Source organism: Balaenoptera musculus, chromosome 2 (assembly GCF_009873245.2).
Source record: "Balaenoptera musculus isolate JJ_BM4_2016_0621 chromosome 2, mBalMus1.pri.v3, whole genome shotgun sequence".
Taxonomy (NCBI): domain Eukaryota; kingdom Metazoa; phylum Chordata; class Mammalia; order Artiodactyla; family Balaenopteridae; genus Balaenoptera; species Balaenoptera musculus.
In genome coordinates, this window is record NC_045786.1 from 37,097,662 (window position 1) to 37,219,557 (window position 121,896).

At 40.2% G+C, this 121,896-nt stretch overlaps 2 protein-coding genes across 6 annotated transcripts in view; both read left to right on the forward strand.

The window, feature by feature from the left end:
* The window catches only part of ZNF774 (zinc finger protein 774), a 13,800-nt gene extending 12,965 nt beyond the window's left edge, over nucleotides 1-835 (forward strand). For all 5 annotated transcript variants that reach the window (XM_036844953.1, XM_036844950.1, XM_036844949.1 and 2 more), the window contains exon 4: nucleotides 1-835. This exon is cut by the window's left edge and continues 2,330 nt beyond it. The gene's annotated coding sequence lies outside the window, so the exon portion shown is untranslated.
* An 18,057-nt stretch (nucleotides 836-18,892) lies between these two features.
* Nucleotides 18,893-119,572, forward strand: IQGAP1 (IQ motif containing GTPase activating protein 1). Its single transcript, XM_036841851.1, has 38 exons — nucleotides 18,893-19,051; nucleotides 20,855-20,954; nucleotides 54,573-54,729; nucleotides 56,195-56,272; nucleotides 60,914-60,990; nucleotides 67,200-67,267; nucleotides 68,451-68,564; nucleotides 69,132-69,310; nucleotides 70,029-70,113; nucleotides 74,646-74,809; nucleotides 75,620-75,704; nucleotides 76,522-76,685; nucleotides 76,904-77,064; nucleotides 78,644-78,768; nucleotides 81,090-81,253; nucleotides 88,052-88,142; nucleotides 88,314-88,481; nucleotides 89,191-89,333; nucleotides 92,507-92,677; nucleotides 93,372-93,455; nucleotides 93,559-93,630; nucleotides 93,730-93,799; nucleotides 94,200-94,408; nucleotides 95,119-95,274; nucleotides 95,512-95,675; nucleotides 96,327-96,551; nucleotides 100,212-100,352; nucleotides 100,445-100,529; nucleotides 101,636-101,868; nucleotides 102,467-102,599; nucleotides 103,592-103,694; nucleotides 104,412-104,547; nucleotides 104,944-105,031; nucleotides 107,752-107,964; nucleotides 109,068-109,234; nucleotides 111,156-111,278; nucleotides 114,956-115,064; nucleotides 117,241-119,572. The coding sequence occupies exons 1-38, from the start codon at nucleotides 18,997-18,999 to the stop codon at nucleotides 117,352-117,354; spliced, it is 4,974 nt and encodes a 1,657-aa protein (XP_036697746.1). The 5' UTR covers nucleotides 18,893-18,996; the 3' UTR covers nucleotides 117,355-119,572.
* The last annotated feature ends 2,324 nt before the right edge of the window (nucleotides 119,573-121,896 follow it).

The window sequence follows — 121,896 nt, forward strand, 5'->3', positions numbered from 1 at the left end:
CACGCACATGCACACACACACAAGCACTTTGTTGTTAAACTATAAAGTGTAATACCTGTAAAGTTTAATGTTACGGTATTGTTGCCAATGTCTTTTCTTCCAAGGAGCTGTGGCTAATTTTCCCCAGGTGTCCCACTTTCTCTCATATTGAGGGACTTCTTTTTTTACCTATTGAAAACCTAAGGCCTTCAAATGCTCAACTCATTATGTGACTCATTATGGGTCACATGATGAACTAACGGGAGAGCCAGGATCTCTCTGCATGTCTCCTCTTCAACAACATGGAACAGACCAGCTCTGGGATTTGTTGGAGTGCCTCTGAGACACCACAGGCCTGGAGGACCCATATTATATCCATCAAACCACTCTGAATTTGGAAATGATGGAGGGATGTAGCCTAAGTTCCCGAGAGCTTTACAGGGTCCTGTGTTGGGGTCCTCGATCCTCATGGCAGATGTAAGTGGTTAAGGAGGGAGTTGGGTGTTGAACCCTCTGGAGAGAAGAGTGGGGCACTGAAGGTGTTTTCTTTCAAGCTTTCCTGTGTCAATACAGACTAAATTAATACATCAGCCTTGGAACACTAGTTCTCTTCCATTATATGGAGTGCCACCTGAGTGCTGTAACTCATGGGGGCATAGAACTCAGCTGATAACCTAAACTCTTTCTTTAATAGATAATTGATCAGAAAAAAAAAAAAAATCTGGTTAATCCAGAGCTGTAAATTCTTAAAATGTGAGCCCAGACCAGTAGCATTATCATCACCTGGGAACTTGTTAGAAATGCAAATTCTAAGTCCCCGCCCCAGACCTACTGAATTGGAAACTCTAGGGGTGGGGCCCAGCAATACGTGTCTTAATAAGCCCTCCAGGTGATTATACTGCATACTCAGGGTTGGGAACCACTGCTTTAAAAGGTAGCTCTTCTACTAAATGTAGACACAGTACTATTATTGCTCCTACCAAAAATGAACAGTGATTTTGTAATCATCAAATACGCCAGTCAATGTTCACATTTCCCTAATTATCTTGTGGTTTTTGTTTTTATTTATTTATTTATTTTTGGCCTTGCCGCATGGCTTGCAGGATCTCAGTTCCCCGACCAGGAATTGAACCTGGGCCACTGCAATGAAAGTGCTGAGTCCTAACAACTGGACCGCTAGGGAATTCCCTGTTTTTATTTTTTAGAGACCAAATAAGGTCTCTACATTCAATTGGTTTATATATTCCTTACAAAATCCTCCCTCTTCTCTCTCTCTCTCTTTTTCTTGTATTTCATTTGTTGAAAAAAAACCTTGTCCTTTAACTGTCTCCCACAGGTCTGTATTTGGCTAATTCCATCCTTTGGGGGTCCTCTAACATGCTCCTCTATCCTCTGCTTTCCTAATATTGGTAGTTGGATCTGTAAACATGATCAGTTTCAGATTTGGGAGAGGGGGACAAGAATACTCCATAGTGATCTTATGTAACTTCTATCAAGAGGTACCTGGTGTTTTGTTTTTGTTTTCGTTTTTTTGTCTCTTTTCTTGTGATGTTTGCAACCATCGATAAGCCCTGATTTCACTTCGGTTTGCCAAATGATATTTTAAATCCGTCACTCCTTCTTCATTTATTAGCTGAAATACTTCTATAAAGAGAACTACCCCTAATCAACTATTCGGTTTCCCTGAGGTACAGTTTGTGTAGGAACAGCACAACAGCTGCTTGATTAGGACTCCTTTGAATTTTTTTTTTAATATCACTATGTAAATTTTGGCCTCCATGCCTTAGATTTCGAAGCCCCTTCCAGTGAGAGACTCTTCTCTGACAGGACATTTATACATGCATACAACTCAGAATAACTTTTCTCATGGCCTTTGATGTTTTTCTCCTGGCTACTCCTCTCCAGTTTGTCTAGGTTCACCAGAAAGTAGTGTGCTAAAGAGCTCGCTAAATACTTGAGTGATTCCTCAGGGATGGACTTGCTAAGTTTCCAATTAATATTTCCCGATACTATCCAGGCCTGAAAACAGGAGAGGAAATTACATTCCCATTAACTGGGAATGGTTTTACGTCCCTTTCATGGTAATATGAGAGTATATCATCTTCATTTATCTTATCTACCCAAGCATTGTTCTAAATCAAATATGATCCGTATGTTAAATAATAACAGCAATAATGTATAACAATCAGATCAGAAGGTAAGGAAAACAGCTGGCAGCAGAGGTACAGGGTAATTCACGTGAAATCCAGGGGTACCATCTCTCCAGGGGAGGAAGTGTTTCGGCCTGGGGCAGGGGTACAACGGGGAATGAGAAAGTTCGGACATTCTGAGAATCTGGCACTGGATTAATGTGAAATGTCCTAGAAGAGTGTCCCGCAATAAGGAGCCAGTTAGAGGACATGGAGGGACACAAAAGCTGCATTATTAGCACAAGCAGGCATAACCCTCACCCCAGCTAGGAATGTGATGTGTGCTCATGGTCTGTGAGCAACCCTAGATTTAGGAGGCAGGGTGTGGAAGCAGCACAGAACCAAGGGTCTGAAGAGCCAGCCTCTGGCTTTGGTGAGGTTATTTACTAGCCAACTGTTTTTGGACAGGTCAGTTGATCACTCTAGGCCTCAGTCTATCTGAGAAATCAGAAGAAACATCTTTGTCTCTAACACTTTACAAATTTGGGGCTCTCATAGACCCTAGGATCGTCCACATCGAGAGCAAGCGCATCCACATGGGCACCTTCAAGCTCTGAGGGGATAAAAGCAGGTCGTCGATAGCCTGGCTCCCTCCCTCCCACTCCTCAGCCCTCCCCAGGCTCCGGCCCCTCCTATGCCGACTTCCTAGTAGTATTTAACAGACAGCTCACTGGCTTATATAACATAAATGGTCTTTTTCTTTCACCCTGTTTCTCATATTGTACAGATGTGTCTACCTTATAAGATGTGAGCTCTTGAGGGGCGATGCGTGACTCGCTTTGCAGCTCTGCTACTTGCCCCCTACCCTGCGCCCCCCAGCCATGAGCAGGGAATACTTAAATGGTATTGGCGAGAGTCAAGATGACTGACTTTTCATAGTTCCCTTTGTTTCTACCCTGTGACTGGGCTTCTTGCACATTCTCTACACCTCCTCTCTCCTTCACTTCAGAATCCACATCATCACCAAGCCCTATCAGCTTTACCTCCCAGATTCCTCTCAACCCCATCTGTCAGCTGCCCCATCTCCACCACCAAGCTCTAGTCCCAGGGGACCACCATCTCTCGTCTGAATTCCTGCAGTGGCCTCCCAACTGACGTTGCAGATTTGATTTGATTTTATATTTTTATTTTTATGTATTTATTTTTGACTGCACCTGGCTGCATGCAGAACTTCCCTGACCAGGGATCGAACCCAGGTCCCCTGCAGTGGACACGTGGAATCTTAACCACTGGACCACTAGGGAAGCCCCTCCCAGATTTTTGCTCTGATTTCTTCTCACAGAAGCCAGAGTGATCTTTTAAAATCCTAAATCTAATCACATCACCCATATGCTTAAAACTGGCAGCTTCCCATTGCTTTTCGGATAAAGGCCTGAAACTTTATCCAGGCCTACAAGGCCCCCCCTCAGTTTGACACACCCTCCAGCCTCTTCTGATATCACCTTCCCTCTCACTCACTTGCGTTCTCTCTGTTCCTTGATCACAGCAAGGTCATGCACACCTCAGAGCCTTGGTATTAACTGTTGCCTCTGCCCAGAATGTTCCTCGTCCAGATCTTTGCTTAGGCTCCTATTTGTCAACCAGGTTTCAGCATAAAACTTACCTCCTAACAGAGGCTTTCCCTGACTATCCCATCTAAATTAGTCCTCTTCCCCAACAGCCACTCTCTATCACATTATCCTCTTTTATTTTCATCAAAGGCCTTACACCTTCCTGATCTTTTCTTGTTTACTTATTTGTTTTGGGAAACTTCCTGGGGGGGAGGGAGCCATTTCTCCTATTTGCCATTCTTTCCCTGGCACCTAAAACAGTGCCTGCTAGGTAGTAGGTGCTCAGTAAATGTTCATTGGATGAATTAATGAAGGCATGCTCACAGGCAAGGAACTCATGCTAGAAAAGCAGCAGTATGAGACAAAGCGGGACAGGTGAGTGAGGGTCACACCAAGAAGGCTCTTAGTTGCCAAACTGAGTTTGGATATTATTCTCTGGGGAATGGAGTGTCTGTCATTGATGGTTTTCCAATAGAGGAGAAGCATGGTCAGCATTTGAGGAAGTTTGATTTGGCAGCCATGTGTAAAAGTCATATTCAAGAGAGAAAAATTAAAGACATTGGTTCAATCCATGACATAAAGAGCTTAGTGTCTGGCCCAAAGTGAGTCTCCAGTAAATGAATGTTATCACCAAGCACTGTGGCAGGCACTGGGAGATACAGAACAAAATGGCAAGATCATTAAACCTTTCTACCTCAAAAGAATTCTTCCTAAACCCTAGGGTCACGTTCCTTCCCTCCCCTTTTTGTCAAACTTCCATTAATATTAATATATATTATATTCTCAGGGCTATCATGTCTAGGCTCTTTTAATCAGGCTTCCCACCTCCAACGTGCCTCTGGCTTAGATTTCCCTTTCCCCCTGTTTCCTGTATTTTGCTGGTGCCAAGTCACGTAGCTTCTGCCTCCACGCTGCCCCCACCCCCTTAATTGTAAAAGCACCACGTGCTTTCTGTAAAAATTTCCAAAAAATACAGAAGCACCCAAAGTAAAAAAATGGAAATGCTTTGTCTTTTCCTCATTTCTTCCCACAACCTCACTCCCCGGATTTCAACTCTGTAATAATCTGGCATCCCAAATCTCGTTCCTAGCTCCTCTTTTCCATCCGCACTCCAGTATCTGAACTAAAGGGATGGTTTTCCACCTGTTCTCTTTGATTTTTCCCTTCAGTTCAGCTCGAAAAACATTGAGTGCTATGTACCAAGTCCTACACCAGACACTGGAAGTACAAAGACAAAACAGTGAAAGAGGTCCACGTTTAAAAAGCTGTTGTACTTGGGCAAGTTACTTACTCTCTTTGACACTTACTTCCTTATCTGTAAAATGGGGATAAGCCCAGTACCTTCTTTACGGGGTTGGATGAGGATTAATGAGATGATACATAGAAAACTCTTTGCATAGTACCTGGTACATTGTATCTGCTCTATAAATGTCAATGACAACAATGATAATGATGATAATCTTTGCCTTGGAGGAGTTTATAGTTTAATGAGGAAACTTGGAGAATAAGAATTACCTAGGTGAAGAAAGATGGGAAAATATTTTTGGAAAAGCAGAGACAAGCAGTTTAAATGAAATTAAAAGGTAGAGGTAGAGAGCTTGGAGAATAAAAAGTAACAGCTTGGACTTATCCTCTAAGAATATTTCTCAAAACTACCTTCATTAGTCCTACTTGGGGGGTGCTTGTTTTAAATGCAGATTTAGTGGCCCCACCTCCAGCAAATTTGGTAAATTCACACAGTGGAAGTGTTGAATACATAAGGACAAATGAACAAGCTACAGTTATAAGCATTAACACAGATAAACCTCAATAACTCAATATTAAGCACAAAAAATAAGACACAGAAAATACATACAGTAAATGTCAAAATACAACAAAGACTAAAACAGGCAAAACCAAATACTATATTGCTTCAGTAATAAGGACACACAAACTGTAATGAAAAGAAAAGGATTTATTAATATAAAATTCAGGGTAGAGGTTAACTGGAATGGGGAAGAAGGATGCTAACTTTCTATTTCTTAAGCTGGGTGCTGAGCACACAGAGTTTCTTTTTATTATAATTCTTTAATATGCATTATTTATATACTTTTTATTTACAAGATATTTCACAAGAAAAAAAAAGCAAATAGGAAAACAGAATAATCTTCCAGAGACTGACCTTTCCCACTTTTTTTTTTTAAAAATATTTATTTATTTATTTGGCTGCGCCAGGTCTTAATTGCCACGTGCGGCCCTGCGGGATCTTTAATTGCGGCATGTGGGATCTAGTTCCCTGACCAGGGATTGAACCTGGACCCCCTGCATTGGGAGGGCAGAGTCTTAACCACTGGACCACCAGGGAAGTCCCTGACCTTTTCCACTTAAACCACATAGAGTTGAGTTACACTAAGAAAAAAGAGAGAGAAAAAAAAAGACCATCCAAAATGCCTGGGTCTGAACAGGCATCAGGCCAATCTCCTCCATTTCTTCTCAATCATGCACTCACGCTTTCTCACTTTTCCTTCAGCTAAAAAACAAACCCTCCCTTTATGTATATCAATTAGTGCAAATGACTGTTCAGAAGATTACAAGCCCACCCTCCTATAAACAGCCAAACTCGTACCGCCTGTCTGAATGGAGGATGCCCTGCTATATTAATAATGCTCTTGCAAACATCCTTTTTTTTTTCTCTCAGAAAAAAATGTTTCCACATTTTAGATTATTTCCACAGGGTGTGAACATTTTACAGCTCTCGTTGCTTGCTGCCAAATCGTCTTCTGAGTGAATTGTACCAATTTACAATGCTACCAGCAATAAATGACTACCAGTTTCACCACACCCTCATCCTCAAAAAACATTTTTGCTAATTTAATAGACAAGATTCTTACATCTTGTTTTAATGTACATTTCTTTATCAGTGAAGTTGAACATTTTTTCCCATGTTAGCTTCTTTATTTCTTCTGTTGTTTGTCATTCGTGTATTTAGGGTATAGGATCAGAATCAAAGAACTCCACTATTTGAGGAAGTTACTTTTTTCCTGCTCCCTTTCCTTCCCCTCCCTGCTTTATTACTTTTTTACTTCATAAGTTACACATGTTCATTTTAGAAATATCAGAAAATATAATTAAGCAAACAAGAAAGGTAAAATCACCTATTACCCCACCTTCCAGAGATAATCACTACTGTTTATTGTACATCCTTTTAAACTTTTTCTCTAACAAAGATATTCACAAACATATCACATAACCTTTCTGAGCCTGTTTCCCCATCTATAAAATGAGAATACTTTTCTTCAAGTTGATAATTAAATGAGCTGGTGTATGTGAAAATGATTTATATGCTGCAGGATGTTATATAAATATAAATGCAAGTTGCTGTGCTTATTCCATAAAATACCCTTTATTCTGCCAAACAGAACGGTGACACTTTGTTCCCTGAATTTAGCCTGCCCTCTCCAGAACATTCTTCTCTCTAGAATGACTTTCTGCCTCAATTCTTCAGACTAGACAAGTATTCACTTATTTTTTTTTTAATTCAATGTGTAAGATATACAAAAGGGGGAATTCCCTGGTGGTCCAGTGGTTAGGACTCAGCACTTTCACTGTCATGGGCCAGGGTTCAATCCCTGGTCGGGGAATTGGGTTCCCACATGCCATGTGGTGTGGCCAGAAAAAAAAAAATATACAAAAGTATAAAGAGTAGAGCAAGAGCAACCATGTACCTACCACGCAGCTTAAGAAATTTCAAAAAAGAAGGAAAGAAAGAAAGATGATTTTACACTTAAAGTTTACACCAATACACTAAAGTTTCCTGTGAAACCCCCCCCAAATATAGCCCTTCTCCAACCCATATTTCACTCTCCTGAATTTGGTATTTCTCACTTTTATGCCTTTATATTTATTTATGCTCTCTGTCTCTCTGTATATATTTGTAAGGAGATATTGATATAGATCCCTAAGCAATGTATAATATTGTTTTGCATAAACTTGTTTATATTGTATATGAATGAGTATCAAGTTAAGTATCCTGTACCACCCCAAATATTACGTTTGTGAGATTCATTCATGTTGGTACATATACTTAATTTCCTTGCTTTAATATTCAGTATATAATCACAGCACAATTCATCTGTTTTCCTGATGATAGCTATTAGGTCATTTCTGGTTTTTGCTGTCACAGGTATTTCTGTGTATTTTGGTACGTCTCCTTGTGTACATGCGTAAGAGTTTCTCTGGGTATAAATACTTAGAAGTGAAATTCTGAGGTCACAGGGTGAGTGCATCTTTAGCTAGATATTGCCAAATTATTCTCCAAAGTGGTCGTACTAATTTCCATTCTCACCAGAAGTGTATAAATATTTCCGTTACTATTCTTTCTTGTCAATCCTTAGTTGTGTCAGACTTTTGAATTTTTGCAATCTGATGGGTATGAAATAACATTTCATTGTGGTTTCAACATGCATTTCCCTGATTAGTAGGGAAGTTGAACAACTTTTACAGGTTTATTGGCTGTTGAGTGAATTCTATGTTCATAAAGTACCCATTCTTTAAATCCCCTTTAAAACATTCCCTCTCCAGGAAATATTTCCACATCTCCTCCATCAAGCGGATGGGATCTCCTTTGGATCTCTATAACCCTTTCCACGTCTTGGGTTTCACTCACTTTTTATTCCATCTTGTACTCTCATTTGTGTACTTGTCTAAAGGGCAGAGACTATGTTTAACTCAACTTTATGACCACGTTAGTACCTAAGTACAACATTTCATAAATCTTTGTTGAATCAAATCATACTCCTTCCCAGCTTATAAAATCTTAGTTTCCTGTTGTCTATAGGGGAGAGTTGAATCTCCTTAGTATAGAATTTAAGACCCTTACGTGGGCTCTGGCAACAGCTTTCCTTTCCTGACTCTTCTCCTGGTATGACCCTGCCTTCTGCCCCAGATACCAGATTCTTTGTCCACAATGAGGTCCCAGTACTCAAATGTTTGGCTTCTCTCCTTGCAGTCAGGATGGCAGGTTGATCCCACCTGTTTCAGCTGCCCATCAGATTATAAGAGAAAATCTAAGGATCCTGAAGTTAGAAGCTTGCTTTTATTAATGAGCAGGGATTTTGCCCTGAATCTGTCATTTGTGTACTAAGAGTACATACATTTCTTCATCTAGGTGGCTTGGGTTCAACTGAAGAAAACCCAAAGCACTTAACTTCAGCACCTTAGCCTAGAGTCTAGGCCTGGATGCAGCCTGTCCTACCTCTTCAGAGTCAGAGGCATATCACAAACAGAATATATGAATACATGCCCAACCCACATTGTATTTTCCCAACTGATTCATTTTAATTCAGTAAACACTTATTATTTACCTATTACATCCAGGCTCAGTCCAAGGTGCTAGGGATACAGATATAAATATGACAGTTCTCTCAAGGAGCACATAGAGTAGCTGAAGGAGACAGATATACAGACACATATTTTCAATACAAAGAAGAATATGGGGGCTTCCCTGGTGGCGCAGTGGTTGAGAATCTGCCTGCTAATGCAGGGAACACGGGTTCGAGCCCTAGTCTGGGAGGATCCCACATGCCGCGGAGCGGCTGGGCCCGTGAGCCACAATTACTGAGCCTGCGTGTCTGGAACCTGTGCTCCGCAACAAGAGAGGCCGCGATAGTGAGAGGCCCGCGCACAGCGATGAAGAGTGGCCCCCCCCTTGCCACAACTAGTGAAAGCCCTCGCACAGAAACGAAGACCCAACATAGCCATAAATTAAAAATAAATAAATAAATAAAAATTAAAAAAAAAAGAAGTTTTTAAAAAATAAAAAAAAATAAAAAAAAATAAAAAAAGAAGAATATGGGAGCCACAGAAGGGCTATCTTGAGAGTCAAGGAAGACTTCCAGGAGGAGATGTCACTTAGAGCAATTGGTATATGAATGAGTAGATGAATACAAGGCATGATCTTGAAATTAAACTTTCTTTAAGCTTCACGCATGAATTCTGCCACATAAGATACTCTGATTCATAGGATGTTGCCAGTGATTCCTGAACTGAACAATGTGATTGGTACTTATGATTTGGAAAGCCCATCTCTGTATTGTGAGGAGGCAGTTCCAACTTGGCCATTTTCCTACCAGACTGGACATGGGTCAGTTAACTGACTGTTGTCTTAGGGAGGAAGGAACATGGCTACATATGTGTGTGTCTCTCCCATTTTTTTCCTGTGATAGTTTACATATCTTTGGAGTCTCACAGTATTCTACATTGCCCTGTTCTGGAAATACAAATGGTAGTCCCCAGTTTGCCTGTAATCTCATGAGAGGCCCAGGAAGATTTTTCCATACTCCACTTCTGGAGGAACCCATAGGAAAGTGGCATTCCACAAAGGAGGTGAGCATTCTGCCATCTGAATACCGATCAAAGGGAATGAGGAGTGACAAAGGAAGAGGGTATTTATAATCCCTCTCACCAAAAGGGTCTACCCATTCCCCAACCAAAAATCAATGGTACCCAAGGAAAGAGAAGGCCATACCCTCTTTCCAAAGAGGTTCCACTTGGACATTTTTGTTTTTAAAGATTTTTTGATGTGGACCATTTTTAAAGTCTTTGTTGAATTTGTTACAATATTGCTTCTGTTTTATTTTTGGTTTTTTGGCCCCAAGGTATGTGGGATCTTAGCTCACTGACCAGGGATCGAACCCACACCCCCTGCATTGGAAGGCGAAGTCTTAACCACTGGACCGCCGGGGAAGTCCCCACTTGGACTTTTTGAAGCATCATGTGGCTTCTGCTCTTTGAGGAGGCTGCAGTGAAGTGAGTTAGGAAGTAAGCAGGGCACATACACACATGCACATGCCCCATACACCATACATTTTCACAATTTCCTGACTTTGTTTACATTGTTTCCCCAACTTGTGCTTTCTCATCCTTTCCACTGGCCTTCCCTGGAAGCCTTGCTTACATGACACCTCTTCTAGGAAATCTTCTTATATCACGTAGTAAAAATCAACTGTTCTCTGATCTGTGCTCCCTAATCTGTCTTGATGTCTAAAAGTTACTTGGGAGTGCTTTGCCATGTCTGGGCATCATGTTCTTGGCAAATGGGGCCTCACAAATCTTTCAACTCAGCTCACTAGGTAGCACCTACCATGGACAAGGATTGGCACATCAGCACACAATAGTGTTCGTATACATGGGTGTTTTTTTTAATTTTTATTGGAATATAGTTGATTTACAATGTTGTATTTGTTTCTGCTGTACAGCAAAGTGAATCAGTACACATATGCATATACCCACTCTTTTTTAGATTCTTTTCCCATATAGGTCATTACAGAGTATTGAGTAGAGTTACCTGTGCTGTACAGTAGGTTCTTATTAGTTGTCTATTTTATATATAGTATATATGGGTTTTGGGTCAAGTGCATTTCAAATCCTGCCTATGTCACTAATTAGGTGTGTAATCTTTGGAAAATTAGTTAACCTTTCTGAGTCTCAGTTTCCTCATCCTTAAATTGGAGAATTCTACTATAGTTGACCCTTGAACAACTCCTGGATTAATCTTCATGTAATATATAGTCAGCCCTCAGTCTCCGCGGTTCCTCGGCATCCGAGGATTCAACCAACCACCAACCATGTAGTTCTGTAGTATTTACTATTGAAAAATATCTGCATATAAGTGGACTTGTGCAGTTCAAACCCATGCTGTTCAAGGGTCAACTGTAGTTTCTGACTCATAGGCCTGTTGTGAAGATCAAAAAGGTAGTGCATATCAAACATTTAGAAGTGGACCTGGAGGGCACTCATTACAAGTTAGCTATTGTTACTAGTAACTCATGGTCATCCTTGTAGATGTGTAAGAGGCTTGCCATGAGGGAACCCTGCTCATGCAGGCTTGTCTCAGTATCCAGTCCCATGGAGGAGTCCCGTATTCTTTGCCCCATTTATCTCTCTTTTCTCCATACCTTGATCTGGCTCCCTCCTGAGCTCATGGATCCTAATATATCTCTTGATAGGTCCTTGTATTGTCCTTTGTCTATAGCCTTGAGACCGCAGTAATGCCTTGTGGCTTATTTTAACCCCAGCCCAGGAGCCAATGCCCCAACTCCATTCTGGGCTGACTTCCTGGCTTCCTCCTGCAACTTCTGAGCCTGTTGTTGTCAGCTGTCCCTAGACCAGGACCTGGGTGTTCAGAAATGTTTGTTGAAAGGTTTCCAGAGGCAATTAGGCATGTGCAAGAAGTGAATGAACACCTTCTCATTGATATGCTGTCTATAAACTGTGAGCTGGTGTTGAATGGTGATTCGCCAGAGATTTTAGAACCAGAAAGACCTAGGCTTGATTCCCAATTCTGAATCTTATGACCTTGAGCAAATAACCTTTTTGTGCCTGTTTCCTCATTTATAAAATGAGAGTAACTATATCTTTCTCATAGGATTATTGTGAAGATTAAATGAGACAATATAAAGCACCTAGCATGTTCTAGAACATGGTAAATAGTTGGTAAATGGCTGCAATTATAAACACATAGTTAAAAAATTTTGCTCCTTTCTGAAAAACTGTGAGGTTGAAGAAGTGTCAAAAGTCAAAATACCTGGCAGGAGGTAAGCTCAGACACAAGGTCCAGGATATCTAAATACCTGAAGTACAAGGCAAACTAGATTTTCTTCCAATGAAGAGACAAAGGAGAGTTAAACAGTGATAGATAACACAAGGTTTAATGAAGATGAAAACTGGCTTTCAATAGAGACCCACTTCATGGTACTCTATAACTTGCTATGTGTTATCCCCTTTGTTCTGGTGCTAGCCTTAGTTTACTTACCCAAGTTGTTCAGTCTATAGGAATACAGAGAAATGAGATCAGAGGTTGCATAGGTCAAGTGGAGTACTCGCTTTATTACTGGCTACTTCTGCCCAAAAGACTCATTGAATATATGGAGACAGACTTGTCAGAGAGGAGCAACGTGCACAGCTAGCTCATAGTTCTTTTAATGCAAAATTTTATCATCAGCATATTTGGCAATACTACCTTTGAACAACCTTATTCCCCTCTCCATACACCCAAATGTCCTAGGACATATGTATTAGTTTTCTGTTGCAGTCTGAGGAAGCTTGACTGGATTTTTTGCTCAAGTCTTATAAGACCAAAGTAAAAATGTTCTCTGAACTGGGCTGTTATCTTGAGGATCTGGGGAAGAATCTGCTCCCAAGCTCATTTAAATTGTTGACAGAATCAAACTTCCTTGAATTTGTAGATCTGGAGTTCTTGTTTCCTTGCTGGCTGTTGGTCAGGGGTCACTCTCAGCTCTTCAAGGCTGCTCTCAGGTCCTTTCCACGTGGCCCCCTCCATCTTTAAAACTGGCAATTGCCCATCAAATCCTTCTGTGCTTTGAGTCTCTTTGACTTCTTCTGCTACCACCTAAAGAAACTCTCTGCTTTTAAAGGGCTCATGTGATTACCTAGATAATCTCCCTACCTTAAGATCAGCTGATTAGTAACCTTAATTACATCAGCAAGAGCCCTTCAAAACAGTACCTAGATTAGTGTTTGAATGGATAACCAAGGATGGAATCTTGGGCATCATCTTAAAATTCTGCCTACCCCAGCATAGCTACAACCTCCTGAAAAGCTATCCCTCAAGTTAATTCCTTAACATTTGATCTTTAAGAGTGTTGAGAAGCTATAACCTCAGATTTTCCAGCCTCTTATAAAGGAGGCTATGTGTATCCAAAGCCCTATATGTATTCATACAAGACAAGGAACCAAAGCAGTCCAAAGTGTTGCCATCTGTCCTAAGGAATCCATCCTTCTGGAAATTTTCTATATGAACTATATAAAAAGCAAATCTTAAAACTCTAACAGTAAGGATGCTACATTTGTTAACTATTCACACGGGGTTTATTTACCCAAATTTCTGTCTTTGAGAAGTTAATGATCTCTCTGGGAAGATCGACAGGTAAATAACTAATTGTAATTCTATGAGTTAAGTGCTATAATAGAGCCATATAAAGGTACACACTTCCTGGAATTGAAGATACTTTTGATTGTGGGGTACACCATCAAATTCCAACAGCTTTTTGGGACATTGAGAACATCTTATCAAATGTATATGTTTTAAAAAACTTGATTGACAGTAGCATACATTTATCACTGGGATTACTTACTAGCCTCTTCTCTAAATCAAAGTTGGAGCCAAGCTTTTTGTGAAGAGTCTAACTCTATTTGGATCCACTTAGCCATTCCTAAAGCATGAATCTGTCATCGATTCCAGCTCTGAAAATTCTCTGATCTTTTCTGAGAAATTAGTTAAATTAACACATCTACGATGACAATTATGGTACTTTCCCATCTACTTCTCTACCTGGCAGCTGGCTAGTTTCTTTTAATACTGGTTGTAGGGCTTCCCTGGTGGTGCAGCGGTTGAGAATCTGCCTGCCAATGCAGGCGACACAGGTTCGAGCCCTGGTCTGGGAAGATCCCACATGCCGCCGAGCAACTGGGCCCATGAGCCACAACTACTGAGCCTGCGCGTCTGGAGCCTGTGCTCCGCAACAAGAGAGGCCGCGACAGTGAGAGGCCCGCGCACCGCGATGAAGAGTGGCCCCCGCTCGCCGCAACTAGAGAAGCCCCTTGCACAGAAACGAAGACCCAACACAGCCATAAATAAATTAATTAATTAAAAAAAAAAAAAGTCTGTTTAAAAAAAAAAAATACTGGTTGTAAGACTATCCTGATTTCAGAAGTATAAAAATGTGAAATGGGACATTTTTTTGGAAGACATATGCTTTCTAAGTGTTATGGGGAATAAATGAGGAAGTGGTTAATTTTGCTTGGGGAGGAGGTGACATTTGAGTTGAGTCTGGGAAGTTGAGTAGGAGTTTCCCAGGCAGATAAGAGGCTAAAAGGTATCCCAGCCCAAGAGAAATCTCTATTATGGTGCTTATCTGAAGCTATTCTGTTAATATTGCTCCACTCCCATGAATCTGTAAATTCCTTGAGGTCATGAACCAATTCTATCTCCAAAGCGACCCATTAGCTCATTATTTTGCCATTTAATTTTTGTTTATTTATTCATTTCATATTTACTAACTTTATTCATATATATACTTACTGACAAAATAATATTTTGAGTAGCTCATTGTAGAAAATTTGGTAAATATAAAGAGCAAATAAACAAATCTCACACACAAAGCCACAAATCCATTGTAATTCCCCATTTGGAGAAACCACTGTTTCTATACTGGTGTATGTGCTTCAAGCCTTTTTTCTATTTATATGTACATCTATATCTATCTACCTATATTTTTAAAGCAAAAGTGGTATCATAATATATTTATTAGTTCATAATTTTATTTTCACTTAACCATCATATTAAAAATACTGATCATTGTTTGCCTACCCAGTCTCCCATTGAAGAAAATAATGCCAGCTCACAGTTTTCTATTCTTAACTGGCTGATTTCCTGACCCCAGCTAACTGAACTAAAGGATTGGCATCTGATCCAAGGACAGCCCACCTGTAGGTGGTCAGAGACATACTCATGGGGTGAAAAGATGAGCTAATCCAATCAGATGCCACTGGATTATGAAATTGTGTAACTGATATCCTCAATGGAGCTGATGGTGTAAGGATGCCATGGCCTTCCATCAAATAGAAGCCAGAGTTGTGAGGGAGCACAAAATATTAGAATGGAGGAAGCTGGTTGTCAAAGAGAGGAGGGTAGAGTAGACCTGTGGAGAAGCCAAGATGCCCAGAGGGACAGAGCCATGCCTTCAAGCTTCCTGTTTTTAGTCCTGTTTTTTTAGTTAGTTAGTCCTGTTTTTTTCTTGCTCCTGTTCTAGTCCATATATAGCTTTATTATAAATACCTCCCTTCCAGCCTATTTTCCTCTACAGGTAAAAAAGTGGGTCTCTGGAACTCCCTGGCTATCCAGTGGTTAGGAGTCCACGCTTCCACTATAGGGGGCACAGGTTCGTTCCCTGGTGGGGGAACTAAGATCCCCCATGCCGTGTGGGACAGCAAAAAAAAAAAAAAAAAAGAAAAATGGGTTTCTATTCCTTGTAGCCATTCAAGCCTGACCAGAACCACAAATCATGACTTTTATGGCTGTATAGAATTCCACTGTGTGGAGTTGCCATCAGTGAGTAAAAAACAAACAAAGAAACAAACAAAGAAAAAAACCCAGTGACAGGCATTTAAGACATTTCCAAAGAGCATCTTCATCACTAATTTTTACACACTAAAAAATAACTTCTTTACGATATATTCCAAGAAGTAAAATTTGTTGTTTGAAGGATGGCTGCATGACGCAAGGTTGGACTTCAGAAAGGTTATATCAGTTTACAGCCAAACCAGCAGTGCATGAGAAAGGTTGCTTTTTCACCCCCTTGCCAATAGTATCAATTAAAAAAACAGAAGAACACATTGCTACTCTGATGTCGGTTATGACCTTAATGTGAATTTCTATGAAACTTGTATTTATTGACCAGGCATGTGGGTTTTGTCATTAGACAGACCTGGGTTTGAGTTCCAGCTCTGCCTCTTGCTGTGTGGCTTCAGTTGAATTATGTAGTTCTCCATTTTCTCGTCTGTAAATTGGAGATAATAATAGTTCTTTGTTGGATTATTATAAGGCTCAGATGAGAAAATAAATACAAAACACAGAGTCCAGTAAAGCCTCAGTACATTTCAGTTATTATAGTTATGAAGAATGACTTAACTTGTGACAATCAGATAAAGCTGTTTGAGATATCTGAAACTCAATGGGATATTAGTTTAAATACCTGTTAGAATTGTATGGTTCTAGGAATAAGAAAGAATGCAAGAGCCCATTAGTTTCATAACCTTTATGATTAGAGAGGAAATACATTTACACATTTGAATTTCATCCATTACAAAGGTCTTTAGAATTAAAATAAAAACATGTATATATCTTAAAAGCCAAGAAATATAAAATAAAATCAAAAGATAAACTGGGTAGGATTTGCAGATTTCTAAGAGTAGTCAGAGGATGAGGTAATGAGTTTTGAAGTCCATAACAGAATTTAAAAAGGGGCTCAGAATAACAGTTGGCATAGTGAGAAGAATGGCTCTGAAAGTCTGTAGCTCCAGAACTTATGTTTGGTAGAAAACCTCTGATCAGGGAATTCGCTGGTGGTCCAGTGGTTAGGACTCAGCGCTCTCACTGGTCAGGGAACTGAGATCCCACAAGCCCCTCGGTGTGGAGTGGTGGTGGTGGAATGACACAAAGAAGCAAAAAAAGTCTGATCAAAAGTAATCTTAATTAACTAGGCTGAAACTGTCTTTCTTAGCAGTTCTGTGTCTTTCAACTCAGAAGCTTTAGAATTAAGCACAAAAAGGCTTTAATGGGGGTAAAAACTATGTGATTAATATGTTGGGGTTTAGAAGAAATGTGTGCATATTTCACTTTTTAGGCACTTGCAATGTTTAAGAGAATTTGGCTTATTAGAGTGACGGTCTTATAACTCTTATTTTAAATGTATAATTGAGTTAGTTTTAGACTTAAAGTTTTGAGTTGAAATTTTACTGTTTACACATGGAACTGGGTCATCTAAGAAAACTTTAAATTCATTATATTTGTAAGTGTATTTGATTTATAAGGATTACTAAGCCTTGAGAAGATTCTAGGCTAAACAACTGAAGAAATTAAAAAGAAAATCTAATAGATTAAGTTTATAGACAATTTTAAATGTTGGAAGATGTTGAACTAAGTTTGTGAATGGGACCAAAAATTATTCTAAGTTTCTGCAAAGTGATTGGTAAAATATGCTAGACTTATAAATAGAATAATAACATTTGCAAGCTGAACTTAAAAGCTTAAGAAAGAACTAATTTCTGAATTTGTAACAAATTAAATCTTTGACCATTTTTTAATGGGGGTGTTTTGTTTTTACAGGTTTTCAAGTATTTCACTTTACTATTTTGAAGGAAGAATGGATAAACTGAAAATTGCTAGAGCAAACAGCCTGGAGTCAGGTTGTGAAGTGGCTTATTTGGCATGGTAAGGAATTTGGACCATATCCTGAAGGAAATATTAGGAAAAGACTATGAAAAGGAAGAACACGACCGTATTTGCACTTTAGAAAGAACACGCGGGTGACTGCGGGGAGTTGGTTGGCAGAAGGGAGAGCGGAGATGATGTAATCACAGTGGAGGTAGACACAAAAGCTAGACACTTCAGTAATAATACCGATTGCACGTTGGGCGTGAGACAAGGAGCCTGGTGTGTCCCGACTGCGAACTGAGCACTATTAATGGGATAATAACGGGAACAGGGTCAGTGTTCGACACGTTAACTTTAATGTGTCTGCGGGATTCACAGGTTTAAAATGTCCATTACACGGCTGAAAATAATGAGTTGAGGCTTCTAGAAAGTCTGGTCTGAGATATATTTTTAAGGCTCTTCAGCAGTTTAAGGTGAGCGTGGATAAAGATATTCAGAAAGAGTGGGCGAAGAAAAAACGGAAGACGGCTGAGGACAGAATTCCATTGAGTACCAATATTTTAAGGGCAGGCCACAAGTTGCAAGGGGAAGACGCATCCCTAAAAGGGGCAAAGAGTCCTCTAAAAAGAAGAACTTGCAAAGAATAGTGGCAAGGAATCTAAGGGAAGGAAGTTTGGATAAACACAATTCTCCTGCTTTAGCATATCCACTTCTCAAATGCTAGAGGGGTTAAGCAGTTCAACTCTGGCGACTGCTGGCGAATCTGGGAGAAGGCTGAGTCCAGACTGCCAGGCTGTGCGGCCCCTTACGGGAGTTTGGGTCCTGTATGTGTCCGCAAGAACACACTGGGCCACTTCAAAAGAGGCCTTCCTTGAGCCCTTTGGTGCAGAAGAGTTTGGCTAGGCAGGCAGGGTAAGTGAAAGTGCCCACGTTTTTTATTTCAAGCTACGGACACTGGCGGCCTTTGGGAAGAGGTGCAGATAGGACGGCGACCGGCGAGGGCAAGGATCCAGGGCCGGGGCGGGTCTTCTCCATCGGGCGGCGCTGACAGCGAGCACGACTGGCGGGCAGACTCCGCCTTCCTTCTTCCGCCTCCTGAGGGCGTTGCGGGAGCAGGGCGGGGCTAGGGGCGGGGTCGGGAGGCTCAGGCCCCGCCTCCTTCCTTCCGCTGCGGTCGGCGCGGCAGGGCGGGGCCGCTGGGGTGGGGTCTGCGGGTGGGGCCTGCGGCGCGGGGCGGGGCCACAGGGACCGGGGCAGCTCGCGCAGTCTGCAGGAGCTGCAGCCGCCGCCGCCCGCTCCTCCAAGGTTTTGCGGCTTCCTGAGCTGAGACCCGGGCTCGGCCGCCATGTCCGCAGCGGACGAGGTTGACGGACTGGGTGTGGCTCGGCCACACTATGGCTGTGAGTGTGGGCTCCGCGGCGCTGGGGTCTCGGGGCGGGCTCGCTGCCTCTGAGGCGCCGTTTTCCCGGGGGCTCGCTGGGCGGGTGGGGCAGGGCGGCTGTGGGCCGCGCGGACCCGGAAGAGCCGGTGCGGCGAGGTGGCGGGCGGCGAGGCCCGCAGCCCGCGCCCTCTTGGTCTCCGAGGCGGCGGGGAGGACCCAGGCGGCCTCCCCGCCTTGTCCCGGGAGCGGTGGCTGGAGGGCCCCACCCAGCGCCTCCCGACTCCCAGCTCGACCGAGATTGGGGAGATGGCCTAGGGTGAGGTGGCAGGAGGACGGTGCAGGGCGTGTCCCGGGGACCGGAGACCCGAGACGCGGGCTCTGCTCGGGCTTCCTGGGAAGGTGCTGCCCGAGTGCTGCCTGCGAGGTAGACCCAGGGTCCAGACCTCCCCGACCCCAGACTAGCTGAGAGGTGCGGCCCTGGACAAGTCACTTCAGCTTTCTCGGGCTTAGTTCCCTCGTCAGGATCTCAAAAGAGAGAAAAAAAAAAAAAAAAAAAAAAAACCCAAACCTCTGACTTCCTCATTTTCCGAACCTCATTTTCTGTCCCTGTCCTGGGACATCACTGAACTGCAGGCGGGATAGTTACCACTGGCCAAAGGAGAGTCCTTTAGAGTCTTGAGGTTTTCCATTTTATTTTATATTCTTGCGAATAATGTTATGTTTTAGGATAATTTCACTGAGCAGTTACATGGGAGGTATTGTGTCACGTTTGTGACATTAAAGATTAGTAAGAGCAGGTCCCGCTTTCAAAGAACGTTTTAATCAGAGAGGCGGGCAGGTGTATTATCTAATGATAATAAGGAGGGATAGAAATAAAGATGCCATGTGAAGTAACTAGGCTTAAACAGTAATGTGGGTGAGGAGGAGGGGCTTGGGGAAGGCAGTAGGAACACAGGACATTTGATCAGAGCCTTGCAGGATGCTGTGTAGTTTGACAGGGCAGGGTGGGGCAGGAGACAGGACGTGGAGAGGAAGAGCAGGAACTAAGGTATTGAAGAGTAGAAGAGCGCTGTGTGTGTTGGGAACTGAGTGGTGTGGAGTGCACAGTGGTGGGAGGGAGAGGAGGGAGAGGGAGAAGAGTTACCAAAAGTAGTTGGGGCTAAATTGGGAAAGGCATTGAATGCCAACCCCAGGAGTTAGGAATTTATTCCATATCCTGGGTGCCCATTAAAGGAAGCAGATTGCTTTGAAGTTAATCTTATAGGCTCTTGAGACAGACTGCCTGGGGTTGAATCCAGGCCCCACCATTTATTTATTAGCCGTGGGACAAAGGTCAACCAGCCTCAGTTTCTTCATTTGTAAAACGGGAGTGATAATCACAGGATTGTTGTGGGACTTCCATGAAAGAATGCATGTAAAATGCATAGTACAGTTGCTGCCACTTAGTTCTCAATGACTGCTGGCTTTAGTGATTCATAAAAGAGTGGGAAAAAAAAGACCATGAACAGCTCTGCATTTAGAGAGAGTCTGGCAGATAGACCAGCACAAATTTGGACCAGAATCTCAAGTCAGTATTTTTCAAGTCACACTGAAATTTAGTACATGTTCATAATATTGTACTTTTAAACAAAGATTAGGATAAATATAGTTGAAACCCCATGGTTCCTGTCTTAGGAAAGTAATTGTATTGATAGTACCTCCGGCTGTCCACACGTTACCCTGACTCTCTAGGTGACTAGCAGGAATTTGATGCTATGGCATTCTTTTATCGCTCAGGAAGGGTACAGATTCTTGCGCTTATATTCTTTCTTTCATGTTTTAGCGGTCCTGGATAATGAGAGACTTACTGCAGAGGAGATGGATGAAAGGAGACGTCAGAATGTGGCTTATGAGTACCTTTGTCATTTGGAAGAAGCAAAGAGGTAAAGGTTGGCTGGAGAGAAGATTGGGAGAAGGGAGCTGATCTGGTGTGAACAAAGATAAAGATCTCTGAGTGTGTTGTAGGTGTGACTGTGAGAGGCAGGTAGTTTGAAGGAATAAGTAAGTATAGGTAGGATATTTTTTTCATGGGAGCAAGTAGCCTTGATGGCAGTTTATCATGAAACAGTCTGATGGACACCTACGTATACTGAAAAATTTCCAGATTTGTGTTGTTCAGTTTTATGCTTATGGTGCATGTTTTGGGCACAGCCAGCTATAGGGAAGAAAAACAATTTTAAGGTTTGACGTTTTTGGCCTTAATGTTTCACCGGTTCTTCACTGGTTTTGATTTATATATGAATTGGGTCCATTCTCCTCTTGGTAGTACTCTGGGTATGGATCCATCCATTTGGCAATATTCAAAGTCTGTTTACCAAAGGCAGTGTCCTCTGCATTCTTTGTGAAGTGAATGTACAACTGCTGTTTTCTTTTTTCAGATGCTCTAAGACCTTGTGGTCTTAGAGTGTCGATTTGCTATCAGTAGTTCATTTCTTTTGTTCTGGTGCTTGTGTTTTTTTGCAAAGTCCCAGGGTAGATAGATGTAATTACAGATCATGTATCCTATAAGTGAGCTTTGGTGGAAAAGGCCAGCAAGGGATAATGAGAGGTTTTGTGGTTAAAGTCTAATGAAAATCAAGGATGTTTCAAATGGTGCTAATAAACAAGACTGTTTTTTGTCTTGTTTTGTCTTTTAAACGCTACAGGAAAGTCCAGAGAGCAATACAATAAACATCCATGTATTCCAAAACTAGCAAATGTTAGCCCTTCAGATTTTTTCCCTTTTCTCTCAAAAGACACAGTTGGAGTCCCCTTTGTGCACCTCCCTGGTCTCATTCTCCTTTCCATTCCTGGGGCTACCACTAACATGCATTTGGTGCATCTTCTTGAATCTGGGCTTCTTTTCTGAGCTAAAAGTCCTTCCATTAGATTGGGGGAGGGTTGTGAGGGGATTAGTGATGATTTAGGTGGAGAGAATGGTAATAACACTTGTTTTTCTAAATGGAAGGTTATACCGAAGGAGGTGAATGTGTTAGTAGAAAGGGGGATGTTTCTCATACAAAGTTTGTAAGGATCCTGTGAACAAAAATATTATGTCCTCTGCTACTTAAGTTATGGACTAGATCTAGTTTTGGAAGATAAACAATTTGAAAGCTGTAGCTGGTATGAGAGACCATCTTGGGCTCTGTGAAGTCTTGGTGTCTTTGTTGGGGTGACCTAGGGGTGAGAGAAAAGGGCTTCAACCTACCTTCCTCCCCCCGTCAAAAGCTTTTCTGCTTTTAATATTGGGTTTCCGCAGTAAAATTCCCTTTTTTAAAAAGGGTATCTTGGCTAACATCCCCTTGCTACCACTAATCCAGTTTCACTATTATTATTATTATTATGATTATTTTTAATTTGGCCACTCCACGCGGCTTGTGGGATCTTAGTTCCCTGACCAGAGATCAAGCCTATGCACTCGGTAGTGTGAAAGCACAGAGTCCTAACCATTGGACCACCAGGGAATTCCCCAGTTCCACTACTAATCTAGTTCAGCCATCTCATTTCAGCGACGAAACTGAGGCCTGAATGTCCACGGTCTACTTGTAGTTTTCTTGATTGAAGAATAGTTTTCATCATTTTATAGAATGATTTTTAACCAGGTGTGTACCTTAGAATCATCTGGGGAACTTTAAAAAAAAAAAAAGGCTACCTGGGCCTTACCACAGGGATTCTGGTTCAGTAGATCTAGGCTGGAAGGTCCAGATACCTGTATATTTTAAATGCTTCTAGTGGTTCTGATGGTCCCCCCGAGTAGAGAAACGAGACTGAAAACATTTTAGAACTCTACCTTATGCTAGGTTATGATAGCCTGGATAGGATGATGTCCTTTATCACATTTCCTTCTTCAAGCGCTGCACTACAAGGGCACTTCATTTCCGTCTACTCCAGAGCATATTCTTTTCTGTCAGGTGTTTTTTTCCCAGAATAGAAGAATGTCCCATTTCCATTAAAATCCTTCCAGTGACCATGATCCCCTGGGACGTTTTTTAGTTGGGTGCTTCTGCATACTTAGGAAGTAACTAAGGCAGTGAGACATTTGTGATAGTCTTTATTTTCCATGCTTTTGGTTATAAGGGTGAGCATAATAGCAGCATATTGTCCTTGTACACTCTGCACTTTGGCCTCGCATCGAGGAAATGTGCCTGGTTTATTTTATGGAGGCAATCATATAAAATCTGGGTGCAGTGATTTTTTTGTTTTTGTTTAAAGCTTTGATTAGAAAATCAACTTTGGAAGCACCTATTTAGACTTTACAACTAGACAGGGCTAGGAAAAGAAGCCCGGGAATGTCATACTGAAAAAAGAGGACTGGGGTCCCTCCTGGCCACCTGATGTGGCTGCTGCCACCCCTAAAAAGTGTTCAAGGTGCACCGCAGACAAATCACATGCTCTTCCTTATTAGCTGCGACTTCAGCTCCCAGTTGTGTCTTCTACCCTGGTGAGCTGGGTTGTACCTTGTGTGCTTCTGGGGCCCCTCTTTACCCTCTAGCACAAGTCCGTTTTGCCTTTTTGGATTGGCCCCATCCTGTTTCCTTCATAACCTCCACCCCTCCCAAGTTGGAGGAGTCCCAAGGTCTGGAATTTACACCCACTCCAAGGCCAGGAAGAAAGATCGCAGAGATCCAAGGGAGAAAAGGTTCCCCTCTTTAGTTCTATTTATAATACTGCTACTCCTCCCACTCAAAGCTCCACCTTATAGCACAGTGGCCCCATTGTGTATCCTAGGGCACTCCGTTTTCTTCTGTACCTGTTAACAGCTTTTTTGTGGGAAGAGAGGAGAGTGTGTAGAGAGGGAGAGCATATAAATGTGTGCAGACAGGGAGTATAAGTAAGAGTGTATGTAGAGAAATGAGAATGTGTTGTGAATTTGTGTTTCCCTAAGAGGTTAAGCGGGAAAATTTAGGAGTGATTCTATAAAAGTATGCACTTTGGGAATGCTTGCAAAATAGAAAATATAGAGATTCTGCTTTTCTTTATTGTTTGGAGAGTAGTTTAAATATGGAAATTAAGTTATTGGTCTAATGAAATATCATCTAAGGATTCAGGGTTTTATGCTAAGGGCTGCAGAGCAGACCAAGGACTTTATAAAGCAAGACATCTTAAATTATGTATTTATGCTTAAATGTGGGTTTAGTTTTATCCTTTTGCTTGTTCTGATTGGGCTTTACATTTGTTTTGGCTCAGGAGCAGTTGTATAGTAGAGGTAAATAGCATTTTCACTCAATTGAAAGAGGTGAGGTTTAAATATGTGAGATATGGTAGGTGCTCAGGTCTTGGACAGGAAGAAATAATAGAAAGATCAGGGACTTCCCTGGTGGCACAGTGGTTAAGAATCCTCCTGCCGGGCTTCCCTGGTGGCGCAGGGGTTGAGAATCTGCCTGCTAATGCAGGGGACACGGGTTCGAGCCCTGGTCTGGGAGGATCCCACATGCCGCGGAGGAGCTAGGCCCGTGAGCCACAACTACTGAGCCTGTGCGTCTGGAGCCTGTGCTCCGCAACAAGAGAGGCCGCGACAGTGAGAGGCCCGCGCACCGCGATGAAGAGTGGCCCCCGCTTGCCGCAACTAAAGAAAGCCCTAGCACAGAAACGAAGACCCAACATAGCAATCAATCAATCAATCAATCAATCTTTAAACAAACAAACAAACAAAGAAACAAAAAAAAGAATCCTCCTGCCAATGCAGGGGACACGGGTTCGAACCCTGGTCCGGGAAGATCCCACATGCCGTGGAGCAACTGAGCCCATGGGCCACAGCTACTGAGCCTGCGCTCTAGAGCCCGCGAGCCACCACTGCTGAAACCCATGCGCCTAGAGCCCATGCTCCCCAACAAGAGAAGCCACTGCAATGAGAAGCCCGCGCATCGCAACGAAGAGTAGCCCCCGCTTGCTGCAACTAGAGAAAGCCCGGAAACAGCAACAAAGAACCAACACAACCAAAAATAAATAAGTAAAGAAAGAAAGAAAAGAAAAAAAGAAAGAAGGTTCAGGTGAAAAGAACCAAGAAGAGAACATAACAGTCAGGGCAGAAGAGGGCAGTCTGCAGAGGAGGAGAATGTATGAGTAGTACTAGAAATGGGAGAAAATTGAGTTAGGTTAAAGGTCACAGGAGGAAGGTTAATTCCAGCACTCCCCGAGTTTAACAATTTAGGATTCCTTCTTTCAGAGGCTTGCTGGTATGCCCTTTTGAGCCTGTCATGGGCCACCTTCCTCCTGCTCAGTGTCCATACCCCAGCTCACGGGCAGGGCACACCCCTCCCCCCACAAGGGGTGGAAAGTGAAGGCTGTGGCTGGCTGGAGGCTGTCAAAAACCATGTGATGTTAAAAAGAGCTTAACACTAAGTAGAGGCACTTTACCTTCTGTAATTTAGGGGAATTGAAAAAGTATCTTGGAAAGAAATCAGCTCTTGAGAACAAATTCTCTTTTGTGCGTATGTCTTTGTTGTTGGCATCGAACATTTTCCAGGATGGGCTCATCAGATCTCCTCTCCTCTAAGTGAAATCAGAATTCCAGTAACATCTGGATATATCTAGGCTGGCACACTGTGATCATGAAAAGAGAAATTAAAGACGTTTAACTAGAAGCTTGCGCACCAGCTTCTAGAATTCTCAAATGAAGGAATATCACTAAGAGATTGAGGAGAATCATTTTTAGATTGACCCAAGCTTTCCTTTTGCAAATGAGAAAACTAATCGCTTCATGAGACCCAGTATGATTAAGGGGCCACAAAAAACGTAGCTTTTTAATGGTACTTTGGGACTACAAGCTGGATGCATTCATGTATTTATGATTATCAAGGAGAAGTATGGGATGGGATTTATTCTTAACTCTTAAAATGGTGACATAGATGAAAATCTTTTTTTTTTTTTGAATTTTTGAATTTTATTTAATTTATTTTTTTATACAGCAGGTTCTTATTAGTCATCCATCTTATACACATCAGTGTATACATGTCAATCCCAATCTCCCAATACATCACACCACCACCACCACCCCCTGCCGCTTTGCCCCCTTGGTGTCCATACGTTTGTTCTCTACATCTGTGTCTCAATTTCTGCCCTGCAAACCGGTTCATCTGTACCATTTTTCTAGGTTCCACATATATGCGTTAATATACGATATTTGTTTTTCTCTTTCTTACTTACTTGACTCTGTATGACAGTATCTAGATCCATCCACGTTTCTACAAATGACCCAATTTCGTTCCTTCTTATGGCTGAGTAATATTCCATTGTATATCTGTACCACATCTTCTTTATCCATTTATCTTTATCCATTCGTCTGTCGATGGGCATTTAGGTTGCTTCCTGGCTATTGTAAATAGTGCTGCAATGAACATTAGGGTGCATGTGTCTTTTTGAATTACAGTTTTCTCTGGGTATATGCCCAGTAGTGGGATTGCTGGGTCGTATGGTAGTTCTATTTTTAGTTTTTTCGGGAACCTCCATACTGTTCTCCATAGCGGCTGTATCAATTTACATTCCCACCAACAGTGCAAGAGGGTTCCCTTTTCTCCACACCCTCTCCAGCATTTGTTGTTTGTAGATTTTCTGATGATGCCCATTCTAACTGGTGTGAGGTGATACCTCATTGTAGTTTTGATTTGCATTTCTCTAATAATTAGTGATGTTGAGCAGCTTTTCATGTGCTTCTTGGCCATCTGTATGTCTTCTTTGGAGAAATGTCTATTTAGGTCTTCTGCCCATTTTTTGATTGGGTTGTTTGTTTTTTTAATATTGAGCTGAATGAGCTGTTTATATATTTTGGAGATTAATCCTTTGTCCATTGATTTGTTTGCAAATATTTTCTCCCATTCTGAGGGTTGTCTTTTCGTCTTGTTTATGGTTTCCTTTGCTGTGCAAAAGCTTTTAAGTTTCATTAGGTCCCATTTGTTTATTTTTGTTTTTATTTCCCTTACTCTAGGAGGTGGATCAAAAAAGATCTTACTGTGATTTATGTCAAAGACTGTTCTTCCTATGTTTTCCTCTAAGAGTTTTATAGTGTCTGGTCTTACATTTAGGTCTCTAATCCATTTTGAGTTTATTTTTGTGTATGGTGTTAGGGAGTGTTCTAATTTCATTCTTTTACATGTAGCTGTCCAGTTTTCCCAGCACCACTTATTGAAGATACTGTCTTCTCTCCATTGTATATCCTTGCCTCCTTTGTCATAGATTAGTTGACCATAGGTGCCTGGGTTTATCTCTGGGCTTTCTATCTTGTTCCATTGATCTATGTTTCTGTTTTTGTGCCAGTACCGTATTGTCTTGATTACTGTAGCTTTGTAGTATAGTCTGAAGTCAGGGAGTCTGATTCCTCCAGCTCCATTTTTTCCCTCAAGACTACTTTGGCTATTCGGGGTCTTTTGTGTCTCCATACAAATGTTAAGATTTTTTGTTCTAGTACTGTAAAAAATGCCATTGGTAATTTGATAGGGATTGCATTGAATCTGTAGATTGCTTTGGGTAATATAGTCATTTTTACAATATTGATTCTTCCAATCCAAGAACATGGCATATCTCTCCATCTGTTGGTATCATCTTTAATTTCTTTCATCAGTGTCTTATAGTTTTCTGCATACAGGTCTTTTGTCTCCCTAGGTAGGTTTCTTCCTAGGTATTTTATTCTTTTTGTTGCAATGGTAAATGGGAGTGTTTCCTTAATTTCTCATTCAGATTTTTCATCATTAGTGTATAGGAATGCAAGAGATTTCTGTGCATTAATTTTGTATCCTGCAACTTTACCAAATTCATTGATTAGCTCTAATAGTTTTCTGGTGGCATCTTTAAGATTCTCTATTATAGTATCATGTCGTCTGCAAACAGTGACAGTTTTACTTCTTCTTTTCCAATTTGTATTCCTTTTATTTCTTTTTCTTCTTTGATTGCCATGGCTAGGACTTCCAAAACTATGTTGAATAATAGAAAATCTCTTTTTTGTGAAACTTAGTGCAACTGCCTTGGACTGGGTCTATGGTAAGAAGTGGGTTGTCTTTAAAAGTGATAAAAGTGATTCAAACCAAGAGTGCTTTTTCATATTATTACAATGTTACAAATGGGAGGATATGTTCCTAGCAGCCAGGAAAAGTGACTCTACAGTGTAGCTGAGACACTTAGCAAAATTTACAGTTGAGAAATGTGGGCAGTTTCTGGTATATATTAGGCAGTCAACTAGTTAGTAGCTGCTGTGATAACTAAGAAAAGTCATATTACTGTAATCTCATAACACTTATAATGAAGTCAAACAAATTTTAAAAGCCTGAATAAAATGTCTTTGAAAGTCTTGACTTTTGAGATACACAAGGTGAAAAGAACGAGGACTTTCAGTTTTGGCAGGTGTAAGTTCTGATTCTGGTTTTGCAAGTTACTTAACCTAGGGAGTAGAGCCTAAGTTTGTACTTTGCAGAATGGAGATACTGTGCATCTTAGGGAGTTGCTGTGGGGATTAAGTGCCTGGCACAGTGTCTGAAATACAGTAGGCACTCGATAAATGTATTCTTTATCCTGGTCCTTGGGGCAAAAGCAGATTTAATATGAAGATGAAGAGGCATTCATAAACTTTTCTGGGGAATTTTCTGGGCACTTTCAAGGTTCTAAATGTTGGTAGCTCTTAGTTTTTTCACTTCATACTTAAGCTGTTGTCTGAAAGGAAACACCAGAAACAGAGGATACCTCTAGGGATTGGAGGGTATGAGAAGACTTTTCCTTTTTACTTAATGCTTTTCCATATATTTAAAATGCTTTTTACAATGATCATGAATTTTATAATAAAAAAGGAATGGAATAAGAAAAAGGAAAAACTGTCTGAGTATATAATTTTTAGTTAGTGATAATCATGAATTTAGATTTTTAAATTGCTGTATTGTCATCTTAATTACTATTTTCAATGGATACATAATGTCCATACTTTATTTAGGCTTATTCCAAAAGTTGTATTGCTTTGATTTCTGGAATGAGTAAACATTTCCCCATATATTTGTGTACCATCTTTATTTTATGCAAGTTGTTGATGACATTTGTCTGTCGTCTAGGGTCATGATGTTGACTTTCGCGAGCTCTCTTGTAATATGGGTGTCAACCTGTGGTATTGCTACAAACATTTTCTCTTGATTTTCCATTTTATTCTTTCACTGTATGGAAGTTTAAAATTTTATGCAGTTCAAGTGTTAATCTTTCTCTTTGTAATTTCTTCTATCTATCTAGATAGTTTAATTTATGTAAGGCCTTGCTAAAATTTGAAGTTTTATATTCTGTTAACTTTCCTATGATATAGTTATTTAATTTTTTAAGCATCTAAGTCTTTAAATTTCATGGTGTTTCTAAATTATTCTGATATTACTTAAAAATAATCTTTTACTACCTATTAGCAACTGACATCTAGTATGTCAAATATTAAATTACATAAAGTTCTGTTTCTAGACTTTTTATTCTTTTATGGTGAAATGTATGTCTTTATTTGGAGGGAGGTGGGGGGTAGGGAGTGCTGTACCACAAAGCCTGTGGGATCTTAGTTCCTGGACCAGGGATTGAACCTGGGCCCACGGCAATGAAAGCACTTAAAGCACTCTTAAAGCTTAGAGTCCCAAGCACTGGCCTACCGGGGAATTCCCTTCATTTTTCTTGAAGAAATGTGTGACTTCATTTTTTTGTACTTATTAATGAGAAACAACATCTGAAACTAGTTTGATTTTTAGCTCCATGAAAAGTAACATTTTTAAAATACTTTTTCACAATTTGAAACTTGTAAAAATTCTTATTTCTTAAAGTTTCCCCATGTTACATATTAGAGTTGATACCGGGTTAGTAATTTAGCCTGTACTGTGGAGACTCTTCTTGACTTATAACTTTTTTTTTTTAAGGGATTATTAATACTGCTTGACTTTTATTTACTTTTATTTTATTTTTTTGACATATCTTTTTTGTTTGTTTATTTTAGCTCTAGGAAATTGTTGTATCTTTAATAATTGGTTCTAATTCAGTAGTTCTGTCTTGGGGGTGCCTGTTGGTAGGTTAGATCTGCACAGTGTTTTATGACTGATCTTCATTTTGTTTAAGTCAGCTTTCTAGATATGTGTCCTACATATATATCTTCTGTTTGACTAACTTGATTTTCCTCTTTGGTTCTGTTAATGGTAGTTGCTTTGTCCTATTGCAGTTTTCATTTTGGACTATTAACTCCTTTTCCCTCTCTATTCTTGTTAATAGATCAAACGGCCTCTGATTAGCTCATGTAGAATAGTGTGACACATATAGTATCCTTTTCAGACGGAAAAAAGGAGCTTGTAGCCAAGAGAGTTGTTTACTTTACCAATTCCCCTTATTTTCATTAAGTCTTGGAGTGGATGTCACCATAGGAAATCGGTGTTAACTGGATTGTCCACCAGTCAAGGTTAGGAAAGTCTGGGTGGGCTAAGTGGACCATTAGTTTGACCTAATCTAGCATATATTTCTTCTAGTCTTAAATGTCAAAGCAACAATTTTTTATATATATTGATGTTGCTAATTGAAAAAACAGTAAAAATATATTTGAGGGCCTAAGTTGGCATTGTTCTAGGAATGTGATTTTTCTGGCTTTGCATGATGATCTGTCTCTGATTTCTGTATAATTCCTTCAGTTTCACAGTTTAGCAATGGGGATACCTTTTGGTAGCAGGACCTGTTTTGAACATTTTTAAGCCATGTGGTATTTGATGGACTCAGGGTTGTTTCCAATTGTGGCTGCTAAATAAACCCTTTCACAGGAAGTATTTATGTAAGAAAGTGCTAGTAGGCAAAGTGAGACCATCCGGAAGTGATTCATATGACTGGTGTTGTTTGTTTAATTTGGGACTTGGTTGCCTAGAGACCATATCTTTGAGCAAGCTGAGTGAAGTGCCCCATGAATGCAGAGGTCCCGTTGCCTACTTGATCAAATCACGACTGCTGTTTGATTTTTCTTCTGGCAGAGCTTCTGGTAATATCATTGATCCCTGTGCTTTGACAGTGTGAATCAAAAAATCTTAAACATATAAATGAAAGATCTGGTTAATGGTTTATGTTAAAGAGAAAGTCTACTTGCTTAAGTTTGAATGTTTAAAAGTTTTTTTTTCTTATAATTGTACGTTGGGAAGAATTATTTTTCAATAAGGTATTTTATTATATAAACCTCAATACTTCAAATACCTTTACACCAGCTAAGAGGAAGCAAAACAAAACAAAACCCCCAAAACCAAAAACTAACCCTGCGATTTGCAAGGACATCATGATATACAGTATTTCCTGTCTGACCCAAGGTCAATGTCCTTCCCTTCTCTCCTCCTTCATCATCATCAGTACCATTTATTGAGCACTTATCATGTGCTGGGCACTGTGCTAAGCACTTCCTATGCATTGTCTAATTAGCTATTCTTGAAGTCCCATGAGGTGCTTATTCTTATCTACATTTAACAGAAAAGAAAGCAAAGCTCAGAGAGATTGACTTGCCCATCTCTTAAGTGATAGATCCAGATTTCAGGCTTGGCAAAGACTCCAAAGCCTTTGCTCTTCCCTGGATCCGTCTGTCACTGCAGTACTACTTGTGCTTCTAAAAATAATAAACTACAGCAACAGTATCTACCAGTAATTAAACAGAATGATGATGTACTTTACATGCAACATTGTAGTAGATAGGCATTATTTTTATTTTAAAGAAGGAAAAAAATGAGTTAGTATCATGTGTTTCAAGGTCATGTAACTGTGGAATTCAAGCCCAGGTCTGTGTGACACCATCACTACTGCTGTCAACCTCTACAGGCACTAAAGGGACAGCATTTAAGTCCAAAATTAAGTCAGCTAGTTCCCAGACATTAAACAATTGCCTAGCTGTCAAGTGGGTGAGGGAATGTGAGCTGTTTCCTGCTTCTAATTGCAGTCTCTTTTACCTGCCACTCTGCCTATATGAGGGCAGTTCTCTGATTTGTCTCACGTATTTTTAAAAAAATATTTATTTATTATTTATTTGGTTGTGCTGGGTCTTAGTTGCGGCACGCGGGCTCCTTTAGTTGCGGCATGCAAACTCTTAGTTGTGGCATGCATGTGGGATCTAGTTCCCTGGCCAGGGATCAAACCTGGGCCCCCTGCATTGGGAGCGTCGAGTCCCAACCACTGTGCCACCAGGGAAGTCCCATGTCTCATGTATTTTTATATCTAACAAATTGTTGGACTCTGTCTTACACTTTTTATTATTCACTGCAGAGCTAAAGATAGTGATAGACATAAATAAGTAACAGTTAACTGATTGATGAAAAATTTGGGCATGAATGCTTACAAGAAATACAGTAAACATAAAGTCTAAGTGATTTTTATAGGTGTCTAGAAACATAACTGGTGTGTGATAAATGTGTATATTTAACTTTTTTGACGTAACTCCTGCTCACTAAGAGGTCTCCTGGAGTTGGATATGGATGCAGTAGAGGTTATATGGTTACATACAGTGTGACTCTGGGGGACTAGAGAGCGCCTGGTTGGTTTTCTTCTTTCTGGCACCTATTTTTGATTCAGCTTAGAAAGGCATTCCTTCTTCCCAATTGCTTGTTTTTTCAGTAGTGACCTCATGCAGACAGGAGTGGCATTGGAAATTGCCTTGGATTGTTTGGCAAGAATTGTATTTTTTGGTATTGTGGGTGGAGGAAAGGCCTGCCTCAAGGCCTCTATTTCTTCCTTATTCTGAATACCTTCCTGTTGACTCATTGGAAATCATAACAAAAAGCAGAAGGAGCATTGGAGAGGCAGCTGCCAGCCCAGGGCTTGGCTTCTGTTGGGGCAGATGTCTGCGGACTGAGAGAACTCTGGCTTTAAGAAAAATTGGGAGACTTTTGTAGTAGAAGGAAATACTATTGTTGTGATAGGTATTTATCCATAAGGTATAAAGCATCAGCCTGTTGCTAGGGGTCATTAATCAGCAACATAAAAAACTAAGAATATTTTCTAGAATAGGATTAATTAGTCTTCCTTTAAAATTGAAGCAGAGGAACTAAAGTGTAAAAAGAGGGAATGGGGCAAAATTAGAAATGGAAAAATTGAAAAGGGAAAATACCTATGATCATTAAAAATAGAAAAATGATATAAAAATAAAATTTAAGGGAATTCCTTGGTGGTCCAGTTGTTAGGACTCCAAGCTTTCACTGCCGAGGGTTTGGGCTCAATCCCTGGTCGGGGAACTAAGATCCCGCAAGCCGAGCGGCGTGGCTGAAAAAAAATTTTTTTAAATAGAAAAAGTCTCGTGGTATAGCAGATCATTTTATTACAAATAACATACATCTCAGATGACCTTTAAAACAGCTAAAAGGAGAAAAAAGTTACTTACCACTTACATGACTATTACAACAAAATGTTTTTCTGCCCTGAAGACATATTACTATGTCATTACTTTGGACAGTGCTTTTTAATGATTGCTAGTTTGAAGAGGTAGTGCTAGACAATGGCTTGACTTTGGGGGTCTTCCTTTAAAAACTTGAGAATTACCCACAAAAATGTGTTTTAGGTGGATTTGGTCTCAACTTTTAAAACTTTTTCTTAATCATTTAAAAATAGGTAATATATGGATATGACACTTAATTCAGAGGCTCTGCTAGGATATTCAGTAAAAAAAAAAAAAAGAAAGAAAAAAAAAAAGTCTCCCTAGTCCTGTTTCCCAGCCACCCAGATCTCCCCAGATGGAACCACTGTTATGATTGTATATCCTTCCAGAGTCTGTGCATCTAAATACAAATCCCTTTTGTTTCCTCGTATAGAAGTGATAGCACTATACATTCTGCTTTGCATCTTGTAATATATTCCACATGAATAGGTTATAGTGCTTCATTTTTTTTCCTTCACAGTTGCGTAGTTTTTTTTAGTGTATGGGTTTAACCCATCAGTGGACATTTCCCCCCCAGCTTTTTCTCTTATCAGTAGTGTTGTAGTTAGCAACTTTGTATGTCTGCTATCTTGCACTTGTGAGTATTGTAGGATAAATTTCTAAAAGTGGAATTTCTAAAAGTAGAATTTCTAAGTTAATGGGAGTATCTACATTTAGTTTTGATAAATATTGTCAGTTTGCTCTCTTCGAAGGTTGTACCAGTTTATATGTACATCAGTGATATATGAGAGGGCTGCTTTCCCTATGATTTCACTGACCTAGAGTATCATAAGTTTTTTTTTCATATTTATGAATTTCATAGGTGAAAATGGTATTTTAATTGTAGTTTCATTTTCAGATTATCTTACTCTGCATGCAGCCGAGCATCTTTGCATATGTTTAAAAACCATTTGTATTTCCTTTTCTGGCAACTGTTTTGGCAGAATCCTTTGCTCATTTTTCTGTTGTGTTATTGGTCTTACTGATGTAAGAGCTCTTTTTATACTGAGGAGATTGATCCTTTGGATTTATGTGTAGTAAATAATTATTCCAGCTTGTCTTTTAACTTTTGATTTTAAGGTGTTTAAAATAATTTAGAATTTTAAAACATATCTGATTTTACTAATCTTTTATTTTTATTTATTTATTTATTTTTATTGGAGTATAATTGCTTTACAATGTTGTGTTAGTTTCTGCTGTACAACGAAGTGAATCAGCTATATGTATACCTATATCCCCTCTCTCGGACCTCCCTCCCACTCCCCCATCCCACCTATCTAGGTTGTCACAGAGCACCAAGTTGAGCTCCCTGTGCTATACAGCAGGTTCTCACTAGCTATCTGTTTTACACATGGTAGTGTATTTATGTCAAACCTAATCTCCCAATTCGTCCCACCCTCCCGTTCCCCACCTGTGTCCACATGTCCGTTCTCTACATCTATGTCTCTATTCCTTTTATTTTTAGCTTTTGGGCTTTGTATCATTTTTAGAGAGTCCTTATCTATACTGAGATTATACAAAAACATTCCCCCAGGCTTTCTTCTAGTATTTTTAGGATGTAAAGAATTTTAACATTTGACCCTTTGATCCATTTGGAATTTATTTTGGTGTGAAGAGTGAGGTAGAGCTCCTGCTTTATTTTTTTTTCTCTAGTTGGTGATTGGATAGTATCTTAAATATTGAGCACCAGCAATGGCTCTCTTATGAAATGTGCTCTGGAATTTGCCAAACTCTCTGGTCTATGAACTGAGATTTAATTTTTTATTTTTATTTTTCAGAACAAGGCAGCTTAAACTTCTGAGATTTTTGAAACATACGGCTTAAATATTCTTTTAGAAAAATTAGCTAGAAGTTTCCAGAGTTCTTTCCTCCTCCCTCCCTCCCTTCCTTCCTTCTTCCCTCCCTCTCTCCCTCCCTCCCTGCCTCCCTCCCTCCCTCCTTCCCGCCCTTCCTTCCCTCCCTCCCTCCCTCCCTCCTTCCCTCCCTTCCTTCCCTTCCTTTCCTTCCTTCCCTTCCTTTTTGGCTGCCCTGAGCCTTAGCTGTGGCACCATGCGGCATCTCCGTTGAGGCATGCAGGATCTTTTTTTTTTTTTTTTTTTTGCGGCATGCATGCGGGATCTAGTTCCCTGATCAGGGATCAAACCCAGGCCCCCTGCATTGGGAGTATGGAGTCTTACCCACTGGACCACCAAGGAAGTCCCCAGAGTGCTTTCAAGCAAGTTGTATTATGTTTAAAAGATTAATAGTGTAATGAAGTTGGCATTGAGAAAACAGGTTTTGGATGAACAACTTTGACATATATACTGTGAAGAGCTGAATAGACTTGTCAAACTAACAATTTATTCTTTGTGTTAAAGGAGAGTATAGTTTTGAAGAACTTTTGAAAACTGTGTAGCTGACTTCTGTATCACTATTTTTTTTTAAAATAAATTTATTTATTTATTTATTTATTTTTGGCTGCATTGGGTCTTCGTTGCTGCACATGGGCTTTCTCTAGTTGCGGTGAACAGGGGCTACTCTTCCTTGCGTTGTGCAGGCTTCTCATTGCATGGCTTCTCTTGTTGCGGAGCATGGGCTCTAGGCGCACGGGCTTCAGTAGTTGTGGCTCGCAGGCTCTAGAGTGCAGGCTCAGTAGTTGTGGCTCATGGGCTTAGTTGCTCCATGGCATGTGGGATCTTCCCAGACCAGGGCTCAAACCCATGTCCCCTGCATTGTCAGGTGGATTCTTAACCACTTTTGAGGTGTATTCTATTAATTTCCTCTCATTAAGGAGGAAAGGTTTTGGTGGTCAAATATGTTTCAGAAATACTGGATTAAACCAAGTTAAACAGATTATTTAGTTGGTGGACTGTTTAGACTATCATGGGCTGCAAATTCTGAATCTCCAAGGGAGAGGATAGTGTAAACAATATTCCTCAGACCTAGTTTACTATCAGACTCTTTCCTCACAGGTCCTCTTTCTTAGGACTAGTGTTCCAGGGTATACTTGTTTGGGAGCTCTCTCAGAATAATGGATTTGTGGGACTATTTCAGCTAAGACTTTGAGACCTGTTCATGGTCAGTTCTTAAATTAACTGTTTTATGTTTTATCTGTAGTTTCTTTCCTTTCTCCATTGAGTTCTCATGGTCTTGGTTGATAGAGCTTAAATTAAAGCCATTATTGTATTAATTCGGTAGGTGTAATTGCTGAACTGTCGCCAGTGATCTTTAAGACATTGTGAAGAACAAGAGTGGGGTTTTTTAAAAATGGGGGATTGAAAATGTACTAGTGATTAAAAAGGAGAAGATATCACAAATTCTAGTCTAGTGAACTAGTTTCTGGCAAAATTCCATAGAATGTATTTTGTCAAATAGATGGCTTATGGTGAGAAACGAAGGGATGCGTAAGAGTCAACCAGGACTCCCTGAGAAAGGCCCTGTCACAGTAACATCATTGCCTTTTGGACAGGGTCACCAGATTGGTGAATCAGAGAAACAGAGTAATGTCTAGATTTCAGTAAGGCATTTGAAAGTATGTCTTGTGATACTTTCGCTGACAGATTGGATAAATGTGGACTAGACTGTAATGTAATTAAGATTTGTAGCCAGTTGAGTAAATCATATTCAAAAAGAGCTGCTAAATGGTGAGTGGCTGCTTAATGGGCGAAGGATTCCTTTTTGGGTGGTGACAATTTTCTGGAATTAGATAGTCATGGTGGTTGCACAACACTGTGAATATACTAAAACCCACTGAATTGCTTACTTTAAAAAGGTTAAAAATGGTGAGTTTATGTTACATACATTTTAGCTTAGAAAAAGGAGCTGCTAGATCTTTAATTCAAAGAAAGCTCAGTAGGACATGTTACAGGTAAAACATTTGTGTTGGGACTTATGGATGCATCAGTGGTCTGTTGATCAAATCTTCAGTTGTGTTGCTGGGATGGTTAATACACTGCATGAAAGATTTTGCTTTCAAAATACCTTGAATCTAATGATGAAATTTAATAGTGAGAAATGTGTCATCCTGCATTGAGGTTCAAAAAATGGAGTGTCTAAATACAGGATAGAGAGAGAAGTAGCATTAGTAGGGGCAGGATTAGTGGGGAAAAAAACAAAATGAAACAAACCTGAGATGTTTATTAACTCGCTAATAGAAATGTGGTATATGCAGCAAAGGAAACAATGGTTCCATTATCCTCTGTACTGATCAGAGGCTACCTGAAGTTGGTTTTCAGTTCTGGAGGCCATACTTTAAGAGGGACCTTGCTAGTCTAGAGCAGGGATGATAGATATGTGGTGGGCTTCCTTCCCACCCATGGCAGGCACTGCTGATAGATCAGAATCCTTACCTGAGGAACCACTCCTAGGCAGTGGGTGTTGGTCCACTAGCTGAGACTTGGTTGTTGCTCCAGGACTAGAGCATGTTGGATGAGCATGTCCAGGATTAACAAGGGTCTAGAGATTATGATGTATGAGGAATTATTGAACAGATCATTTAATATGGAAACAAGATTTAGAATATATTGAGACTTCCCTGGTGGCACAGTGGTTAAGAACCCGCCTGCCAATGCAGGGGACACAGGTTTGATCCCTGGTCCGGGAAGATCCCACGTGCCACGGAGCAACTAAGCCCGTGCACCTCAAGTACTGAGTCTGCGCTCTAGAGCCCACGAGCCACAACTACTTAGCCCGCGAGCCACAACTACTGAAGCCCGTGCTCCTAGAGCCCATGCTTCTGGAGCCCGTGCTCCGCAACAAGAGAAGCCACCGCAAAGAGAAGCCTCCACGCAGCAAAGAAGAGTAGCCCCCACTCACCGCAAGAGAGAAAGCCTATGTGCAGCAACTAAGACCCAACGCAAAATAAAATAAATAAAAATAAATAAATAAATAAAAATTTTAAAAATTTAGAGAGAATATAGAATTATAGAATCTCAGAAGATCAATCTCTCATCCAGTATAGGAATTTATTCAACTGTTAATATTTTGCCGATATTATTTTAAAATTCCTGAAAAATGGTAAAGGGGTTCAATTTATCATATGTGGTACCAGAGGAACAGAACTAGGCAATGGAAATCTGCTTAATATGAGGAAGAACTTTATAGCAATAAGAGATTTCCAAAAAAATTCCCCAAAAACTTGCTTTGAGAAAACCGATGTTGCATATTTTCAAGCATAGACTGTATAACGGTTAATGGAAGATTATGTTCTAACCTAAGTGCTTTCTCAAGTTACTTAAAATAGTTTTTATTTTCATTTCCTGTTTTTAAAAGGTATTTTTATTTTGAATGACTTGATAATATTCCATTGCTCTTTTTTTTTTTTTCTGACATGGCTAAAAAAGTTGGGAAAAACACCTCCAATACAATAAAACAGGTAAAAATTTTTTGAGCTCCTCGATTGTTCAGGACCCTCGGTAGAACTGGAGAAGATGTGAAAGTATAACCCAGTCCTGCCCTTAGGGGACTTATGGATTAATTGGACAGTCAGGGTATAACCATTTGAAAAGTTACTCAACATCGAAGGGTGAAAGATCTAACTAATGTCACAAGGCAATATAGATTGCCAAGGAAATGATGCAAACAGTAATGTGTGAAAGTTTATCTAAGGGAGAGATTATTTTATGGCTGAGTTTTGCAGTATAGTCTGAAATTGTATGGCAGAGAAGGGACAGCATAACTATATGTATGTTTGTCTTCCTCTTTTGTGCTCCTTTAGACAGTCTCTTTAGTGAGACCATCTTTTTCTACTTGTTGGTGTCCCACAGCAGCTCCTTCCACAGTGCTTTTCACAAAGTAGATGCTCAGAAATATCGTTCCGCTGAATTGGTGAAAAGTTGTGTGGAATGTGGGGGCTGTGGTGGTTAAGAGAATTTCAGTATTGATGGCGATGAGAGTTTAGGGTAATTTCTTTTTCTTTTATTATTTGGCTGTAATTGAGACCAGGACTGTGGTCCTCAAGCAAGAGAGAAAGGACGGTTTGTGTCATTAAGCAGTTATTTATTGAGCACCATGCTTCAAATATAAGTCAGAAAAGGATTCCACCCTTATGTCCTTAAATAACATTAAGAGGTAAAGAGATACAAGGTGCTGTAAGAAAGTCTAGAGGAGGGACTTCCCTGGTTGGCACAGTGGTTAAGAATTGGCCTGCCAGTGCAGGGGACACGGGTTCGATCCCTGGTCCGGGAAGATCCCACATGCCGTGGAGCAACTAAGCCCGTGCGCCACAACTACTGACCCTGCGCTCTAGAGCCCACAACTGCTGAGCCCATGTGCTGCAATGAAGAGTAGCCCCACCTCGCCACAACTAGAGAAAACCCATGTGCAGCAACGAAGACCCAACTCAGCCAAAAACAAAAAAACAAAACCGTTAAAAAGAAAGTCTAGAGGAAATTAGGAGGAAGAAGAGATTATTTCCAGTGGTAGATTATGGAAGAGTTCATGGAGGAGGTGCCTTTTGGAAGTAACATTTGAATTGTCAGAGATGGGTGGGGCTGATCAAAAGTTTTATCAACCTTTATTCTTAGTAGGCATCTCCATTCCTAGCTTCCCATATCACAACTTGATGACCTCTATTTTCTCTACAAACTCCCTCAATTTTTCTGGCCCTAACAAATTTATCTCGTTTACCATGCCATGTTGACCTCCTTCCCTGTAGCAACGGGAGAACAATTTTTCTTCTTAAGACTCAGTCTTCTCTCTGTGGTCTGGATCCTACCCCTCCTTGTTTTCGAGGGTTCTTGTCCAGTATTATTTTCTTAACTATAACTTGAGCTTTTTTCTGCCAGTTCTTTCTCTTTAGCACATAAACATCCTCACCCATTCCAGATATACTCCCTCAATCCTAGACCCGTTCTAGGATTATTGTCCCTTCTTTTTTCCTTCAAGGAAAACTTGTCTTTATTCCTTATATCCACTTTTTAAATCTTAACTCACATGGATGCGATTTGTGTGCCCTCCTTTCTCCCACTGAAATTTCTCTTGCTCAGATCACCAGTGACCTAATTGCTGTGCCCACTGGAAAATTTTCAGTACTTATTTTACTTAATCTCTGCAGCATACGACACTCTTGTCTATTCACTTCATGAGATTTTCTTCCTTTTAACTGGGTATCTTTTTATACTTAAAAATTTTTGACCTGTATCAATATATTGCCGATCTAAGAAAAATTCAGGCAGCTCCTCCTCCAAGAAGCTTACTTGGACACCCACCCTTACCCCAGGTCTGAGTTAGATGCTCCTCTCTTGTGTCTCTATCGTCCCCCCTCCCCCGCCCACGTATCTTTAGTATAGCTTTTCACAATATATTGTAAGTGCTTTATTTTTCTCTCTTCCCTAATTGACTGTGAGCCTTGGAGGGCAAGGGCTATGTCTTTAGTGAGTTTCGTACTCAACAGTTAACCCGCCTCCTGATACTTCTCACTAATGACTAGATCTGAAAATTAACTTTTTGACATGTTTTCGCTCTACAGGCTCTCCTTGTTCCCCTGGGCTCTGACAGCTGCTGCAGTAGGCAGTGACTCAGAGAACTGGTTTTTTGCACAGAAATATGTGCCTGTCTTCCACCTAGTAGAGGACTCTCACCTGTTTTTTTTTCTCAAGAGCTGCTCACAACCAGCAGTGACTAGGCTGAGACTTGAGCTCACTTTGAAGTCTTTTTTTTTTTTTTCCATTTAGTGTTAAAAGGTCTTTCATGCTTCATGATATATGATAAAGTAGAGGTGGGTGGGTGGATAGGTTGAACACAGTAATGTTTCACTAGGCTCTGCTTCTGAATACTTGGTCTGGAAGTAAGTTAATCCTATTCACTCAGGGACTTTTTTTTTTCTTTTTAAATTTCATTGAGGTACGGTTTACATACCATAAAATTCTCTGATTTTCAGTGTATAAGTCAACAATTTTTAGTAAATTTACCAAGTGGTGCAACCATCACCATAGTCTAGTTTCTACCACTCTAGTAAGACGATGGACCCTTTTGAAATATGATAACAATTAGACATTTAATATTGGCAAGTAAACTTGACATACCTTGTCCAGTTCAGCAGAGTGAAATGATTTGTTCAGGGACAGGTCTGTTTTTAGGTATCAAGAAACACAGAGGTTAACTAAGTTAACTTAAGACGAAGAAAAAAAATCCCTTCTGTTTCTCACTATTCCTATAGCTGTTCAGATTGGTTTAATTCATACTCAGAAGTTTCTTTTAAAACAGATACTATCAACGTTTCTCATTTTGCTTGTATGGCTTGGAAGACTAGCCTTTGTCATTTCTTGCCTGGGTTACTGCTGTACTTTCTTTAGTAGTTCTGCACCCCTTAATAGTCCCTCCTCCTAATCCTTTGTGCTTGGAGTGATCTTCTAAATCAGATCTAATCATTTCCTTCCTGTTTCAAATCCTTCAAAAGGTCTGTACATTCTCTTCCTTTAGCTTGACATGTTGTCCCCCATGCGCGCGCGCGCGCACAAACACACACACACACACACACACACACACACACGTACGTCCTTCAAGGCATAAATGTCAGTCTCTGGGAAACCAGTTCGCATTCCCCTCCCTCTTCATATGGTGAGGAATGCTTTATTAAATAATAAACATTCTTTTTTCTCAAGACTTGTTTTTGCCACACTGTATTGAAATTACTAGGCTGTTTCCAGTGCCTAGATGGTACTCAAATGTGTTAGCGACTTAGTAAAATCCTATTTACAAGGAAAGATGGCCCAACTTGGGAGGTTTTTAGCAGTGAGTAATGCTGACATTCGGCGGGGGGCGGCGTTTGCTCTGCAAACTGGGTGTGGTGCCAGCGGAGCTGCTCCTGGAGGAACTGAATCTCAGTGGTTTGGAGTAGTCAGTTCCGGCATTGGTATGTTCCCCTTCTGTATTGCACAGAGCCGGGAAACCACTGAAGTCATGTGCTCTGCAGGACTTGTTCAACTGGTTTCACAGACCCCTAATTCAGATTCCCACCCTGATTCTTTTCTCCATACGCTCTTGGCCTGGGCTTGTTTTAAGGCTTACCACACTAAAGTTCTCTGAATAGTCATTTCTTTGTCTTGCTGAGTGGTGGAATGGGTAGGGCCAAGTATATGCTCTCTTTGACGAATGATATCAATAAGACAAAGTAGACAGGTATTACGCAAGTTACTGGGTGTCAGGCTCTAGAAGTAGGTTTATTTCTGGGATCTAGCTGTCCCCCACGCGAACACAAACACGTTGCTACCATTATTTAGAGCCTACTAGTGCTTGTATACGTTATCTCAGTCTTCACAACAATCTTATGAGAGTAGGTGCTGTTCCTAATCCTGTTTTACAGACAGGAAACTGAAGCTCAAGAGAGGTTAGTTAGATAGGTCATTCTTGCTCATTCTTATTTCCTTCCCTCTTTTCTCAAGGAAGAAGTGGGTATGTTCCTTTCCATAGATAACTGCCCATTGTGTTCTTCAGAACCTTCTTTTTTATTCCTTTATTTCTTGTGTCTTTAGTCCCTCTTTCTTATTCTTTTCTTGCAGGGTGCAAATATGTGCCTATTCTTCAGTTATTTAAGAAAAGAGACAGAGACATGCCGCCACTTCAGACTAACCCTTTCTTTATTCCCCCAATTTCTCTTCTTCCCTTCTTAGAGTTCTTGAAAAAGAACTCTACATTTGCTGTCTCTAGTTCCCTACTTCTAGTGACTTCTCTAGTTATAGTAATCTGATCCTCCTGCCTCATCACTCCACTGAGACTCCCCCCTATTGGGGTCCCAGATGACCTTCTTCCTTATTTGCCATATCCTTTTCTCTTTGCCACCCGTCTCTCTGCAGCATTTGAAGTTGGTGACCTCTCCCAGCTTCCTGAAATTTTTTTCTTCCTTGCTTGCCATCATGTGATTCTCTCATAGTTCTCATTTTACCATAGTAACTGTTCTTTCTCTGTAATATTCGCCTCTTAAATGTTCGTGTTTTTCCAAGGCACAGTCCTTGAGCTTTAAAATTTGTCTCTACAGTCTTTCTCTAGGGAGTTCGTCCACTCCTGTGGTGCCACTTTTCTTTCTTCTCTCTCTTTTTTTTTTTGGCTGCATTGGGTCTTCGTTGCTGCGTGTGGGCTTTCTCTAGTTGTGGCAAGCGGGAGGCTACTCTTCATTGTGGTGCGCAGGCTTCTCATTGCGGTGGCTTCTCTTGTTGTGGAGCACGGGCTCTAGGCATGCGGGCTTCAGTAGTTGCAGCACACGGGCTCAACAGTTGTGGTACATGGGCTCTAGAGCATGCAGGCTTCAGTAGTTGTGGCTGGCGGGCTCAGTAGTTGTGGTGCCCGGGCTTAGTTGCTCCGTGGCATGTGGGATCATCCCGGCCCAGGGATTGAAACCATGTCCCCTGCATTGGCAGGCGGATTCTTAACCACTGTGCCACCAGGGAAGTCCTGATGCCACTTTTCAAATCTGGGTCCCTGGTCAAACCTGGTCTCACACCTGAGTTTTTCAGACTTGTATTTCCAACAGCCAGCAGGATGTCTCTACCTAAATGTATCATTGACCTTTCAAGCTGAACATATTTCAGGCATGAACTTATCATTCTGGCCTGCTTCTCCTTGTGTTTCCAGCCTTGTTTAATGGCATAATCTTTTATTTAGCCATCCATGCCACAAGTCACCAAATCATCTTTTAAAAACAAAACAACCTTTTTCCTTTTATTGAAGTTTTTGCAAGTTTCCTATAGGTGGTATGTGTTGCCAGATTTTCTTGTGGAACAGTGTGAGAACGTTGAGTTTCCCCACATACTGGACAATAATGTTACTATCATTCTTTTTTATCTTTGCCAGTCTGCTAGCTGAAAATGGTGTTATTGTTACTTTAATTTGCATTCCTTTGATTAGTAGTGAGATTAAGATTTTTTTCCCATAATTGCTGGCTACTTATATTCTTTTGTGAATTGCCTATTTGTGTTTCTAGTGCATTTTCCTAGGGAAATATTTGTCATTTATTTCAAGCATTAAAAAATATATATATGCACCTAAAGATTATGGGAGGGCTTCCCTGGTGGCACAGTGGTTAAGAATCCGCCTGCCAATGCAGGCGACATGGGTTCGAGCCCTGGTCCGGGAAGATCCCACATGCCGCGGAGCAACTAAGCCCGCGAGCCACAACTACTGAGCCCACGTGCCACAAATACTGAAGCCCGCACGCCTAGAGCCTGTGCTCCACAACAAGAGAAGCCACCACAATCAGAAGCCCACGCACCGCAACGAAGAGTAGTCCCCGCTCGCCACAACTAGAGAAAGCCCGTGCACAGCAACGAAGACCCAACGCTGCCATAAATAAATAAATAAGTAAATAAATTTAAATAAATAAATAACGCTTTATTTTAAAAAATAAATAAATAAAGATTATGGGAGAGGGCACTTCCCTGGTGGTTCAGTGGTTAGGATTCCACGCTTCCAGTGCAGGAGGGGTGGGGGACAAGTTCAGTGCCTGGTTGGGGAACTGAGATCTGCATGCCGTGCAGCCAAAAAATTAAAAAAATTTAAAAAAATGAAGATTATGAGAGATCATTAGCTCCTTGTTATAGGTTGCAAATTTTCCCTCCGGCTTATCTTTCAAATTTTTTTTTTTTTTTTAATTTCCTTGTAGAAGTTTAACTGCTTTTTGTGTAGACAGTTTATTTCCCCCTTTTCAAAATGATTTCTGCCTCACAGTCTTGTTTGGAAAGGCCTTTCTCATTTCAAGATTATACAACCATTCATTTATATTTTTTTCCTCCTTTCATTTTTTTATGTTTTAAAATCTCTAATCCACTTGATGTTTAAAGTCAGTAGCAAAATGTGAGGTCAGGAGCTAACTTTGTTTTTCTTTTCTTTTCCAATTGTCTGTTAAACCTCATCTTCCTCAGTGCCCTTCTAACCCCCACTCGCAGCCATCTAACAGATTGTCAAATGGGGTCAAGTCTTCCTTTGAAATTACTCATCATTTTTCTTTCTGTTTCTGCCATTGCCCTAGTTGGAGACCTTATTATCTCTCACCTGGATTCCTGAAGTAGTTGCCTAGTATTTCTCTGTTGAATCTATCTTCCGTGCTGTTGTCGTAGTTACCATACTGTCAGATCTGACCAAGCTACTCTTCTATTCAAAAACTTTTGTGGTTCCCGTTGCCTGCAGATTAAAATTCTATTGTTCCAGGTACATCACCTACTCCTCTACCACAATGATTTGTCATTCCCTAAATATGCCATTTGTTTTCATGCCTTTTTGCCCTCTTTTTTATGCTCTTCTCCTTTATCTTAAATGTCTTTATTTCCCATTTTCACCTCTCTAAATACAATTTATCTTAAAAGCCTAGTTCAAATATCATCTACTATTGTAGCTAGTACTTTAAGCATCTCTGTTCCCAGAGGGTGATCTCCAGGTAGTTAGCGCATTTTATGCCACTGATAAGTGTTGCACAGAGTGAGCCATTAGAAATGTTTCCTAACTGGATATTTAGCTGTCAGAGTAGATCTTTTTTGGAAAATTGATTTAAAATATGAATAAAACAAAGCTTTATCAAAATACGCTAGATATGAAAGCTATATCAGGATGATTTGTAACAATTATTATGCAATTATATTAAAGATAGACTTTTATATAAGCACTTTTCACACTAATTGTGTCAACTTCAATGTTTAATATTTTATAGGTCTCTCTCTTGGTCCTTGGTAGAGTAAGTGTTGTTAATGAGGTTATGCACTGTGGTTTAGGGTGCTTCAGGAGGCCCAGCTCCAGAACTTGAGCTTTTATTAGTGAGTATTAAGGAGGGTAGTAGCTGTTATTATTTTTGAATAAATTGCTTGAATGTAGCACCCGAGTTTGCACTTTAGAATCACACCATCTTGGGTTCAAGCGTGAGCTCAGCCACTTACTAGATGGGTAATCTTGGACAAGTTACTTTACTTTGAGGAGCCCATAGTTTTCTTATATCAGTAAAATAAGAATAGTAATACTACTTACCTTATGGGGTTTTTGCAAGGGTCAAGTGAAATAATGCATGTAAAGTATTTAACTTAATATCTGCCAGGTGGTGTTAGAGATTTTTTTTTTTAGCATTATTTATAGAAAATGAGCCATTCAGATGTTACTGTTTTCCTGTTTAATAGTTGTGTTTCAGATCAGATGTCACTTAAAATTTTTTTTTTTAGTAATTTTCATTTGAGTTAGATTTGTTAAAGCAGTTCTAGGGTTAAACTTGAGGAGGAGAAAATGTTGAAAGTTTAATCCCTTTTTGTGGGAGGAAGGACTAACAACTCTATTCACCGTTTCCTTCATATAAGAGTTTTGTCGCTGAGTTCTATCTGTGGTCGTGGCTGAGAGACCTGATCACAGATTGGGTGTGCTGGTGTCACCACTTGGTATAATATTCTCAGAACTTTGTTTTTTTAAGTGACTTCTTTGTTAAAACATTTGTACTTGTAGAAACATTTGTACTTGAAGAAAAATTTTAAAACCCCACGTTGTTGCCAAAGTGATTTTCTGAAACAGATCTGATCAGGTCACCTCCCACTTAAAATCCTTCAGCGTCTCTCATGACAGAAGGAAAGGTTTCTTAGCATGACAGACAGGCCTTGCACCATCCAGCCTGCTCTTTTTTTTCATCTTCACCTCCTACTTTCCCTTCTAGCAATGGCAGTGCTGAACTACTCCGTAACCCACCATTTTTTCTCAGCCCTCCCTGCCTTTGTACATGGTATTTCTTCTGCTTAGAGGCCTTCTCTGCCTTGGCCATTTGGTGAACTCCTCCTCCTCATTCTTTAAAACCCATTAATATTTGTGGATGATGTGAAGCTGGAAGAAAAGTTGGTATTTTGGGTAACAGAATTAGGATCCCAAAAGGTGTTGACATTCGGAACAATGGGCTGAATCAAACATGAAGAAACATAGTAGAGATGAGTGCAAATAATGGTTCTACTATGGAGCTGTAGAGATCGGGTTTAGCAGCTGCGTATTTGGGGAAAAAAACACTAAGAATCTCTGTTGAGTGGAAAAGTGTTGTAAAATAATTTAATCGAGGCTTTGTCTGTGGTTTTGGAGTGTTCAGAATGAAGGAGTGATATTCCGGTTCCATTTCAGGCCAGTCAGACCACACCTGGAGCATAGTGTTCAGAGATGAATGAGAAAGATGTGAGGGGCAGGGAGTCATGTCTAACACTAGTTAGTCATACCAGCTAATGCTCTGAGCGCTTACTCTATTCCAGGCACTGTTCTTAACTCTTTATGTGTGTTATCTCTTTTAATCCTCACAATCGTCCTGTGAGGTAGGTGCTGTTCTTCTCTTTTCATGAAGAGTACTTGAAGGAACTAGAATCATTTTACTGACAAAAGTGTCAGCATGTGACTCATCATATGAGGGGAAAGGAGGAAAAGCACAAACGTTTTTTAAGTACCCAGCCAAGCACTGTGCTAAGCACTGTATTTCACGTGTAATCTTATTTAATCCTCAACAACAGCCTTATTTGGAAAATATTGTTATTTCCTTTTAACGAATGAAGAAACTGGGTTAAGTGACTTGCTGTCTTGATAAGTAACAGGGACAGGATATAAATACACATCTTTAAAAGTCCCTGGCCAGTACTGGTCACATTATATTTTAATTCCATATGTTGTCTTGCTCCAGAAGGCAGCTTAGGGTGTCAATGGGGAGCTAACTGATGGCTTAATAAAAGCTTTTTGGCTACTAGAATCCTGAGATGAAATGGGTTAACTTGAATGTGTGATTCCATGTCAGCATCAGTGTTCAGGGTCAGCTTACATCATGATTTGGCCAAGATGTTTTGGAAGCATTCAGGCATTAAAGTGGGGGAGGGAGTGGGAGGTGAGAGGGGAGTGGAGGAGTTGGGGTAGACTGGAAGAGCTTTAATGAGCCTTCCAACTGTGAAGTTCTATGACTATTAAGACAGTTTTAAACATGAGAATTGGTAATATGAGAATTGTGTTGACCAGTGACTTTTCTTTTGTGCATAGATTGATTTATTTGTTAAATTTCTACTTTACTGAGGTATAAATAGCATGTAAAATTATAGGATATTTAAAATAAGTATGTTGTGTTGATTTGATGTATGTATACATTGTGAAAGGATGTAGTTAACATATCCATCACCTCATGTTTATCTTTTTTTTTGGTGAGAACATTTAAGTTCTACTCTCTTAACAAATTTTAATTATACAATATAGTGTTATCAACTATAGTCACTATGGTTTATGTTAGATCCTCAGACCTTATTCATCTTAAAGCTGAAAGTTTGTATCCTTTTACCAACCTCTCCCTATTTTCTCCACGCCCTACCTCCTGGCAAGCACCAAAGTTTGACTTTTTTTTTAAGATTCCACGTGTAAGTGGTACCATACAGTACTTGGTTTTCTTTGTCTGGTTTATTTCACTTAGCATAATGCCCTCAAGGTCCATCCATGTTGTCACAAATGGCAAGATTTCCTTCTTTCTCATGGCTGAATAATATTTCTTTGTAGACATATACCACAACCTCTTTATCCATTCATCCATTCCTGGGTACTTAGTGTTTCCATATCTTGGCTATTGTGAATAATGCTGCGGTGAACATGAGAGTGCAGATTTATATTCGATATCCTGTTTCCATTTCTTTTGGCTATACAGTCATCCCTCCATATCTGCAGGTTCAGCATCTGTGGAGTCAATCAACTGTGGATTGAAAATATTCAGGGAAAAAATAATTCCAGAAAGTTCCAAAAAGCAAAACTTGAATTTGCTGCTTGGCAGCAATTATTTACATAGCATTTACATTATATTGATAACTATTTACATAGCATTTACATTGTATTAGGTGTTATAGTAATCTACAGATGATTTAAAGTATACAGGAGAGTGTGCTTAGGTTGTATGCAAATACGATGACATTTTATGTACAGGATTTGAGCATCCTTGGATTTTGGTACCTATCTACGTGGGTCCTGGAACCAATCCCCTGTTGATACCCAGGGATGTCTGTATACCCAGAAGTGGGATTGCTGGATGATATAGCAGTTCTATTTTTAATTTTTTGAAGAACCTCCATATTGCCTCCATAGTGGCTACACCAATTTCTATTCCCACTGTTGGCTGAAAAAAAATGTACAACCTAAAAGTTGAGAATTACATTTTATTCGACAGACTTAATGAGGACTTAAAGCCCGGGAGACAGCCTCTCAGATAGCTCTGAAGGACTGTTCCAAAGAGGTAAGGGAGGAGCCAGGATAAATAAGAGTTTTTTGAAGAAAAAAAAACAAAAAACAAAACCCAAACCAGGTAGTCAGAACATCATAAGATTACTGCTATTAAAACAAAACAAAACAAAACAAAAAACCCAGACATCTCAAGTTAATCAATTAAGTGCTTTTCTGCTTATGGGAAGATGCAAGAGTCTGGGCTTATTGAAATTATTCCTTTGATATGCACCTTATGTAGAGCCAGTATCCTTTTTTTCTCTCTCTTGAATCCCCTCAGGGTATACCATTGGGGCTGGATGTAGAGGTTCATGGCTTGGTGGCGGGCAACCTGTTTTTCTCCATCCTGAATTCCGCTTAGGGTGCACCGTCAGGGGCCGCTGCGGTGGCTGATGGCTTGATGGCCTCAACGTTCTTTGTTTACTGAAATGGCAGAGGACATTCTTTGTCTACACCACCAGTAGTGCACAAGGGTTCCCTTTTCTTCACATCCTCACCAACACTTTCTTTCTCTTGTCTTTTTGATAATAGCCATTCTAACAGGTGTGAGGTGATAGCTCATTGTGGTTTTTTTTTTTTTTTTTTTTTTATTTATTTATTTATTTATTTATTTATGGCTGTGTTGGGTCCTCGTTTCTGTGCGAGGGCTTCCTCCAGTCGTGGCAAGCGGGGGCCACTCTTCATCGCGGTGCGCGGGCCTCTCACCATCGCGGCCTCTCCTGTTGCGGAGCACAAGCTCCAGACGCGCAGACTCAGCAGTTGTGGCTCACAGGCCCAGCTGCTCCGCGGCATGTGGGATCTTCCCAGACCAGGGCTCGAACCCGTGTCCCCTGCGTTGGCAGGCAGATGCTCAACCACTGCGCCACCGGAGAAGCCCTCATTGTGGTTTTGATTTGCATTTCCCTGATGATTTAATGATGTTGAGCATCTTTTCAGGTACCTGTTGGCCATTTGTATGTCTTCTTTGGAAAACTATTCAGTTCCTCTGCCCATTTAAAAATTGGATTGTTAGGGGCTTTTTTGCTATTGAGTTGCATGAGTTCTTCGTATATTTTGGATTTAACCCCTTATCGGATATATGATTCGCAAATATTTTCTACCAATCCATAGGTTGCCTTTTCATTTTGTTGGTGGTTTCCTTTGCTGTGCAGAGGCTTTTTTTAGTTTGATATAATCATCCTTGTTTATTTTTGCTTTTGATGCCTTTGCTTTAGGTGTCAAATCCAAAAAAATCATCTCCAAGACTGATGTCAAGGAGCTTACCCCCTATGTTTTCTTAAAGGAGTTTATAGTTGCAAGTCTTGCATTTTTTTAGTTTGATATAATCGTCCTTGTTTATTTTTGCTTTTGATGCCTTTGCTTTAGGTGTCAAATCCAGAAAAATCGTCTCCAAGACTGATGTCAAGGAGCTTACCCGCTGTGTTTTCTTAAAGGAGTTTATGGTTTCAAGTCTTACATTCAAGTCTTTAATCCGTTTTGAGTGGATTTTTGTGCCTGGTGTAAGATAAGAATCAATGCATAGATTTATCCTTAAATGTATTTATAAAGTTAATTTAAATGCCTAAGTTTTATAAGGAAGCTTTGTGTCTGAGTTGAGAATTACTGGTGGTCTTACAGTTAAACTGAAATGTTTAAAACCCTATTAAGTGGACAGAACTTGGAGAGATACCAGCCTTTTTCCTGCCTGGGATATCTGAAACTTTGTCCTGTTTAGACAGCCCTGTGGAGCTCAGCTCTGTTAGGCTTTTGGGGTGATGTGGTAAGAGCAATAGTGGTTTAGTGAGAAGGATTCTAAATTAGGAATCAGGGTCCTCTTATCGCACCTTTGTCACTAGCTAGCAGGTAACCTTTGATAGGCCTTACACTTATTTGTAAAATGAGAGAGTTGTACAAATAGGTACAGCCTTTGGGTAAGCTTTTGAGCAATAACATTTTTTGTTTTGGAGTTTCCAAAGGAATTAATTCTAAATACGGAAGAACATTGTGTACAAAGACGTTCCTTGCAGAATTATTTAATGGTTGAAAACATTTAGAAATGATATAAATGTGCAACATAGGTGACTGATTAGCACTTGGTAGAATTTTAATGTAACTCAAAGTCTTGAGAAACTGTATAGTAACATGGAAAATATTCATAAAATGTTGAGAAATGTTTTGTAATTTTCTTTAATGGATATGTGTTATATCGGGGGGAAAACCCCAAAGGGATTTGCCCTAGAAGTGCATTCAGTTCCTTGCTCTCACATTTTGTGATGCTGTGAGTTTGTGGCAGAGGGGGAATCTCAGATGGGCTGTAGAGAAGGACAGGAGAATATGTTGCATCTTCTCAGAATTATAGTAGAATCCAAACTGATGCTAAGATTAAGAATATAGCACCCTGCTTAATGCTGTTAATTTTTCAAAGCAGTTTGGTCCTAATTTAACTAACTTTATTCTTATAAACAAACCAGGTGATTCTCTGCTGTGGAGCAGAGCTTAGGATGGAGGGTGAGCCACACAGGGAACTGGAGGGCAGTTTTGGGCTTGCGGCGGTTGTGTAGAGACACTTCTGTGCTTTGCCTGTTTCCTCTAGCTCTCCCTCTCTGCTTATCCCTTTTCACCAGATCACAGGTGGCTTTTCTTCAGGCCTGACACTTGTGTGATATTTAGGGTATTCTACTCCGCTATAGAAAGCTTGTGAGTCTTGTCATCAGTCAGGACTGTTTTATAGCAGTTAGACAAGAGAAGGCAAAGGTAAAGGATTGTGGGAGATGTGGCTGTGGTCCCTCCTTTTACTCTGATTTTAATCCAGTGATCTCAGAGGAGAGGAACCTAAACAGCCGTGGTAGCTGGCTCTGATTCAAGGCAAAAGGACTACTGTGTTGTTTGTCCACAGTCTTCCCCATTTTGAGAGGAAAATAAGTAACTTTTTCTTCATACTATGATGTGGTAAAGGGCTGTTTTGGGCTTAAGATTTATTCTAGGTTTGTCCCTATTAATGAGACCATAAGTTAGACTGTCCCCTGAGAGCAGGGATTGCCAGGAGCTGTTTGCTGTATCCTTTTTAGCAGTAAAATATTGGATGGACGATTATATGAGATGTGTCCTTAGACTACAACTATTTTCCATACCATTGACCTACGTTCTTTTCCGCATTGCCCTGTGGTCTTAGGCTCTTGGAGAAGCACAGTTTGGATTTTGTAGCTGTTACAAATAGATATCTAATTTAGTTACTATGGTAACTCTTCTGGAAAATTCATTTGTTTCTTCTTTTTACCCTTATGACATTTCAGTTCTACTACCTAAAAGAAAAGCCAGAAGAGAAAACTTAATATCATTGGCTGTAGGAAATACAGAAAATTCTCTGGCCCACTCATCTATCCAGCTAGTATTTATTTAAGTATCTACTATGTGTCAGACAGTATGCTAGCTGCTTTAGAAGTAGAATAGATTTGAAAGTGAGGTTGAGTAACTATTCTATAGAACTTGAGAAAAACAGGAACATTGTTGCTTTTCCTTTTTTTTTTTTTTTTTTGCGGGAATCTTAGCTCCCGACCACAGATTGAACCCGGGCCCCGGCAGTGAAAGCACTGAGTCCTAACCACTGGACCTCCAGGGAATACCCTCATTATTTTTTAAAGATTCTGAGTGGTAATCTCAGTTTGAAAAGATAGAATTAATACAAGAAATTTTATTCTGAATTATAAAACTAATAATTTTAAAAGTATGTAAATTCAAGCTCTATTGTATATCTTTTCAGGCAATTTTATTAATGTGAAGAATTATATAGAAACACATAAATGGGATTATAAATACATTTATATATTATTTGGTCTATTTTCTATTGGTATGTTAGAGTTTTCTTATAAATTTTCATGGGTGTGTGTGTGTATAAAATATGGCATATTTAAATGTGGCTTACAGTTTTATTTGTCTTTTAATTTAAACTTTAGGTATCAATTAACATTATAAATGTTTCATTCTTATGTTGTCCCATTTGGCAGTAAATCTAGTCTTTACTTCAGTCTGCTGTATCTTTGGATTTTTTCTTTCTGCATTTGGCTTTTCAAAGATTTATTACTAGGGAAACAGACCAGGCATCATCTAGTGGTCCCCCCCAACCCCCGTAAAGAATTTGGGGATAACAGTAGCCTTGTAAAATTTGAGTAGCATACTTATAAGTTAGGAGTTTTCAATCTGAGGTCAATGAAATCTCTGAAATTATATATTAAATTTAAGTATATATACATTTTTAGGGGGAAGGATCTGTAGCTTTCCTTAGATAGTCAAAGGATTCTGTGATTCAAAAAAAAGTTTAAAACCATTGCCCTAAATGACTTTTTTAGTTAACTACATCTCTGTTGGTAGAAAATATATGCAAATAAACTTGGCTTTGTTTTATCTTGGGATTCCCTGAAATCTTGTGAGAGGTGTCCGAGGGGGACAATATAGTTTTCCGTTACAACTTCCTTTCCCCTCTAAAAAAACACATAAGAATTCACTTGTACTGCTTCCATTGGAGTTTCCTTAAGTATTTTAGGTGAGATGATTGACTATTTTGGTAACCCCAAAACAACTTTAAAATCTGAACCTAGAAATTCACTATGGATGCTGAATTCTCAAACCAGAAGAGAACTTCAGCTGCAAATTTAAGTTGCTGAACAGTTGAGAGATGGTGGCTTCAGTTACAAAAGGTTTTTCTTAGGAATTCTTAAGGCGCAACTGAAGAAGTAAGGGAGACGGTCTGGGCTGAGGCTCGTGGGGCATTTAGGACCTGGGGAGCCAGCTGGCTCTCTTGCTGCAGGAGAGGAAAGTAGGGTGGAGAAGAGGGTGGCGTTTATACTTGGGAATTTTCCTAAGTTCCCTGCCTCTGAGATCTGACTGGGCCAGAACAAGGATGTGTGTGAAATTGAGTCTTCAAACACTGTTGCTTATGTTCAACTTAAACTTGTCCAAGGAGAATGGAAATTAAGCTTGAAATCTCTGAAGAGGGGTTCATACCTTCCCTCTCTTTTCTCATGCCCTCCCTCCTTCTGTGCAGGTGGATGGAAGCATGCCTGGGGGAAGACCTGCCTCCCACCACAGAACTGGAAGAGGGGCTTCGGAATGGGGTCTACCTTGCCAAACTAGGAAACTTCTTCTCCCCTAAAGTGGTGTCCCTGAAGAAAATCTATGATCGAGAGCAGACCAGATACAAGGTGAGTCCTTCCTTGCTTGGTGCTTAAATTTCTGTAAACTTGAGAGAGAAGTTTAGCATACTTTATCCTGTGAAAGAGTTACTGAGAAATATGTGTGTGTTTGTTCCAACAAAATAAAATACCTGGCAGAGTGGAGAAAATTTAGTGCAAAGTCAAGATACAGTAGTAAAAGAACTTCAGCTGTCCGTATTTCTGGCGCAATTCTAATGAGTAATTTGTATCTAGAAATTTTCATGGTCCTTGATGAATTTTTTATTTCTTAGAAGGTAGAGGAAGTAACTAGGGGAATTACTACTTTAAATCTAATTTTAACCAAACTCTGAGATTTGTTGGCAAATTGAAAGCAATAGCAACTTTGGGGGAAGAAAATTACCCCATGATATTAAAGTTTAAGGTAAAATGGGACAGTGATCCGATTTCAGAAAATTGAGATAAGTGATTGATTCTTGTGGCCCAGGGCCCTCAAAAAGAAGACTGCTTTAATTAAGTTGGGATGTTGACAAGGACCAAATTCCCATTGCTTACAGAGTTTCTGTGGGGAGCTTTCCTAAGAGCTCTTATCTGAAAAAAGGATGAGTATAGAAGATAGTGGAAGATTGCAAAACCAAGAGCAAATGTAAGAGGGGTCAACTGTAAGAATTGGGCAAGAGCTCAGAATGAGTTAAGGATGAAGACAGAATCAAAAGAGTTGGTTTTTTTGTTTGGTTGGTTTTTTAATATTTAAATTCAAAGGAAAACAAGGAAAGTATAGGTCTTAAGCCAAAATTAACATCCCAAATAGAAACTTTTCTTCATCAAAAAGCAAAGACTTATATGTTGAGTTTTAAATAAGTGGTTATTCTGAAGACACCTCCTGAGCTGTTCTGTTGACTCTAAAAAATGTGTGCAGAACAGGCAGACAGAGCAGTCTCCAGCAACAGTAAAGACAGTAGCCTACACCTCTACCCATCTTGAGGGTAAACCTTCCTAAAACAACAGGTGTAGAGGTTAAGGGGGGGATGTTTATATGTGTAGTATGAAAATACCTCATTTTGGGAGTATCTTCTACTTGCCAGACACCACATTGAGTGCTTTGTGTACATTTTCTCAGTTAATCTTTCCAACAAACATAAAGTAGGTGTTAAAGATGGGGAAACTCAGAATCAGTAGTGTGAAGTGACTTGCGCAGTGTCACCAATAGATAGCCAAGTCAGGAATTGAATCCAACATAATTGAATTCCAAAGACCATGTTCTGCTGAGCACACTGTACACAGGAAGATTCTCCAGATGTTTCTTAACTGAGAAGAGCTGAGATGTGGATTTGGCTTTTGGGGATTAGAATGTGTAATGATACAGACAGACCTTAAGTTTAAGGGGACCATGTAAAGTCTTACAGGGAAACTTTTATTGATACAAAGAGAGTATTTATTTAGTATTTGCTTCAATATTGCCAAACAGTGCCTAATGGTCTTTTATTTGTTCTAGGCAACTGGCCTCCACTTTAGACACACTGATAATGTGATTCAGTGGTTGAATGCCATGGGCGAGATTGGATTGCCTAAGGTAATTTATGTGATATTCATAGTTCTGGCTTAGTTCTGGCTGTTTGGCATAACAGTTCTCATTCTACCTGTAAAATTATTCTCAATTGATTCTTTGGTGAGATATATATATATATATATATATATATATATATATATATATATATATTTAGTATTAAAAAATATATATACATTATTTTAATACTAAAGGATCTCTTCAGTTTGTTTTAGGAAATAGCTTTGTTCTTTTTCTTTTATATTTCTCATCCGTGCTTCACCTCACCCTAGAGAAATTCCCTATGATGTCATTTACTTTTACTACACCAAATTATAAACATTAAAATTCACATACCATGAGGGAATTCCCTGGTGGTCCAGTGGTTAGGACTCGGCACTTTCACTGCCAGGGCCTGGGTTCAATCCCTGGTTGGGGAACTAAGATCCTGCAAGCTGAGCAACGTGACCCCCCCAAAAAAAAACAAACAAATTCACATACCATGAAATTCACCATTTTAAAGTGTACAGTTCAGTGGATTTTATTTATTCACATAGTTGCTGCATTCAAGTTTGACTTTAGGAAACATAAGGAAATATTTTAGAAATGTCATCTTCCAGCTGCAGAATAACCAAATTTGTAGGTAATATGAAGGGTTTATTTTATATTTCAAATTGTAGAGGCAGTATAATGAGATTTACTTCTTTTATCTGGTTTTGGAGATGGCTGTAGGTTTGTTTTTTGTTTTTGTTTTTTTGACAGCTTTATTGAGGTGTAATTGATTACAGAAAAACCATACATATTTAATGTATACAATTTAATGAGTTTGGAATGATGGCTGTAGTTTTGATATGGGAGTTTCCATCCTTGAGTGTTTTGCTCAAGAGTTTATTTAGTGCTGCTCTTAGTGAAATTGCCATCTCAAGTGTTGGGCTGCACCTTGCAGGCGTGCAAGCCTTGTAGTTGCCTTGAGACTGAGAGAAGAGCCCGGAGACAGCAACAGAGACATCACTGGTTTATTAGATAGGGGATCTCAGCTGTCCGAATCAAGGCTCTGGAGTGACACCCTACCGTGGACGGCAGACAGCAGGCAGAACACGGCAGCAGTCTTTGCTACTGGGGGTGGGGATGAGGGGGAGGAGGAGTTTACCAGTTATGGGGGAATTGACGTCAGTTTGGCTCATCAGTTAGTTACCAGGGAAGGCAGCAGAGGGGCATGTCCCTCATAGCCCCTTGGGCAGAGGTCTTCCCTTTGATAAACTATCATAGTGGAGCCATTCTGATCTAAAGATCACTAACATTTACTGATTAGGCTATATAATTAAGAGGGAATGTCAGCCACATGAGTAGGCTATAGGTGAAGCAGGACTGGTTGAGCAGGAAATGTACAGAGAGCAAGAGAATAGCCATCTTGGGTGGCCTGATCGTACATCTAGCTACCTAGTCCTACCTTGAATCCATAGAGGCCCTGATACAGTGTCACTGTTAGAGGCATGGACAGCTTTTTTCCCCCCCTATCCTCTGACCTAAGAATTCTACTTCTAGGAATTTATCCCCACTCCTACCCCACCGGCTCAAAAAAAAAAAGAAAAATTAGACAAGCACAAAAAATGTATATGTAAGGATTTTTCAGCATTGCATATGATAGAAAAAATTGATAGCAAACCACATATTCCTTCACTCAGGGTATTAATTGTGTTACAGCCAGTCAAATACTAGTGCTGCCGTTGAAAAGGATGATGTCAATCTATATATATATAAAACCGTGATGTGTTAAGTGAAAAAAAAAACAGGCTACGATTATACGAGCTTGTGTTCTGGCTAAGATGAGATCACTATTTTTGTCTAAAAATAAAGTGGGTATTCTTGGGAAAAATCTGCAAGGAGAAATAGTTTTCATTTCTGTGTGATGGGGTAAAAGGGTGGTTTTTATTTTCTTTTTACGTTTCTGTGGAGTCTAAATTTCTGTAACCAAAGAAAGATTAAAAAGAAATGAGATGTGGAGTATCAGAAAGTGGCTGAAACCACTTGGAAATGAACACTTGGCATTTAGCAGAGTGCTCAGCTCACTGTTGCATACATACCTGTTGAACTGAGTAAATTCAGAGCTAAGTCTTTGCAGAAGACTAGCTTGTGTCCTCTTTTTTCCAGAGCAGAGTGCTGAAGTTCTCTTCCTTGCACTGGTATGTTTGAGAATTAAGCCCCACAAATGTCAGGAAAAGCAATACGTCAAGTTCTTACAGCTACTTGGCCTTTCTATGCACCTGTAACTTCCTGCTCCTGTTTTTTATATAGTATGCCCAATGGGCAATAACAATTTAACCTCTTTTGAATGGTACTAAGAGCTTTGTTAATATTTGCTATTGCTAATAGTACTGTTACTACAAAATGCCTTTTTAATAATTTAATTTTATTACCTTTTTTGTTTACTAACAGTAGTGCATTGTCCTGGACCACAATCTCAACAAACTGTTGAGGCTGTCAGGAACAATAGGATTATTACGGCTATTACCCTTGAAATGTCTGCTCTATATGATTTAAGTCCAGAAGACTTCTGAGTAATGTAGACTAAAGATACTTAGCCTAAAAATGTGTTTTTGCTCCTAATATAACGTGTGATCGATAATTGACAATAATAGTATTTATTGGGATATCTTCCCTAATCTCTTTATATGGTACATACAAATTATAGAGACTTAATATGATAATTTTTTGGTTTTTATCCATTTGACTCTTTATTATAATTGGTGCTCTTGGCCAACTCCTACATGAAACATTTTGTTGTTTTGATTTTTAAAATTGTTTTTAATCTGCCTAATAGTCCTCTGTTTCCTTCAATTATTCTGCCTTTTATATCCTAGTGGCGGGCATTCCTTAAGATGCAATTCTTACTTTAGCTACATTCTCTCATTCTCATGGTTTCAGTTGTTTTGAAGACTCTTTGCTATAAGATAAACACAGTTTCTTCAGTTGGCTGCTGGACATTTCCCTTTGGATAGCTTTCTATCTCCTAGAGTTTCTCATATGTAAAACTAAACCTGCCTTTTCCCCCAAGTGAACCTCCTCTCCTCTGCATAAATGGTACCATGTCATCATGTTCCTAGTCATCCAGTCTCAAAACCTTGGATTTACCTTGGACTTCTAAATGCAGTCATTCCCCAAGCCTTCCTCAGTTATTTGCAATGTCTCTTTTATCTGTTGAAACAACCTCCCAGCCTGCTTTCTCAGCTTCGATCTCTTCACTATTCAGTGTATCCTGTGTCTTGTCTCCAGTCAGATCTTCCTGAGGCTGTTTTTAGCCTTGGCTCCAAAGCTAGGACTTCTCTAAAGCCTGAATATCAAGTTCAAACTTGTCTGACTTTCAAGGTCCTCATAATCTGCCTCTGTCCTCCCTCCCAACCTTATTTTTTTTCTATTACTTTCTAAAATGTATTCTGTCCTGTTTTTGGGAGGGTGACTGACTTTGACCATGATTTTCACCGTTCAGGAGAGGACATTTCAATCTTAGGAAATGAGCATGGAAAGTTTGAAAAATTATCAAAAAAGATGATTTGAAAAATTATCAAAAAATTATCAAAAAAGACCCCCATTTCTCTTGGGGGTGCACAGTTCTTCCTCATCGGGAGCAATAGGTATTGTGGGGGAAACAAGCATAAAAACAAGTAATTAAACACAATGTGTTAAGTGCTATAATAGAGTTAGATACAAAGTGCTGTAGTACTCTTCTCACTGCCTTTTATTGCTCATCCAAATTCCTCTAATCACTTCATAATTCAGTCTCACTTCTCTGATCCACTGTTACCCCTTTTTTCCTCTAAATTACAGATTGAGTTGTATGGTACCACATTACCATGAGAAAAGTTCTTGAAATCCAAGGCTATTCTCCATCTAAACCTACTCTGTTCCTATCCTACCTCATTCGTTAATTCATCAAACTTAGAGAGCTCCCTCCATGACCTTGACTCTGGGCTTAGCGTTGAAGATACAGCAGTGAACAACAAAGACCTAGTCCTTGCCTTCATGTGGCTTATAGTCTGTTGGAGGAGTCAAACAGATAATTTCAACACACATAGTTGATTAACTGTGGTACATGCTACCAAGGAAAACTCCCCATCTCTCATTCCCATATACATCCTCTATTCTACCTACTTTATCTGTGTATCTTTCTACTTCCCCCAAGCATTATAACACATTTTAATATTTTGTAGTTTTTTTCAATGTCTAAATGTAGTGATTTTACACATACTGAAGCACTTAGTAAATGTTCATTGTTGAGCTATTAGTACTCAATCTAGGCCTGCTAGGTAGCAACTAGGAAGATTGCAATCCTTCAGAGCCTCATACACTTGCCACTGATTTAAGCTGGACTGGAACTTGAGTTTTGTTTGCGCATGTCTGTGTCTGCAGTAAGTAAATCACTCTCACATACTTAGTAAAATTCAGTGGGTTGACCCAAATAAGTCTTTTCCAAGTAGTGCTTTTCACTGTGTATTGTAGCATTTTGTGCCTTATAATGAAATGTCTGTTCACCCTAATGAGGTTATTTGCCGAATGCTGACAATGTTTTCTAATTGTCCAAAGTTTTACTTGTATTATTCATGATTGGTGAATGATTAAATGAACTCTAGTGGATGGATGCCTTACTCTACTTCTTTTATTTCTCTTTAGATTTTTTATCCAGAAACTACAGACATCTATGATCGAAAGAACATGCCAAGATGTATCTACTGTATCCATGCACTTAGGTAATCAGATTTTCTTGGTAGAATAAGCAGTATATAGATACAGAGAATAGATTGGTAGTTGCCAGAGGCAGGGATTTGGGAGTAGGCGAAATGGGTGAAGGTGGTCAAAAGGTACAAACTTTCAGTTATGAAATAAGTAAGTCCTGGGGATGTAATGTACAGCATGGTGACTACAGTTAATGATACTGTATTATGTATTTGAAAGTGGCTAAGAGAGTAGATCTTAAAAGTTCTCATCACAAGAAAAATAATTTGTAACTGTGTGTGGTGATGGAAGTTAACTGGACTTACTATGGTGATCACATTATGATCTGTACACCTGAAACTAATATAATATGTCAGTCATATCTCAGTTAAAAAAAAAAAGTTTAGGAGTCACATCTGAATGAGTGTGTAGCTTGTTGTCCAGGGTATAATGAAAAAGTTTTTGCATTTGCTTCAGAATTTTCAAATAGAATAGAGCACTATTATCTTAACAAAATGGTGAGAAACAGCTGTGTTTTTCTAGGGAGAAAGGATTTATTTATTCCTATAATAAAAATTATAGGAGAAAATTTAGAGAAAATTTTTTTTCTCTAAAAATTTAGAGAAAATTTTGCTCTAAAAACATAATATAATCTTTCATTATTGATCTAGTGTTTCAGTGAACTACGCATTTCTCTTGAGATGTAGTCCCTTTCTTTTAAATTAAAGTCTCTTAAAAATTATAAAAACTACATACATTTGAAAACTTTTATTGTTTCTCGTTTTGTTTCAAGCTGATAAACTGATTTACTAAATGCACTATGTCTTGATACTCTTTGGTAGTACAGTTAAATTTTGGCAACATCTTCAAATAATACCAGCAAATATCAAATGGTTGATTGATAATTTATTAAGTTATCTAGGACCTTGACAAGTCATTTGTTCATTAAATAATTTTTATGTCAATGCAAATATAATAAATAGGTAACGAGGTATAATTTTATCACAGCTTTGTAGTAAATTTGGAAGATGACTTAATTTCAGGTCCTCATCTCTTAGAATGAACAAAGTACTAAATTGGAAGGAAGAGGTGATATGTCTGGATGGAGGATGGGATGGGAGAGGTGTAGGTGCTAGTAGTATAGTATTTCAGAGTGGTGCAAATTTACTTGATGGCCGTAGGCCTAAAGCAGAAGATGATAGAAGTAAGTATGAGAAGGAACATGAGGATGAGAATTTTTTGCTTGGGCTGCTCTTTTTATATAGCATCCTGTATGTGTACTTAATAAATGTTAATCATATGTATGAATGTATGTATAATATTGACCCACAAGAAACCTATTGTCTCCAGTTTCTGGATCAAATGTTTGCCAGATCCTTGGTATCACTGGAATCAGTGTGAAACCCATAAAAGAGAGAATATAACTGAGGACTAATAGATCTCTTGTGTGGACTAATGAATGCATTAACCTCCTTAGAGGGTTCCCTCGCTAGGCTCTGTCCCTTCTGATCCATCTGCCATGCTGCTGTCAGAGCTGTCTTTCCAAAACAGCCCTAATAGTATCAGACGCTTCATAAAATATTTTGATGCTTTCTTTCTAGCCTCACCTCCAGCCATTCTCTCCTGTGTACCTATGTTCTAGTATTTTCAACATACAGGCTATGTACTCTCGTGCCTTTGGTTTTGCTGTTTCCTGTGCCTGAAATGACTTTTTTAAAAATTAATTAATTAATTTATTTATTTATTTATTTTTGGCTGCTTTGGGTCTTTGTTGCTGTGCGCGGGCTTTCTCTAGTTGCGGCGAGCGGGGGCTACTCTTCGTTGCGGTGCGCAGGCTTATCATTGCGGTGGCTTCTCGTTGCGGAGCACGGGCTCTAGGTGCATGGGCTTCAGTAGTTGTGGCATGCAGGCTCTAGAGCGCAGGCTCAGTAGTTGTGGCACACGGGCTCAGCTGCTCCGCAGCATGTGGGATCTTCGTGGACCAGGGCTCGAACCTGTGTCCCCTGCATTGGCAGGCGGATTCTTAACCACTGCGCCACCAGGGAAGCCCTGAAATGCCTTTTCTCCTTGGTTTAACGTATGCTCTTCTCCAGGTGCCACCTCAGAATGCTACCATTAATATGTTCTCTTACTTTTTCCCTCTTGGGCAGAATTAGCTACTTACCATCTTTGTGCTCCTTTAGTATTTTATGACATACCTCTTACTTCAAGCATAGTGCTTGTTACATTGTACTCTGGTTACTGTTTGTTCTTATAACTTGCTTTCTTGTGGATTCCTTAGGGACAAGAAGTATTTCCTTTGTTCTTTATCCATGTGTCTTTAGTATCAACACTTAGATGCCTAGTGTATAATCACAATAAATGTGTGTCAAAATTATACATTATAATAAATCTCCCTCTCCCTCCCCTAGCTCAAGGGGGTACTTTCTGTCCTACAAATGAAAAAGGAAATGGTACTTTGTCTTTATCAAAGGGCTCTTCATGTTTGTCTCTGCTTATCCAATCAAGTTTTAGCTCAGTTCCCACATTCTTGGTGAAGTTTCTCCATGACCTCACCTCATTCCTTTTTCTAAACCTCCGGGTTTTTGTTTTTTGTGTTTTTTTTGGTTTAGTTTTTGTGTGTGTGTGTATGTGTTTTGTTTTGTTGTTTGTTTGTTATGTATTGCTTCTTTCATATCTTTTCTCCCTATTACATTTATTAGCATCTTAGGGACAGAAGTCATGCCTTACTTTTTTTCCCCCTCCAAGGTACATAGCATAACATTGGACAAACAATGGTAAAATGAGAATTTTAAAAAATTGTTTAGGAATAGGTGATATGTTGGAGAATTTTCAGAATGTAGCAATTTCACATGCATATGTCTGAGCCAAAATCAGCTTAATTCTGAGTATTGTGATTGGCTTAGTGTTCTGTGAAGTCTATGTTGATAACCTTGTGAAGGCTGTACCTACAATGGATATCTGAACTTGGCAGGCACAGCAGCTAAGCTGGCAGAATTCCTCTCTGCTAGTTCTGTAGCCACTACTCTCTGCAACGTAACCTGAGTCCCAGGCCCTCAAATTCTCTGAAGAGAGATTGAAGAATTAACTGTGCCTTTCTAATGATGGAGTCAGAATGAGAAAGGGAGGAAGCCTGCTACTGTTTTCCATTTCTGTTCAATATGCAGTTCGTGCTTAGAAAGTATATACACAGCAGTGTGTTCTGGTTGGTGATTTATGATTTCTTTCCTCCCTTGCAGTGTTTTTCCTGAAGGGTATGTAGGAATAATATGTAGGAAGTGTTTGTAACTGCTTGAGCCTCTTCTTTACCTTTACACGACAGTGTTCAAGGCAGGTTCCTCACTTCACTTACCTGTATTGGGTGAGGCACTGTTTCCCTTTTGGATCAACAGTGATAGAGAAGCATTATCTCCTTGTTTTCTCCCTTCCTGCCATCTTTTTTTTTTTCTCCCTCAGTCTTGACTGGCATTATTCCAGAGATAGTGACTGTACTTTAGTCAGACTAAATTACTCGTGTAGATTACATTCCACTCTCAGATAAGACCCTAATTCTCCATTATTTCAAATATATTTGTATACTTCCTTTCCATTTCCTCTGATGCTTTATCTTTTTAAGAACTGATTTTGGGATTAAATTGGCCCATAATCCTTTATCCTAAATTCAAAAAAACATGCTGAAAGATCTGAAAAATGAGTTTTGGTTTAGTTCAAACTCCTTTGTTGGCAAGATCTGATCAGTATTAATTGAGATTACTTAGAATGTTTATCTACTTAATATTATTCATATGTCTCTCTGCAGAAAAGTAATGTATTTGATTAGGGGTGCTTCCCCAAGGCTTGTTGGGGGTGTTTTATAATGCTGTTTACACTGTAAAACTTTTATAATATCTGAGAAATCCTAAGTTAATATTTGGCCCAAAGAATTTAGGTAAGGGACGTGGGCCTGTACTAGATTCTGTTTCCTAATCAACTGCTGTGTTTAAGAGCATTTATTGGTAATCTTTGAGATTAGCGTAGTGATTTCTTTCATAGGTTACTCTACAATCAGTAACAGTAATTGGAATCCAGATAGGCTAACACAACCTCCTTTTCCTCATTGCTATAAAGTATATCTTAGATAGGAAAAAAAGAAAAGAAAAAGAAATCTGAGCTCAATTACAGGCTGACTATTATAGGTACCTAACAGCTTATTTGTAAGCAGACATAGGAGACTAGGAACAAAGATTGAAAGCGATGTTTATTGTTAGGAGTTTTAAGTTTTAGCTGTGAGGTTAAATACTTTGGATGCTGGGTAAGAGGATCCAAGTGGCCATTATGATTCCATTTAAAACTCCAGCATATCCTTAAAATATTCCTAATAATTAAAATGAGATAAAAGAAAGATGATGCCCATCTGCTTTCTGCTTACCACTCTCCTCTACTTTTTATAGCAGCTAGTGATAGCATTGTAACACCTTTAATTTACTGTTGAAAGACATTAAAAGCTAACTCACTGTTCTTGGGGCTGTGAAAGTGACATGCCCAAGCTTTTGTTAAAGTGTGGCAACCACTTTCTTGTTTTAAAGTAGGAATAAAAGAGGAAGAAATTTCTGGAGAAAAATATTTTTACTAATTTAGAATGCAGATGGAACATTGTGTGGGGAAAGTATATAAGGTAAAACGTGTATAGAAAGTTATTAGCTGTTTGGCTTTGGAAACTTTATTGAATAGATGTAAAATCTTTGCAGAGAGGAACTTCATGTTTTTCCATCTTGAGCATTTTATTCTAAAGAAAAGCCCTTAATCATATACATAGGATTTATATTTGCACTTATCTGAGAAAGTGATTAGTTATTGTGGATGTATATATTCTAATGTGTTTTTAGAACCCTTGATTTTTTTTTTTTTTTAGATTATGCATTTGGGTTTATTATATGCAGTTTGGGTTCTGATCAGTTCTGTGAATGCAATATACGTGATACATATTTGTATTTGGATAATATTGAGGTTATAGATTATCTGCAAAAACTGTAGACTGCTCTATTGAGTTTCTGTGATTGATTTCTTAGATATTTTATTTCCTCCCTTATTGACAGGCTGTCAATGTCTTGCTCACGTTAATCCCTGTGGAGTGCCCCTCTGATTTCTTCTTCTTTTTCTTTTTTTAAATAAATAAATAAATAAATAAATAATTTATTTATTTATTTTTGGCTGTGTTGGGTTTTCGTCGCATCTTTGTTGCTGCGCTCGGGCTTTCTCTAATTGCATCGAGTGGGGGCTACTCTTCATTGCAGTGTGCGGGCTTCTCATTGTGGTGGCTTCTCTTGTTGCGGAGCACGGGCTCTAGGCATGTGGGTTTCAGTAGTTGTGGCACACGGGCTCAGTAGTTGTGCCTCGCGGGCTCTAGAGCGCAGGCTTAGTAGTTGTGGCGCAAAGGCTTAGTTGCTCCATGGCATGTGGGATCTTCCCGGACCAGGGCTCGAACCCGTGTCTTCTGCATTGGCAGGCGGATTCTTAACCACCACGCCACCAGGGAAGTCCCCCTTCTGACCTCTTCTAATTTATTGATTCTGACCTGCTAGAGCCTTAGAATCCAGTTAATCTAACTCATGTTTATGGACTTCCATCCATTTGTGAAATACTGATTAATATTTATTAATATATGCCAGGCTCTGGGTAGGCATTGGTAAATAAGACTTTCATTTTCCCTGCCTTCATGGAGCTTAGAGTGTAGGAGATTTTTATTTAAAGAGTAAAGATTTATAGTATATACTTTATTTAAAACTCTTAAAGTACCTGAATTAAACTTTTCCATCAGTAATATGAATTCAGCTTAAGTAAGATTTGCTGTCTGAATCATTTTTATGAGACTTTTCTAAAATGTCTTGTTACTTAAAACTTATTGATCACAGGAAGGTAAACAGTGAAGAGACTTCACTTATATTCATTATGTTAACATTTATATTAACATCTAATCACACATTGGATTTGTGCTGGAGCTGGGACTTAAACTTGCATCCACTGATTCCCAGTCCAGTGCTTTTTGCATTACATTATGTGACTCTTTAAGGACCTCCTTGTTATATAAAACTAAAAAAAGGCTCTGAGGTGAAGTATTGTAACTGCAAAGTGGAATATGGTAGAGTACTGGGAGTCTCTGTGTTCAGAGTGTTTCTGTTCTTTATGCTGATTTTCCCCTTTGAACTTAGAGCACCAGGGAGGTTCAGCTGGGAGGCCTGACTCTTTTGCATATTATGTCTTCTAGTTTGTACCTGTTCAAACTAGGCCTGGCTCCTCAGATTCAAGACCTATATGGAAAGGTTGACTTCACAGGTAAGAAGTTACAAACTTGGCAGGAAGTGCTTGATTTATGTGGAAATAGCCTGGCGAGTCAACAGTGCAAATCTTAAAGACGTATGGCTTTAAAAACACTGTGCCAACAGAGATTAAAAAAAAAGCATGAGTAACCTGCTTCTCCTGCTTCTCCTCTTCTTCCACTAAACTTGGAATTTCAAGCTCTGTTCTCTCAGTTATGACATGGGTATGATTGATAATTCTCAGTTTTCTTATATGTAAATTAGAAAGAATATTAACATATATGTAAAAAATAATATAATATTAACATGTAACATTAAAGGTTCATGTACAGTGAAAAATCTTTATTAACAGTCTTGCCCCTTCCCTTCCAGTGAGCACCAGTTGTAGCCAAAGGAAGGGGAGCGAGATGATACAAAGATGACAATTTACTAATTTTAAAACTTTAGCTTATTTGGGTGGGTGTTTGCTATAGTCAGATGCTTGAAGAGATGGGGGCTTGGGGAGAAAAAGAACAATGGTAATATTGGTTAGGGGTAAGATAGATTCAAATCTTTTTGAACTGGTGATTATTTTGTAGGCCAGGGAATTTTAAAAATTGGAAGTAAAACTTTTATCTATGATATTTTTCCTTCCAGGGAAGTTGTTCCCCAGACTTGGGGCAAGGACCAAACCTTACATGTTGTTTTCTTTATCATTTAGCTTTCTGCCTTAGAAACGAAATTGTGTAATAGTAGCTAGTGATTTGGATTGTAAAGACAGATAACTGGCTTGTGATTCACTTCTTGTTCGAGCTGCCTTTAAAGCTGCTCCATTCGTAAGTTCATTATAGGGAATGCCATGGCTTGTGATTCACTTCTTGTTCGAGCTGCCTTTAAAGCTGCTCCATTCATAAGTTCATTATAGGGAATGCCATAAGTAGCAGTTTGGGAGAACTATTTTCTATAGAGCCAGTCTCATGTTATAGTTATTTCTGATGCTCTTGATAATACTAATAATACTGTGTCTATTGAGTGCGTGTTATGTACCGGGTATCATGTTAAGTGCTTTCCATATATTATCTTATTTAAATCCTTCTAACAACCCTAGGAGGTAGATGTCGTTTTATCCAATACATTTTGTAGTTGAGGAATGTGTTTCCTTCTCTATGTTATGGAAAGGTGCTTAACTTGCTTGTTTGGGTCTTAATTTTTCCTTGTAGAAGAAGAAATCAACAACATGAAGATTGAACTGGAGAAGTATGGGATCCAGATGCCTGCCTTTAGCAAGATCGGGGGCATTCTGGCTAATGAACTATCAGTGGATGAAGCCGCATGTAAGAAGAGAGAAATTTTGTGGGTTCAAATGGGGTTGTTGCTACTACTTTCAATGATTAATACTGTAATGATGGACTTAGACATTAGGAATTTTGCTAGCAAGTTTAGGTCAGTAGATATAGATTTAAACACTGCTATACAGTTATCTATGCTATTGTTATTTGGAAATAAGTGAGTGATTTTGATTAAAATAGAAGCACTAGAAAGTGAATTCTACATTCCAGTGCCTTTTGGAGTTTCTTATTTTCTGATGGTGTTTACATGATGATTAAGGTGAACATTTCCATAACAAATGCTCAAAGCCTCCTTTCAGAGTCTCTTATGAATATTTCCCTGTAAGATTTCAGATTCAGCATTCCAGACATGGGTCACAGGCAGAGCTGTGGGTTTGTGCATCAGAGGAAAAAGACTGGGCTTAAAGATCTGGGGAGTCCTCTAACCCCTCCATCTATGAAAAGGAGCCTCTTTCTATGATAGGGGGTTGCAGTGTTTGAATGTGTAATGTATATCCTTTACTTTGTATAACCTCAGTGTTCTATGTTTTGAATTTTTTTTTTTTTTTTTAGTACATGCTGCCGTTATTGCCATTAATGAAGCTATTGACCATAGAATTCCAGCTGACACGTTTGCAGCTTTGAAAAATCCCAATGCCATGCTTGTGAACCTTGAAGAGCCCTTGGCTTCCACTTACCAGGATGTACTTTACCAGGCCAAGCAGGACAAAATGACAAATGCTAAAAACAGGGTAAAAATGGAACATTTGTTCTTTCTAACTGATTTATATTCTTTCACTGTTTGATATGACTCCATTTTAAAAATCAGTTTTATCGAGGTATTAATTTACATATAATAAAATTCAACCGTTTAAAGTTTACAGTTTGATGGGTTTTGACAAATGTATATGGATGTGTAACCACCCCAAAAGTGCCCACATCTCCCCTTCGCAATCAGTCTGTACCTCCTCACACTCCCCACCCCTGACCCCAGCAACTACCAGTCTGTTTTCGATCACTTTAATTTATTTTTTTAGAATTCTATATAAATGAAATGGAGTCACCCAGTATGTAGTCTTTTGGTATTAGATTCTATTTTGACTTCTACTTCCTTCTTGAGTTTTGTGCAAACCAGTGACAGGCTCTGCGATCTAGTCCCTGGATGTACCTGTTCTGCTCAGGTCTGAGGCAAGGATGCAGACTCACAAGTGCACAGGGCAGGGTTCACCAGTGCTTCCTTCTCTTGCTTGACTCTGGAAGAACCCCTGGGCTTGTTATTTACAAGTGGATCTGCTTTTTATGTGTTTAGTTACAGTTGTGTAGCATTCTGCTTTGTTCTTTATTAAGGATTTTAAGCCACGCCCTTACTTGCTCTTGGTTCTGTAATGGTGGGGGAGGAGCACAAATGTATTTCTGTGGTCTTCTTAGAGACCTGAGCTAATTTAGTTACACTTTCTTACTCATCTTCAGACAGAAAGCTCTGAGAGAGAAAGGGACGTTTATGAGGAGCTGCTCACTCAAGCTGAAATTCAAGGCAATATAAATAAAGTCAACAGTAAGTATGTCCCCACATCAGGCACCTAAAAGAATGTTACAGAATAATGTGGCTTTTGATCTCTTCTTGGACCTGTGGCATGGTTTAAGTTTGTTTATTTCAGACATTCATGGGTTTGCTTAGGAACTATTGCTGATTTACTGTCTTCTGTGTTCATACGTCTTCTCTTTGGGCTACCATTGTCCTCAGACAGGCCCCCACTCCTCCATCTACTCATCTATTGTAACTTACAGACTGGATTTTTTGGCTACAGTTTCACTCTTTCACCCTGTGTTAGACACTTAAATCTGAACAGAAGCATAGGCTTCTCATTGCGGTGGCTTCTCTTATTGCAGAGCACGGGCTCTAGGCACATGGGCTTCAGTAGTTGCAGCCCACGGGCTTAGCAGTTGTGGCATGTGGGCCCTAGAGTGCACGGGCTTCAGTAGTTGTGGCGTGCGGGCTCACTAGTTGTGGCTCGCAGGCTCTAGAGCGCAGGCTCAGTAGTTGTGGCGCACAGGCTTAGTTGCTCCGCAGCATGTGGGATCTTCCCAGACCAGGGATCGAACCCGTATCCCCTGCATTGGCAGGCAGATTCTTTTTTTTTTTTTTTTTTTTTTATTAATAGCTACTTTATTTATTTATTTATTTTTTTATTTTTTTAGCTGTGTTGGGTCTTTGTTTCTCGTGCGAGGGCCTTCCCTAGTTGCGGCAAGCGGGGGCCACTCTTCATCGCGGTGCGCGGACCTCCCATCGCGGCCCCTCCTGTTGCGGGGCACAGGCTCCAGACGCGCAGGCTCAGCAGCCGTGGCTCACGGGCCCAGCCGCTGCGCGGCATGTGGGATCCTCCCAGACCAGGGCTCGAACCCGTGTCCCCCGCATTAGCAGGCAGACTCCCAACCACTGCGCCACCAGGGAAGCCCTTGGCAGGCAGATTCTTAATCACTGCGCCACCAGGGAAGTCCCTGTTTTCCTATATAGTTTTGTTTTTCTTTTAAAGAGTAATACAAGTTATCCAGAAATAAACAACAAACAAAAAATTAGGCCCCATCACCTAGGATAACCACTCTTGATGTTTTTAACATATCCTTCAAAACATATATTTAAACAAAAATGAGATTGTACTGTTCATATTGATTTTTGTGTATGTTACATACTTTTGAAAAACTAATTTCTTGAAAGTATCATTTTCATTTTGTTACTCTTCTTCAAAAGAACCTGCATTAGTTCCTTATTACTTGCCAGACAAAACACAGATCCCTAGCCTGGTGGAGTTCTTTATGTAGTATTTTATGCATATAACTCTCTATAGAAACTCATGTGCCTAATTGTCTCCCATATTCATTGTGTTTATTTCATGACTCATGAAAAATGGCTATGGAGTTGTTCAGAACTGGGATTTGATCTCTTGCCCTCGTATTAATAGCTGTGGGAATTGGGTGCGTGTGGCATAGAATCATTATACGAATGATGAGATAATGTATGTAAATTGCCTGGTATTTAGTAAGCACTCAGTAAACAATATTATTATCACTTTTGTTAATCATGTAATCTCGCCACTGTAATGCCCTCATGCCTTGTCTCTTACTTAATCCAAATTATACCCATCATTCAAGATTCAGCTCAGTTGTCACCTCAGTGCCCATCCTAGCTCATAATATACTTGCCTTTCAAATCTCCTACAGCATTTATATGCTAAACCACACAATTTTATATTTAATCATGTATTGTCTTAACTGCTTGCTTTTTGTTTCTGACATCTTTATAAACTTAAAGTTTACTTCTGAGTTCTGCTTCTTTTCAGATCCTCAGAATTCCTAGCATAGGGTTAGTCTCACCAAAAGAACTAAAAAACCTTACTTGATTCAACCAGACTTGATCTTACCTTGATCAAGATAATAATAATAGTAATAGTAATCAGTGTCCTCTTTGTTCCTTTGGAGATCCTAATTTCTCACTTGAACTGATACTCTGAATAACTGGAGAGAATTTATAAGATTTTACCAACTCCATATGATAGGGAGTTCTAAATCCTGACCAGGAGTCTTTGTATTCTGTTCCATTCTGGCTCATTTAGGATAATAGCTTTCTGAACAGAGTAATAGTTCCATTCACGTATGGGTGATTTGTTTTGCTGTATCTGTATGAATACTACTGAAGTCAGCAAGTATAAGCCAGAATGTCCTTGTAGTTAGTTCTCTGTGTGAGAGGAAAGTCCAGCACATTTCCTGCTGCATACACCGCGTAAAATACTCTTTTATTTACTAAGGGATTTTTTCTCTACCGTGTTGTCTGGGATTTTATAGCCTTATAGCTCTACCTGGCTAATTATATTAGAGTCAGTTATAAACTTATAAGGAGAGAAACATATGTATATATATTTAAAGTGTTCCATGCATATTGTTCTCATGTGGTCAGAGGAGCAAAATAGTAAAAATTCCCTCAAATAGTTTTCACTATAGTGAGGAAGGTAAATAGTCAAATGAATAATTTCAGAGCAACTTGGTTAGAACAATACAATGAGTAATTTCAAGGCAACCAAAGGTGTGTGAAGTACAGTCAAAGAATAAAGAAAAGAATGATGACTTTTCCTCGAGGTTTGTATCTGAACCTTCACTGGGATTCTTAGGGTAGGTAAGAAGGTGAGAATAAGGCAGAATTCCCCATAGGGGGACAAGCTTTTCCTAATAGTAGAGAAAATCTGAGACAAGGGAAAGTTGTATGGTAGGAAGGTAGAGGGACTTTAGGTCCCCAGAATCATCTTAATGTAATAATAGATAAGATTCTTTCCCTAGGGCTTGAGAAGCCATTCATGCTGCCCCAGAAGAAAGCTGCAGGCCAGATAGTTAAAAATGAGAAAAAGTTTTTATTTTTTGTTAAGTAGGATAAGGAAAATTAGAGTTAGGTAATTAACGCATAGTGGGAGAAAGTGTTTAAATAATGTTGTAAACTTTATAGTATTAGTAAATGTTCATTTAAATATTTACATATTTAAGTAGTAAGTTTACATTTCTAGTAAAAGCATAATTGACTAGATGCCTTTGCAGATGGATAGTCTGAGATTCTGCATTGCATACGTAGAGGAAACCTGGTTGTTACCTATATTGCTTTTGTCTTCTGTCCCCCACTACTACAAAAGCTCCCTAAGGATGGAGATAACCTGTCTGCTCTGTTCATGGCTGTGTTTGCAGCAGGTGCATGCTCTGTGCTGTTGAAGAATGCTTGTTTAGTTGGCTAATGGCCACATAGACCTGCAGCCGTGATTCAAGGAGCTGCTCACCTCCTTCGTGTGGTGATCATTGAGCTGAATTGCAGGGGAATGTTGGGAAGAAGGAAACAGTCTCTTAGGAATCTAACCTTTTCATCCTTTTACCTCTTGGTGTTATTTTTTAGTTCTAGTTTGAGACTTTGTTTTCTCTTGCACTGTTTTGTTTCCTTATAACAGCTTACATTAATTTTCTTTTTGTTTCTTTACTAATGAAAACAGTTAAAATTGATAAGTACTGCTATGCCCCAAATATTTTGATTTTTAGTATTTTATTATTGACTTTTTTTGCTACTTTGGTGATAAAATCAGATGGTCATTCCTGGGTGGGACATGGGAGGGAGAACTCTATATTCTCTTCTAAAATAGGAAAGCTGAAAATAATACAATAATTATGATTTTCCAGTGGCTGTCATTTCTGAAATCAGAAAATACGATATTTTGACTTTCAACTTAATAATACCTTATTTATTTTACAATATAAAAGTACTTTCATGTATTTGATTTCATTTAATCTTATGAGGAGGGTATCTTTGTTATCATTTTCAGATGAAGGAAAATCTGCATTTTTACTGTCGGATAATAAAGCCCTTGTGTGACGTCAGGTTCTGTGACTAGAAGCAGAGAATATTGAGGCTGTGTAGAGAGCCCCTTCCACTCCATGCAGTCAGACCAGCCTTGATGTCTAGGCACTGCTTTGGGCAGAGTACATTCAGGAGACGCCAGGATAATGAAGGGATTCAGAATGATGCTGTATAAGAAATGGTTGAAGGAACTAAGGTTCTTTAGTCAGGAGTAGACAGTCACAGGGAAAGGGGTTGGATGTATTCAAGTATCAACTCTAGGGTGGGAGCTTTAACAATTTTTTTAAAACAGAATTGTCCAGAGATGTAGTAAATTGCTGTGCGGGATACCTTCTCCTGTGTAGTAGTTTAGTCTGGATAATGACTTGGCATTTTAGAGGGAATTTAGGCATGTGTTATTGGTGCCTCTTATATTGCTGCCCATATTGGTGCCAAGCTCTCTGCATCTAGAAGCTTTTAAGTAGGCCTGGGGTGTGGTCCAGGAATTTGTTAAATCTGAACAACCTGGGAACCCCTGGACGTGATGACTTTAAGGTTCTCTTCCAACCCCAAAGTCTAATGCTTCTGTGATACTCCAGAATAAAAGCTATCTAATTATATTTCCCTGATCTGGAACTGCGATTGGTTTTCAGGAAGGAAAAAATATTCTAGGCTATAATGTTAACATAGTTTTTTCTTAAGCGTTTGCCTTTTTTCCTCCTCAGTGTTTGCTGCGTTAGCGAATATAGACCTGGCTTTGGAGCAGGGATCTGCACTGGCCTTGTTCAAGATTCTGCAGTCACCAGCGCTGGGCCTTCGAGGACTGCAGCAGCAGAATAGTGACTGGTACCTCAAGCAGCTCCTCAGTGATAGACAGCAGAAGAGAGAGGTAAAAGTACCCTGAGTTGCACCTGCAAGAGTTTATATACATCCTTTTGAATCCCATGCTGTTGTGTCAAGATATATATGGGGCCTTTTTTTCCCCCTAATATAACTTTTTCTCCTGCAGATGAATTAGGCTGTTTAATATCCTCAGGTAAAGTACACATTGTCTTCAGCTCTCTTTTGCTTTTAGAGTTGTAAATCCTCTTTTAAAATAAACATCGCCCATCCCGGCAAGTGAATCTGACCACCCCTTCACTTGAAATCCCCAACTAAAAGCTATTAGGGAGAACCTGAAATTTTATATTCTTACTTCAGGAATTTCCACTTCTAAGAAACCATACCTGACGAGTTTCCTCCGGCCAACACTGGGAAAGTACTTAATGTGCAGTAAGAGTGGACTGTGTGGGATTGTACTTTATGGTTTTCTTTTTTAGAACGAATATGAAGGGATTTCTTTTTTTTTTTTTTTTTCTAAATAAGGACAAGTATAGATTTTACAAATTCTCAGCATTGGCCAGAGAAAGCAGCATTAATGTGCTAATGATTCTACAAACATTTTATCTCAGAACATTTTGATGCTCTTTACAAAATATTTTTTTTTAATGTGCTTATATCAGGAGAGTCACTCTACCTGAGATTTGACAAGGGCATTCAGCTCTCGCTCAGGCTGCCGCTTTGGCTGTGTGTAGCCTGAAGCTGTCTCTTATGCCTGTGGCTCTCTGTCCCTAGTGACTGCTGTTGAGATATGAGAACTACAAGGCCCGGAGGCCTAGGCAGGAGTCATCTTTACCTAAGTGTTCTTGGCTTTTCTCAGGGTGGTCAGGCTGAGGCCCTGCAGAAGGAGGAGCTACAGTCTGGAGTGGATGCCGCAAACACTGCTGCCCAGCAGTATCAGAGAAGTAAGAGTCCTCTCAGCTGCGTGTCCACTGAGATCCTGAGTAGGGGAGGAAAGTGGCTTTGTGTCATTGAGGGGCCTGAGGTTAGATTCTGTCACTCCTCACCCCACCCCAAGGCTACTAGCTGCAGTCAACTACCAGGTACCTTTGGTGGCAGAAGGGTTCCTCCAGTTTTAAAAGTAGAACCGGAGTCAGCGTAGGCTCACTTTGGCTAGTAAGCTCGTGCTTACGTGGTTGGTTAGGGAAGCATCTGGAGGAGACAGGACTAGGGATTGATTGGCAAGATTTGGATGGTGAGAGACGGGAGAGAAGGGTGTTCCTAATATGGGGCAACAGGGGAAGAGGAAGTGTGAGCAGAGGGACAGAAGGTGAAAGATGTATTAAGGAACAGTGGCTAGAATAAAATTTTTGTAGATGTTTTAGGCTGAGTTGTGTAAGATAAAGGCTTGGAAAGATTGTGGAAAGCTTTGAATGGCAGCTTAGTAAGCTAGTACTTTTCCAGGCTCCCCCCTGTAGGGGAAGGATGTTTTAGGTAGAGCATAGTGGTGGCAGGCAGGATGATTTGGAGTGGAAAGAAAATAGGGGTGAGGAGAAGAGGAGGCTGCTTTTTAAAGACAGATTTATTGAGATGTAGTTCACATACCATGCAATTCACCCTCATACAAAGGAGGCTGTTGTCTAAAGATGAAAGTTCTACTTCAAACGTCATGGCTAATAGCTTATCCACAGAATATAACTTTCTTCTGTGAGAATTGGCATCTGCTTCCCCTCGGGCCTCTCAAAGCTAGCTGCCTTTCTGACCTCCTTGTTTTCTACCCAGGACTGGCAGCAGTGGCAGCGATCAATGCTGCAATCCAGAAGGGTGTTGCCGAGAAGACTGTTATGGAGCTAATGAATCCCGAAGCCCAGCTGCCCCAGGTGTTTCCATTTGCTGCCGATCTTTATCAGAAGGAGCTGGCTACCCTGCAGCAACAGAGTCCTGAGGTGAGTTAACTGAACCTGTGCTGTTTGTGAGCAAAACAGAGTGGACTTGAATTTAAAATTTAATACCCACTTCTTGGTGTAGTTAGGTAGAGGGGTTTTTTTTTGTTTGTTTTGTTTTACTGGAAACTTAGACTCGTTACGGTTTTATTAAACTTCTGACCTCCCTTGGTATTCCAGAATGTCTTTCCTTACTCTGTCCCCCCTCGCTTTCTGTACAGCATAGCCTCACCCATCCTGAGCTCTCTGTTGCAGTGGAGATGTTGTCATCGGTGGCCCTAATCAACAGGGCGCTGGAATCCGGAGACATGAATACAGTGTGGAAACAGTTGAGCAGTTCAGTTACAGGCCTTACCAATATTGAAGAAGAAAACTGCCAGAGGTGGGTGCCCAGAGTGCTGGGTTGAATCCATTAGGTAGCTGTCACCTCCGTCTTTCGTGTGCCAGCACTCTTATTTTCTTTGCAGGCATTGTGACTTCAGTGTGATCGTCTTTTTTTTTTTTCTATTTCGATACATTTTATTCTTTACTATGCTGAAGGTTTTGTAGTAAATTACAGATATCATAACATTCCACTCCTAAATTTATAAGTATGCTTATTTAAAACAATGAGGATATTATATAGCCAAAATAACACTCTTATACCCTGACAAATCAACAGTACTTCTTTAATACTTTCTAAACCTAGTCCATTTTCATACTTCTTGTTCCAAAACTGTTTGTTTTTTCAGCTGGTTTGTTCAAACCAGGATCCAATCCAGGACCACATGTTAACATCTGATTATTGTGTCCCTTTGGTATCTTTTAACCTGGCATTGTCCCTTTCTTTATGACACTGACTTATTAAAGAGATGGGGCCAGTTGTCCTATAAAATGTCCCATCTTCAGTTCTGGTTGCTTCCGAATATTTGGTTTATTCCTGTAAATTGTAAATTAGGTCTAAAGTCTTGTCAAGATTCAATTAAATATTTTTGGCGACGTGTGTTTCGTATTTTCTCATATCAAGAGGCATATAAAATCTGCTTGTCCCCACCATTAGAGATACTAAGATTGATCCTTGATTAGGGAGTCATCTAATCCCTCCATTGCATATTTATTTTTCTCCCTTATCACCAGAACATAATCTTTTTTTTTTTTTAAAATGTAACTTTTTTTGGCTGCATCGGGTCTTCGTTGCTGCATGTGGGCTTTTCTCTAGTTGTGGCGAGCGGGGGCTACTCTTCGTTGCGGTGCACAGGCTCCTCTTTGAGGTGGCTTCTCTTGTTGCGGAGCACGGGCTCTAGGCCTGCGGGCTTCAGTAGCTATGGCTCGCAGGCTCTAGAGCGCAGGCTCAGTAGTTGTGGCACACAGGCTTAGTTGCTCCGCGGCATGTGGGATCTTCCCGGACCAGGGGTCGAACCCGTGTCCACTGCATTGGCAGGCTGATTCTCAACCACTGCACCACCAGGGAAGCCCCAGAACATAATCTTTTTTTGTACCTTTTGCACCATCAAAATGTCCAGTTCCCCATTAACCATTCATCTAATATTTTTAACCCCAATTGATAATCCTTGCCTAAATCCATATACTTTCAGTAAAAGTTGCTGAATGGTGATTTGTTGATCTGTCATTCCTTCTGTGTTTGTTAGCTGGTGTATGGCCTTGTTTCCTTGTCTTTAGAGGGATTGCTTGAGCTGCTGCCTCTGATTCCAGAGTTGGTCTTACTTGGAATTTAGAACATGTAATATAAATAGGCCGTTAAGAATAAGTGATATCCTTGCATTTTTACACTTTGCTCAAGGAAGCTCCTCAGTCCCAAAGCTGACCTCTAGAATACTTCAAGCTGTTGGGGTTCCTTAGCTGTCTCTATTCCTTGGATCCTTTGCCCCCATGTCTTCTCATTCCTGTCAACCAAAATAATCCTGAAGGTCCCTTTTCTTATGTTGCACTTCATTGTCTCTTTTGTTGGGGGAATGGGGCAGATATCTCGATGAGCTGATGAAACTGAAAGCTCAAGCACATGCAGAGAATAATGAATTTATTACGTGGAATGACATCCAAGCTTGTGTGGACCATGTGAATCTTGTGGTGCAGGAGGAACATGAGAGTGAGTAATCTACTTCCCATCCCCTCAGATAATGTCACAGTTACAGATAATGTGATTCCATGAGCTGGTTCTAAACACTACTCCCGGGAGGATTTTTGGAAATTGGAAAAAAAAAAAAAAAATCTATCTCTTTATCTGTCTCAAAAAGCTACAGTTGTATATTGTTTTCAAAACACCAGGCAACTGCTATAATTAGATAAGTATGTAATAAGAACTAAAATTTTCAGGAGGTGAATTGAACATGATCTGTTATTTTTAAATGCTATTATAAGAAGTGGTTCTGACACTAACTACCTGGAGTTAGGTCATATTGCACAGATTGAGGGCACAGTCCTCCCCAAGACTCCTCTCACTTCAGACACCAGCCTTAATCTCTGGAGTTCCCAGGTCACCACACTTCTGAAAAACTGGCTATATATTCAGGGGTCCCCTCTATCTCCTCAGGTTCAGTAATTGGCTAGAATGACTCACAGAACTCAGGAAAGCACTATACTTATGGTTATAGTTTTATTGTAAAGAATACAAATCAGGATGAGTCAAAAGAAGAGACCAGTAGGGCAATGTCTGGTAGGGTCCCAAATTCGAAGCTTCTGTATCCTCAGGGTGTGTTGCCCTCCCAGCCCATTGATGAGTATCACAACCAGGGAAGCTCACCTGAGCTTTGGATATCCAGAGTTTTTATTGGGGCTTCGTTACATACAAATAATTGATTGAATTATGGCCAACTATTGGCCAAGTAATTGAATTCAATTTCCAGTCTGCCTCTCCTCCCTGGAATAGCTGGGCTGATATTCTGAGATCATATGGCTCAAAGCCCCAATCTTCTAATCACATGGTTGGTCTTTCCAGCATGACCAGCCCCTATCCCAAAAGTTTCTAGGGGCGCACCTGGAGTCACCTGGTTGGCATAAACTCAGGTGTGGTCCTAGGGGCCCACTGTGGATAATGAAGATACTCCTGTCATTTGGGAAATTCCAAGGGTTTAGAGCCTCCTTTCCAGAAACCAGGGACAAAGACCAGCCAAATTTTTTATTATACAACAGAGTCTTTACAAAAGTAGTCCAGTTGGCTGAGATACCTGAGGAGTGAATATTTCTAGTTTTAATTAGTGTTTCCTGTGAGAAATATTCAGTGATTTAGTGGGAAGAGCCTTGCCTTGGAGTAGGAGGCCCTGAGCTTTGATTCTCCGTTTCTTACTTGTTTGCTGTGTGGTGTTGGAGAGGAGATTCCTAAGGCTCATCTTTTTTTTTCTATAAAAATGTTGAACTAGGTGACTTTTTTTTTTTGATTTATTTATTTAATTTATTTCTTTTTTTGGCTGCGTTGGTTCTTCGTTGCTGTGTGCGGGCTTTCTCTAGTTGCAGCGAGCGGGGGCTACTCTTCGTTGTGGTGTGTGGGCTTCTCACTGCGGTGGCTTCTCTTATCACAGAGCATGGGCTCTAGGGGCACGGGCTTCAGTATTTGTGGCACGCGGGCTCAGTAGTTGTGGCGCAGGGGCTTAATTGCTCTGCAGCATGTGGGATCTTCCTGGACCAGGGTTTGAACCCATGTCCCCTGCATTGGCAGGCGGATTCTTAACCACTGCGCCACCAGGGGAGTCCCACTAGGTGACTTTTAAGATCCCTTAAACTCTTGACTTTTTGTGAATCAAGAATGGTTTTGATCACACATTGGAGTATACTTGAAAGCTATCCTTTATAAAGCCAGTTTCATCAAAATCCTCATCACTCTTAAGTTAGAGCAAGTAAAAATAAAACAAAAGGACTTGGGCTTCCCTGGTGGCGCAGTGGTTGAGAATCTGCCTGCCAACGCAGGGGACACGGGTTCGAGCCCTGGTCTGGGAAGATCCCACATGCCGCAGAGCAACTAGGCCCGTGAGCCACAACTACTGAGCCTGCGCGTCTGGAGCTTGTGCTCCGCAACGAGAGGCCGCGACAGTGAGAGGCCCGTGCACCGTGATGAAGAGTGGCCCCCGCTTGCCACAACTAGAGAAAGCCCTTGCACAGAAACGAAGACCCAACACAGCCAAAAATAAATAAATTAATTAATTTAAAAAAAAAAAATTAAAAAAAAACCAAAAAACAAAAGGACTTGAGATTTCAATAGGAATATGGATATAAGGGAGTTTACTTAGATGAAAAAAACCACTAAATTTAAAGGAAAAAGATTTAAATGCCGTTTAATATTATGGATGACAAATTGTAGTTTGAATCATGGTGACTCTAGGATAGAGGATTTATGGTCACTTAGCATGTTTAAAGACTGATTTATTTATACAATTTCTTAATCTAAAAAATAACCTTTTGTCCATTCATATTTAGGGATTTTAGCCATTGGTTTAATTAACGAAGCCCTGGATGAAGGTGATGCCCAAAAGACTCTGCAGGCCCTGCAGATTCCTGCAGCTAAACTCGAGGGGGTCCTTGCAGAAGTGGCCCAGCATTACCAAGACACGCTGATCAGAGCAAAGAGAGAGAAAGCCCAGGTGAGTGGCACTAAATTGTTCCTTTTTGTTCCGAGAACTTCATCCCTCCTAGAACGGAGATAGAGGTGGGGTGTTCCCTCAATGACTATTTCCTGGGCACCCTTAGATTCAGAGCACTGGAGGGACACACGATGTAAGAGTCATAGACTCTGCCTTCCAGAAGCTTAAGCTATTTTACACATTTGGTTTTTTTGTTGTTCTTTGTTGTTATGGTTGTAGACACATCTCTTATGTCTCTTTAAAGAAATTCTCTATTGAAATATAAGATCCAGAAAAATGTGTCAGTTATTTAAGTATACAGTTGTATAAATGTTCAGAAGTGAGCATACCTATGTAATTGGTGCTCGGAATATAAAAAGCATTAACAGAAACCCCCTTATATCCCCTTACATCCTTATTCACCTCCGGCCTCCCCGCCCCCCAGCACAGTGGTAACCACTATCCTGATTTATTCTAGTACATGTCTTTTGGTAAATATATGTATGCATTTCTATTAGGTATACATTTGGAAGTGGAATTTTTGGGTCATAGGGAATACATATGTTAAGCTTTAGTAGGTAATGCCATAAAGTTTCTTTTTTTTAAATTTAAATAATGGCTTTATTGAGATATAATTCACATACCATACAGCTCACTGTTTTGAAGTGTACAATTCAGTGGTTTTTCGTCTATTCACAGAATTGTGCAACCATCACCACAATCAATTTTAGAACATTTTCATCACCCCCAAAAGAAACCTGGTACCTGTAGGTAGTCACCCCTCATTTCTCTCAATCTCTCCAGTCCTAGCTAACCATCAGTCTGCTTTCTGTCTATGGATTTGTCTATTCTGGACATTTCATATAAATGGAATCATACAATGTGTGGTCCTTTGTGACTGGCTTCTTTCTCTTAGCTTGGTTTATCCAAGCTGTAGCATGTATTAGTATTTTCTTTTTATTGTTGAATAATATTCCATTGTATGGCTGTACCACATTTTATTTATCTATTCATGAGTCGATGGTCATGTTTCCACTTTGTGGCTATTAGGGATAATGCTGCTATGAATCTGTTCTCCAAAGTAATTGTAATACAAACCCATCTTTTAAAAAGTTTGTCTTGCCTCTCAGCTAGTTTGTTGAGGAAATGGACAAGATTTACTCCTTTTTTAGTCCTCTTGCTGAATAGGAAGTTGCCATGTGTTTAGTAGGCCCTCAGATATTTGTTCTGTGATGAAAGCATAATGACCATCTGTTTTTCGGAATTGTGATTCATCTCCTTTTAAGTTCTTCCTAACTAACAACAATTGGATAAGGAGGACCACAGTTTTCTTTTCTGACTTAGAAGATCCCTATGGTGAGGTTCTTGCAGCAAGCAGAAGAGCTAAAAGAAATTCTTAATTCAGGGGGTCACATTCCTTCTGGGAAGCCAAAAGTAGTAAAACAGATCAGGGCTTTTGTGTTAAGGGAGCTATTGTACACCGACAGCCTTGTGGGCTCTAGAAGTTTGGGTTGTGGGGGAGGAGCTGTGGATAATATAATGTTGATCTCCTTTGATTCCATTGTCATGAGAGTAGTTGACATTACTGTGTCCTAAACATATAAGTGTAGCAAGTACCAGGTTCCTTTTAAGAGGGTCATTGCTATGCATGTCAGTTGATCCTGTGGTGAAGGTTGAATCACAACCCCCATTTTGTAGCGAGGAGACAAAGGCATTAACTGGTTTTACTTACTCAAGTGAGAAGCAGTTGGCTGTAGGGAAGCTGTAAATAAAGGTCTGTTTTTGATATCAATTTATTGGATCAGAGCTTCCCAAACTTGACTGATGACTAGAACGCTTGAAAAGTCATTTTAAAAATACAGATTCCTAAGCTTTAATTCTATTTTTGCTAATTCAGAATCTCTAACCTGGGGCCTGGCTGCAATGATTCTGCGTAGGCCAGTGGTGTTATTTTTTCCTGCCTTATTAGTCCAAAAAGAGTCTTATATATCCGATCCAACAGACAGAGGAATGGGTTTTGAAAGAATAAGCTAGGTCTGAGTCCATGTCTAAAAAAGGAAAGTAGATTGAGGATATAATTTGTACCAGCTCTCACTCATGTGATGGGCCTTACTGCTCCTTTTGTTCGGGTCATAGGAGTTAAACTTTTAGAGGATGTGACTAGAGTTTGAAGCATTTCCTTTTGCTGTGGAATAACTTTTCAGAGTTCATCAAAGGCAGAGGAAGGGGAGAGTTAGGGGAAAATGTGCTTAACACTGCCATGCTCAGATGGGTAGACTATACTTTAGGTGTAATTGTCTTTTTTTAAGCCTGAGCTCAGCTTTTAAGTTCCTCTTGGGAGTAGTTTTAAAAATAATCATCTGAGTTCCAAATTTAGCAAGCGAAAGATCTTAATTTAAATTTGATCTGTTTTTCTTGTAATATCTTTCTGTCTGGTTTTGGTATCATAGAATGAACTGGGAAGTGTTCCTTCCTCTTTTATGTTTTAGAAGAGTTTGTAGAGGATTGATATTAGTTCTTTAAACATTTGGTAGAATTCACCAATGAAGCCATATGGTGAATTTTTGTTTTTGTTTTTGTGGGATATGTTTTGATTACTGATTCTATCTCTATATTTGTTATAGGTCTGTTCAGATTTTCTTCAAGTAAACTGCCTCTTTCTCTTTGCCTTTAGGGAATTCCATTATGCATATATCTTCTCTTTACTCAAATCTGCTGAATCCCTCTAGTGAATTTTTCATTTCGGTTATTGTATTTTTCAACTCCATAATTTAATCTGGTTCTTTTTTAAAAAATGTATATTCTCTATTTGGTGAGACATTGTTCTCATACTTTCCTTTAGTTCTTTAGATATGGTTTCCTTTAGTTCTTTGAACGTACTTAAGATAGCTGATTTAAGTCTTTGTCTACTAAGTTCAATTTGGACAGTTTCTGTTGTCTGTTTTTTTTCCTGTTTGGACCATGCTTTCTTGTTTCTTTGCATGTCTTGTAATTTTTGGTTGAAAGCTGGACATTTTAATAATGGGGCAACTTTGGAAATCAGATTCTACCCCCTCCTCAGGGTTTATGGTTGTCCCTGTTTGTTTAGTGATTTTCAGTTTTTTCAAGTCTGTATTCTTTGTCATGTGTGTCCACTGAAGTCTCTGCTTGGTTAGCTAGTGGTCAGCTAATGATTAGTCAGAAATTTCCTTAAATGCCTAGAACCAATAAAGCTCCCAGCCTTTGCTGAGGGCCTTTGTGTGTGTTGGGGCATGCCCTCGACTCACAGCCAGGCAGTTTACAATTTTGCTTTACCCTTCACTTCATGCTTGCCCAGAGCCTCAAGGTCAGCCAGAGGTCAGAGCTTACAGCCTTATCAGATCTCTTCTGAGCATGTGCATAGCCCATAATGCACTATGACCTTCTAGATTCCCATCCCAGGAATTTGTCAGAGCTTTTCAAAGCTCTCTGTGGACATCTCATTCTCTAGCTTTTCCTTTTAAGCTTTTTGGTTAACCTATTATTTGCCTAAGTTTTACCCACTGCCCCAGGCATCTGTGATGTGAAGCAATTACCTCTTACTGTTTTGGACAAATACCCCTGGAGAAAAGGCTGTTTGCACTGGGCAAGCTCTAAGTCAGGTCAGATAAAGACAGCCTAGCTGTGGTCTTCCAGGGAACTACCTAACATGTCAACTAATGACAGTTCTGTGGGAATAGATAGGGCTTTGAAGGAGGTAGGTGTGTATGGGGTGGGGGCGGAGGGGGGTGGGCAGAGCACAAATGGGAATAGGGCAATTTAAGCGCCATAGACCTCACTGTTGTTACTGAGAGCCAACTGTTCTTCTTGAATAAACTCTGATTGCTGCAGGCCTTTGGTTAATTTCTATAGTTTTGAAAAAGTTGATTCTGATGACTTTTGTCAGTGTTTTTGTTGCTTTTATGTAGGAGGGGATATTCAGAGGTCCTTCCTCTACTGTTTTCACCATTGTCAGTTCTCTCTTCATTTAAATTTAGTGCCTTTGGAATACTTGCTAAAAGTAGATTACTGGTCACTGGGTAGTATTGTTTGAATGCCAAGACACAGATATCAGGAATTCTCAAGGAACTCATTTTATAATTACAAATATGAATGATTTTTAAGTCTGGCTTCTCCTCCCCCACCCCACAGTCTGAGTGTAGACCGACAGGCATACATGAATGTAGCTAAAAATCGGCTGGTGTGCACTGACATGGCTGTACCAGTTGTTAGAATATTGAGTACTTTTGTTTGGTACGTTGCTCCTGTCCCAGGCCTCCCAAATGTGTTCCACCACCAGTTCTAGCTCTTTCCCTGAACTTCCGCTATGAGCAACTAGAGGATTAATACCTAAACCAGCAAGGGGCCATAAGATCTCTGCTCCACTCTGATTGATCAGTGCTTGTGTTGATAAATATGTTGTATAGATTCATGTATGTGTGTTTACATGTGTATATGGTAGGTATGGAGTGGTTTATATGTATATATAGCATAGTTTACATATGTGATGAGAGATAAAACATTACATTTATATTACACATAGATGTATCTATAATATGTTACATATATATTATCAATACATATGTGTAATATTTTATCAATCATGACACATGCATCCATGCCACATATAATAGGAGAGACTTTTAAGGAGGTTTTAAGGGGTGAGAAGCGCCCTTTGCAAGTGTGTGTGTTTGTGCTTTCCGTATATATACACACATATATGTACGGTAGCCATCCTTTCATCTCTTTTCCCTTTATTTTCGCCGTATCTTGTGGCTTCTCCACCTCTTTTACCTCCAGTCATTGCCTACTCGTTTGAGTCTTATCTCTGGTCCCTATCTCTTTACCTCTTCTAAAATGCAGTCAGTGTGCTTCTAAGTGTCAGTCAGAGTTGTTAGGGGATGTTATTTCCTTATACTTTATATAGCATTCTCACATTAAATCTATTTTATCTCAATATTCTCCACAATATCTCGTTCAGGGTTTTAACTCTCTACTGAGTGATTTGAGTTAATCTTTAGAGCAAACTTTAACAGGAGGATGTTGGGTTTTGTCATCTTATTCGATCTAATTGGAGCAGAGAGAGCCTGTTCTTTCCTCACACTGGGATGAGCTGGTGTATGTCCCCCATCTTGCCTCCTTCAGTATGGAAGTGTTTGTTTTAATCCTTCTGCTTTAGTCTGCCTGGGGCAGAGAAGACAAAACTCTGAATGGTCAGAAATCATGATAAGCTGCGCCATTCTCTGGATGCAAGAAAGGTGTGCCAAGCCCCCAAGCTTTGCTTACAGTAGACTCTGCTCAGAGCCGGCTGACTCATGCATTAGCCTAAAACTGAGCCAGAAGTGGCCTGGTTCTGTGGAAATACTTGCTTTGGGGGTGCAAGGGTTTTTATGCCACTTCTCTTGGAGACTGCACCTTCAGCTGTCTAGCTTATGACTTCTCAGTTTAAGTTGTTGCTGACTCATTGTATCATCTCGTATTGAAACTGTTGCTTAGCATTGCCAGTATTTATTCGTATGACTCTAGGGAATTGTGTGTGGCCATTTTCTATTTTCAGTAACAGAAGCTGAAGTGGTAGGAAAGTGCTAAGTTCTGTAGCTATTAGGTGACTTGTTCTTGCATTCTATTTATCAGGTTACTCTTTTCCTTTCCCAAGACTATGAGCTTCTTAAATTGGGACGGTGCCTCTTATGACTGTAAGTTAAATGATCTTTCTAAAACTCTGAATTAGAGAGAAAGTTTTCGATCTCAGATGCCTTCCTTTGGCCTTACCCTGTCACCAAGGCACTTTATAAATTGCAGGGGTTTGTGACTGCTTGGCTCTGCTGAGTAAAATATTGTGTATCTCTCCCCAGTAACGCAGGAGGAAAACCAAGCCTCCTCGAAGGTTTTGCACTTCAACTGCTGGGCCTGCAGAAGGCAGTGAAACTTTCCATTTTGCCCCACAGCCCAGACCCTGCCTCACCTGGCAACACAGTTATAGTTACTGATCCCAGCTGCCTCACTGGTGCCTTGGCAAATTATATTTACATCAGGCAGTCTCGATGGATTTTTGAGCTACTATTTATCCCAGTTGCTGTTAGCTCAAGCCTCAGGAACAGTTACTTGTTTTGGATCTGTCAGGATTGCCTCAAACATGACTCTCAACCTGGACACTTTAAAACCTGAGGTGCCTTGTCTAGAAGGAGAAAAAGACTTCACTTCTATTTCACCTCTGTCCCTAGTATTCATCTCAAACTACACTATGGACTAGAGAGGCTTTTGTTGGCCATGCTGAGAAAACTAATCACCATTTATTATGTTTCTGTGTGAAAATGTGTTTTTAAGTTTCCAACAACTGATACAACTTTCAAGTTTTAGAATATAAGCTGGTGATAAGGTTAAATTGCCTATAGTGACTGCTGGCTTCACATGTGATAATGTCTTGATAGTCCTAAAAACAGTAGTCATAGAGAATATTAATTCCCTCTGAATATTGTTGGCAAAGGAGGCTTTCTAAAAAGTACTTCATGTCATGGTGCTTGTCACAGTATTTAAGTCCCTGGGCCCCTTCCCAGTTGGGACCTTTTGCCCCTTCTAGCAGCTCTTGTCCTCCTGAACAACTTGAATCCATCTTCTTACATCCATCACCTACATCTGTGATATTTCTCTTGTAACCCTTTACCAGTTTTTTGGTGCCTGGCTTCTTCCAGTTGACTATTCCATGTGTCTTGTGTGTTGGAAACTTCTTCCTCTATCTCTAATTGAGTCTCAGAAGCCGCCATCATGACATGTACCCTGATTTGATGACTCTAGTATTGTTTTGCTTTTAATGGTTTGTAGGAAACCCAGGATGAGTCAGCTGTGTTATGGTTGGATGAAATTCAAGGTGGAATCTGGCAGTCCAACAAGGACACCCAAGAAGCACAGAGGTGTATGTATCAGTTGTTTCATTTCTACTCTGGTGGAAAGTGGGGGTGGTGAGGTGCTCCGTATCTTAGAACTCAGCTTGGCCAAGATAGAAAGATGTAGGGGGAACAGTTTGCTAGTAGGTGAATCTAGACACCTTCTATACTATTCCAGTAACAGTTCTCTTCTGGGATAGTTGCCTTAGGAATCTTTGCCATTAATGAAGCAGTGGAGAATGGCGATGTTGGAAAAACACTGAGTGCCCTTCGTTCCCCTGATGTCGGCTTGTATGGCGTCATCCCTGAATGTGGTGAAACTTACCAGAGTGACCTTGCTGAAGCCAAGAAGAAAAAACTGGCAGCAGGTGAGTTTGGGTAAAGAGATATGTGCCCTGAAAGTAAGAACTTGAAAATATCATAGGGCAGATGTAGAGCAAAGGGACAAGCTATAGGGAAAGGTACTTCAGAATACAGTATTAGGCTTATTTTAAAGACCCAAGGAGATAATATTCCTATTTTTGAAAATATTCTTTTTCTTCCTCTTGAGGGTGGCTGTGTTAATAAAAAGGTCAGTTTTCTGAAAACGTTTATCTTTCATAGTGTGTTAGTAGTTCTGATTACCTAAGCCTGTAGATATTTAAAAGTAGTTTATCCGCAAAAAGAGGGGAATAAAGATAAGATTTTTCATCCCGTTTCATGGCCCATTTTTTAAAATTAACTAGAGAGGCTGAATGGCTGCACGTGTTTTATCAGAATAGTTTTCTGACACACAAGGTCTTACTTAGGTATAGGCTTCGGAAGGAACAGAGGCAGTCAAGGTTGATTTCCCTGTTTGGACTTCATAGGTATTTTCTTTTTATACTGTGGATATGAATGAGCTAAGTGAGACATTACAAAGTCATAATTTAAGAGGGACTTAGGATCGCTCTTTACTCTCATAAACCCAGGGACAGGTTTTGGAATGGTCTTCATTCAGCTTGTTAACCCTTACCAGAACAATCCTGTGGTATTAGACATGTGAATGTGGGAAGTGTGGCTCTGGGTTTCTTTCATCTTTCCTTTATTTTCTGCCAGGAGATTATAACAGCAAGTGGGTGAAGCACTGGGTGAAAGGTGGCTATTATTATTACCACAATCTGGAGACGCTGGAAGGAGGATGGGATGAACCCCCCGACTTTGTGCAAAATTCTATGCAGCTTTCTCGGGAGGAGATCCAGGTAGGTCACATTTCTTCACAAAAGAAGAAGCTGAGAGAAAGTACCTGTATTTTAGAGGTAATATTACTTAGGAGGAACAGGGCATGTGGTCAGAAGCCCTGGACTAAAATTAAGGCTACATAACAAACTACTTTAGAGTAATTTTTCCAGTGGGAGTGCTTAAGGCCTAAATTAGTAAAACATCTGGATTATAGAATTAAGTCAGATGAGTTGTGTGCTTTTTAAAGAAAACTGGATGATCCAGCAAAGAACAAAAAAAGTTGCTCTGAGTTCTCATTAAATGCAACTACTCTTAATCTTTCCCAATGTACATTTTTAATCTCTTCTGACTATTCCACAGATTCCAACTATACTATATTAGAATATATCCTGCACTTTCACATAAAGTTAGCAGTTTTTCTTATAGCAGCTTTTAAAGTGCTTCTTTCCCATCCTGTGTCTTTGCTTATGCTGTTCACTCTTACTAGAATTTCCTCATTCAGCAGTTCCTGAATACCTCCTATGTGTACCAGACACTCTTCTAAACACTGGAGATATAGTCATGAACGAAACAAAGTTCCTGCTGTCGTGAGATGTCCCTCCCCTGCCATCTACATCTGTCAAAATTTTATCCTTCCAGGCACACCCATCTCAAGTGTCACCTCCTCTACGACTCTTATTAAAATTCCTTTTCCTTCCCTTCTCCATCTTCATTTCAAGCCCCCCCCCATAGTCTCTGTATTCATTTAGAATTTAACCAACTTGGATTTATTTCAGTCGTGTGTGTACTTACCTTATGCCCACTGCTAGTTTTTAAGGTGAGCTACTAAGTTTGCAGTCCTTGTATGTAATGGTCACTTACTTTGTCCTTGACGGGCTATTGAGCACTTCCAACGTTACCTGGTGCTGAACTCGTGGTTATCAAACTGGAGTTGTCTAATGTATGTGAAAGGAGAGGGAAATATATTGAGGGAAGTTGTTCAGTGAGCTCCTGTGGGTCATGATTAGACACATGATTAATACGCACAAAGATTCCTAGAGAGAAGGGACAGTAAAGGACTTTTAAAAGGTTATCTACTTCCATTGGACAGTTATTCCCAAATCCTGTGTAGAAAAAAATGGAATGTTCACATATGTAAAAACTGAAATAGTTCCTTTCTTCAGAACTCACCTATCAGAGGAATGAGTTTCTATCTTGTGTTTATTAAAGTTCTCCTCTGAGGGAAATTACAGTCTCTTACCTTCCCAGTGTTTCACCTTCACTGCTAATGGTTTCACAGGTGGTTAAATTTAACCAAGCTCATTGAACTCTATGTTGGGCTTTGAGAGGCTATAAAGATGTATCAGAGTCTCTACCTTCCAGTTATTAACAATATTGTGGTAAAAACAGCAGGCACAGAACTGAGTACTGCAACGTAAGGCAGAGAGAAATAGATCCTCTAATAACAGTAAAATAGAGGAAATGTTAAGGAAGCAGTTAATTCTATCCTGGAAAAAGACAGCATAGATAACATTTTAGCAGATGAGAAACAGAGGGAAGTCTATTCTGGACAGAAAGGACAGTGTGGGGAAGGACATCAAGGACTGGAGGAACATGGGCCATTTCAGGGAGGACGAGTGGTCCTTTGACTGGCATGCGAAGTGGAGGAGGCAGAGAAGAGAGGCAAGGACCTGACGGGCCACGTGAAGGAAGCCAGGGTGATCTTCCAGCAGGGTGATTTTTAACTCTTTTTGGGTCGTGTACACCTTTGAGAATCTTACTAACCTCCACAGAGACATTCCTACTTAGTGTTTTGTGTATGGACCTAAGATTCTTTTTCTAATTTGTTTATTTTTGGCTGCATTGGGTCCTCGTTGCTGTGCGCGGGCTTTTTCTAGTTGCAGTGAGCGGGGGCTACTCTTCGTTGCGGTGCAGTGGCTTCTCTTGTGGAGCATGGGCTCTAGGCGCGTGGGCTCAGTAGTTGTGGCTCACGGGCTCTAGAGTGCAGGCTTAGTAGTTGTGGCGCACAGGCTTAGTTGCTCCAACAGCATGTGGGATCTTCCCGGACTAGGGCTCGAACCCGTGTCCTCTGCATTGGCAGGCGGATTCTTAACCACTGTGCCACCAGGGAAGCCCTGGACCTAAGAATTTTAAACAGAGGAGTGATGTTACCTCACTTCAGCACATTACCTAACCTCCTACCTCCCTGAAAACAAAACAAAACAAAAAATAGTGACCATCAAATTGGTTCTCCCACTCTCCAGTTTCCTCCCTTTCAGTGAATCTGGATTTTCACTGAATCCTTCATCCTTTTCTTTTCCCAAAAGAGAAGTCTCATTTCCCAAACTTATCATTTATTTTGTCTCTTGATTTTATTCTCTCCCAGTTCTTTGCAGACCTTGTACTCCACCTCCTCTCATTTTTTGGATTATTCTAATATGTAACCTAGATCAGTGCTTTCCAGAATTTAGTGCAGTCTTTAACTGCACACGTTGTTGCCCAGGGGAAAAAAAAAATCAAGGCTCTGATACCAAGGACAGGGGGATATATGGTATGTTCATATACCATGGATATTAGTTGGGTAACCAGGTGTTCTCACTAACCATTCTCACCACTCCTGCCCTCATTCAAGCCAGGTCCTCTCCCACTTGGATTATACGGTAACAGCATTCTAATTCACCCACTCAGGCTAATCTGTCAGCTACTCTGCTAACAGTGCTGCTTTTCTAAAAATAAATCCGATGGTTTTATTCCTGTTTGAAAGTTTGCTGGTTCTCCAGTGCTTGTAGTAACAGTTCAGACACTCTAGGCTACTTCTCAAGACCATTTGTAGTCTGTCCACTCCCCTGCAGGGCCCTCCTCTGTGTCATTCCAGGGGCTCTGGGCCTTGGTGTTGTCACCTGTCACTCTGTCTTCTTGTCAGCAATGACCCCAGATCAGCAAGCACAGTTCCTGGCACAGCCAGTGTTAGGTAGGTGAGTAAAGGAAATAACATATGAGGTAAAAGAAGGTGAAGTTTTTGTTTATGACTTTTTGGGGGGATGTGAGGACAACTTGGCCTTGAAAAATAGATCTGAAGTCTGCATTCCCATTTCTTGGCTAAAGATCTAGTATAGCCTTGGAAAGCCTTGAGCATTAGTTTGTGTGATACTATGTAAAATTTGTGTCCATTCTCACCTATGTTTGTCTTCTCATGTGACCATTGCTTTTTCAGAGTTCCATCTCTGGGGTGACTGCTGCATATAACCGAGAACAGCTTTGGCTGGCCAACGAAAGCTTGATCACCAAGCTGCAGGCTTGCTGCAGGGGATACTTAGTTCGGCAGGAATTCCGATCCAGGATGAATTTCCTAAAGAAACAAATCCCTGCCATCACCTGCATTCAGGTATTTCAGAGCCTATTATACAGACAGCAAGTGGGCTTCTAGAGCAGGGGTAATAAACAGTCAGCTCCTACGATCGAATGTCTGAGCGTGTCCTCTGTCTTCTGACCTCTTAGTCTTGTCCTTCTTCTGACAAACACTTCCTCTACTACCATTGGAATTAACGTGTGCTCAGTGCTGTTTAGTGTGGTGAGTTGTGCAGCTCAGTGGCAGTTCTTCTTGGGCACCTCATTGTCTTCTAAGACTGTTCCTTTGTGTCAGATTTGAATATTGAGAGAAGCAACTGCGATTTTGCTTCAATGACAGGGAAGCACAATGTCACAGAAAGAATTCTGGGTTAGGAATTATGGCTTCAGCACTGCCAGGTAGTGGTAAACCTCTTCTCATCTATAAATGGGGATACTAATATTTATCTTACCTTCCTCACCTGATTTGTTGTAAGGAGCCTATGAGAGCATCTGTGCAGATTCACTTTAAGGTGTGAAGTGCTGTGCTCACATCAGGGAGGTGGAAGTTAGCCAGTGTGCTCTCCTGGTGGAGGTACAGCCCAGGCTCCCCTTCCCCTGTCACTGGTGGACGTGATCCTTTTTAAAGCTGCATCATGAATTGCACTTGGATGGTATCTCAAGACAAAATCTTTTAACTTCCTCTGACCCTTGGGAAATAATGCGTCGCATGTAATGTTTGATGGTTTCAGTCGCAGTGGCGAGGATACAAGCAGAAGAAGGCGTATCAGGACCGCTTAGCTTACCTGCGCTCCCATAAAGATGAAGTTATAAAGGTGTGTAGCCCAGGCAGGGTTTCTCAACGTGGGGCGTGAGCATGACATGTGTTGAGATGAAGGGCTCTTCTAATTTCCAGGAACCCCTTTTCCTTTTCCACAGATTCAGTCCCTGGCAAGGATGCATCAAGCTAGAAAGCGCTACAGAGATCGCCTACAGTATTTCCGAGACCATGTGAGTACCCTTGGGTGACAAGGACCAGTAGAGTTAGTTTTGTTGTGTTTGTGGTGGACAGAAGAACAAAGGAATTTCTTCTTTTTTTTTGTTCCTTAGATAAACGACATTATCAAAATCCAGGCTTTTATTCGGGCAAACAAAGCTCGTGATGACTACAAGACTCTCAGTGAGTAACTGTGGCTCAGCAGAGGACAGTTGAGGCAGTGGTTGAGAGCCGTCAGGTTCTGAGTATTCTCCACGGATCTCTTTTCTTGTCCTGCAGGCAAGGCTTGGGGGGTAGGGTGCTGCTTGTGACTTAAGCCCCATTGCTCACCTGTGACTTGATGTCTTGTTGCTTGCTGTATTCGCCTTCCACATAACAACATAGCAATAGCATGACTGGGAAGACTGCACTTGGTGGGAAGACTGCACTTGATGGTTGTCTTTGCACATCTCAAAAATAAACAAATATCTTACGTGTGAATAGAGCTTTTTTTTTTTTTTAAGACAGTGCTGATGTTTTCCAAGACACAGAGCTTTTATTGACGGTTCCATTCCTCGTCTGACACATGCTTTCTTTCTGTCAGTCAATGCTGAGGATCCCCCTATGGTTGTGGTCCGAAAATTTGTCCACCTGCTCGACCAAAGTGACCAGGATTTTCAGGAGGAGCTTGATCTTATGAAGATGAGGGAAGAGGTCGTTACCCTCATCCGTTCTAACCAGCAGCTGGAGAATGACCTCAATCTCATGGATATCAAAATTGGACTGCTAGTGAAAAATAAAATTACACTACAGGTATGGTCCAGTGCCAGTAAGGGCCTTGGGGTACATCGTCCTGCTTGGTACCCCTGTCTCTCCCTAGGTAACTTGCAGGGAGGGGCTAGGAGGCTGGCTTTCTTCTCAGTGAACGCCATACATTTTTTTTTTAAGTTAAATAAGAAATCAAATGATTTAATCACAGAATTTTAAATAGAGAAAAGTAGATAAAAATCATCCCATAATTCCACCACCCTAACAATCATTTTATATCCTACATTTTTATTTAATATAGAGGATAAGATACTTTCCATATGATAAGTCATCATAAATATTATTTTTAGTGGCAGTGTAATAATTTATCAGGAAATAATCTGAGTTACCTCTTTTTTTCTAGACTATTTGACATTTTCAACTTTTATTATTACGGAATAACACTGCAGTTAATGTTTCAATGTATATGTAGCTTTAATTGTGTTTAAGACTTTGTAAGATAGATTCCTAGAAGTTGGTTTCCTGAATCAGTGGACATTTTTATAGATGAGGTTCTTTATAGGAAGATGGAAGTAGGAATAGATTTGACTGATGTACTGAAAATAAGGTACAGTGTAGTGATTCTAAAATATTTAGGGGATCTGCCAGTGCAGTAGACCTTCATGAAAGTTTTTAGGTGCTAAAAGACCTTTCCATAATGCCCAGAGTTTCATGTTTGAAAGCTTTTTGATTTATGTATATGTGTTTGTTTACAGGACGTGGTTTCCCACAGTAAAAAACTTACCAAAAAAAATAAGGAACAGTTGTCTGATATGATGATGTTAAATAAACAGAAGGGAGGTCTCAAGGCTTTGAGCAAGGAGAAGAGAGAGAAGTTGGAAGCATATCAACACCTGTTTTATTTACTGCAGGTGAGTGGCTCCTGGAATTAGTATTGCAAAATTTAATTAGTTTACTTTTCCTCAAGAAAACCTGATGCATAGATCTCTGTGGAAGTCCTTCTGATTTCCACTGAGAGATAAGCAAAGGGCTGTCTTATTTTTCTTTATTACTCAGGTACTTTCTAATCCTTCAAGCTGAAAAATCTTGAATATTTGTGCCAGGCTTCATGTCATCTAGAAATTACTTATCCCTTGCTTTCGTTTCAGACCAACCCCACCTATCTGGCGAAGCTGATTTTTCAGATGCCCCAGAACAAGTCCACCAAGTTCATGGACTCTGTAATCTTCACACTCTACAACTACGCATCCAACCAGCGAGAGGAGTACCTGCTCCTGCGGCTCTTTAAGACAGCACTGCAGGAGGAAATCAAGTACGGACAGATTTCTGCAGGGCATACATGGGACCCCTCCCCACCGTCATAGGTGCTCATAGTTTGAGATTCAGGCCTGCCTGTGCCTTTTCTCAATACTGTGACATGTGTGAAATACTTACTCTAAAGAAGCATTTACCTTTTATAATGTAATAATATAGATTATGCACTCATGCAAACTAATTATACTAAAAATACAAATTAATTATATATATTAATTATATATATACTGTATACCAATATAAACTAATAATATATACACAATATAAACTAATATGCTAATTATAAGCTAATACAGTAAACACTAAAGTGTCGCTGTTTCTGGGGAGGTGATAGAGATTTGCTAAATTAGTTTTAGGAATATTCTGTATTAAGATAGAATTTTTTAAAAGCTGATCCAAACATGAAAATTTCACATCTTTAGCTAATGAAGGACCTGATCATGTTCCTATGATTGAGTTTGCAGCAACAACAGGAAGGTCCGGTGTTCAGATGAGTGTTGGGGAGTGTTTCTAGAGAAAGAGCATGTACCCCTTTCCTTCCAACTATCGTATTTCTGTTTTTAGGAGATGGGATCTTTAAGTAGGAAGGATCTTTAGGTTGGTAGATTTGGGATTAGTTTGAACTGAATTTGTATTTTATGTTTTATAGGTCAAAAGTAGATCAGATTCAAGAGATCGTGACAGGAAATCCTACAGTTATTAAGATGGTTGTAAGTTTCAACCGTGGGGCCCGGGGCCAGAATGCGCTGAGACAGATCTTGGCCCCGGTGGTGAAGGAGATTATGGATGACAAATCTCTCAATATCAAAACCGACCCTGTGGATATTTACAAATCTTGGGTTAATCAGATGGAGTCTCAGACAGGAGAGGCAAGGTATGATAACCACAACACCTTTTCTTTCATGTTTTTATTATTTTCTCTCTCTCTCTTTTTTAAGCAGTTAACATTTCTTTGATTTATAAATTAGTAATTGCTTAAATAGGTTTTCCTTAGAAACCCCTTCTTTAAGTAGTTGACCTGGTAATTTATTCACTTATTTAGCAAATATTTATTGAGTACTTACTAAGTGCCAGACACTGTGTTAGATACACCTACAATAATACGATAACGAATGAGACATACAATAATGAATGAAGAAGACATACTCCCTGCCCTGTGTTCATAGTTTATTGCATGGGAGAGATGACACACAGGTACATGGAAATAAAGTTGCAAACTGAGGGGAGTTTCGTGATGTTTTGTAGGGAACTGTAATGGAGAATTCAAGAGGGAGCTAACTTAGAGGGGTTAGGGAGAGCCTCCCTGAGACGGTGAACCTCACATGGTGGAGGCCTGAAGGGTACAGTGGGGCCAGCCTTGCTAAGAGCTAGGTGCAGAGTCTTCATGTCTGAATGCTGTCAGGTGGAAGGAGCTTGGGAGAGTCTAGGACCTGGAAGGACACTGGGCATCAGCAGAGATGCAGTTGGATGGGAAGACTCGCACAGATCTGAGTGAGATCACTGTGTTTCATTAAAGGGAAGAGGAGCTGGTGTGGGCGAATGATGAGCTGCCCTGGAATACTGAGAGTTGGACTAACTAAATTAACATAATCCAGGAGAGTTCTCTGCCAGGGCGGTAGTTTTCACCACCAGCGTTACCACATCCAAAGCAAAAATGTGTCAGTAGAATATGGGAAATGCTGGGAAAATACAGTTCAGAGAGCCAAAATGTTTAAAATATTTTTATCCAGCTTGGGTGAGGACAGAGGGGGGTGAGGAATAGAGATATGAGCAGTTTAGTCTATGATGGTTTTTTCCTTTTTGGTGTAGAGTAGGGTTAGATCATACATGAAGTTCTCTGGAGCTTAAGAGGAGTAGCTCTCCATATGATTGCTACTCAGAGTTTAATCTGTGGGCCAGTAACTGAAGATCATCAGTGTCGCTAAACACACTGTTTAGTTCAGCTGACATTTTTTTCCATAGCAAGACTTTCTCAATGAAGGAAGTATCCATTCTGAAGTTGATTACATTCTGGCTCAAGCTCCTTATCCTGTCTTGGACTGATTGGTAGAATGGTCCACATGTTGAATAATGCTGCTTTCCACGTACCTGGACACCAGGCAAAGGGGGAGGTTACCCTGGATAGAGAACAGAATATTCTGCTCACTCCTACAAAGGGCTTATCCCCTGTTGGGAATCGTGTGGGAACCAACCCTGATTTGGTTCTCTGCTTTGTGTCAGCCTGTCACCCAAGAGTCAGATCATTGCTGGGTGTGATGGAAAATCCATTTTTGTTTTGACCTGCACATCTGAGGCCCAAATCCTGGAATATGGTCAGCCAGCTGCAGTAGTTGACTGGGAAGGTTTGCCTGAAGCTCAGGGCATCCCTAGATGAGAGCCCCACGGACACTGGCTCAGGGGTACTAAGATACTTCCTCTGCCGGTCCATGAGTCGGTCATTTTTAGATCAAAATTCCAGTAGGTATTTCAAGATTTTTTTCTTGTAGGTGCCTATCAGAAACGTGTCTTATTTTGCTTTTCATAAAATGGAAATTGATTTTAACACATTTTTTTTTAATATGGATAACTGGGAGGTGTAGTGGTATGTGGTGGGAGCCCATGCAGCATGTAAGCAGCACGGATCCTTGAGCTTCAGCCACGAAACTCATAGCAAACCAGGACGTTGTCCCTCTTGGTGGTGTTCACCTCTAAAATCTTAGAAATTTAATATTCTGTTCTCTGACTACACCCATTTAGTTTAACACTTTCATTCTCTTTGCTCATTGCTACCTTTTTTAAAATGTCGTATACGTATACAGTTATATTTTACTGATATAAAAGATGTAAAGTACATAACTTACAAAATATAAATGCCCTTATAAACTCAATACAGCCAATTGTTTCCGACAGAATGCTTTTGTTAATTTTTGTTGAATCTTTTTGTTCATCGTCTACCAGTGTTTGTAATTCAGCCACCGTATGACGAATGGAGTTGTGTCCTTATTTGCTTGTATTAGTTTCCTATTGCTCCTGTGATAGTTTCCTATTGCTCCTGTGATGAATTACCACAAACTTGACGGCTTAAAACAACAGAAATTTATTTTCTCACAGTTTTGGAGGCCAGAAATCCGAAATTGGTATTAAAGGGGTGAAATCCGGGTGTCAGCAGGGCTGTGCTCCCTCCAGAGGCTCTAGTGGAAAATCCATTCCCTGCCTCTCCAGCTTCTGGTGGCTGTTGACATTCCTGGTCTTGTGGCTGTATCACTCCAGTCTCTGCCCCGCCCCCACCCCCGTCGACACATTGCCTCCTCTTCTGTGTGCACCAAATCTCCCTCCGCCTCTCTCTTATTAGGACGCTTGTGATTGGATTTAGGCCACCAAGATAATCATTACTGCTTTTTGACCTCATTGAAAGTACCACACTGGGACCCCTGCAATTCATTTTTGTCTTTCAGCTCCCTCCTGTCCTTGTTTTCTTACTGATTAAGCCTAGGCCCAGTGTTCTAGCACATCTATTCTCTTGTCAGTTTCTTCTGACTCAGGGCCTTCTCCTGAATGATCTCGTCAGCTGCTCTGGCTTCAGTTCCTATATGTAACTGTTAGCTCCCTCACCAGTACCTAAAGGGTCACCATGTCCCATTGATTGTATCTCCTTAATATCTCTCAGATCTGTCTCCTTTGTCCCCACTGCTTGCATCCTTGTTCATGCCCTCATCATTTTTGGGGGGGGGGGGGCCATGCCGCATGGCCTGCAAGATCCTAGTTCCCCAACCAGGAATAGAACCCACGCCCCCTGCAGTGTAAGCGCAGTGTCCTAACCACCTGACCACCAGGGGAGTCCCATTCTCTCATCATTTCTTGATCAGGCTGTAGCACTAGTCTTCTAGCTCTTTCATCTGTGACTGTCCATCTTCAGTGGACCATTTCTCGTGGTGGATCAGAGCAATCCTCCTCAAAATTCAGATCTGTCTCGTAATGGCTCTCCCTGACTTCTAGGAAAGTCCAAACTTCTTAGCATCATATACAGGGCCCTCCATGATCTGGCCCCTGTTTACTTTTCCACCCTCATTTCTCCTTCCTCTTCCCTTTCTTTGCATTTGATCTTCCTTCCCAGAAGACCTTTCTTCTCCCTTTTTCCTGAGTTCATATGTCCCTTCCTTATGGAAGTCTTCCTTGATTCCTCCAGTCTGAATAGAAGCCTCTTCTCTGCGGCACTGTAGCACTTCTGGTCAGCTTCTTCTTTGTAGTGCAGTGTGTTTACAGATACTTATTTGTGTGTCTCTTCCACCAGACTGTGAGAGACTTGAGAAGCTTTCATGTCTCCAATACCTTTTATCCCAAGTGCCTGTCACAGTGCCTGGCACATAGTTCAAGGCACCCAATTCACAGTTGAAAACCTGAGCCCCAATTCTGGCCCCACCATTTACCAGCTCTACGAGCACAACAAAATTACCTAGTCTCTCTGGGTCTTTCTGTTTATGAAAGACACAGTCTCACCTCAGGCTGTTCCTGGCTCTTGGTCTAACATACTTGGGGATAATTTCTGCTTTCCCAGCAAACTACCCTATGATGTGACCCCAGAGCAGGCTCTGGCTCATGAAGAAGTCAGGACACGGTTAGACAACTCCATCAGGAACATGCGGGCCGTGACGGACAAGTTCCTGTCAGCCATCATCAGCTCTGTGGACAAAATCCCGTGAGTGCTGTCAGCTCTGACCCCCTGTTGAGCCCAGAATTAGTGGCCTTCTGCTCCCCGGCCCTTCTCACTACGTTTTGTCCACCCCGCAGTTATGGGATGCGCTTCATTGCCAAAGTGCTGAAGGACTCGTTACATGAGAAGTTCCCTGATGCTGGTGAAGATGAGCTGCTGAAGGTAAGACTGAAAGCTGGCACATTCTTGCCCTACCAATAATAGCCCTTTGAGGAAAAAGTTCTAAGACTAGGCGTGACCGTAGACTTTCATTAAGGACCTTAACCTAGATTTTGTCAGTAGCTCGCCGTTGATTGTGAGATTTTGAAAGTGTTTGTAAATAGTAAATGCTACCTCGTTTAGTTCCTATATAGTTCCTATGTTGTTTGAATGGCACACAGACCTCAAACAAGTAGAGATGGATTTTCCTGTCTTGAGATACATTTCTTTGAGTCCTATCTTTTCGCTGAAGAATTGCTCCCTCTGCTGGTGGCCAGGTGAATGGTAGCAAGCACAGTTGTTTCCACTAAGGCTGTTGCTGATAACTCTTTCTTACTCAGCTATACTCCCTCCTTTTTTTTTTTCTTCTTCTTTTTTTTTTTTTTTTTAATCTGAACGCTTTTTTCTTCTCTCCTAGTTCTGTGCTTTCCTACAGTGAGGCCTCGATTCTAGACTTTCTGTTCAGGTGAATTAATTTTATTTTTTTCTGAATGAAACTCTAGGGGAAATGCTGTGACTGTCCTTGAATTCTTCTGTGGAAGAGATGTGTGTTGAGTGACTTTAATTTCAGAGGCATGAACTTGTGCACCTTTGAAGTCCGCAGCATGAGGATGATGGGGGTTGGACAGGTTATGCTCTGCTAATTAGGTCGTGTTCAAGGATTTATTTTAGCTATGTTCATTAGCTTCTTAAAATGAAAGCCCATCTACCTGAAAATGAAAAGTGCATGTGGTTGACAGCAGCCTTATTTGCTGCCATGGTATGTGAACAAAGGATGCCCTAAAATGCTCAATAACAGACTTTAAGTCTATCATTTTTACCTTCTGAATCTGCTCTTTCATTGTCATGATTTTCAGTTCTGTTCTCATTTTCTTTTTTTCTGCATCCAGCCAAGGGATGTTTGGTCATTTTAGTTTCAGGCCTTGAGAGAAAGTATGTGTGTGTGTGTGTATAGTGTTTAATTTTTTCTCACAGGACCATATTTTCTGGTTTTCTTTGCTAGCAAAGTCATTTATGGCTTACTTGGTGGAATGGTTTTTAACACCCATTTCTTTTTCCTCTGTTCCCAGATTATTGGTAACTTGCTTTACTATCGATACATGAATCCAGCCATTGTTGCTCCTGATGCCTTTGACATCATCGACCTGTCAGCAGGAGGCCAGCTTACCACAGACCAACGCCGAAATCTTGGCTCCATTGCAAAGATGCTTCAGCATGCAGCTTCCAATAAGATGTTTCTGGGAGATAATGCTCACTTAAGCATCATTAACGAATATCTTTCCCAGTCCTACCAGAAATTCAGGTAAGGGGAAAGGGACAAGGTACTTGAAAGATTCTGTGGGCGTGCTTCTAACTCTGAAGGTAAAGACAAGATTAAATACCACACCCAGCATTCCCTGGACTGCAGTGTTGTAGGGTATACATCTCATGTGCTCAGAGCTCCAGGCAATGATGAAGAGGATGTTTGAGGATGTTTAAAATGTATTCCTATGAAATAGACTGTACTTAACGTAAAAACAATGGTCTACATTAGGCACATGTTATTTTGTAACCAGAGAAGAATTGGAGAGTGCTTTTAATATTTGTAAATTAAACATTCAGTTGCAAGTTCGAGTTCGGAACGTTGTCTTAGAAAGTTGGTTCTGCTAACAACGCAGGTGTTTGAGAACTGTTTTAAATTATGGTTGAGCAGTTCTTGTGGGTAGAACTAAAACGAAGTGGAAAGAGAACCAACGTCCCAAGGCTGTCAAGCACAACGAACGTGCAGCAGTTTCTCTAGAATTAACTGTCTTGACTGGCTTCTGTTTGAACTCACTGCCCCAGAGGTTTGTGGCATGTACTTTGTCAACTTCTCACACATGTGTCACTTGTTGGGGCCTGGCTTCTGTGTTTATTTTCAGACGGTTTTTCCAAACTGCTTGTGATGTCCCAGAGCTTCAGGATAAATTTAATGTGGATGAGTACTCTGATTTAGTGACCCTCACCAAACCTGTGATCTACATTTCCATTGGTGAAATCATCAACACCCACACTGTAAGTATTTTTCTTTAATGATTTAATTTCATTGCTCTGTCTTAACTGCCTTCTCCGGCTGCTGCCTACTATCTCTGGAAGCCAGAGATCTCAGTTTGAGCTTACTGACATCACATCTGCCCTGTTGTTTATCTTCCTTTGCTTATTATTCTTAACTTTCTTGAAGTGATCCCCAGGCCACCTGCATCAGAATCATCTGGGCTGGTTATTAAAAATGAAGTTTCCTGAACCCCACCACAGGCCAGCTGAATCAGAATCCCCATGGCTGGGCTTCAGAATCTCCGTTGTGACCTCTGATATAGTGACTTGATAAAATACTGTTTTTACTGGTCCTTCTTTTTACCCTGGCCCTCTGTCTTACTTTTCTAACATGATCTAGAATACCAACTTTTTCCTCTATGTCACCTTTGAGTGATTTTCCCTTGGGTACTCCTTTTTTTCCTCCCCAAGGGGGAAAGGAAATAAAATGAAATTTCAGGGATTGTCATTTCTGACGACGTCACCTGGGGTAATAGCTTCTTAAGGCTTTGCCGAATACCCCTAAAATAATGATAATGTTGATCTGATGCACTTTTTTTCTGAATTAAAAGATATTATATATTGGAAACTTTAAGTAAAAGTATGAATGTGAGTCATTTGAACTGGTTGTAGGGAATATTGATGACTTGAATATTGAAGTCTGTGAGTTTCCTTGTTCTTTCTTATATAGGGTACATTTAAATCCTTTATATCTGTAAGGTTGAGAGAGTACCAGTACTTCCTCTTCATATGTTGTAACATATGTCATTCATCATGGGCCAGTGTGTTGCTTTATATATCATATTGTTTATATGGGTTTATATGGGTTATATGGGTTAGGATTGGTTTTTCAGTTCTTTGAATATGGGAGTTTTGCTATCTAACCTCTTTTGTGCTGTTAGGCATTGTGGATGGGGATGGGGGCTAGTGGGTTGAGTGTGTGAATGGAATTGATCCCTGGATGTTGGATGCAGCTCCTGTTAGATCACCAGGACGCCATTGCCCCGGAGCACAATGATCCAATCCATGAGCTGCTGGATGACCTTGGCGATGTGCCCACCATCGAGTCCCTAATAGGTAAAGTTCTGACTTAACTGCCCAGAAGCTGAGAGGGGAGCTTGGCAGGAGTGCTGTAATTGTCACCTCCTCTGTTTCTACACTGTTCAAGCTCTGAATACACATCAGGGAAGAAAACAGATGTGATCCCTGTCTGTTAGGAACTGAAGTCCAGTGGAAGAGATAATTTTAAATGCATAGATACATATAATCATGTAACTAGAAATTTATAAGTCCCATAAAGGAAATGAACAGGGTTTTTTTTTTTTTTTTGATATTTATTTATTTATTTGGTTGCACTGGGTCTTAGTTGTGGCAGGCAGGCTCCTTAGTTGCAGCAGGCGGGCTCCTCAGTTGTGGCATGCGAATTCTCAGTTGCAGCATGCATGTGGGATCTAGTTCCCTGACCAGGGATCGAACCTGGGCCCCCTGCATTGGGAGCGTGGAATGTCAACCACTGCGCCACCAGGGAAGTCCCTGAACAGAGTATTTTGAGAGAGAAATGTTACAGTGTTGAAATGATTTCTCAAACATTTGTTATTTTGTTATGGATCCTTTACCTTTATCATTTGGCATAATATTTTATTTCTCAGTAAAATGTGTCCTCACCACAGTGTACATATAGGCTTATTCAACTACCTTCTTAAACTTGCATTATCTTTTACTTGAATTATTATCTGCTCTCCAGTGTCTCCTCTGTTTACGATATTGATTCTTTCTACCCTCCCAAAACTTTAGGAGAAGGCTCTGGCAATTTTAATGACCCAAATAAGGAGGCACTGGCTAAGACAGAAGTGTCTCTCACACTGACCAACAAGTTTGATGTGCCTGGAGATGAGAATGCAGAAATGGACGCTCGGACCATCTTACTGAAGTGAGTATTGGAAGGAGGAGGAACGGAGTAAATGTAACCCAGTGATCCCTTCTATCCCTTGGTCTTGGTGAATGAGTCCTCTTGTTCATCCCTAAAATGATCATCTCAGCCATTTAAACCTCATACATTTCCAGTCACCTCATGTATTATACTTGACACAGGGCTTACTTGCCTTATTTGCTAATAAGATGCTAAAATGAATTTGTATTTTGGAAATCCTAACCTTGGTACCCACTCTGTCATAGCTGTATAAGTAAGCCTAGGACTTTGCATACCTTGCATTAGGGCTGCCCAGTGGGACTCTGTGAGGTAGTGTTTGCTCTGCTCCTGTTGAGGTCCATTCGAAGGAAGTAGGACACCTGCTAATGTTTAAATGCTTCCCACATATCCTTTTAGCACAAAACGTTTGATTGTGGATGTCATCCGGTTCCAGCCGGGAGAGACCTTGACTGAAATCCTAGAAACACCAGCTGCCAGTGAACAGGTAAAGTTTGGGGGTTTACCATGTACCACAGTAAGATGCATAGGTGCTCCTGTGATAGGCACGTGACAGGGCTGAGGAGGTGGGACATAGGTGGCAAGAGGTGGTCACTGGAAGGTGGGCCTGGATGTGGTGGCATTTAGGGCTTATTGAGAAAGTTGTTGGTTCCTAAATCCCGAGGTGGTTGTTTCTAGGGCACAAAGCTCACTGGCACTTACATGCAGTCTGTGTTGTGTGCTTTAATGTAACCTGAGGCAGAATCAGTGAGTCTGCCCAGTAATTTATTGAATATTGTATAGTTAGAATTTTGTTAAGTGCCTTGGTAGATAGGAGAAAAGAATAGAATGTGGCTCCTAAGTTCCGTGAACTTAATTGGAGACGTGTGACATATGTCCCTGAAACAATTAGAAAACCATTGAAAATTCACTGTGGTTTTGGCCCTAAAAATGCTAGAAATTAAAGCAAGAGGCCAGTGAGGAGCAAAGCATCAGGGAGGTATGGGACTTGAACCAAGCTTATGAAGAACATGCATGTACGACAAGAGGGATGTTCTAGACAGGGGAGTCCCCGTGAACAGAGGCACAAGGGAGGGCAGAGCATGATGTGACCAGACCTACATATCTAGAATGAAGGTGTGGGTGAGGGTGAGTAGTGAGAAATTAAACGTGAGGACAAATTATGTAGAACCCAAAACTTAGGAATTTGGCACCAGAGAGATAGGAGTAAAGGGCCTTTGGGACCATTTGATATTGATTAATTTTGCAGTGCTGTCAGAGCAGATGGTAGTTGAGTCATCTGTGTGTGTGATAGGGTTCCAGGTCCAATTGGGTGAGGGGTGGCACGGCAGTGGGGAGGGACGGATGGGTCATGTTTAAGGCTCCTGTTTCATGTTTATAAAATGAGAAAAGTAAGTCAAGTCATTCGTTTTCAGTTTTTTGAGCATGGGAATCCTTTTCATTAAGTAACAATGTATTTGAAAGCCCAACATATAAAAGAGATAAAATTGGAGCTACTCTGGCAGCACCGGGGATGGGCCCTTGGAAGCCCACCCTCCAGGACTCGTGGCATCCCTGGGAAGCCCTTAAGGCTGCACGGAGGACTATTTGAAAACCAGTTTTAAATGAATTGTCAGCTTTTAGATGCTATGACTAATTACTCATTAGATGTGTGTGAGGGGCAGGAAAAGAGGCATAACCAGTAACTGCAACTGGTTTAACTTGGAAGGAAATTTGAAGTAGGGAAGAAGGAACTGGTCTTTACTGAGAACCTGCTATTAGTTTGGTGCTTTCACCTGTGTTCTTTCCTGTAATCCTTGCACTATCCCTATGAGGTGAGTCTTTTCATCCTCCTTTCACAAATGACAAAACTAAGACCCCTAGAGATTAAATAACTCGCCCAAGATCATTCACTTGTAGTGGCAGAACCAAACTTGAATCGGGTTTTGTCTGACTCCAGTTTATGCTCTTTGCATTATCTGATGAAGAGTAGTTTTGACATTAGAAGAAAAGGGAATATTGGGAAAGGAATTGCTCCAGTTCGGGAAAAATTACAAGTCTGAACTACAAACCTTTCCAAATGTAAACATCCCCAGTACAAACAGTTCAAAATATGGTACCAGAGCCTTAGCCATATGCTGGGATCTATCAGCATAGAGGTGATCGTTGAAGTTTTGAGAGAGAACACTTACAAAGAAATGACCATGGGCCACTTGGAGGTACCAGCCCATGCTTAGGGCAAGGAAAAAGTGTGGAGAAAATGATCAAGGCAACAACTAAGAAAAGGCACTGGATTGGGGATGGGCAGAATGGTAACGAGAATTGGTGGTGAGAGAAGCCAGACTGCGAGGAAAGTGCTGAAAGAATGCAACAGCAAGTGTGGATTGTTTGTTGGGTGGGAACGTAACAGACAAATGTTGGTTGGTGACTAGGAGAGAGATCAGATATGAGAAGGGTCTCTTTACTAGTGTTTGCAGCATGTTTGAAAGCAGAGGGAAGGCTTGAGTGTGATTCAGCTGGGACGAGGTAGCAAAAAGGATTAGCAAGAATTTACTGACCACTGGTGTTGCATTGGTGTGGTTATAACGTTCATCAAGCCGGGTTTCAAATAAAATTAAATGATTTCCATGTCCCCAGTGTGATAGGGAAAAAGCGAGGGGTTTTGTACCCAGTGGAGTCCAATCTCCTGTCCAGGAAAGAAGCCCTAAAAAGCCAACATCTGACTTCATGGATGTTTCTCTTCTAGATGAAAAGAGAGCTGCCTCTGCTTCATGCAGTTTCTTTGTCAGTTGTCGGGGGTGGGGGTAAGTTTGTTCCCCTCTATTTCCGGAATAGAGTTGTTTGTTGTTGGGTTTTTTTTTTAAATATTTATTTATTTATTTGCTTGCTTGCGCCGGGTCTTAGTTGTGGCAGGCGGGCTCCTTAGTTGTGGCTTACAGGCTCCTTAGTTGTAGCACGCAGGCTCCTTTGCTGCATGCATAAACTGGAGTCAGACAGTTGTGGCATGTGAACTCCTAGTTGCAGCATGCACGTGGGGTCTAGTTCCCTGACCAGGGATCGAACCCAGGCCCCCTGCATTGGGAGCGCAGCGTCTTACTGCATTGGGAGTGCGGCGTCTTAACCACTGCGCCACCAGGGAAGTCCCCCAGAATAGAGTTTGAGAGCTTTATAAATTCAGGTGTGGTTCAGTGTGGAGACCTTGCCACGAACTTCTTTTTCTTACTGTAGGAAGCAGAACACCAGAGGGCCATGCAGAGACGTGCTATCCGTGATGCCAAAACTCCTGACAAGATGAAAAAGTCAAAATCTGCAAAGGAAGACAGCAACCTCACTCTTCAGGAGAAGAAGGAGAAGATCCAGTCAGGCTTGAAGAAGCTAACAGAGCTTGGCACCGTGGACCCAAAGAACAGATACCAGGAACTGATCAACGACATTGCCAGGGTACGGCACTTGGGGGACAGTGATGGCCTGGCCACGTTTAAAGCTGTCTTCAGAGGCTTGTGAGGAGACAGTAGCTGTTCCGGTAACAACATACCTTCAGTTCAACATACCTTCAGGAGAGGAGATTAGAGTCCTCTCCTCTGGGGAATCGTTTCTGACTCTTCCAACATGAGGTCCTAGCGTGCCCTTTGATGGCTTATTCCATGGCCTAAATTAGTAGGGAGAAGACCTTAATTAGAGCTTCCTATGTCTCAGTTTGTCTTTGGCCTTAAAGAATTCTTCCAGATCTTTTTAATGATTACTGTGAAATATAAATTGACCTCAAGTTGATCATCAAGTCCTTGATTTGTGTGAATCTTCTCAAGCAAGGGGCTCTGGCGCAGGCTGAGAAGTTTAGGCATTCTCTGCTGTCGCCCTAAGATCACACCATGCACAACTGGAAGCTTGGTAATTGTTATATTAAAGTTATCTTTTTCTCCCTCTCCTGACAACATATTTAAGAGGTTTAAACCAGCTTTGCAAGTCGATTCTGAGAATGTGGAGGTCTGTAAAAGTAACACATTTCCCTGCCTCATTAAATAGAAATGGGGAAAAAATTGATGAGATCTGAATTTCTTTGTTAAGTTTTGAACATAAAATTGCTAACTTTTTTAGATTCCACATATAAGCAATATCATATGATGTTTGCCTTTCTATGTCTGACTTACTTCACTTAGTATGATGGTCTCTAGGCCCATCCATGTTGCTGCAGGTGGCATTATTTCATTCTTTTTTATGGGTGAGTGGTGTTCCGTTGTATATATGTGCCACATCTTCTTTATCCATTCCTCTGTTGATGGACATCTGGGTTGCTTCCGTGTCCTGTCTATTGTAGATGGTGCTGCAGTGAACATTGGGGTGCATGTGTCTTTTTGAATTATGGTTTTCTCCAGATATATGGGCAAAAATCTTTAAAAATTTTCGAGATGAGTAAGAAAAAAAGAATTGCTGTCTATTAAAAGTGTGTGGTCAAGCAAGGCAAAGTTAAGCGCTGCTGGGTTCTAGTGTTAATGATTCAAGAAGCACATGATATTATTTTTGTAATTTTAATAATTATGCCTCAGGATATTCGGAATCAGCGGAGATACCGACAGAGGAGAAAGGCTGAACTGGTGAAACTGCAGCAGACGTACGCTGCTCTGAACTCTAAGGCCACCTTTTATGGAGAGCAGGTGGACTACTATAAAAGCTACATCAAAACCTGCTTGGATAACTTAGCCAGCAAGGGCAAGTGAGTACTTTTTTTTTTGAAGAATCAATGTCAGGGGAAAAAGAAGTAGAGGCAACTGAAGTCACATAGGAAAATTTTACTTACAACACACTGGATCTATTTATTGCAATAGTCCTTTATTTGTCTTCTAATCGTTTGTGTAATTTCCTAGTTCCATTTGTTATGGTATGATGTAAATAAATAATGTGTGGAGGATTTCAAGGATGCCTATTTCTAAGCATCCTGCGTTCCAAAATATCTTCTTGGCCCTAGAAATTAAAGAATCTTGGAAAGGGATCATTTAGTGGCCCCCAAACCAGGTTGTGCCTCAAAAATCACTTAAGGAACATCATCAACAATTAGATTCCCTGGCCTCTACACCTCCTGGACACAGGCTTCCAGACCATGATTTTTTTTCAGCTGCCAAGGAAGATCTGATGCAGCCTCCTTGTTGCTGGCCACAAACCATTCAACCTGCCCATTTTATAGGGAGGGAAATTGAAAATCCAGAGAGGTGAAGTGATTAAGCACAGGTTCTGCTTATTAGAAGAGTTAGTTTATTATTTACTCCAGACTTTTCGTTTTGAGAATTTTCAAACCCCAGAAAGGTTCAGTGAATAGAACAATAAACACCCATATACCTTTCACCTAGATTCACCTGTATTTAACATTTTGCCACATCAGCTTGCCCTCTCTATAGCTTGCTTACTCTTCTGTCTGTGCTTTTCCTCTCCCTGCCTGAAGGCTTCATGGAGTGAGGCAGGGCTGTTGTGAAGTGGTGAAGATCAGGTCCACCTAACCCAGCTTGCAGAGTTGGTGCCTGTGTCCTTTTGAAATGTCCCCATCATTCTTTGAGCACTTCTTGACTTTGTGGCACAAGATGTTTCTGGTTCAATTTGTACTTTTCCCTCCCCAGGCTTGGAATTAGCTATTTCTCCAAGCATCCCTGGTTCCTTTTAGTGAAGAATGGTATTTAGAAACCAAAATTTAGGCACCGGATGTGCTCAGTGCCACAGAATCATTTTTGTTTCAGGCCTTCTAAGCAGACAGAGCTAGGTTCTCGTTTCTTTTTTAATGGCTGCATGGTATTCCATTATATAGATAAAGATAACTGCTTAATCAATTCTCCATTAATAGACATTTACATTGTTTCCAGTTATTATAAAAAGTTCTGCCACAAATAACCTCTTGTACATAAGTCATTTTGCAAATGTAGGCATGTTTTTGAAGATAAATTTCTAGAAATGTAATTGCTGGGTTAAGATTTTTGTGCAGTTGTGATTTTGATAGATATTTCAGTTGCCAGCCATAGGGATTATTACCTTTTACACAACTACCAGCTTTTCTGCCCCAGTTCTTGAGACCCTTCCCTTGAGAGTCCCAGATACCATTCTCATTCATCTGTATTCTTCCCTTGCTTACTCTTCTTACCGTTTCTTGCCTTGATTATCCCAACAGCCTTCTGACATCTGTTTCTTTTTCCTTGCTCCCATTCCTCTGTAATTGCTATGCTGGCTTAAATGCTTTTAAAAATTTCGTATTCTAAAATATTTTTATTTTTTCTCTGCACAGCCAAGGGGCTTAGAGTGACTCCCTTGGGATTCAGTACTGTTCCCTCAGGCTGGCCTTAGAAGCCCTCACACTTACTTTAGGTGCTTAGGTTCTGAGAGGGACATAGAAGGATTCAGACACTGTCAAATTCATCGTGTGTTCTCAAATGTATAATTTAAATCAAAGACAAAAGCAATTTAGTAATGTTGCCCTGTTTTGCAGAGATATTGCTTAGGCAAATCCTAGCATTTATTTGCCTATTTTAGAATTGATTTATTACTTAACGCTTGTGTATGGGAAGTTTGTTTTCTGACCTCATATCCTTGAGTTACTAACAAAGATTCATAGTAGATAGCTACCTATAGAAAGTGACATAATGTGATTTTTACAGGGTCTCCAAAAAGCCTAGAGAAATGAAAGGAAAGAAAAGCAAAAAGATTTCTCTAAAATACACAGCAGCAAGACTACATGAAAAAGGAGTTCTTCTGGAAATTGAGGACCTGCAAGTGAATCAGTGAGTATTTGCTTTTTAACTTTGTTTTATATATTGATTTTTTTATTTCTGCATTTGTCATATCTTTTTCTTATTGACTTTATTTCTCTTATCTGGATAATTATTTTTACATTTTATGTGTGTTTATAATTGATTAATTAAATAAGTAATTAATTAATTATGTGCAGAATTTGGCCTAATACTCAGAGTTAATTTGCCTGTCAGAAGGGAGGTATTTCTTTTCCTTGTTTGTGGAACATTTGTTTCAGGACATCCTACTTTTCCTCTTTAAAGCAGGAAGCCATTCCTTCCATTTTTTTTTTTTTCTGTGTCCAAACCAAGGATAAGTAAAGAATAACAAGAAGAGGAGTGTACTTTATTCCACCTGAGGCATGAACCAGGGGCTTACCCTCATCTTCTTTTCTGGGAACCACCAGCTTGCTTTACATGTGGTTCATGGACCTGACCTGACCTGACCATCCTCCCTCAGGTGCTGACCCAGCTGCCATTAACAAGCATTTATTGAGTACCTGCTCAGTCAACCCTGTGATCTCAGGCAGCTGAGCTTTCTGTTACTGTGTCTGTTTAAATTTTTTTTTTTTAATTTTGCTTAAAAAAACTTTTATATTTTTCTGATTCTAAAATAATATGTATTCACTGTTGAACTTTGAAAATGTGGTAAAGCATAAAGAAGAAGAAAAAGCACCTATAATCCAACAAGCCAAAGATAGCCACTGAAATCATTTTAGTATATTTTCTTCTGTGCCTCTATTCACATAAAGATTATCTATGATTACTTACTTACCTTCCTACTTTTTTTTTAACATAAATTGGGATGATACTGTTCATAGTCATGTATCCAGCTTTTTCCTCATAACATTGTGAGCATTTTTCACATAGTTTGAAAGTATCCTTTTTAATGACCACATAATATTCCATATTGTAGTTTTAATTTAACCATTTACCTATTGTAGAACATTTTAAGTTGATTTTACTTTTTACATTATTACACATGTGATAATACCTTTATACGTAAATCTTTGATTCTACCTCAGATTATTATTTTTTTTTGTATGATAGATGCCTAAAAATGTAATTTTTGGTCAGAGTATAAAAATATTTATTTACTGTAAAAAACACAAAACATAAAATTTACCATCTTAACTATTTTTTAAGTGTACAGTTCAGTAGTGTTAAATATATTCACATTGTTGTGTAATCCAGAACCTTTTCATCTTACAAAACTGAAACTATACCCATTAAATAACAACTCCCCATTTCCCCTCCCCCCCAGCCCTGGGCAACCAGCATTCTCCTCTCTGTTTCTATGAATTTGACTCCCTAGGTGCCTCATATAAGTGGGATCATACAATACTTGTCTTTTTGTGTCTGGCCTACTGCACTTAGCATGATGTCCTCAGGGTTCATGCATATTGTAACCTGTGACAGATTTCCTTCCTTTTCAAGGCTGAGTAGTTTTCCACTGTGTACATGTACTACATTTTGCTTATTCATTCATCCACTGATGGACATTTGGGTTCCTTCCACTTTTTGCTATTATGAATAATGTTACAATGAACATGGAAGTGTAAATATCTCTTTGAGACCCTGCTTTCAATTCTTTCTGATGTATACCCAGAAGTGGGATTGCTGGATCATATGATAATTCTATTTTTAATTTTTTTAGGAACTGCCATACTGTTTTCCATAGCAGTTGAAAAAAATTTTTAATTCATATATATTGCAAAGTATTTTCTAGCAGTGTCTAAAATGTGTATGAAAGTGCTTCCCTCACTACTTCTTTGCCATCATTGAGTAATAAAACAGTTTTGGATATTTTTGAATTAATAGGTAAAAAGGTAGCATTTTAAAATTTTGCACTTTTTAGAATTCTGGTTGAGTTTTTTAGTGTGTGTTTACTTGTTTTTTAATATTTATTTATTTTGTTTATTTTTGGCTGTGTTGGGTTTAATTGCAGCACGCGGGATCTTTTGTTGCGGCGCGAGGGCTTCTCTCTAGTTGCGGCGTCGGGACTTCTCTCTAGTGGTGGCATGCGGGTTTTCTTTCCCTAGTTGTGGAGCAGGGGCTCTAGAGCGCATGGGCTCTGTAGTTTGCGGCGTGCGGGCTTGGTTGCCCTGCAGCACGTGGGATCTTAGTTCCCCAACCAGGGATCGAATCCGCTGCATTGGAAGGTGGATTCTTTACCACTGGACCACCAGGGAAGTCCCTGTGTGTGTGTGTTTAAACAGGGCTTATTATCTATGTTTTCTCTGATCATTTTTTCAATTGGGGACCTTGGTCTTTTGGGTTTTTTTTTTTTAGTTGACCACTTTACGCCATTTTTCAAATCTGTTTTATAATTTATTATCTCCTCCCTTCTTTTTTGTCATTATTTGCCACTACTGTTCAAGTGCCTGCCATTATTTGACTCTTCTTTTTAATTTGCTACCATGGGCTTAGGAAACAGATGACAAACCAAACCAGTTAAAATAAAATTATTTATCACATAAAATAAATATCTTTATAAAGGGTCTCCTATTGAGTAAAATGCATGTGCTTTAGTACATGGATTTTGTAACCTCTCGTTTAGCTTCTTAGTGGCCCTCTTGCATCCTTCATGGTTCTCAGCTCTGTTCATAATAGATCAGTTTGCTCTGTAGTTGAGTTCTGGAAATCTGGGGTGACACACTTTGATCACCTGGGGAACAGCATACTCCCACCTTCTGGTGCATTAAAACTTCTGGGCATGTGAGGTGTCCAGAGTGAGTGATACCCTAAATATTTTCAGTAATAGCAGTTTATATTTGGTGGTACTCCGTATGTTTATATCTGTAGCACCTACTCCTTCCAGAAAACCTCCTCTCTTGGTTCTTTTCTTTCTGACCATCCCACTCCACCCACCCCCGCCCCCGCCTTTTGTTTACTTACCTCTTCCAGTCCTCAGACACGCATGGATTCAAACATGCATCTTTTCCTCCTCCTTCTAGCCCAATTTCCTCTTTATTTTTTTTTAAACATTTTACTTCCAGAACATAATTAGTTCTCTCTTATTTATTTATTTATTTACTTTTTTTTTTTTTTTTTTGGCTGCGTTGGGTCTTTGTTGCTGCGCACGCGGGCTTTCTCTAGTTGTGGCGAGCCAGGGCTACTCTTCATTGCAGTGCGTGGCTTCTCATTGCAGTGGCTTCTCTTGTTACGGAGCACGGGCCCTAGGTGAGCGGGCTTCAGTAGTTGTGGCACATGGGCTTAGTCGCTCCACAACATGTGGGATCTTCCCGGACCAGGGCTCGAACCTGTGTCCCCTGCAAGTGGATTCTTAACCACTGCACCACCAGGGAAGCCCCCAATTTCCTCTTGATTCTCCTTTTATCATTAGGTTTCAGCAGTGGCCACATGGAAGGCCAAGAGGATTCTTGACATCTTTCCTTCAGAGGCCATTTGTGGCCTTCCTCAACAGTTCCTCTTCCAGTAGAAAGCAAGTGCTGCCAGGAGAGGCTGCCACCCTTCTCTCCAGATCCCAAAGTAGATGGTACTTGGAGTAGCAATCCCACGCTGCTTCACCGGCAGAAGTACTTTGCACCTTTATTTTGTATGCCTTTTCACTCTTGAAGACTTTGTTCATCTCCTTTCTGCGTTTCACAGAATATTTTTACATGAGAACACGGAAATCATACCCTTACGATGTTGTGTTTCAACAGGTTTAAAAATGTTATCTTTGAAATCAGTCCAACAGAAGAAGTTGGAGACTTTGAAGTGAAAGCCAAATTCATGGGAGTTCAAATGGAGACGTTTATGTTACATTATCAGGTGGGTTTGCACCAGGTAAAACCGAAAGCTCTGGGTGTGAGGTAGTTGTGTTCTTGTCAAGGTAGGAGAATGGATGTAAAGGAGACCCATGTGGGGAAAGCTGCCCACAGTCAGCAGTGAGTGAGCTGAGGAGTTTTGTGTGTCTGATTTGGGCGGTACAGGCTGGAGAGCTTTTGCAGATGTGTAAATCTTCAGAAAGCATATCTGAAGCTTACACTTAAGGTTGCCACTAAATTGAGCTGATACCTTGGACTTGAACAAAATGCTTAGGTACATATCTTGACAGTACAAAATTATAAACCTTCTCAGTAGCTTGAAATCTTATATATTTTTTTTCCCCTCTCATTTTGGTTTGATATAGGGGCTTAAAGGTGTACTTCTGACAAGATGTGTGTAAATTGCATCTTTGTAAACTGAATCCCATTTTATTTATTTATATATTTTTTGAGGATTTTTTTTTTTAAGAGAAAACAACTTTTTACTGGAATCTGACTTAATAAATAGGGATCACAGAACAAATAACAACAGCGTGAGCTACATCAGAATGAAAAAAGAAATGATGGACCTGGATTTCCAATCTGAAACTATTATGCAATATGATATTTTTTTTCTTGCCATGCCGCATGGCTTGTGGGATCTTAGTTCCCCAACCAGGGATTGAACCCAGGCCCTTGGCAGTTAAAGCGTGGAATCTTAAGCACTGGACCACCAGGGAATTCCCCCGAATCCCATTTTAAATTCAGAAAGAATTCTGCAGTGAATCATTTTGTAACAAAACTATCCCTAATTTTTATTTTGAAATCTCTCTTTTTTTTTTGCATTGAAAAATGTCAAGGCATCAGAAGGATTCCTAGGTAATGTCCAGCCTCTGTTAGTTTTATGAACACAGTGCTGCATCGTTGGTACCCACACAGGGCTGCACTCTGTGAAGCTGGGCAGGGGCCTTTCTCTGAACGTGCATTTGGGCTCTTGCACACATTGATCTCCCTTAAATGGGGGCTCTCCCTCCCCACCCCTTATTCCTCCATCATTTATTGAGGACTTTCACGTTGTTACAACCCCTAAAGCTTGCCCCACCAGCGAAGCCACAGTTTTTTTCTCCTTAACTTCCATAGCCTGTAGAGACAACCCCTGTTCACCACAGGCATTGACTTATTTTCCTCTTCACTTCCAAACTGCAGACTCCTTAAGGACAGGTAGTATTTCTTTGTTTCCTTCTCAGTGACCAGTAGACCCTCAAAACACGTTAACTGTACAGATGTGAAATGATTTTGTGACGCACATAGCTAACTCAAGTCCTTACACAGAAAAGATCCTATTATTCCCTCAGTTTCACCAAATTCATGTAGGCCGCCCAGTCTGCCTCAGGTAGTGTATTCCTCCATGCACAAATTCATTAACTGCAGAATGACTGCCAGGTGCGAGGTATTATGTTAGGTGCAGGTGATGCACCAGGGTCCTCGTCCTCGTAGAGCTGCTAAGATTTTTCCAAAAGATGAATTGGTTGAACTTTTGGGATCCCTTCAAGCCCTTTGACTCTTGCTTTCTCATCACCACTCTTCCAAAGTTTAGGGGTGCGACCACTCAGACTTCCTCAATTTGTTCTGGACAGTGGAGGGTAGTGGGGAAAGCAGGGGCTTTGCAGTCAGATCCAGATTCACCACGTCCAGCTCTGTACTGTCGGGCAGGTCATTTAACATCTCTGAGCCTCAGAAGCCTCATCTTTAAATTTGAGATAATCATACCTGGTAGGATTTTTGACAGGACTTAAAAAGACACTATCTAACGTGCTTCCACATTGTGGAACACATAGTAAACACGTAAAAAACATTTAGTCCTCTCTTTCCCCGTGCGTTCAGGGTATAAAAGCTTTGTCATTTGAAATAGAAATTAAGACTCTAGTAGATAGTGTTGAGACATTACTGGCCTTATCTTGTTTTCAATTGTTAGTATATTTCATCACGGATTGAAATGCCATCACCTTCTCCAGGTGACACATCACTTAGATGAACTAGGCTGTGGGCAGGCAGTTCCATAGTTGGGGACTTGTTTCTCACCCCAGTTCATATCTGGCACACAAGGCATGCCTCATTCCTTCTGGATCCCTCCCTACATTGTGTCCTTCCTTTTGTTGTTCCACAGACCTGATTAACTGTCAGAATGTTTTTTTGAACAGGACCTGCTGCAACTACAGTATGAAGGCGTCGCAGTCATGAAATTATTTGATAGAGCGAAGGTAAATGTCAACCTCCTGATCTTCCTTCTCAACAAAAAGTTCTACGGGAAGTAATTGATCATTTGCTGCCAGCCCAGAAGGATGAAGAAAGAAGTGCCTCTCGCCTACCTTTCTAGGGGTCCTCCTTTATTCATAGGAAGCAGACACCCAGCCCACACCATCGCCTCAATCTGATACACCCCCAGTCCCACGTGTTCAACTCCTCCTGCTCAATGGGACATTTGTTGCCCCTTGTTCATAGGGAAATTGTATTTCAGGCTTAGTCTGACCCTTCTTATTCCTTCATTTTTTTCTGTCCCTTAGGAAAGAGTGGGAACTCCCCTGAAATCTCTCATGTTGTTACAGTCTTAGAGGTTGCATTACTATATTGTAAGCTTTGTTGTGTGTTTCAATTAGCAATAGGGATGGTGGGATTTGAATTCTTGTTATTTAGAAGTGGAAGCCATTAGCACCAGTAACATACATACATATAAGACATACAATTAAAATGTCAGGTTATCCATAGTTATTAGGTTGTCATTTAAAAGTAAAGTTCCTTATATTTCTGTCCCATCAGTAAAATGGAAGGATACGGGGAGTCATTGGTTCTCTTCCATTCTGTTTTCCTTTATGGGCGGGAGCTAATAGAAGTCACTGTTCTATGTTCAAAGGAAGCATTTCTAGAAAGAGGGGGATATTGTTTTTAAGTTTCACCATTAAATTTGGGCAGTTCTGTTAGTGTAACTCTCTCCTCAGTGGATGGGAGAGTCCCACTGATAAAATTAAGCTATTTAGGTAAATTCGGAATGGTCTGAGCACCTGCTCATTTGTGTTGGTAGAGATTGACTAGATTCAGGCAGACAGTCCACTGTCCCTGTGGCAAAGGAATGGGTAAGCCCTAGCGTAGAATGTAATTGTTTTCAAAACTATTTTATATCTTAAGAGTGTCTTATTAAAGTGTAGATTTATTTCTTAAAATGTGGGTGATAGGAATTTTAAAGATTTATATAATGCTTCAAAAGCCTTTAGAATACTGTAAGAAAAGGGTTTTTTTTAATTGGCTTATCTGTATATCTGAACTCTTAAAACTTTCTTATAGCTAAAACACTAGGATTTATCTGCAGGGTTGCAGAGAGATAATCTTGCCTTAAATAGACTGAAACAAAAACAAACAAAACCAGCCAACCGATGTTATACTTGATATTAAAATCTATTTTTCCCTCTTTCTTTTTCTTTTCTCTTGCTGCCCACACTGTGCCTTTATTTTATGAACTGCAGTTTTTTAATTTAGTCACAAACAATCCAATTCTAAACATTGAACTTAAGAAGCTTTCATTCTTAGATTAAAAGTCATATACTTTTTTAAAAAATCTTTTTATTCAGGAAAATATATTGAAATCATGCTACTGAGCCTCTATTTTCTCTGATGTTTTGGTTCAGTATTCTTCTATCGTAAAACATAAACTAACATATAAAAATTTATTGATGTGTATTTAAAGCCAATAAACTGTTCCATTAATAACAAATCATGTGATGTGTCCCAATTACAAATGTAAGTGTTGGAAATGTGGTTTTCATAATAGACTGTTTACTCAGTCAGGTCCACAGGTGCAAATGTAATAGTTGTAGGAGTCTACACACTCCAGGCAGCCCACAGGCAGCTGAAGAGGTGAGGTGTGGAGTGCCACAGAAGGAGTCTCCACTACCTTGACCTTGTTTTTTGTTGTATTTTGGAAGACAATTTTTTAGTAAATATTTTCCTCAGATTAAAAGAAGATGCCATTATAAGTAGCATTGCCTCAAAAACTGGGACCAACCAAATTGTCAACCCTTTTACCTTAAAAGATGATACTCATCCCAAATGCATGTCACGCCCCAAAGGCCACATCCATGACAGACAGTGAGCAAAGTTCACAACTCCTTTAACAAAATATGATGTTTCAATTATTTGTAAGGACATAGTTCCCTTGACGCAACTTCTAATGCAAAACAGCACAAAATACACTTCAAGAATTTTGATGGTAGCTATGTAGAATTAACGGTGTTAACAGCATTGAGGATGCCCAGCCGAGCCCAAGTCATGGCATTGAAACCTTGTAGCTCTTATTAATTTTAATTTATTAGCTATAGCAGTCTCTGTCTCAGCTCTCTCCTTCTTTGATGTTCTCTTCAACCTGCCATCGTGACATTTACCATGAATTTCCTCCCTCAAGAATCTGGACTGCCCATCAAATTGTTGCTGCACCCAATTGCCTTTGTATCTTTGTATGAAATAAAGGGCCATTTGTTCGTTTTTGTGTTTCTTTTTCTCAGTGTCATTGTTAGCAGTTCCTGCAAAACAGTGTTAACTAGAGTGAGATTTAGTAATTGAAAACCACAACAAAAACAACCCCTTCACAGTCTTTTTGAACCAACAAACGCCAGGTCAGCCATCTCAAAGCAATTTTTAACTCGCGAGTTCAGCCTTCTTAAATGTGAAATGCTTGAAGTAGCCTCCACATAAAAAGAACTGCGGGGGGGGGGGAGGGGAGGGGAACTAACATAATGTCACTTAGTTCTTTTTTAATAATCCACAATTGTTTTTAATCATTATTGGTGAACACTTCAATGTCAGCTAATGGCTGGAAGTTTCAAGTTACAGCAGCATTAAATGTTGTTTTATGACAGTAGCACCCTAGGTCATAGTGTGTCCCTCAGGGGACTTCTATGTTACATACAGGTCACCAGAAAAGACTAGGGGAAGTTGGATATGGAAAAAGTAAACAGCAGCAAAAGGGAGGAAAAATGGTTTCCTTTTAAGTACGGCCCCGGGGGGGCACCCTTACTTAAAATACAAATTCACATGGAAGCATCCTGTTGTGTTTTTGTTTTGTTTTTAATTTATTTTTTTGGCTGCGTTGGGTCTTCGTTGCTACGCATGGGCTTTCTCTAGTTGCAGCGAGCGGGGGCTTCTCTTGTTGCGGAGCAGAGGCTCCAGGTGCGCGGGCTTCAGTAGTTGTGGCACGCAGGCTCTGTTGTTGTGGCTCGCGGGCTCTAGAGCGCAGGCTCAGTAGTTGTGGTGCGTGGGCTTAGTTGCTCCGCAGCATGTGGGATCTTCCCAGACCAGGGATCAAACCCATGTCCCCTGCATTGGGAGGTGGATTCTTAACCACTGCGCCACCAGCGAAGTCCCATCCTGTTGTGTTTTTAAATTATGGCCAGGCTATATTGGAAAATCAGTGACAATATGAAACAAGGGGGGAAACGGAATAATTCTAAAGTAAACATAAGTGCAAAATTGGAGGTGATGGTTTGTGTGGGTGGCTGGAGATGATCCCACAGGCCTCTGAGGAAGAGTGACGTGGTCAGAACCTGGGCTTTCCTGGCAGTGGGCCCTTCTGGAAGTTACCCCTTCGGAGGCTGTTTCCTCCTTCCGAAATGGGGAGATGCCATCGAGTACATGTGTTACGGAAACCTGAAATACACGTTAACAACTTATGCTCTACATTGGCCTGCAAAGAAATCGAGGGAGTTAGGAAGGTGCTTATCAAGTATAACGATGTTAAGTAAGGAGACCAGGATGAGAGGAAAATAAGAGGAGGAAGGTGGATAGCACCTGGGGTGATGCTGGGAGAGAGTGGCCACCTTGAGACCTCGCAGAAAGGAGCTGGGGTGCCTCAGCGGTGCTGCAGACACCGTGTAAACCTGTGTAAACCGAAGAGAATCTGAGAAGACTACACCCCTCCACACATTTTAAATTTGGCATCCAAATATTTTGTTTAAATTGTATAGTGTGTAATTGCCAACATATTGTGAATTTCCAGGTAAAACTTACCTAACTTTTAAAGTTATCCAATGGAACCCCCTATTTTATTTTTTAATACTTGTGTGTTATTATTATTAATTGCAGATAGCACCTCACTGTGTATGAGGAGAAACTCCTCAGTAGAACACTGCAATGGAACCCCCTATTTTAAAAGGCACATGAACAAAGCCCTTCATCAATTGGAAACTTGACATCTTTTTTTCTCTTTAAAACTCATGTGTCTATTCCACTTCCCTCAGAATTTTATTCTAATGTAATATTTTTAAGCTTAAGTCTTACTTTTGACCATCCTGTCATTATGTGTAATAAAAATTAAAATGTTTTATTTCCTGTGACCATAAGGCTGTTAATCCAGAAAAATACTTTGCATTATAATTATTGTTAATGCATTTTTGATCAAAGTAATCTTATATATTGTCTTGACAAAGAATTCTAAGACATTTGAAATGCATTTCTTAATTAAAGTTCTTAAAGTGAAGGTTTAAAAAACTTATGGATAAGTATTATTACTTGCTATAATGAGATAGGGCTCATGACCAATTCTCTTCCTATTTTTCACTTTTATAAATGTAAGCTTTGAGAACCTTTGCTGTCATAATAAGTATATGGAATGGAAGGTGTTTTGTGATAATGTCACCCATTTCTTAGGACTCCTTAGTTATAGCTCCCAAATCTCAATGAATTATAATAATAAATTATCACATGATCAGCATGATTAGGTCCTCTAGTTCTGTTGAAAGCCAAAAAAAAAAAAAAAAAAGTTACCTAGTTTGGAAAAGAGTTTATTATCCAGTCTTTAGATCATCCACTTC

Excerpts from the sequence above, each read along its gene's own strand:
- IQGAP1 (XM_036841851.1), top strand. The coding sequence starts at position 18,997 with ATGTCCGCAGCGGACGAGGTTGACGGACTGGGTGTGGCTCGGCCACAC. Across the intron at positions 88,143-88,313 it reads CACCCAAGAAGCACAGAGGT|TTGCCTTAGGAATCTTTGCC; the intron begins GTATGTATCAGT and ends CTTCTGGGATAG. Across the intron at positions 100,353-100,444 it reads AGCTCTGTGGACAAAATCCC|TTATGGGATGCGCTTCATTG; the intron begins GTGAGTGCTGTC and ends TCCACCCCGCAG.